The 113,270-nt window shown below is 43.4% G+C and overlaps 3 protein-coding genes and 1 pseudogene across 9 annotated transcripts; 1 reads left to right on the top strand and 3 right to left on the bottom strand.

The window, feature by feature from the left end:
* Positions 1–809: 809 nt before the first annotated feature.
* Positions 810–47,835, bottom strand: Cdc27 (cell division cycle 27). 5 transcript variants are annotated; one of them, XM_052756375.1, is made up of 19 exons: positions 47,687–47,835; positions 33,254–33,329; positions 31,428–31,575; positions 30,753–30,878; positions 28,032–28,129; positions 27,062–27,216; positions 26,748–26,959; positions 25,360–25,474; positions 24,593–24,726; positions 20,236–20,335; positions 18,911–19,118; positions 18,118–18,290; positions 15,296–15,448; positions 14,570–14,778; positions 10,927–11,044; positions 8,945–9,073; positions 6,917–6,991; positions 4,852–5,008; positions 810–3,747 (listed from the first exon to the last, which is right to left on the bottom strand). In XM_052756375.1, exons 1-19 carry the CDS (start codon positions 47,711–47,713, stop codon positions 3,665–3,667), a joined length of 2,496 nt encoding a protein of 831 aa, XP_052612335.1. In that variant the 5' UTR covers positions 47,714–47,835; the 3' UTR covers positions 810–3,664. The 5 variants fall into 5 exon arrangements, with proteins under 5 accessions (XP_052612335.1, XP_052612336.1, XP_052612337.1 ...); XM_052756376.1 differs by having other exon boundaries at positions 18,118–18,287; XM_052756377.1 differs by having other exon boundaries at positions 24,593–24,708.
* Positions 43,925–44,501, bottom strand: LOC128121590 (60S ribosomal protein L21). Its single transcript, XM_052756383.1, has one exon. It carries the CDS (start codon positions 44,448–44,450, stop codon positions 43,968–43,970), a length of 483 nt encoding a protein of 160 aa, XP_052612343.1. The 5' UTR covers positions 44,451–44,501; the 3' UTR covers positions 43,925–43,967.
* Positions 44,630–90,827, top strand: Myl4 (myosin light chain 4). Of its 3 annotated transcripts, XM_052756380.1 has the most exons (9): positions 49,814–49,862; positions 55,097–55,151; positions 77,351–77,504; positions 80,562–80,589; positions 85,799–85,948; positions 86,206–86,379; positions 86,810–86,887; positions 87,601–87,646; positions 88,572–90,827. In XM_052756380.1, exons 1-8 carry the CDS (start codon positions 49,817–49,819, stop codon positions 87,627–87,629), a joined length of 714 nt encoding a protein of 237 aa, XP_052612340.1. In that variant the 5' UTR covers positions 49,814–49,816; the 3' UTR covers positions 87,630–87,646; positions 88,572–90,827. The 3 variants fall into 3 exon arrangements, with proteins under 3 accessions (XP_052612342.1, XP_052612341.1, XP_052612340.1); XM_052756382.1 differs by lacking the exons at positions 49,814–49,862; positions 55,097–55,151 and adding an exon at positions 44,630–47,564; XM_052756381.1 differs by lacking the exon at positions 55,097–55,151 and having other exon boundaries at positions 47,983–49,862.
* Positions 67,001–68,714, bottom strand: LOC128121433 (RNA-binding protein RO60-like; annotated as a pseudogene).
* Positions 90,828–113,270: the final 22,443 nt, after the last annotated feature.

The raw sequence follows: 113,270 nt of genomic DNA, 5'->3' as shown, positions 1-113,270 counted from the left end.
TTGGGGCTTTATGAATGTTAGACAAGTGCTCTACCATTGAGCTGTATCTTCAGCCCAGATCTTGATATTTTTTTGGGGGGTGGGGTACATATGCACACGTGTGCATGCTGGAGGAGGTCCTCCTTCTTCAATTACTTACTTAGCTCCTTTTTGGAGACAGCATTTCTCTGAAACTGGAGCTCGTTGAATGGGCTGGATTGACTGGCTGGCCAGGGATCCTGCCATCTGCTTCCTCAATGCTGGAATTAGTCATGTGATGGCTTGCTCAGCTTTTTACAGGGCACTGCAGATCTAAATTTAGCTTCAACTTTACCCCTTCCCCACCTTAAAATTGGAGACAAAGTGTTACTCTGTAACCCAGGCTGGCTTTGAGCACAGGGCAACCCTCCTGCTTCAATCTCCAAGCACTGAGATTACAGATTTGAGCTACAGACCTTAAATTGTAACACAAAGGCTCTGTGTCCCAAGGGAACTTCAGGAATGACATCACTTTAGAATGAGCTGCTAACTAGGTGACCTGCAAGGATGTAGCTGCTGACAGAGAGGCTCTGCAGTTTGAAAATAATATATTCTAAAAATTACCATTGTTTGTCATAATATTTATTTTGAAATTCCAAATAATACTAAAAAGGGTATGAACTTTAATATATATATATATATATTAAAAAGAGTGTAAGTAAAAATTAGAGAAACATTGTCCTAGGCTCTGGCAGAACATGAAACTGATCTTTTGTCACTGCGCTGCTGTGACTCAGTATAAAAATGCAGATGGCACAGCTTTTACACAGCTTTAACACCTTGATTATAAATTGCTTTCAAAAGTAATTTATTTGGACTTTCCATATCCTTTAATGAACTGTAAATATATTAACAGAAAAGACTTTCCCCCCAAAGACTATACAATTTCTGAAATAAGTCAGGAAAAGCAAAAAGGAGACACAAAAGTACATTGTTTCAATGCAAATAGAACACACATCACACCCACACTTGCATTTCCCAAAGAAAATGGGCCATCATTTTTTTTTTTTTCAGTGAAGACCTATACCGTACTCTGGCTAATCAGAGACTTTGAAACTGTTTTCTTCAAAAAGAGTGTTTTAATAGACTAAACACTGGTTATCACTGAGTTCTTGTTTAAGGTACAACAGCAGCATGGTTCAAATGTTACTTGCAGTTCTTGGATAAAATAAAAAATTTTAAGTAATGAAATACAGAAAGAGTTAAGAGACCACCTTTCATTATTTTGAGTACCATTTGTTCTCCTGAAAAAATATTCTAACCTTCTAAAATCCTGGTATAATAAGCATTTCCACGGGAAAAAGAAATCCAATGCTTTAATAAACTTTTGTGTGAGAGTGTGTATTTATATATGTATACATATGTATAGGTGTGAAAAACGGACAGCGAAGTACTTAGTATTCTTAATTTCCTTCAAAGCAATGTCTGAAATTTGAAACAAACATTTGGCTTACCAAAGTGTGTTTCTGGTTGTTTGATCCCTATTCTGTGAAAAGAAAAGAAGAAGAAGAAAAAAAAGGATAGAAAGAGAAAAGGAAACCTAAGAAAAGAAAAGAAGTTGTTACTATGTGGCAATAAGGCTTTGATATTGAAATGTTAAAAGCAGGTGTGAGGAAAACATTGAAGCTGGCCAGGTGTCTGTGACTGTCTCTTCAGCCAGTCACTGCCACAACTATCCCTCTATCCTTTGTCTCGAAATCAGTACCAGAAGGTCCCTCTGGCACAGGACATAAATCCTACTAAAAAAATGATAATTACACTTCAGCAAATTAAGTTCTGAACTTGAACTCAGGGGAAAGCTTCTATGAGACTCTAGGTCTGATAATGTAATATATATATATATGCATATAGCTGGCTTATGATTTGCTAATTAAAAAAATAAAGGAAACGGAAAAGTACACTTTACATAACTAATGACTAATAAATGGGACAGCTGTTAGAGTGGAAGTGCTAGCCTTTGGGAACTTTCAATGATAGTCATTTATTCCCAACTTTTTCTCATAAATTATTTCTTTTTAGACAGTATACATACATAGATTTAGGCAGGAAATTATCTTAAATGCTTCTCTGGCACCTAATACCTAACCCAAGACTTTGACTTGAATTAATAATGATATCTAATTCACATCTGGATGAAAAGATTAAGTAACTGACAGGAAATGACTGAGTCTACAGGCTAAAACATTTTTTTCACATCTTTTGTAATCCACCTTATTTTCACAGCTTGACTAACAAATACAAGTAACCTGTGGATAAGTTTTTCCTTCATCAAATTATCCAAAATAATAACTGTAGGCCTGTCACTCATAAGAAACTATAATTTGTTATATTCTGACATTGGCACTTAATAAAATGTTAACTAAAGTTTCTCTAAAATTTTCAATACATTACAATAAAGGAGATACACAATTTAAGACTTTAAATCTGTTACTGTGAAATTCCAATATTTTCCATTTTATATGCATAATTAGATCTTTAGAACTGGCCATTCCCCAAACACAGCAACCCACATTATGATGAACTCAGAAAAGAGCCTGTCTCTTTCCTAAGAAACTTTTCCCTAGGCTAAAAATTTTCAGTATTTTAAATCCAATGAATTACTCTCAGCACAAGTTTTGGTGACTCACACTACTGATAATAATATGAAGCAGAGAGCTGAAGAGAATGGAACTGACTCAAAAGGTAAGCACACATTCTTGCACTCTATTTCATTCCTAGAAAAGATGCAGGCTCACGGTTAGGTACAACTCCAACTATTTTAAGGCTTCTCTATCATGATCTCCAAAGTCTCTCTGTAGTGTTCTCATACTGATTCTTCTATAATAAACATGAGTGGTTATTACGGGCCTGGTTTTGGCTTTTCAGTGGGGAACCACTCCATCGTCTGCGAATGTTAAAGGCGACTCCACAGAGCTCAGAGAGAAGAGGCATTATCTTAAGACCAATTGTAAAGTTTGCAATACCAAGACAACAATGATCAACACTTTGAAGATGAATAAATTAAAATTCTTGGTTAGACATTAAAGCATTCTTGCCAAGAATAAGTGTACACTGTATGGAGGGATACTGACTCCTAACATGAGTCCCAATCGGCCCATTACATTTGCTTATAGGAGACACTCCCAGTTTAAGGTAAGCTATGTTCCTTGGCAATGAACTTACTCTGTTATAGGCAATGTCTTTTATTGTTCCATCTGGCACTTGCTAACACCATTCTCGAAGAACCTAGAAATGAAGGTCAGTCACTCTGTTTATCAGGAACAGAACCAAATAAAAAACAGAATTTTGAAAAAATGACCAAGAAATTCTGGTTCATCACCATTTCCATATCTAATGGTTCCTTCAAGATAAAACAACTCTTCCTTCCATGATAGCTTTCCAACTAAGGGAGACTAAAGAAAAGAGAAAAAGTTCCCACCCTTCCCCCAATTGTCATTCATACTGGTAAAGAGCCAGTCTCGGTAGCAGCTCAACATTGCACTGCCTTTCATTCTGTGTGCAGTCAGGTCCAGTGAGAGAGGCACAGCAGGGCTCAGTGATGGAGGATGACAATGCTGGCTCCAGAAGTAAGACTCAGTATATGGAGGGACAAGAAACACGTCAGCACTAGCCACACAGCCAACTGTCAAAGTCTCAGTTCCAGAAGTTAAAACTCATCACTTTCAGCTGCATGAAGTTGTGTGTCATCTGCATCTGTCATGCTGCTCTCCTGGGATTCATCTGTTCCCACTAGAAAAACAGAACAAAAACGTAAGGTGTGGGGTAAATATATCTCATTGGTTCATGAAAATAAGGAAAATGTCATTACATTCAGACATGAGACCACAAAACCCCCAATGTTATCTAACAAAACACATTTCAAGTTATATTTTGTTTTTTTTGAGACAGGGTTTCTCTGTGTAGCTTTGGAGCCTGTCCTGGAACTCACTCTGTAGACCAGGCTGGCCTTGAACTCACAGAGATCCACCTGCCTCTGCCTCCCCAGTGCTGGGTTAAGGACAAGCGCCACCAGGCCTGGCTTCAAGTTCTATCTATATCTTATAACATGCCTGGAAGTTTTAACTTACTGTATTTAACCTTTTAAAATAATGGAACAGTTCTGTGGGTAGAGGGTCTCATGTCAAGGGTGACTTTCCACTTCGGATGGTCTCCTGCCTTCACCTCCTATGCTAGGATTATAGGCCTGAACTGCCTGACATCTGGTTGATGAAGTGCTGTCATCAAAGCCAGGGCCTTGTCCACACTAAAGACGGGCACCTGACTAACAGAACATTTCCAGCCTCCTCCCCCTCTTCCTGATTAACTCTGCATTCCTACCCTAGGAGTCAGAGATAGCTCTGATGTGTAAATACGGCTACAGCAGCAACATCAAGACAAGCTAACATCCTGCTAACTCCTAACTGACTAACTTTGTACATAGTCCCCGATAGCACACAGAAATATGGAATTTAACCTTCAGTTTAAAAGAGCAGTACTGGGATCATAAATTTTACTTAAAGATGTTCACTAAGTTTTACCTCAAGAAATTTCCAATTTTCTATTAATACATATAAATATTAATAAATATGCACTAATCACACATCTAGATTTATTTTTATTTGCCCAGGACTGCTACTGTAGAGCTGAGTTCAAAGTCACAGAGAACAGTAGATCTAGAACTAGTTACTTGATAGCAAATGTACTCTGGTATTGCACCATCTTAATCAATTAACTCCAAATTTCATTTTCTATAAAAAAAAAAAAAATGCTGCCATTAGGAAAATGAAAAAGCAGCCCCCAGGTTCTGCACAGGGCAGCTTTCCGAACACTACAGAGCTTATGTATGATACTCACTGATCTGTTCCTCTTGGGTTATTGGCTCCTCATCATCTGGAAGGTAGCGCTTGTCAATTGCCTCTTTAATCTGATTATTGGCTCCTTTAGGATCTAAATCCATAGCCCAAGAGAAATTCATCAAGGCAAGGTGAGTTTGACCCAACTTCTTGTAAACCTAGGAAGAGACAGCAGCACTTCAGTTTAACTGCACAATCTTAAAACATCAATTAGGCTTCTGATGCCTGAACTCGAAGTTCACTCAGGGGGGGAGGACACTTTTATCTCACAGATGACTTCACATTAGCATTTAAGTGCTTTTCTTTATATAATCAGGTATTATGTTCAGAATTCCTTGCCTCTATTTTTGAGGTAGGGAGTTTTCAATAAATCTCACTGACTGAAACATTAACAATGGGAACAAAGATACAAAAGCTCCTTGTTTTGTTCTGAGACAAGTTGTTTGTTCATATGTGGTCCTGGCTGGCTTTGAGCTGGGGCAATCCTTCTGTCTTAGCATCCAAGTGCTGGGATTACAGGCATGCACCACCACACCCAGCTAGAATAGCATCTTCTTATTTTTATTTTTTACTGGTTTCTCAAGATAAGGTTTCTCTGTGTAACAGCTCTGGCTGCCTTGAAACTTGCTCTGTAGACTAGGCTAGCATCGAACTCACAGAAATCCGCCTGTGTGCTGGGATTAAAGGTGTGAGCCACCACCACCTGGAATATTATCTTTTTAAAATGCTAGTGCTAAATCCATTACTTCCAGGGCCCTTAGTTGAGGAATCTAGTTAAATTTTCTAAGTAGATGTTGTATACTACATAGTGTATTTATTCTTCAAAATTTAGTATTTGTTGGGGTTGGAGAGATGGCTCAACAGTTAAGACTGTTTGCTGTTCTTCCAGAGACCCAAGTCCAGTTCTCGGAACCTACATGGCAGCTCAACTGTCTATAACTAGTTCCAGCAGACTCAAGCCCTTCTTCTTACCTCCACAGGGACAAGAAAGAATATACTCGGCACATATTCTGAGAGGACTGGGTGGCCAAACCAGGGCCATGACAGGCTCCCTTAGCAGCCCTGACACGGACCAGGCCTTAGTTTTGGTTCACTAGAACTAGCTGGAGCTGAGCAACCAATTCTCAGGAAAACTACAACTTAGGGGCGACCAATCAACAGGCACCCCCTCCTCAGCCTCCTGCTGGCTCAGCAGGAGCCCTGAAGCCCCTTCAGCTGGCTGAGCGGATGCCCCCCAGACTTCTGGTAGCTAAAGATAGCTTTTTCCTATCCTCTTATCAGTAAGTCCATAGACACTAGAACCCCCTCCCCACCAATAAGCCCCTTATCACTACAGCCTCCTACCAATCAGCTCCCAGACTAATCTTACCCTAACCCTAACCACTAGAGCCTCCCACCAATCAGCCCCTATACTAATCTTTCCTCTACCAATCAGCACTGATTAATTCCTCCTCCCTGGAATTCCCCTAACTCTGCTTAAAAGGAACTTATGACCTTCTTTGGGGATCGCTATTTGCCACCCCAACATGTTGGAAATAAACGCTCTTGTTGCACATGTGACTGATGGTTTTTCTTGGGGGCTTTTCTCAGACCCTAACAATTCATACATAAAAACAAATCTGTTTTTGTTTTTTGTTTTTCAAGACAGGGTTAAAAAACACTGTGTCATTCTTGCTGTCCTGGAATTCGCTCTGTGTATCAGGCTGACCTGAAACTCAGAGATCTCCTACCTCTGTCTCTCCAGTGCAGGGATTAAAGACATGTGCTGCTGCCACCACCAACCGGAAATAAAAACAAATCTTTAGTGGGCAGTGGTGGCACACACCTTTAATCCCAGCAGAGCCAGAGCCAGGCAGATCTCTGTGAGTTCAACGCCAACCTGGTCTACAGAGCGAGTTCCAGGACAGGCTCCAAAGCTACAGAGAAACCCTGTCTGGAAAAAACAAACAACAACAAAAACAAAACCCCAAATCTCTAAAAAAAAAAAAAAAAAAAAAAAAAAAAAAGGAAAGAAATTTAGTATTTGTTACGCAGTTGCAGCATAAGACCCAGGCCCCGATTTGTACCTTTCCTATTAAGAAGTAAACGAGGGATTCTTTGGGGACAATCTGTTTCAGTTCTTCAAGTTCTTGTAAAGCAGACTGAAAAAACAAAGAAAAAACTTAAGAGGAACAAAATTTTACAGAGTTCACTAAATAAGTGCAATCAGATTCCTAATCATAAGAGCTTACATGCATGTCATCAACCTACTTTGTGTTGTATTAATTTCTCACTGAGGTGAAAATAAAATGCATAAAAATCACGTGATATAAGACCAACAGATGGCAGGCATTCATTAGACACCATCCAAAACCCACACACACACACCACTGCTTAGAGACGCCAGTGGTGATAACCCTGCTCTGTCACCACTTTCCTTACAAATGAAATAATCATATTACGTCTGAAAATTAGTGAAGGCTTCAGAAAGCTGTCCCCAGACCTCCATGTGCCACACACCTCCCTCATACAAATAAATGACAAGTAAATATTTTTAAAAAATTTTTTTCGGGGTTGGGGATTTAGCTCAGTGGTAAAGCACTTGCAGGCAAGCGCAAGACCCTGGGTTCAGTCAGGGCTTCTCTGTGCAACCCTGGCTGTCCTGGACTCACTCTGTAGACCAGGCTGGCCTCAAACTCACAGAGATCCGCCTGCCTCTGCTTCCTAAGCGCTGGGATTAAAGGCGTGCACCACTACCGCCCGGCTCTAAACATTTTTAGTATTCACAAGTCATCTTTGTAAGAACAGTCAGCCGTGCTCCTGCCTTATGTAATGTAGTTCAGGCTGGCCTCCAGCTCTTTATATACAGCTGACCTCTTGACCCTCCTGCCTCTCACTCTTGAGAGTGCTAGGATTACAGTAGCATCCCACCATACCTGCTCTGTTCATACACATTAACAGAGGGCAATTAGTGAAAAAGCAAGATGCAAAACAATACGCAAATATGTACCTGCCATCATTTATGACTAAATAAATGATCAAAAAACTCTCACGTCACTTCATGTCTCTTCTCTCAGTCTTCCTTGTATTTACTTCCCATACATACCTCTAAGGGGTACTATGTTGAAACTCCTCAAGGCTAGAAATGTGATTGCATTATTTACTTTCCTAGGACAGCAGATACTCAATGAGCACCCATCACTGAGCGATGACAGCCCTAGAGTAACCGTGAGTGCTGCGGTCATTCACCAGTCGCTCTTCCACTCACTTAGTCCTAAAAGGATGATGTTCCAGGTCTCTCTTTTAAGATAATCCTGATGCACATAGAGCCTTTCTAGACATGGAATCCTTACACATTTCTGAATCATTCTGAACAAGGGTACTTCTGTTAATATTCTGACCCACCCCTTGGCGCCGACCTGCGTCCTGAGGTAAAAGCCCCATTCTAAGGAAAAACTCCTCCCCTTTCTCTCTTTCTCTTCTGCTTTTCCTCCCACGAGGTGTCCACTCTCTCTCTTTCCTGTCTTTCTCTTCATCTCTCTATTATAATAAACTCTCCCGTGAATGCAGCATCTGGGCTGTGAATTACTGGCCGCCACTGCCATGCCCACATGGTGTGCATCTGCCCAGCCTGCTAAAGCATGTCAGCATGGTTTCCTTTGGGGGGCAGGATGACGACTGCCTTGTAATAATTCAGAACAATTTCTACTTTTTTTGGTTTTTTGAGATAGAATGACATTAAAATGTAGCTTAAAATGTATCTGGACTACTCTGTAGCTAGAGTGGAGCTAGTAGCAATCCTCCTGTCTCAGACTCTCAACTACTAGAATTATACCTCATTTCTTAGGAATAGTTCATGCAATAATATGAAACTAAGAGTCCCCCCTCAACAGCTTTTAAAAAGAGAAAACAATTTTCAAAAAAAAAATCATCAATAACATCTAGCTTTAAAAAAATTTTTTTTTGAGACAAGGTCTCTCTATGTAGCCGTCTATGGATATGCAGCCCCCTCTCTTTGTGGCTATCCTGGAACTTGATATGCAGGCCAAGCTGGCCTTGTAGCTTTTTTTTTTTTCTTTTTAAAGAGATACACTACAATGTGGAATAAATCTTACCTTGTATTTTTCATTTGCAAATAAAACCGAGGCCCTGTGAAATTTGCACAGAGGGTTCTTGGGATCGATAACAATGGCTTTGTTTAGGGTATCCAAAGCCTTCTCCGATTTTTTGAGTGCATGCTGAACCTATAAGAAATAAAGATCAGTCTTGATATTATTGAAGAAAGGTAAGAAGCAAAAAACATAAATCAAAACCAGTATTAAGAATAAAACTATTAGGCTGTGTAGTCTAATTGGACTGTCTACTGGGTTTAAGTGGACTAAGGAACTCATTACTAAATGTGGCAGTTTGAATGAGAATGATGCCCAGAGGCTCATGTCTGAATACTTGGTCCCTAGTAGGCAGACCTTTGGGATAGGACTAGGAGGCGTGGCCTTGCTGGAGGAGGTGTGTCACTGAGGGGCAGGCTCTGAGGCTTTAAAAGCCCACACCATCCCCAGTGTTTTCTTGTTCTTCTGCTCTACCATCATGAACTTTAACTTCTGAAGCTTTAAGCCAAATCAAACATTTTCTAAAGTTGGTCATGAGTTTTATCACAGCAATAGAAAAGTAACTAAGACACTAAGTGATTAACAGATTATCTCTAATTCTCTTCTAAGTCTGGCAATTTCTCCATTTTAAAGACAGCACACTGAGGGCCAGCAAAACTGATCAGGTGGTAAAGATCTTGATCTTAGTTCAATCCCCAGAACCCATGTAAGGTAGAACAACAAACCAATTCTACTATCCTCTGTCTCTCTCCCAGTAATAATAATAGTAATAATATTAATTTTTTAAAAAGTACCCTGAACTCCAGAGTTATTAAATAATTTTCTATAGAATAAAAACCTAGGTCCTCAGACCCCTGCCATCTACCACTGTGAGCCTGTGATAATAATCATGATTCAATATATTAGAAGAGATTTATTTTGAATTATGCATACATGCGTGTGTGTATGTACATGTGCACATGCACACGAGTGCAGGTGCCTGTGGAGGCCAGGGGCCCTCAGATCCTTTGGAGCTGGAATGACAGGTGGTTGTGGGCTGCCCGGAGCAGATGCTAGGTACCAAACTGGGGTCCTCTGCATAACCACTGAGCCACTTCTCCAGACCCATGATTTGATCTTTACAGCAGATAATTACCACGAAGTCTAAAAGGTAAGTAAAACTTGGTTTTACCCTTCACAAGAAAAGCATTTATCATTTATGCAGACAACATTTCTAAAGGCTTATTATGATCCTCTAAATATTGTATGTTCAAAGAACTTGCTCATGAATCCGTATTACTCAGTTATACATTACAGTCTGGGCTACATAAAACTTTCTCTGGAGATATGGCTTAACGGTTAAAGGTTAAGAGTGCTCTTGTCTAGCTAGGTGCAGAGTGTGTCTGTTTCCCAGTACCCAGGTCAGGTGGCCCACAATTGCCCATTACTCCAGCTTCAGGTGATCTGATGCCTTTGGTCTCTCTGGGCATCTGCAGACAAGCGGACATATCCATACACATAATTAAAAATAAAGCAACTCTTAACAAAACATCATTTGAGTCACAAATATACAAAAACAAAAACGAAAAAACAAACAAAAACAACAACAGAAAAACTAAGCAGAAAGAGTATACACACACAGGAATCCCACATCCCAACCCTTCCTCTCTAGAGACAGGTCTCACTGTAGCCCAAGCTGGCCTTAAACTTGCTTCACAGCTGAGAATGACCTTGAACTTATGATCCACCTGTTTCTACCTCCAGGAAGTGTTAAGATTCTAAGCCATGTGAGCCATGCTCAGGGATCCACAGTGCTAGAGACCAAATCTACAGAAACCGAGCTACACCCTCAGCCCCACAGGCATTTCTTCACAAGTCAAAGGGTGCTACAGCTGTAAAGACTGAGACACTGCTTCATCGACAAAAAGGCCCAATTTTCATAATAATCATGATCGAGTCACTTAAGCTATTTTAAAAGGAAGTACCGGCGTCTTAGCAAGATTACTTACTACTCCAATGTGGCAAAGTAAGACTGAGCTCTGAGGGTTGATATCAAGTGCTTTCTGGAAGTGCATTTCTGCAAGGCTGAATTTCTCCTGCTTGTAATAAATCATTCCTAAACCATACCTGAAATTGTAAAAAAGTACGATTTTAAGGACACAATTTCTGTTAGTTTAGTTCAACTACTAACAGAACAGTTACGGTACCTGACATTTTAATACACAATGGAAAAAACAATGTTAAGTCTCTTTTTTTTTTCCTTTCTTCTGTGTTTGTATGCGTGTGTGTGTGTGTGTGTGTGTGTGTGTGTGTGTGTGTGTGTGTGTGTGTGTCCTGGTGCAAGAAGGTCAGAAGAGGGGATTGGATCTCCTGGAACTGGAGTTAGGTGAACCACCCATGTGGGTACTGGGAATTGAACCTGGGTCCTCTGCAAGAGCAGTAAATGCTCTAAACTGCTGAGCTGTCTCTCCAGTTCCCAATGTTAAGTCTTATGGGGAGACAAAAAGTATTAGTTATAATAAAAATCAATGAAGCATTTTAGAAGACATTTTTATAATAAATTAACCAAACAGGTAAAACTATGATAATGGAGAAAGAAAAGAAGCCACATCCTTAAACTCACTACTCTAATCTAGACAATTAAGTCTAGATTAAGTGTGTGGCAAACATTTTGCTAAATTATTCCTTTTCCCCCCTCAAGACAGGTTTCTCTGTATAGCCCTAGCTGTCTTGGAACTCACTCTGTAGACCAGGCTGGCCTTGAACTCACAGAGATCCTCAGCCTCCCCAGTGCTGGGATTAAAGGTGTGTACCACCACCACCTAAATTATTATTTTTATGTGCCTAAGCTGGCTTTGAATTCCTGGTTCAAGCACTCTTCTTGTCTCAGCCTCCCCCGAAGTTAGAAAATAACTGCATATGTCACCATGACTGGATCTAGTAAATTCAATCTCCTCCCTTTTTTCCCTGTAAATCACACTTTATTGTATGTATAACAACTGTTTATATAGCAATACAATTTACAGATTAAGCAATACTATAATAAGGGGGTGGGGGAACTGTTTTTCTAAACATTTTTTGTTTAGAAAAATATCTAAACAAAAAGATCTATTTGTTGTGTGAGTCGACACAACACATCTATTCATTGACTGGTTGAGTTCCTATTGTACTAATGGCTAATGGAGTTAAAAAAGACCAAGTTTTCACAATCACTGCCTCGAAGGAATAACACATGTTGGATTCTTTTGGATTGGAAAAATGTTCTTGATATATCAGTAAAAAAAAAAAAAAGGCTGAATTCAACATCCAGCATACAAACAAAAACTTTCAATGAGGTTGCAAACAGAAACCCATTAAGTCTTCTGTCCACTTCCTTGACTCATGTATCCTTGTTGCCTCCAATTTACGCTTTTCTCATCACCTCTTGGTCTTCGCTCTAATATTTAGACTTTACCCACACTTACACATTTACATATATGTTATTATAGGCTAGGATCTTATGACTTCTTCCTGCGTTATTATTCGTCAATGTTTGATTTGTATACTACTTTATATTCATTTTGAGACAGTGTCTCACGTATCCTGGGGTGGCCTCCAATCTACTATGTTGCCAAGGATAACCCCGACCTTCTAATCCCCATTTCTTCCTCACTAGTACTGGGATTACAGCCTGAGCCACTAGGTCCAGGACATGTGGTTCTGGGGACAGAACCCAGGGCTTTGTGCATGGGAGGCAAGCACTTTATTAGGTGGGCTAAATTTTTAGCTCCCCTCCCTGACTTTATTTTGAGACAGAGTCTTTCTATATAGCTCTGGCTAGCTTGGAATTTCCTATGTAGAAAAAGCTAAGCTGCAGCCAGGTCTGTGCTACCACACCCAAGTTTTAATGAATTCTTTTTTAAAAAGTGAAACACGAGTAAAACAAAACATTTCAATATCGTGTGTATATGCATGTGCCAAGGGACATATGTGATGTTTGGAAGACTCCTTCCATCATGTGGGTCCCAAGGAATTAAATTTAGGAAGCTAGGCTTGTGTGTGGCAAGTGCCTCGAGCCACTGAGACATCTTGTTGGTACTCTGTTAAATTCGTCTTTTCCCTCTTTTGAGACAGGGTCTCATTATGCAGCCCTGACTAGCCTAGAATTTGTTAGGCAAGCCAGTCTGGCATCAAACTCAGAGATGTATCTGCCTCTGCATCCTGAGTACTGGGATAAGAGTATGGACCATCACTCTTGACTCTGTTAAGTAGTCCCCCTCCCAATTATTTATTCATATTTTGTGTTTGAGTCTTTGCCTAAATGTAAATATGTACACCAAGTATATCCCTAGTGTCCAAAAAAGTCAGAAAAGATCATCAGATCCCCTGGAACTGGAGCTACTGAGGATTATGAGCCATCATGTGGGATCTTGGAACAGAAATCAGGTCCTAACCACTGAAACATCTCTTCAGCTCCTCTGCTAATTTAGTTAAAAATGTGTCTATATTATGGTGTGTGTGGGATGTGTGAATGTTCCTGAGTGTTATGGCATGCTAACTGGAGTGGAGGTCAAAGGACAACTAGGTTTGAACTAAACGGGCCTGTGTGCAAGTGTTATACCCACTGCATCATTTCCTGGTATCCTTTATTAATTCTTCTTCTTCTTCTTCAAATAAATGCATTTAAATATTGTATTTAAAGGTGTTTATCTGTGTGAGCCATGCTGGCACACACCTTTCACCCCAGCACTCAGGAGGCAGAGACGGGCGGCTCTCACTGTACAGCAAGCACTCTTTGACGGAGCTATTTCTCCAACCCCCTCTCTACATGTATTTCATGTCACTATAATTATACTGTAAAGAATGCTACAAAACAAGGGCAGGGTGGCTCCAGAGATGGCTCAGAAGTTAAGAGAACTTTGCTGTTTTTACAGAGAATCTGGGTTTGGTTCCCAGAACCCACGTGGCAGTTCATGACCACCCTTAACTCCAGTTCTAGGGGATTCGATGTCTTCTGTGGACACCATATGTGCCAGCTATATATAATCAACTTGACATAAACTACAGTTACCCGAGAGGAAAAATGCCTCCACAAGATGGGGTTCTGCAGAGCATCTTCTTAATTAGTGATAGATAAGGGAATCGTGGGTGGTGCCACCCCTGGGCTGGTGGCCCTTTATTCTACAAGAAAGCAGGCTGAACAAACCATTGAGGGGCAAGCCAGTAAGCAGTACCCCTCCATGGCCTCTGCATCAGCTCCTGGCCTGACTTCCTTCAATGACGAACACTGATGTAGAAGTGTAGCCCAAATAAATAAACCCTTTCCTCCCCAACTTGCTTTTGGTTCATGGTGTTTCACTGCAACAACAGAAACCCAATGAAGACATCAGGTATGCATGTGACACACATAATACAAACATACATACAAACATAACATGCATACATATAAAGAAGAAAAAGCCATTAAGGGCTGGCAAGGTGCTTGCTGCTGAGTCTGGCAAGCTGAGTTTATTCCTGGGATCCACATAGCGGAAGGAGAAAACCCACTCTTGGATGTAATGTTATGACCTCCACATGTCCACTGTTGCTCACACACTCCATACATATACACATGCATGCAAACAGATTAAATAAATAAACTGATTTTCAGGAAGACTTTGTCTTTACACTTACCATGCATTATAATGTCTGGGGTTTACTCTTATAGCATTTCGAAAACATGCTAATGCTTTGTCTAGTTCTTCAGTTAACACAAATTCATGTCCTAATAGAGTATAGGCATAAGCATAATTTGGATCAACCTGGATAGCTCTTTGGAAGAATTTAATTGCAATATCATGTTCCCGTTGCAGACTGAAACAATTTCCCGCAGCACACCAGGCCTGGCAAAATGGAAACAAACACAAAAATAATCACAGTTACACATTTTTATGCTTTATTTTAAAAAATGTTGTCAAAAGTAGAAACTTATATTTCTAATTTTTTTTTTTTGTATCTCCATTTAATTTTGACCTCAGGAACTGTGTGTGTGCGTGTGCACACTTAAGTGTGTGGGTGTTGGTCCTTGCTTTTCACTTTGTTTGAGGCAGGGTCTGTGTTGCTCTGCTGTGTGCAGCAAGCTAGCTGCCTGCAAGCTTTTAGGGCCTTGCCTGTCTTCGCCTCCACCCTGGAGAGGTACTGGGATTACAGCAGTTTACACTATGCCTGCTTGGCTTTTACATGGAAGGAGGAATGCAAGAGGCAGGAGGTCACTGGTGGCTTCTCCACAGCAGCTCTGATCATTCAGGTTCTAACCTGATAACTGACACCTGATTTTTTACTGATAAAGAATAATTAAATAAATGCATCATTAAACAAGTAAAAGAAAAGTGACTATTATCAAACAGATTGTTACCATACCTCTGGTGAATTCTTATCCATGTCTGTTAAATCTTTTGAAAGAACTGAAAGAGCAACATCTTTCTGAAGATGCCAAAGTGTTGTAGAGTAGATCTCCATACCTTCAACTCTGTAATTCTCAATCCTTCTAACTTCTGAGAATATTCTTTCAGCCTGAAATAAAAAAAGGAGTAAGGGGAAACAAGTTGCTACAGTTTATATATACAGGGCAATGCTGGTCACTGTTTTCATAGGGCCTAAACCCAGCAAGGATTATGCTTTCTATGAATTATGAACAAGGACAATTGAACAAATCAGCTGTGGAAGTCAAATACTGAATGAAGCAATCACTCATATTTAGCCTAGTTTTTGTATTTTAACTATGAGTAAAGACATGAAACTTGAAAAGAAATTTCTATAAAAAAGAAAAAGATGGGGCTGGAGAGCTGGCTCAGGGGTTAAGAGCACCGGCTGCTCTGCAGAGAGCTGGCTTTGGTTTCCCAGAACCCACTTGGTGCCTCATAACCATCTGGAACTACAGTTCTAGGGGGCTGTATACCCTCTTCAGGCACCAGGCACATGTTTGGTACACATACAAAATAACATTTTAAAGAGAGGGGAGGGGGAAGAATATATTGAAAGGCTGAGATGAAACTTTGAGGGAATAAACAAGGTAAGATGGCTGCCAACTCTAGGGCATGCTGAGGGCCAAACCATGACCAGCACTGGATCTGCTGGACACCAACTGCCCTTTCCTGAGGTCTCTCCATAGCTGTTAGGTTCCTTTTTTCCCTCAAAATATTTCACAATTTCTGGAACTGTGCTTCTTGTTTTAAAAACTTTATAAATCCAATGAATCACCTAGTTTTATCACTGTAGTAAGTTCAAAACATTCAAAGTTTAGGTCAGCATCTGGGCTATATTCAGTGAAATGGAGATGGACAGAAAATAAGGAAAGGACTGTTACATGTATGTGGTAGCTGAGGCCAGAAGAGAGCATCAGATCCCCTGAAGATGGAGTTCAGACTGTTGTGAGCTGGGAACTGGACCTTTCAAGTATTGCAAGCACTCTTAGCAGCTGAGTCATTCTCCAGCCCCAGGAAAGGACATCCACAAAACGGGCAACTTTTGCCCAAAACATGGGATTTGGCATTTAGAATCAGTTTGATGTTTTATAAGTTCCCTCAAATCTCTTAAAAAGTTGTGCATTAAGTTCTTCCAACAGACACAGGCTATATAAGGTAACAGACACAGCAGATGGCCACATACAGATACCTCTAGCTTCAAAGTTTCAGAAACTATTGTCATCTTTCAAAAGTGATTATTAGCTAGGGATGAAGGCCAAAGCAAGAGGACCGGCAAGTCTGAGGCCAGCCTGGGCCATGCAGTGAGTTCAAGGTGAGACTGACTACATAGCAAGACCTTGTCTCCCAAAAATAAAATAAAAAAGGAAAGCGATGATAAAGATCCAGGTATGGTGGCACATGCCTGTGATTTCAAGGCTAGCAGGTAGAATACCGTGAATTCAAAGTAAGCATTAGCTCTACAAACAAAACCCAAACAAACAAAAAACAAGTGAGTATGATCTATGCAAACAGGAAAATGGAAAAACAAAACAAAGCAAAAACCTAATAAAAAAAAGTTGAAGGGCTGATGTAGTTCTCCATTGATGGAGTTTGCCTAGCATGTATGAAGCCCTGGATTCAACCCACATGTGGGTTCATAAACCAGGGATGGTAGTACATGCCTGCAATCCCAAAATCTAAAAAGGACAAGGCAAGAGGATCAGGAGTTCTAGGTCATCCTGGTTTATACAGAGTCCTGGCCTACATGAGACCCTGTCTCAAAAACAAAACCAGCTGGGTGTGGTGGTACATGCCTTTAATCCCAGCATTAGGGAGGTAAGCCTGGTCTATATAGTAGGTTCCAGGCCAGCCAGGGGTACAAAGTAAAAGATCCTGTCTCACAAGAAGAAAAACAAAAACAAAAAAACAAAAACAAAAAACCTATTATAAGGACACTGTGTCTTCAATTAAACATAGTCTTCTTCACAGCATTAATAAGGTTTTTTTTTTTTTTTGTGTGTGTGTGTGTGTGTGTGTGTGTGTGTGTGTGTGTGTGTGTGTGTGTGTGTGCTGGGATTAAAGGTGTATACCACCACACCTGGCAACAGAATTAAGTTTATAAAACACATTAAATGGTGAACATTCAGCTCAGTATATAATTCTGTACATATTATGGAAAGAATTTACATTATAAATATTGATTAAATGGTATCTATTTTCATATTTAACTGAGAACAACACAAATATTTCACATAACTTGATGACTGTTCTCTACAGATCCTTTACAAGAAAGCCCACAAAATTCAAATGATCTCTTAATTCAAGAAATAATTTTATTTATAAATTATTATGTTGGCTAAGTTAATGTCAACCTGACATAAGCTAGAGTTACCCCAAAGGATAGACCCTCAATGGAGAAAAAACGCCTCCATAAGATCCTGCTATAGAGCTTTTTCTGAATTAGTGATTGATGGGGGAGGGCCCCTGAGCTGGTGGCCCTGAATTCTGAAAGAAAGTAGGCTGAGCAAAAGCCCCGAGGAGCAAGCCAGTAAGCAGCATCCCTCCACGGCTTCCGCATCAGCTCCTGCTCCAGGTCCATGTCTTGCATGAGTTCTGACCTCACTGCTTTATATGAACTGTGAGTGAAATAAACCCTTTCCTCCAAAGCTGCTTTCGGTCCTAGTGTTTCAACACAGCAATAGTAACCCTGACTACTATACAGACTAAGACAATAATTATATTATTACTATCACATAATAAATATCTTTGGATACTTACCTGCATGTATTCTGAAAGTTCAAAATAAGCCCGTCCAATCTGGCACAATACCCAGCCAGTACTGTAGTGGTGGGAAGGCAGGTGGCTCAAAATATTTATAGCTTCTTTGCAGTTGTATGAGCACAAAGCTAAATAACCTTTTCCCATCTCACGAAGAAGACTCATCAAACCTTCTAGGAGAAAACAATATAATAAACAAAGGAGAGAAACACAACTTTGGTTTTCTAAAAAGCTAACCAGATTACTCCTTTAAAAAATGTTCTAGTATCTTGCTGGCCAGAGAGCTTGGTGGCTAAAGGCTCTCGCTATCAAGCCTGATGACCCAAGTCTGATCCCTGGGACCTCAAATGGTGCATGGTAAGAACTGAATCCTACACACTGTCCTTTAACCTACACACACACACACACACACACACACACACACACACACACACACACAGAGAGAGACTCTCTCTCAAATAAAATAGAATTAAGCAAAAAATGTTTTAAGGGGGCTCAGTTGTTAACAGCATTTTCCATCCAGTTCCCAGCATCCACATGGCAGCTCACAATCATCTATAATTCCAGTTCCGTGGGATTCACGCTCTTATTTTGGCTTCTGTGGGCATACACATATCCACAGAAATACAAAGAGACACAAATTTAAAAACATAAAATAAACATTAAAACATTTTTAATGCTAGTATTTATATAAAAACAATGAAGGCATGAAGAAACTTAATCAAAATAAGGGTATAAGAAAGTAAAAATAAAACAAAACCCACAAGAACTACAGAAAGCATTTACAACAGACCTGCGGCTGCTTTCTGGAGGTTAAATGCCTGGATCTGGGGTGTGATTGTGGATATTTTCCCTTCTGAAATGATAGAAGAGTCCAACTTTGTAATCTCCAGACTATCATTCATGCTGGGTTGAGTCAGTCCTCCTTTATTAGTCTTACTTTTTGTTTTTCTGTTTGGGATTTTAGGTGGAAACTTCATTTTTAACTTTTTGCTATTCTCCTGTAAGAAGGGATAAAATGTCATGCTTGTCATACTCATTATTTTAGATGTCTCCATCAACGTTTTCTTGAGTACTACACACAGAAGAAATGCATAATCCTCATTCGTCTTTTTGCGTTTCTTATCAGAAATTTTCTAAGATCAAGTCTTCAAAAACACTTAACTTTTTTTGTTTGTTTTTTGTTTTGAGACAGGGTCTTACTTTTTGGCTCATGCTGACCTGGAACTTGAAGCAATCCTCCTGTTTTAGCCTCCCAAATAATGGAACCACAGGAATGAGCCAGCAGCCCTGACAGTCATTTCATTTTACACACAACAATAAACTGCACAGTTAATAGTGACTGAGGTCAGTCTGCAGTAAGGGCAGCTCTTTTCTGAGAGTGTATCACATTCTCATTCACTATTTAAAAATAAGAAAATGCAACACTGATTACATCAAAGCACTATAATCAATGGCATAAAAACACTGAATGTATCAAAAGCAAATTATTCATAATGTCAGTCAGCAGACCAAGAAACAAATGTCCCTTCATCTTTTGCTTTTAACTTTAAAACAATTCTAGGAAGACAGTAACATGACTGAATTTCTACTCATTCTTTCCTCAGTGATAACATGCAGACTACAGACCCCATGGATGTTTCCTAGTACTGATATGAATTCTTTTGCATGTGTAGTTTTCTGTAATTTTATCAAACAAAGGCACTTGTGCAACCAAGCACAACATGTATGACACAGAATCGCTCCTCTACAACAAAGACACCCATCTGCACTACACTTCCGTGACCACGGTTCCTCCACCGTATCTCCTGACACGGCACTGACACTTTTACTATGATCTGGTCATTGCAAGAATGACATGTTACCCATGGATCAAAGGGAGTCACAAAAACTATAGCTGGTTCTCCAAAGAAAAAATTATTTCGTTCAGCATGGTGGGTGGTGCACCTCGGTACTCCCAGAACCCTAGAAGCTAAGGTAGGAGGACGACGACGATTTCCACGACAGCCCGCGCTACATCCAATTACAAACAAAGCCTTTGCTTGTCTAAGGGGCATCAGTGGTGCTGAGACCCCAGCCCAGGAAGCAGTAAATGCCTGTGACACTCGCAGTCTTTACCTTGGTTGTAGAGCTGTCACTAGTGAAGAGGCGGGAACTTCTTCGAGGCAATGCATTTGGGGGAGATGTGATAGTGGGGCTCAATACCTGAGGTGTTGTACTAAAACAAACAAAACCAGACATTTTTAAACACTTAATATTCAGCTTAGGAGCATTAACTATTGTGCCAATTCGACTTTATTAAACCATGCATTCATCATAGAAATATTTTAAAATTGGTCTTTAGCTTAGTTCCTTTTGGTTCTCTATGAAAACTCAGAATTTAAAAATTATTCACAGGCTAGAGGAGTGGCTCATTGTTTAAGAGTACTTGATGCTCTCCCTGAGGACCCAAGCTTTGTTCCTAGTGCCCATTCTGGGTGGCTCACAACTGCCAGTAAGTCTAGTTCCAGGAGGTGCTACAATCTCTTTTGGCCTGACTGCATAGCATGTACCAGCATGCACACGACACCCTCCCCTCAAAAAAAAAAAAAATGTTATTATAGAATGCTAAAGAGTACAGAAAAATTCTTCACTAACTGAAAATAGACATTTTTACTTAATCTACAAAAAGCATCTGAGTGAATAAAGGACAAACATATCTCTAGACAATTGTCTGGAGCACCCACTGCCAAGTACAAAATGTTAAGTAAAAGGAGAAATTAGGCATGAATAATTTAAATGTACAGTATCTGTCAGTAAACAAATATCACTAGACTAATAAACAGAAGTGTAACCATCTAAAGCAAAGGTTTATTTTACTTAGGAAAGAGGAGTATGATCATCACTTGTATACAGGTCTACTTGAAAGGCAAACCATAAGACTGAAGAATTCTACTTTTAAAAGTTATTTATTCTTATGTCTATGAATGTTTTGCCTACATGATATATCTAAGTACACCACAAGCATGCTTGGTACCTGCAGAAGCCAGAAGAGGGAGCTGTATCCCCTGGACTAGAGTTACAGGCCAATGTGAACCATCATGTGGGTGTTGCAAACTAAATGGTGGTTCTCTACAAAAGCAGACTTAATTGCTGAGCCATCTGTCTGACCCAAATGTAAACACACACACACACACACACACACACACACACACACACACACACACACACCACACACACACACATAAAGGGTCTCACTATGCATCTCTGTTTGGATTGGAACTCTCCATGTAGATCAATAGGACCTTGAACTCACAGAAATCTGCCTGTTTCTGCCTCCTGAGTGCTAGAATTAAAGGTATATGCCACCATGCTCAGCTAAAAAGGAATTTCCTTTTTAAAGATTTGGTTTATTTTATTTTCTTTGAGATAGGTTCTAACTATGTAACTCTGGCTGTCCTAGAATTCACTATGTAGAGCACACTGGCCTCAAACTCAGCCTCCCAAGCACTGTGAGTAAAGGCGCTTGTACTTCTACACCCAGCTGTTTTTATATTATGCATATACACAGGCATGCATACAGTGCACAGGCATACACGCAGGCAAAATATCCATACACATAAAATAAAATGGTCTGGGAGTTACCAACAAGTACCTTGGGGAATTCACAGAAATGACTTCTAGAGGATCAATTCTGTGAAGAAAATCATGGGGCTAGACATTCTGGGAAGGTCCTCCATATGCATGGTAACAAAATACTTTCTAGGGGCTGGAGAGAGGGCTCAGCAGTTAAGAGCACAGAATGCTCTCCAGAGGACCTGGGTTCAATTTCCAGCACCTACACGGCAGCTCACAACTGTTTGTAACTCCAGTGCCAAGGGGACCCAACACCCATGGCAAAAACACCAATGCACATAAAATTAAAAATTTTAATATTGATTATTTTAATACAAATAAATTATAATTAAATATAAAATATATTATATATATTTTCTATTTCTTTCCACCCCAGTTTAAAGATGTGTATGCACTCACACATTCATACCTCTAAGTGTTTAGGCAAGGCCAGAAGAGGGCCTCAGGTAGCTTCCTCTATGGTTCTTTACCTTATTCTCATAAATCAGCCCCTCACTGAACCGAAAGGTCATTTTTTACTAAGCAGGCTGGCAGTGAGTGCTCTGGATCCTCTGCCTTTATCCCTTAGTGCTAGGGATACAGGCATGCCTGGCCATGCCCATGCATTCATATTTTCACAAGCAAGTGAGGACTGAGCTCTCTCTCCAGTCAACACCTTACTCTGTAAAGACGGTCTCTCCTCACTAAACCCGAAGTCCACAGTTCTGGGCTGGCTGGAAAGGTTCCAGGACCTGCCTGGCTCTTCCTAACACAAGGTGCTGGGGATGGAGTTGGACTCCAGTCCTATTGCTTTCACAGAACCTGCATCTGCTGCCATCTCCTCAGCTGCTTCCTCCTCACTAACATTCCCTTAAAAGCAGTGACATCTGGGTACAGCGCTAACCACTTGTCATTCCAGCCTCTTGGAAGGCTGAGGTAAAAGGGCTGCTTGAGCCTAGTGAGGCTAGTCTAGAAAACAGACAGACTTCCAGAGAGGAGGGTGGGGAAACTGCAGTCAGGATGTGAAAGAAATACATATTAAAAAAAAAAAATCTAGATGAAACAGCTTTTTCCTGATATGCAGAAGAGGGAAAAAACTCATTACCAGGACACATTACAGACTACAGGAGATGGAGGAAAATGATACCAGATTGGAGTCTGAATCTGCTGAAAGACCATTAGCAATACTAGATATGTGGATAAAAATAAACAGGCTGCTTTTCTTGTTTTTATAAAAGATAAATGACTGTTTTAAGGTTTAAGTAATGATATATTGTGAGGGTTATAATATATATGGATACAAAACAGTTATAACATTCCCTAAGAGCATCAAAATGAATCATCATAAGGCTTCATGTTACAGAGTGGTTTACTGCTTGAAGGCACATTTGATACATTAAAATATACACTGTAAGCCCCAAAGATGTCTCTAAAAAGAGAAAGCTGCTAAGCAATGCTTGGTTGCTAAGTTAATATGGCAGTACTCAATTGGGTTTCTCAAAAGGTATCAGTCTTCATGCCCAGAACCCGTGGCTGTGATTATATGGAAAATAGGATCTCTGTAGATATAATCAGGTTAAGATGAGGTCATTAAGGTGGGTACTCATCCAGTATGATTGACGTCTTTACAGGAGGGACACTGAATTATACTGTCACAATCTAAGGAAGGCCTGAGCAAGGAAAGATCCTCCCTACAGACTTTGATGGGGAAATGCTCCTGCCAACATCCTGATTTCAAACTTACACGTTTTAAAGCTAGGAGAGATTGTTAGTGACATAGGATACAGGGAAAGGGAAAAGAAAAAAGAGAATAAATTTATTTTAAGACATCTAGTTTGTGAAACGGGCTGAGTAACACTTGGCCAAAATGCTTGAAATGAGAAGTATTTCAGATTTCAGTTATTTTGGATTTTGTAGTATTTGTATAAAAATCCTTACTAGTTAAGCATTCCTGATCCAACATGGTAACATCTGACTGCTCCAAACTCTGAAGCATTGCATGTAATACTGGTGTTCAAGGTCTTGTATTCTAGAGAAGTTTGGATTCTCAGATCAGGGGCCCAGTCTGTACTTCATTACTTGTAGCCTTAGGAAGTGAACCTTGCCAGCATTCAGTAGGTTAAGGCAAGAGGTTTGCTGCCAGTTCAAAGCTAGTGTGGGCTTCATAGTGTGTCTTGACCATACAGGGTTAAGTATCAAAAAAAAAAAAAAAAAAAGGAAAAACCAAAAAACCAGTAACAACTGCCTGCCCTGTAAAAAAAAAAAAAATCCCAAATGAACCACTCAAATAATCCTTCTAACAGGACCCCAGGCAGCCACAGTCTGTAAGCTGGTATTTCTGATTAGAATCACCACTCCAACATTACAGGTACAGTGATTCCTTTTAGATAGTAAGACTGTAATCTGACAGTTTTAAGGCTTCTGAACCTGAAGTTTGATTTTATGAACTGTGTAAAGAAATAATGGGCCAGGTGGTAGCGGCACACATCTTTAATCCTAGCACTCGGGAGACAGAGGCAGGTGAATCTCTGTGAGTTTGAGGCCAGCCTGGTCTACAAAGTGAGTTCCAGAACAGGCTCCAAAAGCTACAGAGAAACCCTTTCTTGAAAAATCAAAAAGAAAGAAGAAAGGATGGGGGGAAGAGAGAATGAAATCTGTATTTGCCATTCGTGGTGGCACACATCTTTACCTAGCACTTGGGAGGCAGAAGTAACTAGATCTCAGCCTGGTCTACATAGTGAGTTCCAGGACAGCCAAGGACTACATAATATAGACACTCTGTCTCAAAAACAAAACAAGCAAAATAAATAAATAAATAAATAATAAAAAAATAGAAGGAACACATACATTACTTTGAAGAAATAGACACCATAATAAATACCTTGTTTGTGGGCCAGAACTTTGTGTTTGTGCGACAAGAATTGGAGTGACCTCTCGACTATTTCCACTCTGTGAGAAGACAGACTTTGTTCCAGTTTGGCCCATTCTGGCAACAGACTGTAAAACACAAAAAGTCTAAGGTTTGTGATTATAGATTGCACTGCAAGTGATAAAAGACACAATGATGCCCCTATCTACATTTTCTCAATGAAAAAGTTCAGAATATATAATGCCATCTTAAAACAATCATTACTATCACTATGTTGTCTTAAAAAAGATAGCTATTAGTCTCAATATTTATTAATTAATTTGCTATTTACAAAGAAAATGATACAGCAAGACTTTATACTCTTCCTTTTGCACTTAGTAGAACAGTTAAATAGGAGTGTGAGGAGATATAAAAATCACCTGGTCCCTTTCCAAATGCTAAAGATATTGCTCTTTTGCATTATCATTTCTTTCTAGTTTTTCTAATATTTCATTGATTGGTTTCTGCTTGCCTCATCTGACATAATTGTTCAATATGACAGAAACAATCTTAACTTAGTTTATGGACGTTTCTTTAATTAGATACTGAAATGAACTAGATGTATGTGTCTGATATATCTGGTAGACTATGACAAAGACATTCTTTTACAGTTTGGTCAGTACCTATAAGGAAAGAATAATTATATAAAGTTGGATTCTCTCTGAAGCTACCTTTATAAACTAGAATTTTAGAGAAGTTTCTTTAATTAATACCCACACTACATTTTACACAGAAAATACCTTTTTGGTAGGGGCTCCGGTGGGTGGCACGTCAATTACAGAAGGTGTATTAGTGTAGTTTTGTAAATAGGATCCATCTCCAGGACTTGGGGTTTCTAATGGCAAAATCCCAAAACTGAGAAGAGGTTGAAATCAAGGTGTCAAAAAGTCATCAAGGCATATATAAAGCAGCAGTATACTTAAATTAGAAGGTCTAAAAGGAAGAGAATGGTAAATCAGTCTTAGGGGCAATGAGGATCTGAGGGGCAGATTTCAAAATGAGCTGTGAATGTCGAGTACTCCACCCACCAGAACTAAAGAAGAAAGGACAGGAACCTAAAGTGACCAACAGCGACTGATCTAGAAATGGACTGCCTTTTTAAAAGCTAAGATCCGCCGGGCGGTGGTGGCGCACGCCTTTAATCCCAGCACTCAGGAGGCAGAGCCAGGCGGATCTCTGAGTTCGAGGCCAGCCTGGTCTCCAAAGCGAGTTCCAGGAAAGGCGCAAAGCTACACAGAGAAACCCTGTCTCGAAAAACCAAAAAAAAAAAAAAAAAAAAAAAAAAAAAAAAGCTAAGATCCAAATGACGAAAATAAATTCCATTCCTGGAACAACGGAGACAATGTCCTTGAGATTATTGGTAATTACCTACTAATTATTGATATAGTTATCCACTGGTCTTTGCAGATGCCCTAATCAATCTCCTGGTCATGCTATTTCAATAACTCCCTGGCCTTGAGATTATTCAGTCTATTCTTTTAACAAAGAACATACAGCTTTTGTGATGGGTTATTGTATACACTCAGATATCATACACTTTTAATAATTTGACAAAATATTTTGCAATGACAGGTGTCAATTCTTCTTCCATGTTTTAGAAGAGAGGACTGATAATATCGCTCTAACTATACCATAAACATATATTTCAAGGGTTTCACTGCTATCTGCAGATGCACAGCCATAAAGATATTATCTTTTAATACATATACTAATTGAGGCATATTTGAAAAGCTTTAATTTTTTTTCCTCTGCTTTATTTTGCTCTTATTTTGAAAAAGGGCATCACATATCATAGGCTTCTAACTGGTAGCTGAGGATAACTCTGAACTTATCTTCCTGCTTCCACCTCCCAAATACTAGGATTACATGCATTTGAAACCTTCCCCAATTTACACAGTGAGGATCAAACCCAGAGTTTTGTGCATGCTATGCAAGCACTCTACCAACTGAGCTACAATATCAGCCCTCTTATATTTAATTCAAAAATTTTATATATGTATTTCTTCTGAATGCCACTTTCTCACACTGATTTCAAAGATGCTATTTATATTCACTTGCATTACTAATAATATGATTCACCATCTTTATTTATAACAGAGTAAATTTTAGAATATCTTGTGTGACTTACCTTGGGGTTAATGGGCTAAGAGCAGTTGGTCCTCCTAATAAACTTCGACCAGTTTTTGGTTTATTTTGAACCTGTTTAGATAATATGGAAGTACCCATTCCAAGGGGGCCATTATCTGGTGAAATTACAGCTGAATCAATGTAAGACACGGAGGAATCTGTATTCAAGGAGTACTTTGAATTGGAAGATTCTAAGTTCAGTCTGTTTAGTTCCTGAAACAGAAATTTTCTACCATGTCACTTATGATACACTGTTTAGTTCAATCATTCTTTTGGGATTTCAGAGTATTTGAACACTAGAAGAAATACACTTACAATTGTGTCCTGGGGTGTTTCTGTGAGGACTGTCTCAGGCTGTCTGTGAGATAAACTGTGATTAGATACTAGAGTTGTACAAGTGTTGGGCAGACAGCTGCTAAAATTCTGTATAGATGTTAATTTAAATGTTTGGTCAGGATCTGGCTTTTCACCTGTGAAGACCAAAAGAAAAAAACAAAACTAAACTAAACCAAAAATTTGCCTCTGGGAGATAATCTCTTTTCAAGCATGCATAATTAGGCAGAAATAAAGCCCCATTTAGAGTTTCAAAATTCTCCTGTCCATTGATGCTAATCAATCTTATCTCCCCAAAGTCCAATCATTAATTTATTGTGGAAGTTAACCCTTAAAGATGTAAATTTGGAAAATAAATTGTAAGTTTTAAAAATATCATAAATCAGAGCCAACAAAATGGCTCATGGGTAAAGGTCTGCTGTTCAACCTGAAAACCTGAGTTAAATCCCTGAGACATACATGATGGAAGGGAGGAACAGACCCCTGCAAGTTGTCGCACATGCTATGTGGCACATACATGCCAATTCACAAATAGACACCACACACAGAAATCCTCTTCAGTTTTTCTTATACAGAAAGTGTTATATACATAGTGTTATCTGTTCTGGAGGACACATACATTTAAGGTGGACTGGCTAAAGACAAGAGAGTAGTGATTCTAAGGAGGGGCTGCTTTTTTGAGACAGGGTCTCCTGCAGGCCAGGCTGGCCGCATAGTGTAGCTGAGGCTGGTTTTAAACTGAAGAGGCTTCCACCTCTGTATCTCTAGTACTGGGATCACAGGCATATGCTAGTCAACTGGGAGCTAATCTATTATTTTTAATTTAACAACCCTTATGTTGCAAAATAGTTTCTTGTAGCTAAATGACAAGGTTTCAAAACAATGGTAGGAAAACACTGTTTGAAAAGAGAAAAGAAGGAAAGAGGACTCCTGCTCCCACCCGCAAGCTCACCTATTTCACATAATGATTCAAAGGGAGACCAGAGAAAAGGGTTTAAACTAAGGCTCTTCTGGTAACATTCTGATCCTTTGGCAAGCCGGTCTGTCTTGCTGTGGAGAGAAACAACACATTAAACAAACTATAAACCCCAAAGCTTTTCTTACAATGTTTGATATAAAGATCAGATCAATCTTATAGAAATTCTTTCAGCACTCTTTTTGATGTTTCCCTAAATTCTTAATTTCTCTTGCTTCCTGAGATAATGCCATGTAGCTCCAACTAGCCTCAAACTCAACCTTCCTGCCTTGGATTCCAAGGTCCTATCACCATTCTCAGTTCTCACTGCATTCTTAGATATTTAATTTCTTGGCAGATAAAAGATAAGACTAGGTGTGGTGGGACACACATGCCTCTAATCTTAGCACTTGGGAGGCAGAGATAGGAGGATCTTTATGCGCTCAAGGCCAGTCTACTAGTGAAATCCAGGCCAGCCAAGGGCTACATAGTGACTAAAAAGAGATACAGAAGACATCCAATGCTTCAATTGTATTTTTACTTGTTTATGTAACACTCCAATGGTAGATTTGAAAGCAATTTAAATTTGAATACAAATATTTAAATGGCCAGATTGCGTGTGTGTGTGTGTGTGTGTGTGTGTGTGTGTGTGTGTGTGTGTGTTTATGTGTACTTTCAAGACAGGGTTATTACTCTTTGTAGCCCTGGCCACCCTGGAACTTGCTCTGTAGAGACAGGGTTTTTCTTCATAGCCCTGGTTGTCCTGGAACTCACTTTGTAGACTTAGACCAGGCTGTCTTCGAACTCATAGAGCTCTGCCTGCTTCTGCCTCCCTAGTGCTGGAACTAAAGATGTGCACTACCACCACCTGGTGATCTTTTAATAAAGAGGGAAACTGATGATATTCTTTCTAATCAGGTATAGAAAGAATTAGATTTTGATTATCTCGTCTACATTTGTTTTCGGCAATTCTAAAGTAAGGATATTTCTCTATCTAACTTCATCATATTTTTAAAGAATATTTCTGTTTCCCTTAAGATTTTTACTTCTTTCAAAGCCCCCACTCAGTCCCTTCAAACAGCTGATTGCCCTCAAACATCTTTTCCTTGAGAAGTCACCTTATAGGAAAGAAATGACTTTTTTGCTACCAAGTCTCTTGTATATGCATTCTATTCCCCTTCCTTCCCACTCGTGCTGAGGATGGAGCCCAGGGCCTCCTGCATTGTGCTGACAAGGGCTCTGCCACTGAGCCTTTTATTCTTCTTAACCAGAGAACCAGTATTCTCTCACTTGACAAAAACCGTGCCCAAATTTTATCACAATCCCCTTCTGCAACACTAAACTTCGTCTACTGTTTTCTTCCTTCTCTATGACAAACAGGGTGGGGACTGTGAGTTATGTCCTTTAATATTCCCAGGACCAAAGACTTCTTGTTTAGCTACAAGGGGAGAAGGACCTCAACTTTCCTTGAACAAATGACAAAAATAACCATAGGTGCATGGTGATACCCGACTCCATTTTAAAGGAAATGAAGATACTCTCTTTTCTTGTTCCAGTTCCTAAATGTGGTATGAATGACTTAATGTAACACTTTTACACCTGAAAATAAGCCCCCATAATATTCAAATAACCAAATTGGTTATTCTGCACAAAAAGTCATTTCAAGTTTTATTTATTTATTTATTGCTTTTGTAGCTCTAATGGCCCAGAACTCACCACATAGAACAGGCTGGCTTTGAACTCAAGAGCTCAGTTTGCCTCTGTCTTCTGAATGCTGAGATAAAGGCATGTACCACCATAATTGACTATGTGTGGTGTTTTGTTTTTTTTTCCCTTCCGAGACAGGGTTTCTCTGTGTAATAGCTTTAGCATTCCTGGAACTTGCTCTGTAGACCAGGCTGGCCTTGAACTCTTAGAGATTTGCCTGCTTCTACCTCCCAAGTGCTGGGATTAAAGTTATGTGCCACCGCTGTCTGGCCTGGCCATTTGGGGGGGGGGGATAGTTTTTAATCACTTCTCTTATACACTCCCGATGAGCAGTCTGAATATGAATATTTTCTATTAATCTATTCAACTTCAAAAGTATTTTTCAAAAAAATGAGTGAGGCCCATGTTACTATTATATAATAATTCTGAGCTTATGTATATTAAAAATTCCTTTCAAAGATTACTATATATTGGAAGAAAACAATCTGTTACCGAAATCTGTCTTGAAGTCTTTCTAAGGGGGTACCAGTGACATTTTCTTTTTTTTTTTTTGGTTTTTCGAGACAGGGTTTCTCTGTGTAGCTTTGCGCCTTTTCCTGGAACTCACTTGGTAGCCCAGGCTGGCCTCAAACTCACAGAGATCCGCCTGGCTCTGCCTCCCGAGTGCTGGGATTAAAGGCGTGTGCCACCACCGCCCGGCACCAGTGACATTTTAACATCAAGGAAAACAAATTTCACTCCCTTTGTTTAGGGAATCAACCACACAGGTGCGCTCTCTTCACCTAAGATAAGAGCTTGTTAGAGTTGCTGGAGCTATTATCACCAACTAAGGCCATGTGGGGAGTAAAGTGGGATCAACACTTCTACTATTTAGTAGATTTAATGAGGTCACGATGAGAAAGGTTAGGGACTACTTGTATCTGTTACACCTATCAATATAGGCTATTGCACAGTACAGAGCATTCTTACACAGGAGACCTTTTCCTGGTAATTTGAGTCTTTCTTACTTACCAATATACATGTCCCAACAATGAAAGAGTAAAGCAAGCTGAATCACCAAACTCAGTGACAATATCATCATGGCTTTTTTGCTTATTAAACACTCCACCAGATAAGATTTGTTCCCCTTCTGCAAGCCTTTAAAATATAAATTAATTTCTTTGTCAATGTAAAAAGCTTTTCAGAGAAGATATCTTTTATTATCATTGAGAGTCTAACGACAGATACAGTGAAAAATTAACGGTATTTTGTACAATAGTAGCAATCATGGACTTAGAATCATTGGGAAGCTAGAAATTTATGACCTTAAATTTTCAGTCCTCCCTTTAAAATCAGAACTTATTAAAATTCAATGTCTACCAAGAAACCCCATCTTGAAAAAATAAAAAAAATTTCAGTTTCTGTATGGACAAATCTGGTCTGAGCAGCAAATATATTACTCATACAAAAAGAGTGTTTGCATAACTTGTATGATGCCCGGGGTTAGAGATCCCCAGCACCAAAAAATAATTATTTATCACCATTATAATGAACTCTCCTGTGACCAAATTAATGCCATAGTCAATGGTACAAACATTTCAACTGTTACTCAGGAGAGGAAAGGAAGTCAAGAGTTTGTTAGAAGAATTTTACCTAAAATTCAACGGAAGTATAACAAAACTAGTTAAAGAAGATTTTAATACTTACTTGCTGAGGTCAACACAACATTTTGCAAGCAGGTATTTACACTGTGGGGTGGTACAACTGTGTCCTTTCAAGAGTCTATATGCTTTATATGCCTTTCCTGAGCGGTAGTAACAAGTTGCCAGTAAAAACAAGGCTTCTTCTGAATGTACTAAGACATTAAAAAGAAAAAAAGAAAAGATAAATTAGCTACTATTCAGCATATTACACAGTATTTAGTTTGTCAATAAACAAGTTTAGCAACAAGAAATTAAGCATGTCATTTAATCAAAAACAATTATTAATTTAAACCTGAGTTATGGAAAAACCAATTCTTGATAGGAAAGTTAAGGTTGGTGACCCACATCTGTAATCTCAGCACTCAGTGGGTTGAAGCGAATAAATCACTTCAAGTTCTAGGCCAATCTAGCCTACACAACAAGTTCCAGGCCAGTCAGGCTATACAGAGGGGAAAAAAGCCAGTTTGTCAGTTCCTGATCATCTCTCTACAAGAACCAAGGTAGTAGATACAATGAAGATAATGGTATTTTCTGTAAATACAGAAGAAATGCAAACACACATCTCTACCCTTCAATAGCCTACCAGGAAAGCATCTTATTTTAGGAAATATTTTTCTAAATAGACCTCTTGGGAAGACAAAAGTTAAATTTTATTAGGAAGGAAAAATAAACCTCATTACTAGAGTCAAATATTTTTGCATTAAAATGAATTGATTAAAAAAACACTGTTCCTCTCGAACACCAAATACCAAATTATATTCAAGACAGAGAAAAGTTTGGGGCCTGGGAGATGGCTCAGTTGGTAATGGTGGCTGCTGCCAAGCCTGAGGACCTGGATTAAATCCCCAGAACCCACATGAACTGAGAGAAACAACTCTTTCAAGTTACTTTCTGACTTCCATACAAGGCATGGCATATGCCACCCCATTAAAAAAAAAAGTAAAAAAATTTTCTGAAGAAAAAACAATGTCAGGCATTGTGGCATACACTTTTAATCCCATCTCATAGGAAGCAGAGGCAGGAGGATCTCTGTGAGTTTGAGGCTAGTCTGGTCCATAGAAAGAGTTCCAGGACAGCCAGGACTGTTACACAGAGAAACCCTGTCTTGAAAAAACAAACAAACAAACAAACAAACAAACAAACAGACATGGTGGCTCAGGACCATAACCCCAGAACTTGGGAGACCAAGGCAGGACAGCGGAGAGTTGAAGGCCAGCTTGGGATACAGAGTGGGAACTTGTCTCGAAACAAAAACAAAACAGCTGGGAGCTCTCAAGGCAGTGATGTGCTTACATTCAGTGGACCAGGACCTAAGTTCAGTTCTTAGGACCCTTCTAACTGCAGCACTAGGAGGTGGAGGGAGGAGAATTCTGGGGCTCACTGGCTAGACAGCCCAGCCTACTTGAAAAGTTTTAGGTCAGAGACAGGCTGCCCCCCCTCCCCAAAAATAAGCAAAGTGAAAAAAAGCCAGAGAAACAACACCCAAGGCTGTCCTATGGCTTCTGCACACACACCCCCAACACACATGAACATACACAAACAAGACAGAAAGTTGGAGAGGTGGCTGAGCAATTAAAAACATATAGTGAGTTCAGTTCCCAGCACACATATTTAGGGGGCTCACAACTCTAACTCTAGGGGATTTGATACTTCTGGTCTCTGAGGGCACTAGCCCAACAAGTACACATACACACATATATATACATAATTAAAAATAAGAAAAAGATTAAAGACAAAGAACGAAAAAAAGACTTGATAGTCATAAAACAGTGATGTACTTCCATGTATTTTATTTATTTGTGGTTCTATACAAACGAGTAGATCACAAACCTTCTGCGTACAGTCGTTCTGCGAGGAAAACTGCGTCTCGATAAGCATAGTGGTTTAGTGCTTGCCATATAGCAGCCTGTAAACAGAGGGAAGGCACATAAATACACACAGTTTCAAACACACAAATACACACAGACTTGAACATACTACTCTTGTATATATAGTTCTTATCTATAATTTATTTCAACTCTGTTAACTTGCTGTAGCATCTTACCAGCCCTGGTTATTTGTATTTCTTTACATGTGTGTGCGGACACTCGCAGAGGCTGGGGGTGGGGCAGATCCCCTGGAGGTGATTATGAGAGACCAGATACAGGTGCCAGGAGCCCTGTGGGTCCTCTGTGAGAGCAGCAAGTGCTCTTTCCAGCCCACTGTCTCCAATTTAAGTGATAAAACTGCAATAGCCAGATTAAATTCCATAGTGTGCTGCTACATAAAGTTTCTTACTATGACTTCGAACATATCTGCATTTACTCTCTCAATCCTTGCATGAACTTCCAATCTTCGACACCTCTGTATAGTCTTTTTCTTCACCAATAACTTGCTCATCCCCAAACCCTAGTTTAAAATAACAATCCATAAAGATCCCTTAGCCCATTCTTCTTTCTACCCTACCCCCATTCCTTTTTTGAGACAGATTTCAAATTTTTACCAATACAGTAGGGAAAAAAAGCTTAATTTTTTTTTTTTTTTAAATAGGGGGCTGAGAAGATAGTGAGTTCCAGGCTAGGTAGTCTCTGTGTATATGTATGTATGTATGTACATGTTTAAATATATGTCATATTTCTCTGCCAGCAGTTAAATACAATTATTCTAAAACACTGCCATACAAATCAGTCCAATAATGCTCAATCTTATGGAAAGAAATATTTACAATACTGAATATCACACCACACTAAAGAGACTCATTAGGGCCAGAGCAGTGGTTTTCAACCTGTGGGTCACATAGCAGACATTTACAATTCATAACAGCAAAATTACAGTTATAAAATAGCAAGGAAATAATTTTATGGTGGGGGTCACCACAACATGAGGAACTGGACTAAAGGGTCACAGAGTTAGGAAGGTTGAGAACCCCTGGGATAGAGGGTCTTCTATTGTTTGGGAAATAAAGATGACATGAGGGAAAAAAAATGGTAAGGTCACTAAACACAAACAGGAGCTGCTAGAAAGGTCTGTTGGATCTAGGATTCTGCAACAATTAAAGTCATTTAAAAAAGTACCAAATATATGCTGTGAAGGAACATCTAGAACCCTCATCAAATGCTCCACCATATTTGCTGCTAATTTATCCACATGCTATTAGCCAAGGACTCTATTCCTTCTATATTTGCCTGTAGTATATATCAACATACTTATATACTTAGAGCACGACAGTAATACTATGTGTGAAAATTTTTCTCTGACTCTTTGTAGATTCTGGCAAGACTTACTCTTGCTTATCTCTAGCCCACTCTTCCTTCTATCTCCCTCCCCCCACCCCCTTTTTTTTTTTTTGGTTTTTTCGAGACAGGGTTTCTCTGTGTAGCTTTGCGCCTTTCCTGGAACTCACTTGGTAGCCCAGGCTGGCCTCGAACTCACAGAGATCCGCCTGGCTCTGCCTCCCGAGTGCTGGGATTAAAGGCGTGCGCCACCACCGCCCGGCTTATCTCCCCCCTTTTTAAAGACAGGGTCTCACTATGTAGTCCTTCCTGGCCTTGAACTCACTATATAGACTACGCCGATCTCAAACTCAGATCTCAACCTGCCTCTGCCTGGGATTAAAGGTGTGGACTTACCAAATGAGCCAGTTTTCCAGCTCACAATTACTAACTTAAGTGTTAAAACTGCAACACTCAAATTCCTTTTATTTTGTGCACTAAGTGCACTAAGAATGGCTTCCACTTCTTATATACACTCTGAAAACCTTATGAAAACTACAGAGCTCCCCAGATAAAGGCATATATAATAAAACTTGCATGGACTGAAAACCTGGTGTATATCTGAGGCTTGTTATACATTTAAATATACACTGAAAGCTGTATACATTCTGAGATTCATAAATACTCTCGTCCTGTAAGAAGCATTGATATAGTTTGTGGGAAACGTGTGTGTGTGTGTGTGTGTGTGTGTGTGTGTGTGTGTGTGTGTGTGTGTGTGTATGTGTGATAAGTTCTCAATAAATACTTGTAGAACTGATTTAAATGTCTGAAAGAAAAGGGGAAAGTTACCAAACAAGTAAGCTCCTTATTTATTTAAAATTTTGTTTTTAGACTTATTTATTTATGTGCTATGTGTTTCACTTGCACGTATGTCTGTCTATCACATGCATGCCTGGTGCCCAAGGAGGTCCGAACAAGGTACTGGATCCCTTCAACTGGAGTTCCGGGTGGTTGTCCTGAGTGCTGGGAATAGAACCTGGTCTTCTGAAAGAACAAGTGCTCCTGTCCAGCCCTGGAATTCCTTTCACTTTTGTATTTTGAAGACTACTACATTATTAGTGTCTTAAAAATCACACAGTCACTAAGAACAGGAAGGAAATGGCTTTTAATCATACCAAGTCACAGGTGTTGGCTAAGTATATAAGTAAATGATTGCATTAGTGATTCAATCAAATTCATTCCACACCAGAAAGGTTTTAATTGGCTGGTTAATGAATTTAATCATAATTTACAGAACTAATCCTAAAGAAAGAGATCTAGGCAAGAGTACATGTCTTTAATCCCAACACTTGAGAGGTTGAAAAAAAAATCTCTGTGAGTTTCAGACTCACAAAGAAAGACTCAAAATAAAACAAAATAAAAACTTTAGTCCATAACAGAATTTTCTTTCCTTAAAAAAATTTTCCCCTAAAATTTCCTCGTAGTTATTACAGAGCCAACCTACTAGTTCAGAGCATGAAAACAAAGAGAAAAGTGAGCCTCCCAATAAGACATGTCGAGTTGTGCAGGCCACAGCAACATTTCCAGCTTGATACAGTAAGACGACAGTGACACAACAGATATAATATAATATAGTATAATATATATATTAAATAAGCTATCTCATGCAATTTCTTATTCTCAAAAAGCCTCCTCTTAAAATTTTATCTGGTTTTATTACCAATTTTAATTAAAATCCATTATGGAATGGGATAGATTTGCTTTCTAGCTTCCTTGTTTTTTGACATAGGGTCTCTTGTATCTCAAGCTGGCTTCAAACTTGCTATGCATGTTTGCAACACTCTTGCTATGTTATGAGGATGACTATGAAGTTTTGATCCTCCTGCATCTACCCTCCTAAAAGCAGGATTACAGACATGCATGCACCACCTCTACTGGTTATACAGTGCTGGAACTGAACCAAGGACTTTGTGCATGCTAGGCAAGCACTCTACCAACCAAGCATCAGCCCTCAAAGCTCATTTCTGTATGGTATGTATACAGAGGTCAGAGACTGACTTTCCACCTTAGTTTTTGAGACAAGGTTTCTCAGAGCCTAGAGTTCACCCATTTCACTAGACTGGCTGGCCAGCAAACAAGAGGGATCAATCATCTTATCTTTCTTTCCTAGTGCTGGGATTACAGGTGTGTGCTGCCACTTGACTTTCACATGGATGTCAGGAACCAAACTCAAGCTCTTGGGCTTGTGCAGGAAACACCTCACCAACCAAATTATTTCTCCAGTCCTTCAAAGAAAAAAAAATTAGATTAACTTTATTTTATGTGTATGAGTGTTTTGCATACATATATGTATGTCCACCATGTGTGCCTGGTGACCAAGAAGTCAGAAGAGGACACTGGATCCCCTGGAACTGGAAGTTATGGAAGGTTGTGAGCCACCATACGGGTGGTGGGAAATGAACCTGGGTTCTCTATAAAAGTAACAAAAGTGTTCTTAACCCCTGAGCCATCTCCCCAACACCTCAACATTCTTTTTTTTTTTTTTTTTCCCCCGAGACAGGGTTTCTTTGTGTAGCACTGGCTGTCCTGGAACTCACTCTGAGACCAGGCTGACCTTGAACTCATAGAGATCTTCCTGGGCAAGAAGAAGCCTTTAAACTTGTCAACAGTGTCCTCCTCAGTAGTGTTGCAGTCTTCCTGCCAGAAAGCGCTGTTGCAATCATCCTGTCATTTCAGAATTACCTTCCTCAAACACACTATCTCCACTGCAACAGAAGACAAGGGCTTGGGCTTAAATCCCTGAACCAGGTGTGTCTTGGGCAAGTAACTTGATGACTCTTATAGGAAGGCTTAATCTAGTTATTATCATTACTATTAGTCTTTTCGAGACAGGGTTCTCTGTGTAGCCCTGGCTGTCCTGGAACTCACTATGTAGACCAGGCTGGTCCTGAACTCAAGATATCCACCTGCCTCTGTCTCAGTGCTGAGATTAAATGTTGTCTATTTATAAATATATTATTAAATATATATATATATATATTTGTTTACTTCCTTACTTACTTACTTACTTACTTACTGTGCTTAGTGTGTCTCTTCATTTAAAACATAAGACTCAGTTAAGGGCTGGAACTACTCCTGCAAAGGACTGGAGTTCAATTCCAGTACCCACATCAAGAGGCTCACAACTACTTGTAACTCCAGCTCTAGCGGCTATGGCATCTGTCCTCTACAGGAACCTGCACTCATGTGCACACAGTGTCTCCCAATTAAAAACAGACTATAGAGCAGTGTGGCGGTGACACACGCCTTTAATCCCAGCACTCTGGAGGCAGAGGCAGGTGGATCTCTGTGAGTTCGAGGCCAGCCTGGTCTACAGAGCGAGATCCAGGACAGGCACAAAACTATACAGAGAAACCTTCTCTCAAAGAAAAACAAAACACAACGGATTATATAAAACATAAAACTCCAGTCAAGTACAAGAACTCCCAACATGTATCTGGTCACTGTGCAATACATTCTATGCTGTCACTGTTATCTTTCTGACATCACGCTGATTCTTTCTTCCCTTAAATTATTTTCCTTGGAAAGCTACACAAAGCTTACAAAATAAGTACCTACAGAATAAAGCACAAATTCTTTTTAGATGTTCGAATCAATTTCATTTTAATCTTCCTTTAACAGCAATTTTTAGATCTATTGTCTAAAGCCAAAAAAATCTGCACTATTCATTAAAAATTCAACATATTTTCATTCTTCAAACTTTTTGTAGCCACGTGGTAGCTTATGTCTGTAACTCAAGAACTTGGCAGAAGAAGGCAGGAAGATCAGGAGTTCAAGACTAGCCTAGGCTACACAAGACTGTCTCAAACAGAAATAAGAGACCTCTGTGCAGAACTAGAAAGCTGGGTTAGCTGGTCAAGTGCTTGCCCGTAAGCACAAGGGCTTGAGTCTGATCCTCAGAACCCTGTCAGGAAAGATGGGCACAGTGCTGCAGCCTTCTAATTCCAAGGTTGGCCAGGTACAAGCTGGTAGATTCCAGCCAGCCTGGTCTACTTGCTAAGTTCCAGATCACCAGAGAGCCCAACTCAAAAAAAAGCAAGATTCTGATAAAATATGGGTTAAAATCTAACCACATTCCTGCTCAATAAATGTATTCCTATAGAATACTGAAGATGCACCTACGGCAGGTGTTCTCAGGGTGTCAATCTCAACACAACACAGCACTGCAGATCTCACCCCATGAGCTTCTTTCTGCACCTCCACAGTCAGCGCGGAGTCTATACACACCACACAAGTGGTGTGGTCTATACACACCTAGAAGACAGTCCAGGACTTTCTGGTCTAGTGTCACATGTACCTTCATACTACTCAGCTCACTTATTGTGTTTACTACTTTTGGACAACATCACTCACCCATTAAATAAAATGGACAGCAGATCTATCTTGTAGGTCACATGATTCTGGCTTATATTCTGCATATAACAATATAAAGCTCAGCAGATAAAAGCACTTGTTCCACGGCTGACAACCTAAGTTGGTCCCCAGATCCCATGATAGAAGGAAAAAACCAACTTCAGAAAGTTGTCCTCTCTCTCCCCATATGCATGTTATGGCTCATTCACTACACACACACAAATAACAATAAGATAAAAAAAATTAAGTAGCAAAATACCTAGCCAATTTAAAGTTCTTTATTTTGCTTATTAACTGGGATATTCAAAGCCTTTAAACAGTTTGGATTAAAGTTTCTACTAGCAATAAGAAATTATGAAAAAGTCACTTCACAAGGTTTGGTCGGGCCGGGCGGTGGTGGCGCACGCCTTTAATCCCAGCACTCGGGAGGCAGAGCCAGGCGGATCTCTGTGAGTTCGAGGCCAGCCTGGTCTCCAAAGCGAGTTCCAGGAAAGGCGCAAAGCTACACAGAGAAACCCTGTCTCGAAAAACCAAAAAAAAAAAAAAAAAAAAAAAAAAAAAAAAAAAAAAAAACAAGGTTTGGTCAATGTCACTGGGGGATTTTTTTTTTTCTTAAATCATAGTTTGAAAGCTGAATCTTTTTTTTTTTTTCAGAGCTGAGGACAGAACACAGGGCCTTGTGCTTGCCTTAGCTCTACCACTGAGCTAAATCCCCAACCCCAAGGAAGCCTAATCTTAAAAACAAAAATATGGGTTGGTAAGCGTGAACTCAGGTGTTTAACATACTACAGACCAGTTGGGGGGTGGTGGTGGCGGTGGCGGCGGCGGCGGCAGCAGCGGCGGCAGCAGCGGCGGCGGCGGCAGCAGCAGCAGCAGCAGCAGCAGCAGCAGCAGCGGCGCACGCCTTTAATCCCAGCACCCAGGAGGCAGAGACAGGAGGATCTCTGTAAGTTACAGGCCAGCCTGGTCTAGAGAGTGAGTGCTAGGACAGCCAGGGCTACAGAGAAACTGTCTCCAATAAACCGAAAACCAAACCAAACAAAAACAAAAAACGAAAGAAAAAAAACAACAATCTCAGATCAAAGAGGCGTGATAGCACATTAATCCCAGCACCCAGCAGAGGCAGGCCAATCCAGTGAGTGTGAGGTCAGCCTGATATACATAGTGAGACCCCCTTGTCCAAACAAACACATTCCCACTCATTTATTCTCTTCATCTACAGAATCATTGCTATCTAGTCTACATTTGGAAATAAAATGGCAAATTTTACCTTTTTGACAAAGGAGGCAAAAGCTTCCTTTGGAGAAAAAATAGCCTAGTAAACAAATGGTGACAGCAGCAGTGGATTTCCTTCTGCAGAAGAACGAAACTAGACTTACATCTTTCATCTGAACAAAAATCGATTTAAATATATCCAAGACCTTAATTTAAAAGCTGATTCACGTCCCTGTTTCAGGCATCACTGTTTGCCAGGTGACAGTAGCACACACCTTTAATCCCAGCACCGAGGAGGCATTGGCAAGTGGATCTCTGTGAGTTCGAGGCCAGCCTGGTCTATAGAGAGAGTTCCAGAACAGTCAGAACTATACAAAGAAACCCTTTCTTGGAAAAACAAACAAACAAACCCACCCCAGGAACTTTTAGAAGAAAACAGGGAGAATACCCTTCAATGTATATTGAAGTATTGGGGTAGGTAAGAACTTTTAAAATAGAATACCAACAGCACAAGAACTACCCCAAGTAACAACACATGGAACTACACGAAAATTCAAGTTTCTATACAGCAAAGGAAACAATCAGAGTTAACAGCCCACAGAATAAGAGAAAATCTTTACCAGCTATACTTCAGATGAGGACTAACATCTAGAAATTTACAAAGAATTGTAGAAATTAAATACCATAAAACTAATTAACAAATGGGCAAATGAACTGAAGAGACAGTTTTCAACAAGTCAGAAAGGCTATCGTCATCAACAAATCTTGACAACAAATGTTAGAGAAACGGAGAGGAAGGAACCTCTATTCACTGTGGGTGGAGCTGCAAATTAATATAGTCATTGTAGACTCAGCTATTTCCCTCCTGGGTTATACCCAGACAACTCCATACCCTGCCACAGGGATATCTGCACCCCACGTTTATTGCTGTTTTATTCGATATAATTTTTTTTTAACCAGAACCAACTTGGTTATCCATCAACAGATAATAAAACTTTGGTATATATAAAGCATGAAATACTATTCCACTCTAAAAAAAAAGGTTTAAAAACTTGCAGGAAAATAGAAGGACCTAGGTATTGTTCTAAAATATTACTATTTATTTACCTAATATTATTCTAAAATATATAATACTGAGTGCATACAGTCCCAGAAAAGTCTTTTCTAGCCAATAATAAATGTATGCATGTAAACAAACGTCCATATAGGTACAGTATTACGTGAAGAAAAGAACAAGAAAGGCCAAGTGTAAGGAGATGAGGATGGACAGAATGTGGGTAATGGACACTAGTTACGAAAGACGATAAAAAGCAAGTTGTTTTTCTAGTTCTAATTCTGTCATGGAGGTTTTGGTTTTGGTGGTAGATAGTACATAAAATAAATATGATACTAAGATTAAAATATAATGTGATAAACTGCAGATGTTCTCCTTAGAGAACTCCAATATTTGGATTATATAACAACCTGCCAAAATGTCACTGAGAAAATGACAGGACAGAAGAAATTACTTCTAACTCGACTCAGCAATTATTTCTTGAATGTTTCCTACAATCTCTATAGCCAAATCAGGTAGATAAGGATGATTCCTCTGACATTAATCAGATGACCAAGTCACTTCTGAGCCTTTATCGCATGGGCTAAATAGAACCAGGCCAGTCTGGGGCAAGTAATAAGATTCTGTCCCAAAATAAAGAAATTAAAAAATGAAGCTTTGCCCAGAACAACAATCCTTCATTAGCTCAGCAAAGAGATGGGCCATTCCAAATTTCTGCGCAGGTATCTCTCAATGCCTGAGTAATATGCCACTCACTGAGGGAAGGGGATGTGGAATGGACTATTCTCTATCACTACAAATTAGTAGCTGATGATGAACACAGAGCTAAAACTCAGCACCCTGTCCAACAGATGGATAGCACCCAGGGCACCACATCTACAGATTAAAAGCCAGACGGGTGAGAAGTTGCTAAACAGAATTAGAAGCCAAACAGAGCAGCATTCTTTCCTTCTTCCTTTCCAACAAAATGTGTAGGAGACATTCCACAGAGGAAATGAATGATCTAGTCCTGGGCTGTATTCATATGAAAGATGAACCAACAGCATAAAGCTGTTTAGTCTTACTTGCTATGCAGGCATCACGTGTTTGGGTATGGCCAGAGGCTGATGCCAGGTGTCCCCCTCAGTTGCTCTCCACCTTTACACCAAACAACCTTTTCAGCTGTGCACTGTATGCAAGTGTGTGCGGATGTATGAGCACACTGTGCAGAGGCCAGAGGAAGACATCTGATGGCCATCTCCATCCTGTTCTGCCTTATCCTCTTGAGACAGGGCCTCTCTGATAAACCTAGAACTTGAGGTTTTTGTGAGCTAGGCAGCTCAGCCACACTTGGCTTTTTACGTGTTTGCTAGCATCCACTCTCCGGTCCTCATGCTTGGGTAGCCATTCCTTCGGTGGCCGAGTCACCTTCCTGTCCTACCATCTACTCTGACAATATCAAACTTTTTTGGGGGGGAGGGGGGTGTCTTGTTTTTGAAGCTTAAGGATAACTTTCACTAAGTAGGGTTTAAGGAAAAAAAACGTACAGGTTAGGTGATGATTCTCACAGCTACCACAAGGAGAGATGGAGAAAGGTTGGTCTTCTATGTTAAATATGGAATAGAAATAGACAACTTACTAAGGAAAGAACAGGGGAGCTGGAGATGGCTCAGTAGTGAAAAGCGCTTGCTGCTTTTCCCAAGGAACTCAGTTCAGTTTACAAGACCCACATGGAGCAGCTCACAACTACCTGCTGGATCCAGTTCCATGTGATCTAACACCCTCTTCTGGCCTCCAAGGGCACCTGCAAGCATATAGGGGCATGTGCATATATAAACACACAAACAAATCCTAAGAAAAGAAAAAACATTCCCAGGAATAAAAGTAAGCTCGTAAGCTAAGGAAGAAACCCAAAAGTGAGGTTTTGGTTGCTTAAAAAAAAGGGGCTCCACTGCACAACCTTGCCTCAGAGTTGTTATCGAGTAGAGAAAGAATGCCTTTGAACTCCTTATTTGCTTGCCTTTGCCTCTCAAGTGCTAGGATTACATCCATTGTCACAACTCACTGAAATATCATTTTATTTGTGATTTGAAGACAGGTTCTCACTATGTAACCTAGGCTGGCTTCAAATTCATGGTCCTGCTTCCATTTTCCAGGTCCTGGGATTCCAAGCATGCACCACCACACCCAGCTCAAATATTTTAAATGTACACTGTACTCAGAATTAAATGTGACTGCTATGAATTGTTTGGTCTTGTATTTGATGGGGAAAAAAATTGCTTTAAAACCAAGAAAGCAGCTGGGCGGTGTTGGCGCATGCCTTTAATACCAGCACTTAGGAGGCAGAGGCAGGCGGATCTCTGTGAGCTCGAGAGCCAGCCTGGTCTACAGAGTGAGTTTCAGGACAGGCTCCAAAAGCTACACAGAGAAACCCTGTCTCGAAAAACCTAAAAGACCAAAAAAGCAATGAGTAAGAAAAGCTTCACACAATGTAAGGTATGAGAAAGGGAAGGAGGGAGAGATGGAGGAAAAAAGGAAAGAACCCTAACCAAAATTGCCAGTGTAGAATTTATCTTATACATTAGAATCTAAAATTTCTATTTCTATAACTCTAGTTTTTTTTTTTTTTTTTTTTTTTTTTTTTTTTTTTTTTTTTCCTTTACAGTCCAGGTCTTTTATTTCTTTTTGTACATTAGGCCATGAATTCGTATGGAATGGGCTCCAGTAGCTCAGGCTCCTTCCCGTTAGTCCTCACAAAGTGTGCTTCTCTGGGTGGGGCGGGCTGGCGCTTCAGCTGCACCCAGGTGCCCTTCTCCTTGGCTTCCTTTTTCTTCTGGTCGTTCTCCTTCACCCGCTTCAGGAAGCTGTCTCGGCTCTTAGAGTGCTTGATGTGCTCAATCCGCACGTTGATTCTCTTGGCAAGGATCTTGCCCTTAACTTGCTTGTTTACAATGATGCCCACGGCATGCTGGGTGACATTGTAGACTCTTCCGGTTTTGCCATGGTAACACTTATGAGGCATTCCTTTTTGAACAGTGCCCATTCCCTTGATGTCTACAATATCACCTTTCTTGTAGATTCGCATGTAAGTAGCCAAAGGAACAACTCCATGTTTCCTAAAAGGCCTGGAGAACATATAGCGGGTCCCCCTCCTCTTTCCCTTTGTGTTCGTCATTTTGGCGAGTTACTGGAAGATGGCTGCCGCGGCCCTATAACTCTAGTTTTTACTTATCTGATTGGTTGTTTTTATATTTCTATTTTTGAGACAGGGTCTCATTTTGCCCAGGCTGGTCTCAAACTTAAAACACAGATGAGGTAGGCCTTGAACTCTTGAGCTTTTGCCTCTACCTCCCAAGTGCTGGGATTACAGGCACACTGTCCATAACCAGCTCTCTATGATGGTTCTTTATCTAGATGGTTCTCTGACCCCACATTTGGCCATGTCTGGTGGGGGGCATTTTGGGCCTCAAAATGGAGTAGGCATCTGGTAAACAAACAGAGATGCAGTAAAACACTCCTTAAGACACAGGTATACAGATAGTACCAAATTACTTTATTTTGTTTTGGTGTTTGAAACAGGGTCTTATGTAGCTCAGACTGACCTTGAACTTCTTTTCTTCCTGCCTCTAGTCAGAGTTTCAGATGCAGGTTAACACACAAGGTTTTTGCATCCAGTTACTCTACTGCATATTAAAATCATTTTCAAAAGGCTTGTCTACAATTTCATCCAATACTTCTGTGAAACTTAACGTGCAGAAATAATTGATAAAGCTTTATCAATTGATGCATCTATATAAAATGCCTCCCTCTTAAAGCAACAACAACAGAGCTGGTGAAACGGCTCAGAAGGTAAAGATGCTTGCCACCAAGACTGAATGACACATACATGCACACACAGTAAGTGAATGTCAAATAAAACACCCGCCAACAAAAAAGGCCACCAATTTTATCAAGTGAACTTTTACAGGCATCCAAATTAGTCCTGTGGTGAATGCCTTTAATTCCAGCCAGGGCTACACAGGGAGACCCCGCTACAAATTATTTGTTTGCTTTGAAATATGAAAGATTTTTTGTAAAGACTCAAATACAAAGTAATACTTTTTCTATGAGCACTAACTTGGGGAAGGGCTTATATTTAAGTCTAGATGGCACATTCCACTGGGTAGTCCATGTAAAAACTTGAAAAGGGGGGAAAAGATCGGAACAAACAGTTGAGTACTATTTCTGTCAACTCTTCCTTGTGTCTAGATTACCAGGAACAAAGCAAAGAAAATATTTTCAACACTATTTTTATCCTAATACATGGAATGAGTAATTTTTTAAAAAGTATCTTGCCAGGTGTGGTGGCGCACGCCTTTAATCCCAGGACTTGGGAGGCAGAGCCAGGCAGATCTGTGAGTTGGAGATCAGTCTGGTCTACAGAGTGAGTTCTAGGATAGGCTCCAAAGCCACACAGAGAAACCCTGTCTCGAAAAACCATTAAAAAAAAAAAGTATCTTACTATCTTCCTTTCATTCCAGCTCTTTTTCATTTTTCAACAGCATTCCTCCTGGTCATAGCTTACTTCTCCCACCGTTTGAGATTCCCCCTTTTAATTGCTCCTTTTGCTGTTATTTTGGGTTTTTTTGTTTTTTGAGACAGGGTCAGGTAGCTCATGCTGGCCTTGAACTTGCTCCGTAGCTGAGGATGACCTTGAACTCCTGATCCTCTTGTCTCCTATAAATTATAACCCAAATTCTCACCCCCTCACACCCTAAAACTTCTTACCATTATCCTTAAATCTAATGGACAAAGTTATTATGGAGGCAAGGGAGGCAAATTTCACTTTTTAGTCTTAGATATAGTAAGAGTATTATTGCTAACAATACTTTAAAAACAAAGAAGAAACCTGCTGGATTCTATCTCCCACAAATATATTCTACTCTCTCATGCTTTTATATAAGTCAAAATTATTAAGTAGTGGTTTACATGCTATCACTGCAACTATCATATCACTTTCTTTAGAAGGCTTTTGGGTCCAGAAAAGCAAAAGAATCAGTAAGACAAAACTACAGCATGAAATAAAAAAATAATCATGTGAATAACCTCCTTATCCATTTAATTTCATGTTAGGCCTGAAAAGGGCCTTACAAGGGACTCTACACTAGGAAATTTGGAAAGAAATGCAGCTTTGGAAGAACTGATACAACGTACAGAGACACATACAGTTCTGAAGATATAATCCAGAATTATATTAATTCAAATACTAATAGCTGTCACCATGTAAACAGCTGGAGATGAGGCTAACTAGAGAAAGCAATTTTTACACTGCGATGAGAAATTAAGGAAATGCTGTACTGACGCATTAAAATATTTACTATTTGTCGCCACAGTCTTACCTAAGGCAATTCGCAGCAATTTCTAAAATCGGTTTGCTTTATAACTTCAAAATAAAGTTTATGGCTTAACGGCAGTAATTTAATGGAGGCCAACTCTGGACATGTCAAAGATCATACGGTGGAATGAAAAATCTCCCAAACCCAGTCCATCACCAAGGGACAAAAGGTTCAGTTTCTTCAGATCTGGCAGGGAGAAAAAAATGACTTGGCACTGCATCACACACTTAAACCCCAATAGGGTTTCTTCTGACAGCAGCACCGTGTGCGTCAACGCATACCTTGGTGTGGTTAAGGAATGGACGAATAGTGAAATGGATGGGAAAGCAATTATCTCTAATTTCCTAAACACCTTCTAAATCTGCACGATAAAATGCCTCTTGGTACCCATGCCAGGTAATGGCAAAATCCAGACCTGCCCTTTCGCCCACTCCCCTGCTCGGGTGTTTGCACCGCAGCACTGGCCCTGGGAGTTCCCTTCTCAGATCGTCATTGTCCGGTGGGAAATCCACTGAGCGAGAACGGTAAGGTAGGTGGACCAGAAACTCTGCTACCGAAACAAAAACTATCAAAACCACGGATAATTTTACCTTCTTCCTTCGACTATCTCACGTAAAACAAAACCAAGGAAACACCAGGAAACTTGCCCCATCGGGGTGAAATCCCACCAGCTCGGTTCAAAAGCGCTTCTGTGTCGGGCCCCGGGGCGCCGAGCACTCGGGGCGCCATCTCGGCCCCTCGTTTCCCACCGCCGGCAGGGCCCCCGACTAACAGGAGGAGATATGGCCGGAAGCCAGTACCGACGGGAAACGAGTGATTCCCGCTGAAGCCAGCTCGCACAAGAGGCGAGAAGTAATGCGGGGCCCGGGCTAAGCTCGGCCGAGTGGGAAGGCCTCGGGACTGACGAAAGACAGGTAAGGCTCGCCGAAAGGGAGGCGGGAGAAGCGGGGCCTAGGCCGCAGCAGGCCGCGAAGTGGCTGCTCGCTGCTTGCGACCCAGGCATGGCGCCAGGCCTCGGAGCAGGCGCTAGCATTACCTGGACAGGTTCCTGCAGCACCGTCATCCTTGAGGCTCAGGCCCACTTTCTGCAGTGCCTCAGGCCCCCCCCGTAGCGGCTCCGGCCCGGCCAGCCCCGGCTCATTTAAACTCACCAGCGACCGTTACCGGGGGATGGGGGAGGCCGAGTGGTGGCCGAGCTCCTCCGAGCGCGACACGGAAATATCCGAAGTGGAGAGAGCCAAACGACAGCGAGACGGAAAAGCCCGAGAGATGTCGGAAACACCCGAGGGGAGTCGGCGGGGGCGGAGCCTGAAGCCGGAAATTGTCGAGTGCTACCGGAAATCGTTGGGTTGGACCCAATCGGAAGTGCCTCTTCTCAGCCACGCCCTTCCCTACGCACGCCACGCCCAATCGACCACGCTAACTAGGCCACGCCCAAAGAGCAACTAGTAGGAAGGGCCTGTAGAGAGGGATGCGGTAGCTCCGCGTTGCATGGCGCGTCTTAGGTCTGGCTTCATGCCTTGGCCATTCTGCATTGTGCCCGGTAGATTCAGCGAAGAGTAAAATACTAGTTTGGGGTTAAATTTGATAAAGTCTTTTGAGTTTAGATCATTATCCACTCCTGGAATTCGTACTCAGGCCTCTGAGGAAAATAGAGGGATTTTTGGAACATAACAATTCCAGAAACACATAGGATTCCTGTACTCAAAGAGATTATGGTCTGTTTCGAAAAAAAAAAAAGAAAGAAAGAAAGAAAAAGAAAAAAAAAACGACTAGGCTGCGCACTTGCCTAGCATGCACGAAGCCGTAGAGGTGGATCGCCATACCACCCAAACCGGACATGTTTTGACATTACATGCCTGCCTTGAGAGCTGGATGCAGAAGGATCTAGAATACAGTATTTTACAAACTAGATAGTGAGTTCGAGGCAAGCCTGGACTACATGACACCTTGGCTCATAAGAGAAAAAAGAAAATCAGTGTAACTGAAAACTACAGTTTGTGCTACCTGTTACAGGTAATGTAAAACTTCAACTTCAGAGAAGAGGGAAATAAATATGGATTTAAGTGATGGGTGTAGATACAGACACAAACAGGAGGTTTAACATCTGCTTTTTTGCCACGTCCTCAGAACAAATCAAGGAACTATTAAAATCTCGCCTTTCATCAGACAAGGAAAACTCCAAAAGTTAACTTTGTGTTTGGACTCCTCTAAGTTAGATGTGAAACCATCTCTAGACGTTGCCTACATACCTGTAGTACCATGAAGGACAGGTGCCGAGGCAATTTTCAGCCGCCCCCGTTCTTTTAGTGGGGTTGTGTTAGATGAATTAGAGTGGGAATAGATGTCTGTGCTGACCTACACAACAGTCTCTAGCTATTAAGTTCAGCTTAAATCAAATGAAATTCTTCAGATATTCTAGTCACATCCCAAAGACCTGTGTGGTAAGAGAGTCACGTGGACACAGAATGTTGTCATTATTGACATGGCTAGAGCTGGAGGACAACTTTACCCGTGGGTCTAAGGCTTGGTCTTACTATTTTCCTGGCCTCTCAATTCTCCCCCACAAAACCTTTCTCTTCATACAGGGGTCACTCACCAATCAGTGGCCTATCCTAGCTTGAATTGGTAGCTGTCAAGCAAGACCGTGAAAAATAGAAGCTGAGAGGCCCCTTCAAGCCTAGATCTATAAGTCAATTCCTTTGTTTCTTGGTGGTCAGTTTAAGACACATGATCAGTCTGGATCCACTAGGAGGAAAACAAGCTCTATCTCTCGGTGAAGGAGCGACCCTGCAAACGGTATGCCCTATGGGAGGGGTTGTTGGGTCATGTTTGATACCACTCCCCCACCCCCCACCCCCATACTGGAGATCAGACCCATGGCTTTGCAAATGCTAGACAAGCTCTACCACTGAGGTGCACCCTCAGCTCTGGCCATCCTTGGAAATGGTCTGCCATATCAGGTAGAAGACGAGAGAGTCTGTTGGTGGGAATGGAAAGAAAGGGATGGGTAAGAGATGTTACTCTTAAAACTTGACCCTATAAGCTGAACGCACTGTAGATTTATTGTGATAATTTAGAATGCTGTGGGACTACGCATTAGTCATTTTTCTTGTTGCTCTGACAAAATGACAGATGAAGCAACTTAACAGAAGGGTTGCTAGGCATGGTGTCGCATGCCTTCAGTCCCAGCACTCGGGAGATGGAGACAGGTGGGTATTCGTGAGTCGAAGACCAAGCCAGCCTGGTCTACATAGTGAGACCCAGGACAGCCAGGTACCCCATCTCCAAAAAGAGAGGGGTTCTTCAGGCTCACAGTTCAGTGTGCAGTCCATTCTAGTGAGGAAGGTATGGCAAGAGGCACTTGAGGTGACCGGTCACATTGTGCCTGCAGTGAGGAAATGGAGAGAGGCAGGCTGCTGCTCGGCTCCCTTGCTTCTTTTCATTCAGTCTGGGGCCCCATGCCACAGAATCCCGCAACCCACATTTAGGGTGGTCTTCTGGCCTCAATGAGCCTAATGAAGAAACTCCCTCACAGACAGTCCCAGAGGCTCATTTCCATGGCTGGGTCACTTTAAAACCTGTCATGTTGACATGAAGATGAACCATCACCGATGATTAATTATTTGGAAACTTTTATTAAACAGTCCAAAGCTGTGTTAAAAAACAATCTAAAGCTGTGTTTGCATTCTATAGCAACCACACAACACGGGTAATGTTGAATTTGTGGTTATTTTATACCCTGAGCTCTTCTGTCACATAGGGTGTGTCAACTCGAGTCTTGACTTGTTCAAAGGAGTTTTTTAAACCACAGAGGAGGTGGATTTTGACCTTAGAATCTATTTTTTCCAAAGCTGCCCCATAGGAAAGAACATCTAGGGGCTGGAGAACTAGCTCAGTCAGTAAGCGCTTGCCTTACAAGCACGAGGACCTGAGTTCAGTCCCTAGAACTCATGGGAAAAAGCCACGAGTAGCAGCACACAACTGCAATCCCTGGGCTGAGCCAGCAGAGACAGGCATGTCGCTGGGACTCACTGGCCAGCCAGCTTAATCTACTTGGCAAACTCCAAGCCAATGTGAAACCCTGCACCAAAACCAAGGTGGAGCCAGACATGGCAGCACAAGCCTTTAATTCCAGCACCAGGGAGGCAGAGGCAGGCAGATCTCTGTGAGTTCCAGGTTGGTCTTATTGCACAAATCCTAAATGGTCTTAATAAAAACCTGGAGCCAGCCTGGCGGTGGTGGTACACGCCTTTAATCCCAGCACTCAGAGAGCCAGGCGGATCTCTGTGAGTTCGAGGCCAGCCTGGTCTACAGAGTGAGTTCCAGGACAGGCACCAAAACTACACAGAGAACCCCTGACTTGAAAAACAAAACAAAACAAAGCAAAACAAACAAACAAAAAACCCACAAAACAAAACAAAACCTGGGCCAGATATTGGGGTAAATGCTGAAAGATCAGAGAGACAAAGGAACAAGCCACAGCCACTTCTCACCTTGCCAACTCCTCAGCCGATCCTGTCTCCACAAATCCTCAGACTGACTGCCTCTGAGTCCTCAGCCAAAAGAGCTTAATTCCTGTCTCTTCACATTTTATGTGCCTTTCTCCACCCAGTCATTTCACTTCCTATCTCAGCCTTCCTAGTGCTGGGATTAATGGCATGTATGCTTCCCAAATACTAAGATTAAAGGTGTGTGCCACCATTGCCTGGCTCTGTTTCTCTCCTAGACTGGATCAATCCCATGTAGCCCAGTGTGGCCTTGAACTCACAGAGATCCAGATGGATCTCTGCCTCCCAAGTGCTAGGATTAAAGGTATGTGCCATCACTGCCTGATCCCTATGTTTTTTAACTCTGTGGCTGGCTCTGTTCTCTGATCTTCAGGCAAGCTTTATTTCTTAGATTACAAATACCACCGCATAGCCTCTTCTACATAGCCCAGATGAGCCAGTGCTACATAGGGACGCCCTGTCACCAAAACAAAAAGACCAAACCAAACCACCCTTTTCCCCAACAACCCCCCCCCAAACAAAACAAAACCAAAACCCCAAACAAAACTCCAACAAGACAAAAATTTCACCAAGGTGGGTAGTGCTTGGAAAAGACACTGGAAACCTACAGACACACACACACACACACACACACACACACACACACACACACACACACACACACACAGCCTTTCTTCTGACTACTGTTCATAGTTAATAGTTAATAGTCTGTTATAGTAGTTTTCTACCGACCATGGCAAGCCCACATTATTTGAAGTACTCTGATGAGCTCTCGTCCTTTGGTTGTGAGCCTACCCTTAAATGGCTAACTCATCTCTCCAGCCTATCCAATGAGTTCTTTTAGAGCATTTTACTTATTTCTGATCCTGGGAATGCTGGTTAGTTCTTGTCAACTTGACACAAACTACCCGGGAGGTGAGAACCTCAGCTGAGGAATCGCCTCCCTCAGACTGGTCTGTGGGGCATATTCTTTATTGCTGATTGATGTGGGCGGGCCCAGCCCACTGTGGGCAGTACTAATCCTAGGCAAGTATGACCTTGGCTGTATAAGAGAAATAGCTGACTGAGCCTGGGGGAGCAAGCCAGTAACCAGTGTTCCTCTGTGGTTTCTGCTTCAGTTCCTGCCTTGAGATTTCCGCTATGATTTCCCTTAGTTGCTTTTGGTCATGGTGTTTGTCACAGCAACCAAAACCAAGCTAGAACACTGGTTGACCTACTTAAACTCAACATCTTGCAACTTCTTTGGTACCCTGCTGTTATCCAATATTGAATATGTTTATCTAGTGATCGGAATTAGGTTTCAATAAGCATTAGCTCCCAAATGTAGATTATTTGTTTTAAAAGTATTATTTTTAAAGATTTGTTTTTATTTTTGTATATGTGCATATTTTTGTGTGAGTTTATGCTGTGTGTGTGTGTGTGTGTGTGTGTGTGTGTGTGTGTGTGTGTGTGTATGCGTGCCTGCCTGAAGAGGCTAAAAGTGGGCGTCAGATCTCCTGGAACTGGAGTTACATGCAGTTAATTGTAAGCTGCCTAACGTTGATACTGAGAACTGAACTTAGAACTGAGAACCTCTGCAAGAGCAGCAAGTGTTGTTAACCACTGAGCCATCTCTCCAGCTCCATTTTAAAATTTAAAATTATTTTCTTTATCATTAGTGTGTGTGATCATGTGTGTGTGCACACATGCATGCACGCTCAAACTCATGCATGCATATGCTCATGGCTGAGTGTGTGGATGCCATGGTGCACATACACAAGTCAAAGGACAACTTCAGGGAGTCAGTTTTTGCTTTCCTTCTTGCTGAAGCAGGGCCTCTCCTGTTATTCCTGCCATGCTAGCTTCCATCGGAATTACAGAGTCCAGCCACCACATCCAGCCTTTCATGTGGCTTTCAGGGATCAAACTAAGGTTTCCAGGCATGTACAGCAAGCTCTTACTTACTGAGGCATCTCATCAAGCTCCCTCCACCCCCTTTTTTGGAGACAGGGTCTCATGTATTCCAGGTTAGCCTCACATTCACTATACAACTGAGGTTGACTTTGAACTTTTGATTCTTCTGCTGCCACTTCCTTGAGCCCTGGGATTACAGGGCTGTGCCATGTACCCAGCTTATGCCATGCTGGGGACAGAACCCAGACTGTCATGCATGCTAGGCAAACACTCTGTTAAGTGAGCTGCACACACAGCCCACATTGTTCTTTTCCTTGGCCTGAATTTTAATATATTTAACATTCAGTTACATTTGAAGTCCCTAACTTGTGTCAAAAAACCAGTTATAGGAGCTGGGATATAGCTTAGTTGGTAGAAAGATGTCTGGGATCAATCCCTAGCACCACATAAAACTGGGTATCATGGTACATGCTGGTAATCCTAATGCTTGAGAGTTAGAGATAGGAGAATTAGAAGTACAAAGTTATCATTGGCTACATAGCAAGTTAGAGGCCAGCCTGGGCTACACGAGACCCCATATCAAAAAAACAACCAAAGAAAGCCAGACACAGTAATATTGTCGAAGGTCAGGCCCTCAGGAAACAGCTTAGAGCATACCTAGCAAATGTATTCTTTTTCTGAGTGCCCTCACTTCCCGTCTGCAGCTGGCATCTTGTTCCTGCCATGTAAGGCCTGTGCCCTCTTTATCTTCCTTGACCTCAAGGCTTCTCCCACCACACCGTGTTTTCTCCTTCCTCTGACTCCATCCTCTGTGGCTTTGATAACACAGCCCCCTGTTGCCAGCACCCTCCCTCACTGCTTTGGTTTTTATCAATCTCCCTTGCAGGGCCCTATCAGCCCCTCTGACATTTGATGGCTTCAAGGGACCTGTTTCAGCCTTTTCCTCACCCTACATATTCTTCCTAGCAAATTTGCCTATTCTTGTGGCTTCCATTATCTACAGATCATTAAAAGAAATGGTATCTGTGGCCAACCACTTGTAAGAATGCCAGGCCAATTAGACATTTCTATTAGAATGTTCTACAGGCATTTTGTTCAGGATGGGACCTCCATTCACTCTACTTGAAATGCTTCCTAATCCGATTTAAGATATCACTGTGTTTTACATTGTTCTGTCACATTGCTGATATTGTTGGTGGGCAAGCACAGATCAACATTGCTGAGGTTGCACCCTGAGGAATCCCCCTCAGTCACTTGGGGCCTCTACTCAGATGCTGCCAGGATTCTTTGTTAACTCTGCAGAGAGGAATTTCAGGGCAGGTCATGGTAATGTGAAGTCATGGAGTTTATTGATTGGGAGAGAATCTATGTGCACTTGAGGAGAGTCAAGTATAGGCGCTAGGTCCAAGTGCTACAGCATCAACTATGCAAATGATCTGGGACTTTGGGAGTTACATTGTTTAGAGGAACTAATCTATAACTGGGGGAGGAGGAAAAACATGTTGATCTACTCATTTTCATAGCAAAAGAATTTGGGGGTGGGGGTTCATTAATAGCTCAGCCTTAAATTCGTGGGAATCCTGTGTCAGCAGAACTAAACCCACTATTACTAGATTGGGCAAAGAATAATAAAATTTGAAAACATAACAAGATAAAGAGTGTGGGCCTTGGGTACTTAATAGTGCAAAATAGTGAGGAAGATAAGGGTTAGTTTAACGCTTGTGTGCATTTCTCCTAGCCTCGACTCTCCATCCTTGGGTGGTGTGCTGTTGAGTGTTTTTTGGGCAGCTTAGCCCTGGTTGGAGTCATCTGGGAGGAAGGAATCTCCACTGAGAAAATGGCTCCATCAGGTTGGCTTATAGACAAGTCTGTGGGGCACTTTTCTTGATTCATGATTGTTGCAAGAGGGCTCAGCCCACTGTGGGTAGTGCCCTCCTTGGGCAGGTCATTCTGGGTTGTATAAAAAGGCAAACTGAGCGAGCTATGAGGAACAAACCATAAGCAGCATTCCTCTACGCCTCTGACTCAGTTCCTATCTCCAGGTTCGTGCCCTGCCGACATCCTGCCTTGGATTCTCTCAATGATGGACTGTAACCTGTAAGTTAAGTAGCCCCTTCCCTACCCCAAGTTGCTTTTTGGTCATAGTCTTTTTTTAAAATAAAAAATTATTTTAATATTTGTCTGCATGTATGTCTGTCTATGTATCACATGTATGCCTGGTATCCACATAGGGCAGAAGAGGGTATTGGATCCCTTGGGACCACAGCTAAAGATGGATGTGAGCCACAATATGGATGTGGGGAATTCTGGAAGAACAGCCAGTGCTTTCAACCACTGAGCCATTTCTCCAGCCCCCTTGGTCACGGTCTTTATCACACAAACTAGAAAAGGTGATGTCCTTCTCCTCGTATAGGGAGGGTGCTTTACATGTGGGCATTTCATCACCTGCTTTTAAGAGTAAAAAAGAAGGTCAGGGCTCAAGAGTGTAGCTTGGTGGTAGACCCCTTGAGCCTGGGTTCCATCCCCAGTATCACAAAAAAGAAAAAGAAAAAGGAAGGTCAGAGCGTCCCTCTTGCATCTGCTGTTTTTCAAGTGTCTTTAGCTAAAAATAACCAATGTGTCAAGGCAGCATATTTGATTCTCTGCAACCCCTACATCTAGTTACAAATAGAACTTCTGGTTTCTTCCTGCTTCTAGTCTTCCCTGTTCCCAAAATAAGTCTGATCGTGGCAGAGCCCCCTCTCTACCCACCCCAAGGATTTCCTTCCACACTCCTTACCTCCCTTTCCAAGGCCCTCCCAGGTCTGCTCCCACCTGTTGGGTCAGCCTCTCCCTGTTGGGTCAGCCCTGTTTACCCTTCTGACCTTTCCACGCAGCATTTCAGCTGCACAGGACATTTTCATCTGTTCTCCCCTGTCAGAGGCTTTCTGTGTCTTTTCCTCTCTCCTCCGACACTCCCTGCTTGTCTGTTGTGTGAGATGGGGTCTTAAGTAGCAAAGGCTGGTCTCCTCTCCTCTCCTCTCCCCTCCCCTCCTCCCTGTGTACTGAGGAAAGGTCATATGCAGGCACTGTAAGAAGGTTGTTAGAAAGCCAGCTCACGAGAAGCTGTTTGCTGGCACCTTGACCATGGATGTCCAGCTTCTTAAACTGTGAGAACATAAATTTCTATTGCTCTTGCCACACAGCCTGCCATAGCAGCCAGATGCAATGATTATCCTACTTAAGCCTTGTCTTCTAATAGGAAGGGCCCAATCATTCTCTATATTCTCAAATAGTCTCTATATTTGAAAAGCATCAACTGTATAGAAGATGCTTAAAAATACTGTGATTAATACAGAATCCTTTATACGTGTTACCTTTTCTTTCTAAAACGTTTTACCTTTATCTTCTTTTATATATTTTATTTTATGTGCATTGATGTCAGGTCCCCTGAAACTGGAGTTACAGACAGGTGTGGGCTGCCATGTGGGTACTGGGAATTGAACCCAGGTCCTCTGGACAAGCAGTCAGTACTCAACCCCTGAGCCATCTCTCCAGCCCCTACCTTTATTCTTTTAGCAGCTGAGTTCTATTTGTCTTCTCAGCCTCGGTATTCTGTCCTCAGAGTACTCCCTGTCCTGCCTCATCAAAATGACTAGCTCCACCCTCTTACTCTCACGGCAGTATGCTCTTTTCTTTCATATAGGCATGGTAATTGTAATTGTATTTTTTGTTTTTAAACTCCATGAGGGCAGGAAACTTAGCCAGCCATGGTTTTCCCATCACCTTGCACAGTGACAAGATCTTAAAAATATACACATTTTTGGAATACCTGATGGCTAAATGACTTGGATGCTTAAATTTACTTCTATTCTTTATTTTATCTATATTCATTTTGTTTGTTTGTTTGTTTGTTTTAGGCATGGGTCACTATGCCTGGCTTCTCTTCTATTCTGGATGCTATTTTGAACTTTTTCTTTCTTTATAAACGATCTGAAGGGATTTAGAATGAAAGCAGTTTTTCCTTCCTGACTGCTTGAGAACCAGCTGCCATTGACCCATATTGAACAGCATAGTAATTACACAGTCCAGGAAGTTCATGACCAGCCACCTAATGCAGAGAAATCAAGCACTCTTCAATATCCTTCACCCTAGGGAGCGCGGGGAAGATAGCTCAGTTGGGACGGTGTTGCCTTGAACGGCAGGCCCTGAGCTGGGTGGTGTGAGCTTGTGACCCCAGTGCTGGCTGGTGAGGCAGAGACAGGCAGCGCTCTGGGCTCACCAGCCAGACACCCTGCATGTGGCAAGCTCCAGGCTACTGAAGATCCTTTTCAAAAATCTGAAGAAGGGGGGGCTTGGAGAGATGGCTCAGCAGTTAAGAGCACTTATTGTGCTTCCAGTGGTCCTGAGTTCAATTCCCAGTATGCACCTGGCAGCTCACAACCATCTATAATAGTAGTCACATGGGATCTGATGCCCTCTTCTGGTGTGCAGATGTACATGCAGATAAAATACCCATATACATAAAATACATAAACAAACAAACAATCCAAAGTAGATAACTCCTGAGGAATGAAGCTCAAGGTTGACCTCTGGCCTCTATACACATGCACATGCATGTGCACACATAGACTCACATTCTGTTTTTTTGTTTGTTTGTTTGTTTTTCAGGGGTTCTCTGTGTAGCTTGGGAGCCTGTCCTGGAACTTGCTCTGTAGACCAGGCTGGCCTCGAACTCACAGAGATCTGCCTGGCTCTGCCTCCTGAGTGCTGGCATTAAAGGTGTGTGCCACCGCCGCCCAGCCACAGACTTCCATTCTTACACACAGTATATCCTTCACCCTAGGAGGCACCAGGCACATAAATTCAGGAAAAATAGCCAAAATGTGTATAAATGTACTAAATGTCATCCTTGTATTTAAATAGACTCAGAACCCATTTTGGTGGCTTTGGCATGATTTATGATTCTCTGGATTATGGGGAAAAAATGAGCCAGACATAGGCTTGAAAGATATGGCCTTTCATGGGAAGCAAAGGTTGTCAAGAAAACAGTGAGAAGAATATAAGAACCCACTGAAGGAAGTGTGGGGGCTAAAATCGGCAGTGCTGGTGCCAGAGGAAGGAGGAAGGCCAGGTAGGTGATGTGTGCCTGTGATCCCAGGGCTTGAGAGGCTGAGGATCAGGGTTTCAAGACCATCTTCTGCTGCACAGTGAGTTCAAGTCCAGCCTGAGCTTCATGATGCTGTCTCAAAAAGAAAACAAAAACAAGGCAGAAAATAAAGATCTTGGAATGACGTCGTTTCCAGTGACCATGTAAATTTTTCAGAAGAGGATAAATAACACAAAAAGTTAAAAAATAAAATCAGGGTGGTGTCTGAGATGTTGAATAGTCCTAAACTGTATCTTGAGTGAAGTGATCTCTGTATGATACGTGCTCCTTGACCTAAGCTTACCAAATGCACAGTAAAGTATGAGATCCGGACGACTGGGTTATGGGCTGGGTCAACAGTTAAGGGTGCTGCTGCATGTGTTGGCCGCCATGAGGAAGGCGGTGGCCAAGAAGGACTGATATCCCCTCCCCTCCCTAATAAACATCCATGCTGGAAAAAAAGTACTTGCTGCTCTTACAGAGGACCTGGGTTCGAGTCTCAGCACGCACATGGCCACTCAATTGCCTTTAACTCCAGGTTCAGGGTATCCATCCAATGCCCTCTTGGCCTCTTTGAGCACCAGGCACGCATGTGGCATACAAATATATTTAAGCAAAACATCTATACACATAAAATAAAAATAAATAAATCTTTAAGAATGGCTGGGACTTGCCGGGCGGTGGTGGCGCGCGCCTTTAATCCCAGCACTCGGGAGGTAGAGGCAGGCGGATCTCTGTGAGTTCGAGGCCAGCCTGGGCTACCAAGTGAGTTCCAGGAAAGGCGCAAAGCTACACAGAGAAACCCTGTCTTGAAAAACCAAAAAAAAAAAAAAAAAAAAAAAAAAAAGAATGGCTGGGACTGAAAGTAAGCTGATTTGCTTGTCTGAAGTGGAGGCCTTTTATGTTTGGTTAAAATGATGGTGTTGGGGACAGTTGATGAAGTTTTAAGTTCAGGCTGATGAGTTCAGAGTCAATAAAACAGACTCAGGGTGATGGTGACTGGGCTGGAAAATGACCTCAGGAGAAGGGAATTCAAGGGAGATTATGCTAGCAGCTGAGGATTATGTGGATTGGAGGGGAGAAAGCCCAGTGACTACAATGCCACAAAGAGATGACAAGGGAGCCTAGGCCATTCTGAGTTTCCATTTTCCTGACATCCTAGCCAGTTTAATCTGGAAAAAGATTAGGAATTAAAACAATTGTGCATTATGAATTTAAAGGGAATATATTATAATATATAACATCTATATCATATATATAATATATATGTTAATGAAAAGTACTGGGAAAGATTCTAAAAGCATCCACACTCTAACCAGAAGGCTGCTTGGTGAGTACAGACTTAGAAGCAAAAATCTAAATTGAATTATCCTACTGGCTGTCATCTTTTTTTTTTTTTCTCCTTCAGATGGAATCCATATGCCTGCCTGATCACCAGATCAAAAATATCTGTATCATTTTCACATCCACCTCCAGTGCTGCTCTGTTCACAGTGGCTGGGAGATGGAATCAGTCTCATGTCCATCAGCTGATGAGTGGATAATGAACTTGTGGTACATGTACACAATGGAATTTTATTCAGCTGTAAAGAAAAATGAAAAAATGAAGCTTGCAGGAAAATGGATGGAACTGTAGAACTGTTGTACTGAATGAGTTGGACCAGGCCCAGAAAGACAGATGAGGCATCCCAGTTTCAAAATTTGGGATTTATGTGTCTGAGTCAGAGGAGTTCCTGTAGAGGCCAGGAAACTGGAAAGGGGGCATAGGCAGGACTCACGGGAGGGGATGGTAGAAAATGTGATGTGAAAGTAGAGGAGGGACTGAGGGTAGAAGGGTCTAAGGGAGAATTGGGGTTGGGAAGCAGCAGAAAGGACAGAGCAGAGGGAGGGTCAGAAACTGAGAATGTATGAAAAATGTCATATGGAAACCTACTGTTTCATAAGCTAATTAAAAAATAATTTTAGCCGGGTAGTGGCAGCACATGCCTTTAATCTCAGCCCTTGGGGAGCAGAGGCAGTCGGATTTCTGTAAGTGTGAGGCCAGCCTGGTCTCCAAAGAGAGTTCCAGGACAGCCAGGGCTGTTACACAGAGAAACCCTGTCTCAAAAAAAAACAAAAAACAAAAACCAAAAAAACCAAAAAACCAACCAAACAAACAAACAAAACCCAAAAATTAATAATTTTAAAATAACTGGATCAGAGAGAGAGAGAGAGAGAGAGAGAGAACTCTTGACTAGGTTGTTTTTTCCTTGGCTAGCTAGGTTCTAGGCACACTTTTATTTAATTCTGGATAAATTGCAGAACAATAGATTAAACATGGACACAATTGTATTCTCCTTCTCCTCCTTCTAGATAAAGTCTCATTTAGCACAGGATAGCCTTGAACTACCTTTGTAACCAAGGCTGGTCTTGAACTCCTGATCCTTCTGCCTCAACCTCCCAAGAGTTAGGATTACAAGTGTATGCCATTCCACTTTTTTTTTTTTTTTTTTTTTTTTTTAGTTTTTCCAGACAGGGTTTCTCTGTGTAGTTTTGGTGCCTGTCCTCCTGTCCTGGATCTTGCTCTGTAGACCAGGCTGTCCTCGAACTCACAGAGATCCGCCTGGCTCTGCCTCCCGGGTGCTGGGATTAAAGGCACATGCCATCGCTGCCCGGTTCATTCCACTCATCTTATACTCAAGTCTTTAGTATTTACCATAGTTGGCTTGAAGAGACTTTGTTATTTTTCTTGTATTACAGATACACTATTTGGAACCCAGGCACGGTATGTGGACAAAGCTGTTGTTGGTTGTTTTTGCTCTTTTTGGGGGCATGCCACCTAGCTCCCAAATAAATCACACATGGAGGCTTATTCTTACTTAAAAATGCCCAGCCTTAGCTTGACTTGTTTCTTGCCAACTTTTCTTAACTTTAAATTTATCTTTTTCCTCTGAGATTTTACATTTTTCTATTTCCATATATCTTTCTTTCTTAATCCATTGTTGGTTGTATAGCTGGGTGGCTGGCTCCTGATGTCCTCCTCCTTTTCTGGCTCCTTCTCTTTTTTCCCAGATTTCTCATATTTTCCCAGATTCTCTGCCTGCCAGCCTTGCCTATCCTTTCTCCACCTTGCTATTGGCTATTCAGTTCTTTATTAGACAATCAGGTGTTTTAGACAGGCACAGCATCACATCTTCATGGAGTTAAACAAATGCAATATAAAGGAATGCAACACATCTTTGCATCATTAAAGCAAATGTTCCACAGTATAAACCAATGTAACACATCTTAAAATAATATTCTGTGACACAAAGTCTGTAATCTCAGCACTTGGGGAGATGGAGGCAGGAGGATCAGGAGTTCAAGGTCATTCTCTGCTACATAGACAGTCTGATGCCAGTCAGGGTTACATTACACATTGTCTTTAAAAAAAAAAGTCAGCTCTAGGAAGATGGCTTAGTAATTAAGAGTACCTTCTCTGTGAGCATGAAGACTTGACTTTAACTCTCCAGCTCCACATAAGAAGCTGAACTTGGCTGTGCGTGCCTGTAACTGCAGCATCAATCAGCAGAGACAGATAGATCCCAAGAGAATTTGCTGGCCAGCCAGTCGAGCCAAATGGCCAGTTTCTGTTTCAGTGATAAACTCTGTCTCAAGGCAATATGGCAGAGAGTGACAGAGGAAGACATCTGACATACTGTTCTGGTCCTTGCATGCACTCACTTGCACACTCAAGTGCATGCAACACACACACACACACACACACACACACACACACACACACACAGAGAGAGAGAGAGAGAGAGAGAGAGAGAGAGATCAAAAATCAAACCAGAATAGAACAAAAATCCACAAATCTATAATTTGGGTCATCAGGGATGGGTTAGGTTTAAAATATACATCTTCTTCCAGTATTTATGGAACTGGTTCACAAGTTCCAGAACCCAGGGTGGGTACCAACATCCATAGATGTCCAAGTCTTTTATACAAAATGGTGTAACTAGTGTAGTCTTTATTTATAATCGAAGTGCTTTCTCCATTATACTCTAAATCAGCTCTACTTGTCGTACTTAGTACAATGTAAATACTATGCAAATATTATGACAGGAAATAATGATGGGAAAAAAGTTTGTATATGTTCAGACACAATTGATCTTTGTTGTTTGAGAAAGTGTCTCCTTATGTAGCCTAGGCTAGCCTCTAGCTTTTGGCAATCCACCTACCGGCCTCTGCCTCCTGAGTGCTCGGATTATACTCATGCACCACCACATCCCAGCTTTTCAAATATTTTCTGTTTGTAGTTGGCTGGATCCATTCATGCAGATCCCACAGGTACAGAGGACCAACTGAACTGAATCTGGAGTGTTTCCCATGAGAAATGTCCAAAAGTCAATTGGAAATGTGGAGCTTGAGCCATCTGGGAAAGAAGCTGGGCCTTTGAGAAATAGATTTTTCCCCCAGGCAAGACTAACTTATATTGTTATGTAATATCTTATAAAGTCTTTGAATCTTTGTATTTATCAGTGTGTTAAAGCTATGTATGATAGTGAGCTTCCTGTGGCCCCTTATTCACCTTAGCAACAGTACTGGTGCATTATGGGCACTCAGTACGTGTTGGTTGAGCAAATAGATGTGTGTGGAGTAGACACAGGATATACAGGCAGGAAGGTAAATGGCAGAGCTTTGGTTCTTCAAGTGCCTCAGAAGAAGGCTCAGGGGCAGCAGCAGCATTGACTCCAGCCTGGGGGGAAGCCACTGGCAGTGTTCTAGAGAGGAAGCTGGTATGGGGAGAAGCATCTCTAGCACTCAGAGTCTATTCATAGACCATCTAGAAAAAATGGCTGCTCAGGCACTTCCTGTCTTTCCTTGAGAACTCTTCCTGCTGTGGGTATCAGGAGTGTGAGAGCCCAAATTACTCAGGGTCAGAGAATCTGAGCTTGCTTTACCCAGCAGGGCTGCATAAGGAGGTGATTTAGCCTCGGGTGTGTTTACCAGGTATTTGGAAGAGTCTACACTTGGCTGTACGGTGTGCTTTGCTCTTGCAAGAGGGAGGTCTTTTGCCTCTCCCCTTGGCATATATAAAAAGTCCTTTTGAATAAACGGAGGGGCTGTTGGGTATTGACCCAGGCTCTCCGGAAGCTATCCTGTGTCTCTGTCTTTCTCCTCGGCATCTAGGTCTATCTTTCTATCTAATATTTCCTCATTCCTCTCTCCTCCACCTAAGAACTCTTCAATAGGTGGGCGAGGTTGGAGCTGGACTCCCAGAGATTCACACACAGCACCATCTCTTTTGTGGAGCCTCAGCTCTGCCTACTCCATCTTCTGCCCTAGGGTAGTGTCTTGGGTTCTAGTCTCGGGCAGATACAGCCCCATTGTGACCTTGGGCAAATCACCCCCTTCCCTCTGGGCCTTTGTAGTCCCCTGTAGCTAGCAGCACATCGGCCAATGAAGTCTGGCTAACTTGACCTCTGCCAAACACCAGCTGTCCTGCTCTGTTCACTGCTTTAACTCCTATGGGAGAGTCTCGTCCACCTGTTCCTTCCAGGGGCCTCCCCATAGGATGCAGATCACAGACACATGACTAGGCAACAGTGTTGAGTGATTATGCCAGACAGCCAGGTGCCAAAGCAGGCTGCCCACTGTCTGGGATGAAGTCTGAGAGATAATGTAAAATGCTCTGAGAGCCAGTCTATGGTGATCTTTGAAATTTGATTTTAGGAGCTGGGTGTGTAGGTTGGTTGGTAGAGTGCTTTCCTAGCAGGCATGAAACCCTGAGTTCAAGTCCTAGCCCCGCATAGACTGGGCAAGGCAGCAGAAGCCTGTAGTCTTGGCACCTCAGGAGCTAGAGGCAGGAAGACCAGAAGTTCAAGTTCACCCTTGCATACATAATGGATTCAAGGTTAGCCTGAGCTACTGAGACCCTGCCCTTCAGAAAGAAGTAAAGACCTTTGATTTCAGGCACTTTCCCTTTGGAGCCCAGGCCTTAAGCATCCTTGAGCCTTCATTTCCTTTCTCATTTTTTCTCTCTTTCATTGGTGGGAGAAATCTTATATTCGGGGGTTGAGTTGGTCATTCTGATTTATAGCCTTCAGTGGTCTACCAGACCTCTCTTGTTTAAGTGCTCCCGCCCCCCCCCATTTTCTTTTTTAAAAAAGATTTTGTATTTTTAAGTGTGTGTGTGTGTGTGTGTGTGTGTGTGTGTGTGTGTGTGTGTGTGTGTATGTGTGTGTGTGCGCACGCGGGTATTCTCAGAGGCCAGAGGCTTTGGATCCTTTAGAACTAGAGTTACAGGTGATTGGGAGGGGCCTGAAGTGGGGACTGGGAACGGAACTCCAGGCCTCTGCAAGAGTAATCAATCTTAACTGTGGAGCCCTCCATCTCTCTAGCCCCCTTACATTCTCACCTACCTAACCATACCTCCCTAGGCAATCATTGCATTTTTTTACCATTCTTAAAAAATTTTAAATGTATTTGTGTATGTGTGTCTATGTATGTGTGTGTGTGTATGTATGTATATGCATGTACATGTGCAACAACACATGTGGAAGTCAAGGACCACTTTCAAGAGTCAGTTTTCTCCCTCCATGGATTCTGGGAATCAAGCTCAGGTTGTATATTTTACTCATGTCATATCTCAGCCTAGATTCTAAATTTTCATTAGAAGTATTTAATCTATGTTTAGATTTAATGAAATTCATTGTACCAGGCTTTCTTTTAGGTCACCAACCAGCTTCCAAATCACAACATGAGACTTATTAGTTATGAATGCTCAGCCTTATCTTATGCTTGTCCCATGAGCTCTTATAACTTAACCTGTTTCTGTTCATCTACGTTTTGCCTTGGGGCTTTTTACCTTTCTTTCCTTCTGTATATCTTACTTTCACTGCTTCTTGTGTCTGTCTGTCTGGCAGCTGCCTGGCTTCTGGCCTGGACATGCCCCTCTTTTTTTCCCTTGTTCTCTTCTCTCATTCTCTCTCCTATTTATTCTCTCTGCCTGCCAGCCCCACCTATCCCTCTACTGCCTAGCTATTGGCTGTTCATTCAATCAGGTGCCTTAGGCAGGCAAGGTGAACCAGCAACACATCTTTACATAATTTTAAAAAATGTAGCATAAACAGATCTTTACATCCTTAACAAAGGCAGCAGAACATAGTTAAAGTAATACTCTGCAACACAAACAAATGTAACACATCTTTGCCTAAAGTAATATTCTACAATAATTCATAGTTGGAAAAGTAGGTCCACCTGCCCAAGTTCTCCTAGGAACACTTAGGTCTTATAATAACTGAATCAAGTGCTAACATGTACTCGTGACTTGACAGATCTGTTTGTTTTGTGGAAAGACTGAATCTTATTTGAAGTACATCACTTTCAAAACTATACCCAGAGTTCAAGGCCAGCCTGGGTTATGTGGTAAAACTCTGTCTCCAAAAACTAAATCAGACCAAACTAATCACTCAAATAAAACCCATCTCTGTCCAGGTTAAGTAAATTAACCAACTCTTATGTCAACTCAATATTAACATGAAATTCTAAGGAGTGTCTTATAAACTGAAAAGTGCCTTGGAATTTATTAGTGTCAATCCAACATTCCTCAAATATTTCTTGTCATTTTTGTGGCTCATTTACACAGTGATGAAAACTTACACATGTTTGTTTCAGAAAAACGTATTTGTTTTCATTATGAAAGATTTCAATTTCAGCATAAAAGAAACCCTTTTATTTATTTTTAACATAGGGTCTGACTATGCAGTCCTGGCTGTCCTGGAACTCACTATGTAGACCAGGCTGGCCTTGAACTCACGGAGATCCACCTGCCTCTGCTTCCTGAGTGCTGGGATTAAAGGTGTGCACCCACATGCCAGGCAATGTTAGCTTCAATTTTTTTTATTCTAAGTTTCAAATAACCATTGTCTTCCCTTGGAGCTTTGATTTTAGTTTTTTCATATGCAATGAGATTATATACACAATTTTTTTTAAACAATTGAGCTTTTTAAACTACTATACATTCAAGATTATAGATTGGGTTATGAATGCTTAAAATCTTTTAAGTTATTGCCAGTTCTGAGTGTGAGAAAAGACAGTGTGACTACAGGAAGCTGTGTTGCTATACAGAAAAGAAATAACCATTGTCAAGTCCCATCCCTAGTCATGGCCATAAAATACAATGAAGAAGAACAAAATATCTCACTGAAGACAGATTTAGGATTTTTTCTTGGGGGCTTCCATCACATTTTGGCTATGGGAGCAAACTATAGGTACAAATAAAATACCAGAAGCAAAATATCTTTTTAATCAAATAAAAAATACGTTATTTAATAGTGCACACCTTTGATACCAGCACTCAGAAGGTAGAGGCAGGTACATCTCTGAGTCTACATAGAGAGTTCCAGAACAGCCAGGGCTACACAGAGAAACCATGTCTTTTTTTTTTTTTTTTTTTTTTTTTGTTTCTTGAGACAGGGTTTCTCTATGTAGTTTTGGTGCTTGTCTTGGATTTCACTCTGTAGACCAGGCTGGCCTCGAACTCGTAGAGATCCACCTGGCTCTGCCTCCTGAGTGCTGGGATTAAAGGCGTGCACCACTGCCTCCCATCGAGAAACCATGTCTTAAAACCCAAATCAAACAACAACAACAACAACAAAAACACTGAAAAAAACAAAACAAAAGAGAAATGTTATTTATGTGATACTGGGAAAACACTGAAAGGAATTTGTAAAACTCATCAATAATTTAATAAGATGTTTTATTTTTTTAACCCTCTTAATGTAGATGTTTATGTATGAGTTTCATATTCCATGAAGATTACATGTCTGGTGTAGTTGGGGGTATCTGGATATTTTAAAAACTGTCCTTTTCCAATGAAAGCATTTAAACAAATATTTAAACAGATTTAAACAGGTGGGTGGCATGATGTGGGATTACTCACACTTTTGGATCTCACCTCTTTCAAGCACAAACGTCCCATTCACCAGAGCAAAATTATTGGGTATTTTACAGCGTCCCTTAGGAAGACTCTGTCTGCTAGGCAGAAGTGCTCTCAAGAGCCAGCTTGGTGCACACGACTTTGGGTCCCCTTCCTCTCCTGTCTCCCTATCTTTTTATGTTTTCATTATGCACACACTGTACCATCATCTCTCATGGGATCACAGTGAGCTGGGACATTACTGCGTGTCATGAGTGGGAACATTGATGACTGTGGACCTCTTAGGTCATGCAGATGTTATGGGAACATCACATGTGATGTGAAATTTCTCATTGTACCCAGAGTTCCAGTATCAAAGCCACACATACCTATATCATCTGGGTCAGAAACAGTGAAAAACAAGTCAGCTGGAATATCTATTTTCTTTCGATATTCCCCGAGAACAGCCTCAGGTCACACTTCTCCAACAAAGTTCTCACCAGTGGTCACGATGGACACACGAGCAGCTGTTTGTCTTCTGAGCCCAGGTCGTTGGAGGGAGGAATCAGTTCCACCTGCTGGGATTTGACTCATGGCCCTTAAAGCCTGTCTTAAGGTCACACCTAGTCACAGGGTGTGGTACTAGCTCCTCTGAAAAAAGCAACAACCTAAGGATCATTTTCTGTTCCTGTGACCACCGAGCACTGCTGCAGCAGCTGCACTGGCCTCACATACACTACTCAGACCTCCAGCTCACGGAAGCCCTGCTGTCAACAGCCAGAAATGCGTTCCAGCTGGCTCAGTCTTACATGTTTTTATAGAGAGCATCTAAAACTTTCATAATTTCATAATTCATCAGGGCGCCACTTAAATTTTCTTCTGAACCTCTGACCTGTTTTACTAGCTTCTGATGCATTAAAATATGAAATAGATACGTATGTTATGAGCCTTTAAAAATTTTTTTCATTGTGTGTGTGCATGTATGCACACCTAAGGGCTTGTATGTATGCACATTCAGGGCTGGTGTGGGGACGCACATTTGTAGAGACCAGAGGACACTATCATTCCTCAGGCACCGTCCAACCGTTTTTTGTTTGTTGTTGTTGTTGTTTGTTTTTTGTTTTGTTTTGTTTTGTTTTTGAGCCTGGAGCTCACCCTACATGTAGACTTGGCTGCCTGGTCAGTGATCCCCAGGGGTCTGCCTGTCTCCACGTCCCAGCATTGGGATTACAAGCATGCTACCACACCCTGGTTTTTCATTGCCCTGTGTTTCAAATGCTAAAGATATTTCAGAACTTCCTGGTTCAAGCACCAATATAGCTTTCATCATTCCCAGATTCCTCAGTCAAGCAGTCAGAGGCATTCCTTATAACAAGGCCGTCCACGTTTCTTCAGACCTGAAGTGATTTGTTAGATGTTGCTAAGTAACCCACATTTCTCTGTTAACCAATGACTTCCAGCTCATCTTTCCATTTTCCTACAGCTTCCATGCCCTTTAATAATTTTTCTGTCTCCACTGAAAGTACTTTCTCTTCATACAGCTTGTGGACTTCTTTCCAGTCTTCTGTAATGTATTTGGTCAAGAGTGGCAAATCTTTCACTAGACGGTAAAATGGGACAGTCTTAACAATCGTTGAGAGATCGTCCATTTCTTGGTTTGTTTTCTATAACTGCTAGAGCAAAGACCATACCAACTTTTTTTTAATTTATTTTTTATTTATTATGTACACAGAAGAGGGTGCCAGATCTCATTACAGATGGTTGTGAGCCACCATGTGGGTGCTGGGAATTGAACTCAGGACCTCTGGAAGAATAATAGTCAGTGCTCTTAACCTCTGAGCCATCTCTCCAGCCCGACCATACCAACTTTTTAGTGTGTGTGTGTGTGTGTGTGTGTGTGTGTGTGTGTGTGTGTGTGTGTGTGTTTGGGGGTTAGAAAACAGCTTTGTGGACTCAGTTCTTTCCTTCCCTCTATCCTTGCCTGCTCTGTTTGGAGTGCATAGAAACAGCTTTCCCAGTGAAGTATGAGGATCTGAATTTGAACCTCAGTACTCATGTAGAAGGAGGCATGGTGACATGTGCTTATAACTCCAGTGGTGGAATGTGGGGGCAGAAAGAGGAGGATTCTGGTGGCTTGCTGGACCTCCAGTTGAGCCAAAATGGCAAGCTCCAGGTTTGGTGTGAGGTCCTGTCTCAAAAGAGAAAGTGAAACCAGGTGTGGTGGTGCACACCTTTAGTCTCAGCACTGGAGAATTGGCGGCAGATGGAGCTCTGAGTTTGAAGCTAGCCCGGGCTACACAGTGAGTTCCAGGATAGCCAGAGCTATGTTGAGACCCTGTCTCAAAACAAACAAACTAATTAACTAACTGTGGTAGTTTGAATGTAATTGGCCCCATAAGCTCATAGGGAATGGCACTACTGGGGTGTGGCTTTGTTGGAGTAGGTTTGGTCTTGTTGGAGGAAGTATGTCTCTGGGGAGGTGGGCTTTGAGGTCTCATATAAGATCAAGCCATGCCCAGTGTCTCAGTTCACTTCCTGTTGCCTACTGATCAAGATGTAGGACTCTCAGCTCCAGCACTATGTCTGCCTGCATGCCACCATGGCCCATCATGATGATAATGGACTAAACGTCTGAACTGTAAGTCACCCAATAAAATGTTCACTTTTATAAGAGTCTCTGTGTCTAGGCAGTGGTGGCTCATGCCTTTAATCCCAGCACTCAGGAGGCAGAGCCAGGCGGATCTCTGTGAGTTCGAGGCCAGCCTGGTCTGCAGAGCGAGATACAGGACAGGCACAAAAACTACAGAGAAACCCTGACTTGAAACAAACAAACAAACAAAAAACAACAGCAAAAAAAGAATTGCTGTGGTCATGGTGTCTCTTCATAGCAATAGAAACCCTAATTAAGATACTAACTAACTAAAAGACTAACAAACATCAACACCAAAAAGAAAGTGGAGATGGGGCTCAGCAATCCTTGTAAAGGACTCAAGTTCAGTTCCCAACGCCCACTTCAGGTACTCACAACTGACTGCAGTGGTTGTTCCAGGCGATCCAACTCCCTCTTCTGTCCTCTACATGAACACAAATGTACAACACACACACACACACACACACACACACACACACACACACACACACACACGCACACGCAAAAGTCACAAACAGCTAGTTATAGTATGTCACTTAATCACAACTCTCCTATGAAGTTCTATTATCAGCTCCATTTTTCCAGGGGAGAAAACTGGGGCACAAAGAAGTTAACTGGCTATCCCACGGTGCCGAGTCAGGGCTTCAGCCCAAGCAGTCTGGTTCCCGAGTGGGCCTCAACCTCTCCTGTCAGCTCCTTTATGGACATGGATTAATTCACTGTTGACTTCGGCAATGCCCTGTGATATCCAGGTTTATGAGACACAGATGAGAAGGGAGGAGGGTGGGGGACAAGGACAGAGTACTAACAGCCAGGGCTGCTGTCAGCAGCATTCGATCCTAGGCAGGAGAGTCTATCTCTTTCAGGGCAGGACAGGCCCTGTGTGGCCGAGGTGACAGGCAGAAAGGAGTGGGTGTTGATGAGCACAGTCCAGAGGAGGACTGATGGCCTTCTCAGTGCCTTTGTCTCTGAGCTGACATCTTATGTAAACTGGCTGGTAGGAAATTCTACCTTACACTTTCAGTCCACTGCATTTGGAGTCCTTCCAGAGGGAGCACTTTGGTGGGTGGTGGAGTTAACTTTGGCTCAGGTACTGCTAGCTGTTCCCACAGAGATTGGGTTTAGGCTGCCTAGGCTGCCAATGCTCACAGGGTTAGTTCTTCGTTCTCCAGGACCTCCTTTCTTAGATTGGCCAATGTGTGCTGAAGGGCTAGTCCCTGTTGGGGGGGTCAAAATTCAACATCAGTGATCTGGAAACAAAATGAGGAGGATCAGAAAGTGGGACCTCTGACTCCACCTACTAGGATCCTGTAGTTGACTGTTTTACTCTTTTTACTCTATTGGGGGGGCACCATCCAGCTCCCAAATAAATACACAGAGGCTTATTATTTCTTTGAATGCCTGGCCTTAGCTTTGGCTAGTTTCTAGCCAACTTTTTAAACTTAAATTATCCCGTCTACCTTTTGCCTCTGAGCTTTTACCTTTCTATATTTCTGTATATCTTTTCTTTCCTTCTTATTCCATGTCTGGTTGGGTGGCTGGCCCCTGGCATCCCCCTCTTCCCACATTTCTTCTCCTATTTATTTTCTCTGCCTGCCAGCCCCTCCTACCCTTTCTCCTACCTCACTATTGGCCATTCAGCTATTTATTAGACCAATCAGGTGTCTTAGACAGGCAAGGTAACACAGCTTCATGGAGTTAAACAAATGCAACATAAAAGAATGCAACACATCTTTGCATCATTAAACAAATGTTCCACAGCATAAATAAATGTAACACATCTTTAATATTCTATAACAGGATCCCTCTCAAGACAGTGAGTTCAGGTGATAAATAAGGCTCATCTCTCTGTCGGGACTCTTGGCTACATCCATGGCTCCTTCCCAGAAACCATAGCTCTCCTCCAGTTGCTTCGGGAGTGCCAGGGCCCTTTCTCCTGGAGTTGCTGAGAGTCAGAAACATGTAAAGTGCTCTCACCCCACCCCTGCCCTACGTTGGAGTGCCCTGCGCCAGAGATCTCAGATGGTCTGGCTTTTCTTCTGAGGAGGCAGGTTGCCTGAACCTAGGGACTCATAACATGCTTTTTAGGAGGCAATATTTCACAGGCTATTTTCCAAGCTGCCACCCTGCCCCTCTTCCACCCCTTCCTGCCTTGTCTGTCATCATTTCTAAAACCACACCTCAAAGCCCTTTGAGCCACCATCACCATGTGCTGCCCTCCTTCCTCTGAACCTCTGTCTCTCAGAGTTCTCTGTTTCTGAGGGAACCTGAGAAGCCAGGTGTCCTCTGCCTGGAGAACTCATGGGAAATGCAGATCTCTTGCTGGGTGGTTTGCCTGCCTCACATGTTATTTCTTACAAATCTCACCGTAGCTTGAGATGTTAAAGGTCATGACCCTGTACTGGAAATGGTAAAAATAGGCTTCAGCTATACCACAGCTTACTCTAGAGAGCCCTGCAGACCATTGTTCTGTTTCATTCCAGACTTCTCTTTTAAATATTTATTTTGATTATTTTAAATTATGTGTAGGTGTGTGTGTCTGCTTGGATTATATGCACTTGAGGGCTGGTGCCCTAGGAGACCATCGGCATTGGATCCCTGGAGTTGGAGTTATAAACAGCTGTGAGCCCCTTGATGTGGGTGCTGAGAACCAAACTCCGGTCCTCTGGAAGAGCAGCAACTGCTCTTAACTGCAGGGTCATCTCTCCAGCCCCTCTAGACTTTTTTTTTTTTTTTTTTAATGATGCTAGAGACTGAACTTAGGACTTCATAAATGCTAGGCAGGTGATCTACCTCTGATCCACATCCCTGCCCAGATTTTAAAAACAAAAACAAAAACAAACAAAACAAGACAAGGAAAGTAAAACAGCCTCCTAGCTCTGTCTTTTGAGGATCACACTAGTACACTTCTTTCTAGAATGACATGATGGATTGCCTTTTAAACTGGTCAGCAGGCGAGAGTATTTCAGTCATTGGTTATGTAAAAAATTTAAAACAGTCCAACTATTTCTTTGAAAATGATTGTGAGAACCTGAGTGTGTAAACCTGAGGAGATGGCTCATGGGTAAAGTGTTCAGGGTGTGGTGTTTGAATGAGAATGAGAATGGCCCCGACAGGCTCATAGAGTTGAAGGCTTAGTCAACTAACTTAGTCAATAGTTCCAGGGAGTGGAACTATTTGAAAGGACTGGAAGGATTAGGAGGTGAGGCCTTGTTGTAGGAAATGTGTCACTTGGGGTGGGCTTTGGGGTTTCAGAAGCCCATGCTAGACTCACCTCTCACTTCTTGACCTCTGGATCAGGATGTAGCTCTCAGCTACTGCTCCAGCACCATGCATGCCTCCATACCCCTGCTATGATGATAATGGACTAAGCCTCTGAAACTGTAAGCAAGCCTCTAATTAAATGTTTTATTTTATAAGAGTTGCTGTGGTCATGGTGTCTCTTCACAGCCATGGAACAGTGACTAAGACACAGGGCAAGCATGAGAATCTGAATTTGGATCTTCACCTGATTCCTGCACTGCACTTGGAACCGAAGTCCTGGGTGTGTGTGGTTTGGGGACAGTTGGATCAGGAGTTCCATGGCCAACAGTCTAGCAAATCAGTGAGCTCCAGGTTCAGTGACAGACCCTGTCTCCGAAAATAAGGTGAAGAGTGATAGAGGAAGACATTGGACACACACACACACACACACACACACACACACACACACACACACACGAGTAAATAAATAAATACACACAGGGAAGCCTGGAATAATGGTTCCTACCTGTAATCTCAGTACTTTAAAAGCTGAGACAGGGGGATTATCATGAGTCTGAGGCCAGCATGGGTTACATTGTGAGTTCTAGGCCAGCCTATCCTATGTAGTGAGACTCTGTCTCAAAACAAAAACAAAAACAAAAAACAAAAACAAAAATAGCCCACTAAGTCCTGAGAGGCTCAGCAGTTAAGAGCACTTGTTGCTCTTACAGTGGACCTGAGATCAGTTCCTAGCACCCATGTGCTCATAACTACTTGTAACTCTAATCCCAGGAGATCTGAAGTCCTCTTCTGGTCTCCACAAACATATGTTGTGGAGTATTCCTCTACAGTGTGTGAGCATGTGTCACTATGATTGGTTTAATAAAAAGCTAAATGGCCAATAGCTAGACAGGAGGTATAGCAGGATCTTTTGGACAGAGAAAGAGCTCTTGGAAGAAGAAGGGTGAAGTCACCAGCCAGATGGAGCGGAAGCAGGATGGGCAGCACAGAGTAAAGGTAACTGAGCCATGTGAAAGAACATAGATGAAAAGAAATGGGTTAACTTAAGCTATAAGAGGTAGTGGGATAAGCCTAAGCTATAGGCTAAGCTTTTATAATTAATAATAAGTCTCCATGTTGTTTTTTTGTGAGCTGGTGGCCCCAAGAAAAATCTGTCTACAAACATGTGCACATAACATAAACACATATTCACACACACAATTTAGAATAAAATCTTTAAAAAGTTTAAAGTGAAAATAAAATCCAATAAATAAAAAATAATCAAATCAAGATTGTTCAGTAGACAAAAGTAATATGCTGCCTGAGTTTGATCCCTGGGACCCATATGGTGGACGGAGAGAGCTAACTCCTTCAAGTTGTCCTCTGACCTCCACACATGCCCATGGTTTGCCTCCACTCCCTCCCGCCCCCCCAAATAAATAAATAATTGTAAAAAACAAATCAAAAGCAAACCCGAACAAACTATAAAACACAGGACAGGGTGCCGCTTAAAGGGTTGGTGGTAGAGGGAGGCCCCTAGACCAGACCTCTCTAAGCTTTGGTGCCAGAAGAATGTCCTGGCATTAGGATTCTGTTTGACATGTCTGAAAGCTCCTGATTATTTTTCATGTCAGCTGGCTGTGGCTCAGAGAGACTGTGGCTGATGAGTTAGGACGGATGCCCGTCTCCAAGCTTCCAGCTGCAATGTTTTTACAGGCTTCCCAGGGAAATCTGTAGGTGTTTCTCCATACAAACACTCCAAGATGCTTGTCCAGGAAAGAGGCTGGAGGTGTGGGGGAGGGGGAGGCAGAGTCAGAGGGGCCTGAGTTTCTTATTTTCCTTCCTTATCACCATCCTAACATCAGCTCCAGTGAAGTAGGTCAGGGAGGGGACCCACGGGGCATAGAAAAGGACACTAGAGTTGGCAAGGGGTTAGGTTTGAAAAGAGAATGAGTTAACTGATTACTCTGTATTTGTGGGAGTGGGGGAGCCTAAGTGTGTGGAGGTCAGAGGACAATGTGAGGAGGTCAGTTCTCCCCATCCACATCCCAAGGACAGAACTCAAGCTGTCAGCCTTGGCAGCCCATGTATTTTCCTAGGGCACCATCTCCATGGCCTCAAGGGGTCAGGTTTAATGGGCGAGAAGAAAGGGAAGTGAGGCAATATAAAAAGAGACCGACCTGGATGGAGTTTCAGTCTTGCTCTAGTTTGGGGGCAACTTCTGGTCCCTTTCCCTACCTCAGTTTCCTCTGAAGGCGTCTTTGTCCAGCAGCAGCTAGCATAGGTGTAGGCAGGCCACGGGAAAGGACAGTGTGGTATAAGATAGCCCACACATTGGGAGCGGACTTAGGCAATCCAGTGCTGAATACTACAGTCTCTTTGGGCCTTAGATTCTTCACCAGGAAGGCTGTAGGCACAAGGTGATCTTAGCCCCAGGGCACTGTAGGCTTTCATAGCAGTGATCTGGGGCTGAGTTTAGGGAACTGAGGAAGGGGCAGATGTTGTTCGAGTACCTGGAATTGGAGGCTCCAGTGCTCCTTGGGAATAGTCTACAAATTTTGGCTGCTTGTTGTCTGAGACAGAATCTCTTGTGGCCCACGTCAGCAATCTAGGTCTTCAACCTCTTGAGTGATGGGATTACAGACATGTCCGACTTATTTTATTTATTATGTAGCCCAGGCTGGCCTCAGACTTACTACATAGCCAAGGATGACCTCCAATTTCTGTTTCTCCTACCTCCCCTTCCTGAGTGCTGGGATTCTCAACTCATATAATCTTGTTTTATAAGTGAAGAAATGGCTTAGAAAGTCAAAGTGCTATTGTGCCTTCCTTGGTTTTTATCCTGTGAACTCTACATAGTCTAAAGATTCAGCTTAACACATGTATGTGTGTGGTAGACAAACTTTTTTTGGTTATTTCTCTAAATATTGTTGATTTTCTTTTTTTCAAAACATCACATGATTGTTACAAAAATTTCCATTTATAGGAAGTGGAAAAAAAATAAGAAACTGCTGCCATGCTCCTACCCCCAACCCCTAGGTCCCCAGGGGAGTTTCCTGTAAACAGTTGATTCTCACCTCTCATTCCCTTCCTTCTTCTCTCTTTCTGTTTTTTGAACTATGATCTTGCTATGTAGCCCAGACTGGCCTCAAACTCATGGTCCGCCTGTTTCTGTCTCCTGAGTGTTGGGATGCCAGGCATGCATCACTTTGCCCTATTTCCATCCTGCCCTTCCTGGTGACCCTCTCCATTTTTCTTTCTCATGTAAATGATGCTGTAATATAAATTATTCAACTATACACATTAGAATCAGATATACCTGTCTTCCAATCCCAGCTCATAGTGAATCATTTGAGTGACCTTGGACAAGTTATTTTAACCATAGTGTGTGTGTGTATGTGTGTGTGTGTGTGTGTGTGTGTGTGTGTGTGTGTGTGTGTGTTATCCGAGTAATAATAGTATCTGCCTTTTAGGATTCTGGAATATTTAATGAGATATTATAGGAAAAGCGTCTAGTAACCTGGTACATAGTAAGCAACACACACAGTCTAGTGACGCTTAATGAGTCAGAGAGAAAGCATGCACTAGATCTTAGATCTTGAGGTTCTAACCTCTAGCTTCCCAACTTTGCCTTCTTATCTCTGTTTCTTACCCAGACAACCCCCGCCCCAGGCACAAATGTGCAATATTTGCTAAATGAACATCTGCGGGTATGTGGGTCGAGGGTGGATCTAGGGAGCTGAAGTCTGTGGAGTTCTTGGGATGCCTGTCCTTGGACAATTCAGGCTTTTGCCCCGTGGCTTAGGAGAATGGCGACAGCAGGGCTGGCTGGACCAGCTGTTACCTCAGGGCTCCATGCCTGGACAGTTGAGCCTCTAGGGCAGAGACTAGGGCTCTCAGCTTAAAGGATCTTGGCTTAAAAGGAATGTGTAGTGGGCTGCCTCTGCTCAGGAGGGGCTAAAAAAAGCCTCGGCCTCCCCTGGGCTATGTGTGAGGGTTATCAACGGCTCAAGTCAGTTCATCTCTCTCTGGCTGCTCTGGCACTTAGGAGAGGGTCTGTTTCCCTGCCCCTCTCTGGGTTTCCACCAATTGGCAGGAAAGATCAGTCTGCTCCAGAGGTGCAAGCTGTGAGGAGTGAGGTGTGTGCGGGGGTGGGGTGGGGTGGGAGTTGTGGGGGGATGGGGAGGGGACTGGTGGCCCCAAACTGGTGACAATACTGAGATGCCAGCTGCGCCCTGCTGGTGTTTCTTCCTTTTATAGTAAGCGACAGTTGCTCCTGCTCTCACCAGCCCCTCTGTGGGGGCTCCTGCCCAGGATAAAAGCAGAAGGCGGCCTTCCAGTCTTCCATCTTCTCTCTCAGGAGCCACTGCTCTTCTTTTGGTCCCTTTTTAGGTCCTACCTCCACTGGAGACCCCAAGACAGCATGCCTCCCAAGAAGCCTGAGCCCAAGAAGGAGGCTGCCAAGCCAGCCACAGCCCCTGCTCCAGCCCCTGCCCCGGCTCCTGAGCCCCTCAAGGACTCTGCCTTTGACCCTAAGAGTGTGAAGGTGAGTGACGCTCAGTCCACTGGGTAGGGGTAGAGATGACAGGGTCTTATTTTCTCTGTTGCTGAGAGATCTGAGTCTCTCAGGTCAGACAGAGATGAGGACCATGGCATCCATGCCCTAGGTCATAGCCCCAAAGGCCAGTAGAACCAGAGCTAGACTTAGGTTAGAGGCTTTCTGTTTTAACAGCAGATTGCTGCTATGTGCAAAGAGGCTCAGCTAGACCACCCCTGATTAGTCCAGCAGAATCCAAAATGGTGGCAGGTGCAACCAACCAGCCAGCTTTTGTAAAACATAGTGTGGGGCAACCATAGTGAAGCAAAGGTCGGCCTTTACCTAAAGAGGATCAGGAATATATCTTTTACAACTTACTATTTTATTCACTGTGTATGGATGTTTTACCTACATGCATGTCTGTGTACCGCATACACACAGTGCCTGTGGAGGCCAGAAGAGGGCGTTGGATCCATCAGAACTGGAGTTACAGATTGGGAGATGCCATGTGGGTGCTGGGGATCAAACCTTAGTTCTCTGGAAAAACAGCTAGTACTCTTGCCTGCTGAATTCTCTTTCCAGCCCTGAGAGGCGGAACATGCTTATGAGAAATAGACACATAATGGGAATTGGTGGTACATCCGGGAATGGGTGTGAGCAGCCAGGGAGGATGCTTGTGTGCTGGGGCATGGGAGGCCTCATTCACAAATATACTCTTGGGAAGGGAGGTAGAGAAGATAAGAGCAGCCTGGGGCCTTCTCTTTTTCTTTCCCTTACACTGATGTGCCACTCTTTTGCGGCCCCAGCCTGAGTGGCTTACTCCTGACCGAGACCTCTCTAACTTGGTGAGGGAGCTGGGCCTGCTTTCTTTAGTCTCCCAGTTTTAGGCCCGCTTCGTCTTGTTCTCTTCACCTGGCCGGTAACACCCCTCTCTCTGGAGCTGATGTGAGTCCCGTTGACTGACTTAGTCATTTTAGGCCTCCCAGCAATCTGGCCCAGCTGCTGAAGGAATGAACCAGGAAGGGCTGGGCCTGGGAAGGAGGGGGTCCGAAGCTTCTAGAAAGGAGCAGTTTGAAGACTTGACACCAGATTGGGAGAGGTCAAGTGTCTCCTGGTATGAAGGGCTATTAATATCAGGTCTGGAGTGATCCAGGGCGGGGGGAATCTCACAGGGCAAGGCTGGGGTGATGAGGAGGACAAGTTTCTGTGACACACAGGCAGAGACCCTGAACCCAAGGCTCTAACTGTGTGGGCCTCCATAGTCTTTTCAGGATCGAGCTCACTTAAGACACATCATACAATACTGTGCCAAGGGGTGGAGAGCCTGTTAGCCCTACGGGGTTTAGCAGGATCCATCTGTCAAAGAGATGAAGGAGTTGCCCCATGCCTGGACTGGTTGTGTGGCTCCTTGTGGGGAAACCCCCGATAGTCCCCGGAGGCTTTCTGCATCATCTGTCTTTCCTGAAAGCTGACCATCTGTGTCCCCAGGAGCCTTTATTTCTGATTTGTCTGATAAAACGCCATGCCTGGTGCTCGTTGTCTGGACAACAGCTGCCCCGTGGCGTCAAATGAGCACACTTCCCTTTCATCTCTCACTTCCCTCCACTCAGGCACCTCTCCTGGTTTCCCGTCCTTTAAACAGGAGAAAGAAGTCAGCGTTAGTCATGGGAGCCATTCCCCATTCACACAGCACCCAGTGTCTGGTTTATAAGATCCCCTGACCCAAGTGAGAGCAGAGGTAAACCTGAGCCCATGGCGTCACGATGACCACGGGGTCAGGCTGAGTGCTTCTGTCTTGGTTTCTTTCACATGTCTGCTCCTGGGGCAAGAAGCATCGCAAAGCAAGGCAAGCGTTGTCTTTCCCTCGGAGGGTTAGTGTAGACCTTGCTTTTCCTCATGGGAGGTGGAGGGTGCTTTTCTTTTCCTCATTTACCGCCATGCTTGCAAAACCATTCCTGGCCATAGTTCCCCGGCTGAGCCCCTGTCAGTTCTGGAGAAGAGGTAGGGTGGGCAATGAATGCTGCAGGGGTGGCACCCGGCACCACTAAGGAAGGGAGGACCAGGGTAGAGTGGAGTGGGGAAGGACGTCATCGAAATGACATCCAAGATTGTTAAAGTGATGACTCATACTTGGTCATCTTAGTTCATTTTTCAGAACGTCCCACCCAGGTACTCAGAGTTGTACAACCATGTGTGTTAGGGGGTGGGCACCCCAAATCCATTTCTTCATTCAACACAATATTTTTGAGTACCTACTATGCACCAAACACTTTAGTGATAATATCACCCGGGCTGGGTGGGGGCAGGGACCTGGTTTTAATGAGACAGGTCCAGATAAGCAGTGACAGAGAATCCAGGCACGTGTGACTTACTAGAGTGCCTAGGAGGAAGGTGGTGTGGGACCGAGGAAGGGAAAGCTTCCTTCGGTGAGGTGCGGGCTGTCCCAGAATGAGCAGCAGTGAGCACTCAAAGCCACAGGAGGCACATCTAGTCAGGGCAGTGTGACTAGTGAGAACCTGGGGTGGCGGCTTCTCCAGGGCTCTCTAGGAGGAGGAGTTTACTGTCGACCCAAAGAGATTGCAATGCAGGTCACCATAGGCTCTAGGACTGTGTAGATAGATAACTTTCCTTTATTTTTTTCCTCTTGATGGCAATTTTTTAAAAGATTTACTTATGGGTATGAGTGTCTTGTCTGCATGTATGTATGTGTACCGTGTGCGTGGCTGTCGAAGAGAGCACTGGAACCCTTGGCACTGGAGTGGCAGATGGTAGTGAGCTGTCATGTAGGTGCTAGGAACTGAACGTGGGTCCCCTTCAAGAGCAACAGTGGCTCTTAGTTGTGGAATCCTTTCAGCAGCTCCACCCTTTCACTTACCTTCTTGGTTTTGAGAGAGCTTTGAAGGCTGCATTACCTCGATCTCCAGCTTTGGCCCATTCATCAGGAGACTGGTCTACACTCTGTCCGGTGTCCACCCCTCTTCATCAGTGGCCGGCTGGAGGTGACCAGACTTCCTTTTGGAAGTCGTTAGCCGTCCCCGCGCTCACTCCTGTGTTTCTTCCCTACAGATAGACTTCAGTGCCGACCAGATCGAAGGTGAGTGCGGACACCCCCACGTTCTCTTGCACTTTCCAGAGAAGGAGTAGTGGTCCTTGGTTGTGACGGTAGTTATTATCCCAGCAGGCCTGCTAGGTGCAGTCGTGGGCACTTCCTATGGATCAAGTCACTTGATTCTTCCAACAGTCCTATGAGGTGTAGTAGCTACCACTGCCCCGTGTAACGGGTAGTAAAAATGAGGCTTGGAGAATTTGGGTGTCTTGTCCATTCTCACATGGTCGGCAGAGGTGGATCCAGGATTCAGGTCTGGGTGTCTTATTCTTGACCTTTGTTTTCAGCTGTCCTTGCAGAGTGCTTGAGATAGAGCTGATGCTCAGTGTCAAGTGATGCTGATGTCTTTACCTCTCCTCCATCCCCCCTAATCTGTCAAGACATCTGGAAGTTGTAAACAGAGATGGAGCTTTCTGTCCCTTATGCTTGATTATACCCAGAAATTGCTTCCCAAATTACCACTCTGAGGCTTATATTAATTATAAAAACTTGGCTGATGGCTCAGGCTTATTACTAGCTAGCTCTTACATTTAACTAAACCCATATTTCATTAATTCATTAATTCATTAATTCATTCATTCATTCATTCATTCATTTATTTATTTATTTATTTATTTATTTATTTATTTATTTATTTATTTATTATGTATACAGTGTTCTGCCTGTGTGTACACCTGCACTGCAGGCCAGAAGAGGGCACCGGATCCCATTACAAGTGGTTGTGAGCCACAGTGTGGGTGCTGGGAATTGAACTCAGGACCTCTGGAAAAGCAGCCAGTGCACTTAACCTCTGAGCCATCTCTCCAGCCCCCATATTTCTTATCTATGCTTTGCCACGTGGTATGTGGCATGTTACCTCATTTTCTACATGTCTTGCTTCCTCGGTTGTAGCTAAAGTTTTCCTGCCTGGCCCACAGTCAGGACAAATCTCTCTCACCTGCCAGTCCCACAGCCGTTCAGACCCAACCAAGTAAACACAGAGACTTATATTGGTTACAAACTGTATGGCCGTGGCAGGCTTCTTGCTAACTGTTCTTATAGCTTAAATTAATCCTTTTCCATTAATCTATACCTTGCCATATGGCTCGTGGCTTACCGGCATCTTCACATGCTGTTTGTCATCGTGGCAGCTGGCAGTGTCTCTCTGACTCAGCCTTCCACTTCCCAGCTTTATTCTCCTCCTTGTCCTGCCTACACTTCCTGCCTAGCCAATGGCCAATCAGTGTTTTATTTATTGACCAATCAGAGCAACACATTTGCCATACAGAACATCCCACAGCACTTGGTGACTGGCTGTCGTCTCTCTGACTCCGCCCTCCTTCTTCCCATCATTCTCAGTTTGGCTTTCTCACTTAACTTCCTGCCTAGCTACCAGCCAATCAGTGTTTTATTAAACCAATTCAAGTGACAAATCTTTACAGTGTACAAGAGGGTTATTTCACAGCAGGAAGTCCTTCTCTCTGTTCTTGATACTGGCAATAGTCTTTAGCTTATGGGCACTCCCTCCTTCATCATGAAGTAAGTCTGTGACATGCTCACCCTCCCTGGTGGCAGAGCCAGTGGTGACTCGCAGGCACACTAGTCTATCTGTGGTCTCTGTCACCAAATCTTCTCATTTTCAATAGGAACAATTTATATTTTCTCAATCTTATATAAAGTGTCAGTAAATGCAACTTTGGGATAAATCTCAAGGGGTTGGAGAGCTGGCTCAGTGGTTACACGTGTGTACTGTTCTTGCAGAGGATCTGAGTTCATGTCCCAGAGCAGTTCACAACCACCTGTAACTTCAGCTCCTGCACTCACATGCACCCCCCCATACACAATTAATTAAAAATTAAATAAACCTTAAAGGAAGAGAAAGCTTGGGACTTCTGACAAGCGGATGTACTTAAATAATCAGAGACCTTCATGTTGTTTATATTTAGTGTGCATTAGCATCTTTTCTCCAGACAGCCTTCCTAGCACTGGGTGAAAGCATGCCCGCATTTGGGCTGTAAGATTAATTAATGATAGTTCTTGTCAATTTCCCTCTAAGAGAGTGGTATCAGTTTACTCACACACAGAACATGAGAACTGACACAAGTGTTTTGGACCTGTGACAGGAATCTGTTTCTGTCATACGCCGTGGAGACTCCCTGTCGGGTAACAGTTTGGTAGACACCGTGAAATTCTTAGTGCTTTCTAGTTAATGCATGTGTCTGTGGCTATGTCAACCCCACAGCACCAGCGAGGACTAGAAACTCACTCAATAACCAGAGTCTTCCATTTCCCAAGGAAAATCGTGGCGGAAAGCTCACCAAGACAGCTGGTTGAGTTCTACTCTCCCTGAAGTTTTCAGGTTGGGGTTTAGCTCTTTGTAACCTTTCACACCCTGACTCTGAAGCTGCTTCTCTTCATTGTAGACAGATGGTTCCTGTCCCGACTGCCCGGTCCCAAATAAACACACAGAGACTTATATGAATTATAAATGCTTGGCCAACAGCTCAGGCTTATTACTAATTAGCTCTTAGATTTTTAAGTTAACCCTTATTCCTTATTTGCACTCTGCTACATGGCTGTTCATCTCCTTCACCCTCTGCACCTGGAAGCCTACTCTCTGACTCTGCCCTTCCTCTTCCCAGAATTTTCTTAGTCTGGCTCTAGAGCTCAATCTCTTCCTTCCCAGCTATCAGCCAATCAGTTTTTTATTAGCAAATGAGAGTAATACATATTCATAGTGTAGAAAAGAATTGTTCCACAACACTTCATGTTGGATTACGATGGTTTCTCCTTTAAGTTTCATCCCTATTGTCTCTCCATGTGCTTTTTGGTGAAGCTGTGGCTACTGGTGAGTGATTTTCTTTCTTTTTTTTTTTTTTTTCTTAAGATAGGGTCTTAATTAACCCAGCCTGGCTGCAAATTCACTTTTAACTGATGATGGCCTTGAACTTCTGATTCTCCTGCCTCCACCTCCCAAATGCTGGGGTTATAAGTGTGTATGACCACACCTGGTTTATGGGGTGCTGGGGATGGAACCCAGGACTTCACCCATGCTAGGCAAGCTCTCTACTGACTGTGCCACATCCCCAGCCCCAGCTGATGGTTTTGTTGTGTCATGATGAGAAGAACATTCTTTGGGAATCAGGGGACTATTGTACTATCACCAGCTCCTCCGCTATGAGCCGTAAGGTGTTGTTCACTCCCCTGTCTTCTTCCAAGTTCATTTTATGTTTGTGTGCATGCATATGCACTCCTGGAGGCCAGAAGCAGGCATCAGATCTCTTGGAGCTGAATTTACAGGCTTTTGTGAGCTGCCTGATGTGGGTGTTGGGTTTCAAACCTTGGCTGATAGAGCATTAAGCACTCTTAACCACTGAGCCATCCTTCCAGCCCTGTAGTTACTTCTACAAAACTTAATTTTCTTTTATTCAAAGCGAGGATATTTGGTTCTGTTCAGTTCTGAAATTTTGTGACTATTCAGCATCTTGTCTATATCCACCCTTCATCTATCTGGAGCTAGTGACCACATTGTTCTGAGCTTTGTATTTTCTGGGTGCTATGGCTCCAATTTCCTTATTACATCCCCCCCACCCCCGCCCCCATAGGAAGTTCCAGCTGTTGACTTCTCTGATCCCTTGCCAGATTTGCATAACCTTCTAGAACAGGGCTTCCACTACGAGGCTCTTTGTCTCCTGAGGCAGCTACCTCATTACTGCCCTGTGTTGCCACTTGATATGGCGGCTCCTGTACCAATGGCTAGTCGTAATTCTAAACATTGGTGTTTTCATGTGTCCACTGGGATCCCCAGCAGGAAGAATTGTATGTAATTAAATCTGGGGCACTCTGCTTTGACTGTGGAATAATTTGTAAGTAATTCATATGCAGCCTTTAAGGAACCAAGCAGTTCTAAAGTACCTGGAAAGGATTAAAGGCAGCGCCCCCCCCCCCCCCCCCCCCCCCCGCCTGCCCCCACTCAAGTAACTCAACATTCTTCTTTGGTTCACTCTGCTGACCTGCTCTACCACTGTAGGAGCTAGCTTCCAGCAGATGACTTCTCTCCCCCCACCAGATTTACACATTCCGGAACAGGGCTTCCACAGTGCGGCTCTTTGCTGCCCCATCAGTTACAGCAGTCTGCTGTCACTTGTGGTTGTCCACTCCTTTGTCCACGGCATGAGGGGACTTAAGTGCCACGGCCAGTTCATACTATTCTAATAAAGTAATTGAATCAAAATTGGTGGAGAATTAGTCAGACATGTCTATAATCCTGGCACTTGGGAGGTGGAGGCAGGGGGATCAGGAGCACCAGGCTATCCTCTGCTACATAGCACATTTGGGGTCAACCAGGACTACATGAGACCTTGTCTCACAGAAACAAAAGCAAGCAAACCGTTGAAGAGTTAAGGCTATTTACAGAGGGCCCAGGGGTGTCTTCATTTGACTTTGCCCCTTAGCTGCCTGCTCTGCAAACTTCAAGGTACCAGGTCTTTCTTGTACTGAGCTAGCCCCAGAGGCAGGAGACAAGAGAGGCACCTTGGTCTGTTCCCTCCCTCTGTGAGCCACACCCTTGGCACAATTTGTGCTCCCACCAGCCACACATGCAGGTGGACATTGTGTCCTCAGTTAAAGCTAAGACCTACAAAAGTGTCAGTTTACCAAAAGCTACCAGTGGTTCAGTGGTTCAGTGGCAGGCCTGGTGTGGTCTGACTATGGCCCCAATGTCACCTTGTCTGGCTCTGGAGCTCTTGCAGTTGGGAACAGGCGGTCCTGATAATAGCTGACTTTGGAATAGGTCTTATCACTTTGCAAACTGTGTCCACATCCTGCTACCTCCCAGGACACTCAGTGACAGGGATAATGGGCAGAGCAGCAGGGAGCTGAGCCGCGGCCTGGCTGTCCTACTCTCCTAGGCAGAGCCAAACTGAAAATCTGGAAAGCCTCATTCCTGGCAATGATAAGATGTGGGGTGGGGAGAAATAGGGAACTAGCCAATCCTATAACGGACTGGGAGAAGGGATTCCGAGACCAGTGCTAGGACAAGTCATGGGGTCCCCAGGTGACTTTGCTTGTCAGAAGATGGGTAAAAGCAGTCTCCAAGGACAGCTGGAAGAGTGAGTGGATCAAGGGAACTGCTACATCCTTTAACTACTCCATTGAGGAAGCCACAGCCACTGCCTTCTCCTGGGGCAGGGGGCTGTAGCTGGGTGTCTCTCTGCAGAGTTCAAAGAGGCCTTTTCATTGTTTGACCGAACTCCGACTGGAGAGATGAAGATCACCTTTGGGCAGTGTGGGGACGTGCTGCGGGCCCTCGGCCAGAACCCCACCAATGCAGAGGTGCTGCGTGTTTTGGGCAAACCCAAGCCTGAAGGTTAGTGTTGGATTAATATTTAGATATCTCAGCACCCATACAGAACGGTCTAATAACTGGACCCAGTGCAGAGTTCCAAGGACACTAGTTTTTTTCCGATTCTGTTGGCCCATCCCTGTGACTCTGCCTGTCACATGTGAAGTGGCTCACTCTAAGCCCTGGGTGGTGTCAAGGCTGGGAAGAGGCCTCTTGGCCCTCTCCTCCCCTGAGCATCGACTCAAGCGTTGTTCTCTGTCTGCCCTCATGCCCTTTGGAAGAGATGAGTTCCAAGACACTGGACTTCGAGATGTTCCTGCCCATCCTGCAGCACATCTCCCGCAACAAGGAGCAGGGCACCTATGAGGACTTCGTGGAGGGGCTGCGGGTCTTCGACAAAGAGAGCAATGGCACGGTCATGGGGGCTGAGCTTCGGCACGTCCTCGCTACTCTGGGTACGTCAGCAGAGATGAAAGCAGCCGAAGGATAAGAGGGGCCGAGTGGCGTCTGGTGGGGTGTGTCTAAGGGCCCCTGTATCTGGCAAACCCTAATCCAGGGCCTCTTTCCCTGGTAGCTATGGGAACCCCTTACCCCATCTACCCCAGGAACTGGGTTGGCCCAGCAAGTACCAGGGGCTGGGAGAGGAGAACAGCTGGCAGAGAAGGGGTTACTCTGAGTCTGCCATGGCCTCGGGGCTTCTTTCCTTGCCCTCACCGTTGCTGTTGTGCCCTGAGATACTTGATCCCACCTTCCAGAGCTTTTGCTGAGGCTTGGCACTAACCGTTTCTCAGATCCAGGGAGGACTTTCAGCCTCCTGAGTGCTTCTGTTTTCCTTCCCGCTCTCTGCCACTTGTCGTTCCGACCCCATTCCCACACCCCACACAGGAGAGAAGATGAGTGAGGCCGAGGTGGAGCAGCTGTTGTCTGGGCAGGAGGACACCAATGGCTGCATCAATTATGAAGGTTTGGTCCTTCTTTGCTTCCCAGGGTGCCCCGGGTAAGAGAGCGGTGTGGGATGGCATGGGCCAGCCCAGAGGCTGCAGGATGTGTGTCTCAGATGGGCTGTGGCAGATTCTCACTGGGTGCTGTCTTTTTTCCATCTTAGGAGTGAATATCTGATATAATGGAAGGGGCATCAAAATACATCTGTATTACTATTATTGTGTGTGTGTATACATGATTTGCGTGTTGGTATGGGCACACATGTGTATTCAGAGGTCAATTTTCAGGAAACAATACTTCCTTCTACCACTGGTTCCTGGGGACTGGACTCAGGTCATCAGGGTTTTGTGACAAGACTTTTACCCACTGATCCATCTCATTGGCCCAGGACCTTGATAGCTCTGTGATAAACCATGTGTGTGACTTTGATCAAGCCACCATCTCTGAGCCTCAGATGGGGGGTGGGCGTGCTGATGCCTTTCGTAAGTTGTGGAGATCTATAGTATAGTGATGGTGTAGTAGTTCATGTCACCTGTCTAATGTCAGCACAGAGGGGACACATCGCAGAGTTCAGGTCTCTTCCCTCTTCTGCCTTCTCCACAAACCCTCTCGGAAGAGAATTCCCACCTGCAGAAAGGGCATGGCAAGGTTGGAAGTGTGGGCGACCGGAAGCAGTGGAGAGGAGGGCAGAGCTCCGAGGGGGACTCTGGCTGACTCTCGATTTCTTTCCTTAGCCTTTGTCAAGCACATCATGTCCGGGTAAAGCCAGGTTTCTCCAGGGTGAGTTCTGCCTCTTCCTCAAGGTTGGATAACTCATGTTGGCAAAATAACAAGGTTCTGGGTTCAGAGGGGTTTATGGACACACCACACGCCCTAGAAGTCTTCTGTGCCAGGTCTGTGGAGCCAAGATAGGAGGGCAGCCTGGGGCTACCATCTTGTGCTGGCTCATGTCTCTCCTGCCCCACCTCTTGCCCCCTCGTCTTTTGCCTGGTCTTAGTTGGCATTTCTGTTGCTGTGGTAAACACCACGACCAGATGCAGCTTGAGAAGGAAAGGGTTTATTCAGCTTACAACTCTCAGGTCACACTCCATCACTGAGGGAAGTCAGGGCAGGAACTCAATGTGCAGAAACCTGGAGGCAGGAACTGCAGCAGAGGCCATGGAGGAACACTGCCCACTGGCTTGCTCCTCATGGCTTGCTTGGCCCGCTTTCTTACACAGTTCGGGGTATCCAGAGGTGGCACTTCCCCAAGTGGACTGGGACTTTGCACATCAATCATTAGTCAAAAAACCAAGCCAAACAACAACAAAAAAACCTACTGACTTGCCTACAGGTACTCTGAAGGAGGCATTTTCTCAACTGAGGTTCTTCTTCTCAGATAACTCATGTTGGCAAAACAACAACAACAACAACAAACCCCCAAACAAACAAACAAACAAACAAACAAATAAAAAGCCAACCAGGACATACCCTGTTTTCACCTTTACTGTTATACCCTCTTGCCTCTCCCTAGGTCTTTCAGGTCTGGGCCCAGTACAGGCTCCTGGGTGTGACAAAGCCTCACCCCAAGTTGAAATCCCTGGCTTATGCCTCTTTACTTCAAACCCTTGGTGTAGGACCCTCCCCATGATGTGAGGTTGTGATAAGGGCATGGGATGTGGGAGGATGACATGCTTTCTTTATCTAGCACTTTTTTTTTTTTCAGGTGCTTGGCCCTGAGTGAGCAAGGGAGAGACCCATGGTGGCTGTCACAGAATCTTGGACTCACACCACGTCACAGCTCTATAACCTCTCAGACCTACAATCCTCCCTGCAAATAAAGAGCCCAGCACCGAGTCTCACCAATCCTTGGGCTGTTTTTAAAACCTAATAATGGAGTTAATTTGTGTGTGCATGTGATAATGTCATCCGAGGCCTCATGTTCTTGAGAAATGAGTTAGATCTGGGAACAGGGAGACTAGGACAAAAGGCCAAGGATCTAGGAATAGTGGCAACAGACACATGAGGGAGAGGCCCTCGAAGGGCCTGCAGCTTGAGGACTCAGGGGTCTCACCCCTACAAAGCTCTGTCTCCACTCTGTCACCCTTAGGCAGAAGGTGGGAAAAGGAACACCCGGGACTGCCAGGATCCCTCACAGAGCCCTGGCTTCACACACTTGTGATCCCAGTGGTAGAGAGGTTGAGGCAGGAAGATCAGATCATGTTGAGCTACACAGTGAGTTTGAGGCCAGCCTGGGCTAATTATACATACTAAGTATGTGTTAAGTCAACACTTGCTTAGTATGTATAATTACCTTAGATCCCCAGTTTCTTAAAAAATGTGATTAAACACAGAATACAGACTTCAGCATGCTAACCATTTTTCAGTCAATTTCAGTAGTTGTCTTAGTTATTATTTCTGTTGCTGTGAAGAGACACCATGACCAGAGCAACTCTTATAAAGGAAAACATTTAATGGGGTGACTTACAGTTTCAGAGGTTTAATCCATTATCATCATGGTGGGACATGGTGGTGTGTAGGCAGACATGGTGCTGGAGCGGAGAGTCCTACATCTTGACTCATAGGCAACAGGAAGTGGCCTATTTTACTGGGCGTGACTTGAGCATATATGAGACCTCAAAGTCCGCCTCCTCAGTGACACACTTCCTCCAACAAAGTCACACCTCCTAATAGTGCCACTCCTTATTGTTGGTTACACTGTGGTGCTGCTCCTCATGGCTGGTCACCACCCGCGGCAGCCATGCCGGCGGAGGAGCGTGCTGATTGGAAGAATCACAGCCATGGTTACCTTTTTAGAGCTTTATTGGGAGAGAGTGGGGAGAGAGAGAGATAGAGAAGGAGAGGGGGGCAGATGGGAGGAAGGAGAGGAAAGGAGAGGGGCACACAGAGGGCCGGCCCCAGAGGGCCTACCCACCCTAAAAAAAAAAGGGTGGGACGCCATTGAAGGCTGATGACGTAATTAAGGAATCCTTACACCCCAGACTTTCCCTTATTACATATAAAAAAAAAAAAGCAGGTAGATGGGACTAGGGGCGTCGTTCCTCTCAAAAACTGCTTCCAGCTGACTCTTGGATGTTGGTTGGCTCTGGGGGAATGGAGAAGGGGAGTTTTCCAAGGCAGACAGGCATTGTGGAATGCTGTCTGTCATCTGTTTTCTCTGGAGATATGTATCCCTCTTGGCTGTGGCTGGGAACTTTTTGTTTGACAAGATGCTGGTGACACAGAAAAAAACTTAGAGAGATAAAAGAATCATTATTATTTTATGTTGACATTTATCTGAGGTAGATCCGGCCTGTCCCTATGGATTTTGAAACATGTTAAGCTTTATCAGAGACAGATTATTTTAAAGCACCTGTTTCCTTTACTAGTTCAGCATCTAGGAGACAGGTGATCAATTGTTAAAAGCATCTCATAGTAATAGATGTTTACATTAAAGTCTTTTTGTAGTGCCCAGATGCTTTTGGGTCTGGGGGTGTAAATACCTTTTAGCTGTTACAGTTTCTTATTTGATGATCTCTGGACTCCGGTTCTGTGGTGGTCCTGTACCAACAGGGAACCGGGAAGAGAAAAGCTTGTGGTGCATGAGAATTCAGGGCCCTGTCTGTATGCACGTGAGAACCACAGGCAGTGGATCTGGAGTGAAGCAATAAGCTCTTATTTTAGGTGGAAATCTTTTTTCATTAAGTAACTCTGAAAGTGCAATTAAATCTGGTGAGGTGGTAAGGCTGTCCTCTGTACCCGACAATAAAGGAGAGGTGGCATCCCAAAACTCCCAGGACTGAGTCAGTGGCTCTGGTGTCCAGAAGGAAAGAATCGGATCGCTTCCCCTGCTGCGTTCTGGGTTCCCTGTCATGTCTGTAGCCAAGCCTAGGTCTGCTGGAGGTCTTAGCTTGATGTACCCATGCATCTTGGTGCCTGGGGGCAGTTAGCTGACTCTTTGTCTTTCTAGGTGGCACTTTTTTTTTTTTTTTTTGGTTTTTCGAGACAGGGTTTCTCTGTGTAGCTTTGCGCCTTTCCTGGGACTCACTTGGTAGCCCAGGCTGGCCTCGAACTCACAGAGATCCGCCTGCCTCTGCCTCCCGAGTGCTGGGATTAAAGGCGTGCGCCACCACCCGCCCGGCCTAGGTGGCACTTTTAACAAGGCTGTTGATGGTCTGGCAGGGCATTTGCTAGCCCGTGGCCTTTTCCTCACTTAAAACAGGGACCCAACAGCTTTTGGGAGTCAGCGAGTGCCAGCACTTGGCAATTTTATTTTCGGGCTTTTATCTCTTCCCTGGCACACCTTAAATGCCACAGATGACTCTTTTGCCTATGGTATCAGGAGCCTTGCTCTCCAGATGCTTAAGTTTTAGTCGGGGAGGTCTGGAGAATAAGAAACAGATTTTACTCCATGTCCTGAATTTTTTTTTCCTGATGATTGGTGGCTTAAGGACAGCTTTTGGAAGATCTGCCAGTAGGCAGACTATAAACTGATCCCTTTAGAAGACTTGTCTGAGGCTATAAGCTGATTTTTGGCTTAAGAGCCATCTTGACTACTGTAAACTTATTTGTATGGATCTTAGCCGCTTCCAGACTCATCTGTGCTTCTCAAGGCAGTTTGAGAATGAGTGGGTGGAGTTAAGGTGAGTTAGGGCGAGTCGTAGAAACCGCCCAAGCCCTCCCATTTGAGCCTGCCCACTGCTGGCAGAAGTCAGACAGAAAAGGTTGCATGTGGAGACACAGAAGTGGGGAAGGAGAAGGGTTTAGAACTTTAGCAGAAAGCTTGGAGATAAAGTAACTTCTTATTTGCCCATTCGCTGGCAGAAGTTCCCGCAACTCTGTTATGCAGCCAGGTTTACGATGTTATGTGGCCAGGTTTACCGGTGCCCGCCCCTATCCGCCAATGTATCTGCCCCTTTGTCTCATGGCTGTCGTCGAGAGAAAAAATAAAAAATTAAAATAACAAACCGGGATCAGACTATAATCTCGGGCATCCCCAAAGAGTGGAGAGAGATCCATGAATCAGCTCAGGTCATGAGTCCTCTTCATCAAGGGATCGTGAGGGCTGCGACTGTACTGCAGTTGGTCCGCCCGGTAGAGCCGAGACAGCATTTACTTCCTCATCAGTACAGCCCGAGGACAACCCCCGGGGTGTCCGTCGCAAAGAATATAGCTCAGACTACAGCCGCGAGAACAGCGGACTTACTGTGGTGAAGAATCATGGCGGTAGTGGTGTGGGGGTCCAGTGGAGGTGGCAAGGGACTCTTGTGGTCTCGAAGACTCGCTGGATGGGGGAAGAGGCGGCAGTGGTCACAGCAGATCCTCGGTGCTCGGTGGTGTATCCGAGTCTGAACGGCACCAATGTTGGTTACACTGTGGTGCTGCTCCTCGTGGCTGGTCGCCGCCCGCAGCGGCCATGCCGGCAGAGGAGTGTGCTGATTGGAAGAATCACAGCCATGACATGTTAAGCTTTATCAGAGACAGGTGGAAGGCTGATGACGTAATTAAGGACCTAATCCTTACACCTATAGGTTTATGGGGACCAATTACATTCAAACTACCACAGTAGTGTTAAGAATATTCACACTGTGGGGCTGAAGAGATGACTCAGTGGTCAAGAGTTTGCTGCTCATCCAGAGGACCCAGAATTTGGTTCCCAGCCCCCATATCCAGACATTCACAACCACCTTATTTTATTTATTTATTTATTTATTTATTTATTTATTTATTTATTTATTTATTTATTTATTTATATTTTGGTTTTTAGAGACAGGGTTTCTCTGTGTAGTTTTGGTGCCTGTCCTGGATCTTACTCTGTAGACCAGGCTGGCCTCAAACTCACAGAGATCCGCCTGGCTCTGCCTCCCAAGTGCTGGGATTAAAGGCGTGTGCCACCACCGCCTGGTGTCACAACCACTTTAAATTCCATCTCCAGGGGATCCAATGCCATCTTCTAACTTCTGAGAATACACACATGCACACACACACACACACACACACACACACACACACAGAGAGAGAGAGAGAGAGAGAGAGAGAGAGAGAGAGAGAGAGAGAGAGAGAGATTTGTGAGTTTGGGACTAGCCTGGGCTACATAGTTCCAGGACAACCAGGGCTACAGGACAATCCTGTTACAAAAACAGAACAAAACCCCCCAAACCCCCAAACTAACCCAAAAGGAAAGCAATCTTTAAAACCTTTAAAAACCAAGCAGTAACAAACAATAACCAGCCAGCCCAACAGCCAAACAAACAACCAGACAAGAGATGGAAGAGCATTCATTCTTCTCTTTCCCAGTGAGGTCCAGGGCTGGTGGCACTAAATCCCACAGGAACTCAAGCCCCTTTTATACTGTGTCCTCATGTGTGAGCTGTCTGGTGATCTAAGATGACTGCTTCTTCTCTGCCATCTTGTCCACTGAGGAGAGTTCGGGGGCATTTCGTCTTCAGGAACTGGCAAGACCAATACATCGTCTTTGTGGTGTTGGGGTCTTATTTATGTGAAGACAGAAGAAATTCCTGTCCTTTTACCTCAATGGGGGAGACGTAAGGAAGGCTCTGGCCTGGGACCCATCCTATGGATTGACGGGAAGTGATGGGTCACAGGGCAGCTGCTATGAGGAAGGAAGAATGGCTGAGTGTGTCCATAAGGCCAAGCTCTCTGCCACCCAGGGTCTAAGACAGAAAACAAAGTTCCCACTTCAGGTTTCCATGGAGCTGTCTGCTCCCAGACGGAGAGGAAGGGCAGCTTTGGGGGAACTTCCCTTATCAGAGGGAGTGAGCTGGAGGCAGTGAGCAGAGACTGGCTTGGAGCAGGCCCACTCGTGTCTTCCCAACTCTGCACCGAACTTCTGATCCAGTCCACAGTCTCTACTACCTGTGGGGAGAAGATGAGGAACGTGGACCTGAGAGATGAGGTGATCAAGAAGCAGCATCCTTTGAGCACAAAGGCAAACTTTGGAGAGAGGAAAAACACCGTTAATGTCCTGAACACCTGCCCTGTGCTGTATCCTCACCGAGCAAATCACTGGCATTCCCAGCAAGCCAGGAGGTGGGAGCTACTGTCCCCATTCAAGAACATTAAAATATAGTGGTAATAATAGTAAGGGCTGGGAATATAGCTCAGCGGTGAGCTCTTATCTGGCACCTGTGGCTCAATTCCCATTAATAACAATAGCAACAGAAATGTCCAAATACTTTTGGGTTGGTGATGTGGTTCATGTTAATTGTCAACTTGACACAATCTATAGTCACACAGGAAGGGAGTCTCGATGAGGGATTGTCTAGATTAGTTTGGCCTGTGGGCTTGTCTGGATTATCTTGATTAATTAATTAACTGAGGTGTGCTGATTGTGGGTGGCACCATTCCCTAGGTAGAGAATTCTGGATTGTATAAGAGTGGAGAAAGCCAACAGAAGGCAACTTGACAAGTATATCACATCTATTTAGCACAACGACAGCTGTAGCATCCTCTCTAGGGCCTGTGATCTCCCCAGCCATGGACTTTGGGCCAGGTTTATAGAACCAGATGTGAAGTCTGGTACTTCACTTCTTGTGGAGCGGGTCTCAGACTTGCTACTATTGTGGAAGGGGCTCATCTTTCCTGGCTGATCAGTAGAATAGCAACATTAAAATTATTCTAACCCTTCAAGATCTGAGTCAGACTTGGCTCTTCCCTGCTCTTTCCCCCCAGTGTCATAGATAAGCACTCCCCTTAAAACTGAAGTCTCAGCTTATTCTCCTGAACAGAGTCACTAGGTTGAGAGCTGAAGATGTCAGAACTAGAGACCTTTCGGTTTCTGGTGTCACATAATCCTGAAGGCAGTGTTTTAGCACAGTGCCACCATGTGTCTGGCATCCTGCAAAAACTCTGGTTACTGGGGCATTTAAGGTAACCATAGTGTGTTGGTGATGGCTGGAGGTGCCATGTCAAGTTCTCACCACTAGATGGCGGAATTGCAACAGTGTGCCTTCATGAGGAGCCCCAAGTATGACATGAAGTTCATAGCCTGGGCTGGCAGAAATTTCAGAAGTCATTTAGCTAATCTTTGGGCATTTATACACATGGAGATCTTGTTTATTTTAAAAGAAGCACAGCAATTAGTTAGCCTGCAAGCTTCATTACAAGGTTTTGCAATGAGGGTCACAGAGAGGACATTGTGGTGGAAATATGAATTCCCGGCATGACCCAGTTTGACTCCTAAATCATGAACCCACTTTGCCTTAGTCCCATAGCTTGTAAGGTAAGAGGGTAGGTAATTACACTTAGTTAACTCTGTGTGTGTGTGTGTGTGTGTGTGTGTGTGTGTGTGTGCGCGCGCGCGCGCGCGCATCTGGGGGTGTCAGATTCCCCTGGATCTGGAGTTACAGGTAGTTGTGAGCCATCTGAGACGCTGCAGGGAACTGAACTCAGGAAGAACAGCAAACACTCTTAGCTGATAAGCTGTCTGGCCTTCCCTCTACCTTATTTTATTTATTTATTTATTTATTTTTGAGGCTGGGTCTCTCTCTGAACCCGGAGCCCACTGATTAGTTGGAGAGTGAGCTCCAGGGATCCCCTATCTCTCCCTCCCTAGTGCAGGCATTGGAGAGTGTGCTGTCTAGTTATACGCCAACTTGACACAAGCTAGAATCGTCAGAGAGCTAGGAGCCTCAACTGAGAAATTGCCTCCATACGACTGGCCTGTAGGCAAGCCTGGAGGACATTTTCTTAGTTAGTGATTCATGGGGGAGGGCCCAGCCCATGGTGGGTGGTGCCAGCCCTGGGCTGGTGGTCCTGGGTTCTATAAGAAAGCAAGCTGAGCAGACTGTGAGGAGCAAGCCAGTAATCAGCACCCCCTCCATGGCCTCTGCATCAGCTCCTGCTTCCAAGTTCCTGTCTTGACTTCCTCCAATGATAGACTGCAATGTGGCAGTGTAAACCAGATAAACCCTTTCCTCCCCAACTTGCTTTTGGTCATGGTCTTTCATCACAACAATAATAACCCTAACTAGGACACAGAGGTAGGCTGCTGAATATGTTTTTGGATGTGGGTCCTAGTGATCTGAACTCAGCTCCTCATGCTTGAGTTGGATAAAAATAATCTGTGTATATGTGCTTTGAACCTTAAGTGGTGAGAGATACTCATTAAAAAAATAATTATGGGGGGCTGGAGAGATGGCTCAGAGGTTAAGAGCACTGACTGCTCTTCCAGAGGTCCTGAGTTCAATTCCCAGCAACCACATGGTGGGTCACAACCATCTGTAATGAGATCTGGTGCCCTCTTCTGGCCTGCAGTCACATATGCTGTATACATAATAAATAAATGAATTAAAAAAATAATTATGAATGCACACAAGTAGATTCTTCAGGATACAAAGTCACTCATGGCTTCTCCTTCTATGAATTTATACTCGACCCAAAGGAAACTAATGTACATGTGAAAGTAAAGCTATGCTAGAAGACAGAAGAGAGGGTCTAAGGAATAAGGGAGGGACGAGGACCAGAGCAACAAGAGATCAGAGGAGGAGAAGAAAAAAGAGGAGGAGGAAGAGGAGGAGGAGGAAGAGGAGGAGGAGGAAGAGGAAGAGGAGGAGGAAGAGGAGAAGGAGGAGGAGGAGGAAGAGGAGGAGGAGGAGGAGGAGAAGGAGGAGAAGAAAAAGGAGAAGGAGGAAGAGGAGGAGGAGGAAGAGGAGGAGGAGGAAGAGGAAGAGGAGGAGGAAGAGGAGAAGGAGGAGGAGGAGAAGGAGGAGGAGGAGAAGGAGGAGAAGGAGGAGGAGGAGGAGGAAGAGGAGGAGGAGGAGGAGGAGGAGGAGGAGGAGGAGGAGGGAGGGCTTCATGAAATAGGCATGGCAAACGTAGACAGACATGGATGATGATAACCGATTATGTCTCAGCTCCAGAAGGCTGAAGTGGGAGACCAGTTGGGCAATTTTTTAGTTGGCAAGATGCTGTCTGAAACAAAGTAAAAACAAACAAACAAACAAACAAAAACCCAAATCAGGCATGGTAGTCATCCCTTGTAATCTCAACACTCAGGAAACAGGGACAGGAGTTCAGAGGTTCAAGGTCATCCTTGGCTACATAGTAAGTTCCAGGTTAATCTGAGCCATATGAAATACTATCTCAAAACAAATAAATAGATAGATAGATAGATAGATAGATAGATAGATAGATAAATGAATAAACAATAAATATGTGGCTGGGGATAAAACTCAGCAGTAAACTGCCTGCCTAGAATGCACATCACCCTAGGTTCAAGCCTAACGTTTTTTTTGTTTTATTTTTTAAAAGCAAGAACTGTGTTGCCTTGGATTTTAAGATTTGGTTAAAAGAGACAACATTGAGAGAAGAGTGAGGAAAAGCATCGAGACTAGGACTTGAGAGGGGTAAGGAGATGGGAAGAAAAAGGGACTGAGAGGATGGGAAGGGATGTGTGCTCAGGGACGTGCAGCCACTCAGGTGGGGAGAGGAGACCTCTGGGGATAGGCTGGGGAAAGACCTGCTCTTCTCTCTCCTGCTCTGGTAGGAGCACAGAGGCTCCCAGGATCGGGCAACCTCTGTTGAGTTCCGACTTCTCATTAAAATCCCTATAGTACAGCTCACTTCCACATTCCAGCACCCTGAGAGGCCGAGACAGGAAGAGTGCCAGGAGTTTGAGGCCAGCCTGGGCTACAGAGCAAGACCCTGTCTCAAAAGCAACCAGCCCCAAACAGCAGTAGTAAAGGATCCCTGTAAGACAACTGCCGTTTTCTACCCACCCTAGCATGCAGCTCATGAAACCAAGGTAAGAAAAGCCCTAACACTTACATTTTTCCCCCAGTAGGTCCCCGAGGTTTCCGCCTGCTGCTCTGCATTTATCTCCCAAACTGACCCTGTAAGAGCTAACACCGTGCAGCTGGAGAGGCAGCTGAGCAATAAGAGTGTGTACTGCTCTTGCAGATGACCTGAGTTAGGTCCCAGCACCCTGGGCAGCTCACAACCACCTGCAACTCTAAGGGATCTGAAACCTCCCGCTTTCTGCAGACACCTGCACTCATGTGCACATACCCTTTCCCCCCATACTTAGAGATAAAAATAAATTTTGAAAACATTTTAGCCCATTCCTGAAAACACAAGTTGGAATTTCCTCTAGGCCAAGCACTCCAGCAGGTACTGGTTTCAGGCCAACACACTGAGTGCACATGTCGCTCTCCAGTTTGTTCTACCTCGTGTCTCATTTCCCTCCCAGTCAGTGGTTCTCAACACCTGGGTCGCGACCTCCAGACTCACATAGCAGATATTTACATTATGATTCATAACAGCAGCAAAATTACAGTTAGGAAGTAGCAACGTCATTAATTTTATGGTTGGTGCTTACCGTGACATGAGGAACAGTCTTAGAGGGCCACCGCATTTAGGAAGGTTGAAAACCACTCTTCCATGGAATGCATTTTCATATTTACAGTCTGAATGTTATGACGCCCGTCATCAGGAAAGAGGAAACAAAGGTCAAAATAGAGGTTGTGGAGTTCTGGTCCTGCTCTGGTCTGGACATAGTTAAAATCATGTTTGCCACGTTTAACGTTAAAATTATTTATTATTTATTTATTTATTGGTGTGTGTGTGTGTGTGTGTGTGTGTGTGTGTGTGTGTGTGTGCACATGGGTGCAGAGGCCAGAGGTAGACACCAGTTGTTGTGTCCCGTCCTGTCCCCCGTCCCCATCCCCTGTCCCCCCTGTCCCATTGAATGGGGAAACTCATTGATTGGCCAGGCTGGCTGCCCAAGGAGCTTCAGGAATCTGCTTGTTTTTGTGTCTGCTCCCCTTCCCCACCCCAGAATTGGGGTTACAGGCCCAGGCCATCTTATGCCAATTTTATGTGGGTTCTGAGGATTCAGACTCAGGTGCTTATGTCTGTGGGGCAGACATTTTAATGACTGAGCTATCTCCCCAGCCTTTAATAATGTGTTTAAGTCTCCTGTTGAACTCAGGTCTCTGAGGCTTTAGTTTTCAAATCCTTGCCATAACTTTAAGCCTGTAAGTAGCTCTTAGCTGTCCCCCTCCTGGTGTTATATAAAAGAATGTCACAGGATCTCTTCCTTCAGCCCTCCCAGCCTCTGTGGAATCCTTCACTCACCTGTTTCCTTGTTTAATTGTTTGCAAACTACATTGTTAGAATTTCCCTGCCAAGTACCATTCGCTCCTTTTGTGGTAGGAACAGGGATTCTTAACCATAAAAGACTCTTGCAGGGGCATGTGTGCTCCTTTTCCAAGAAGAGGCTTTGTGCTTTGCTATCATTTTTTCCAGGGGGTCAGAGATCCATAAAAAGTCAAGAAGTGCTGTTTAGAGTCTTTGTGGGATTCTGTTTATCTTGCTGGATGTTTTGACATTGCATCTGGCCAGGCTAGCCTTCCTCCCAGGCCACCATGAACTTGACAACAGCTCAGAACGGGCTTCATTTCCAACCCTTCCCCCCACTTTGGTTTAGAGAGGCATTTGCAGTTCTTTCTCCTGGGCTCCCACTTTTGGCCGCAGGGGCATTCTCACAGCACTCCTCTGCATCCGTTCTGAGGCGGTCTCACCACAGAGCCAGCCTGCTCAGGAACTTGCAACCATCTTGCTTTTGCTTCCTGACTTCTTAGAATTACACATGTTTGTAACCATGCCCAGTGTGCCTCTTTCCAGAACTTTCTGGATCTATATAGGGCATATGTCCCTCACCTGGAGTGAGGGTGCAGACTCTCCTTCTACTGAGGTGACTTTTCCAGTGTTCTTTTTTCAGAGTCCAGTGGCTTGCTCTGGGCTTCCCCCTTCAGACATCTTGATGCTCGGCACTTACATGCACCTTCTCCTACCGGTTCAACTTTTCTTTAGGGTTGTATCTATTGCCAAACAAGAATAATGCCCATCTCACAAACATTTGGTCATACACAAAAGAGCATATGTATGTTCAAAGATTTATTTTTTAATTATGTGCACAAGTGTGTCTGTGTGTTGGTTTGTGGATGTGAGTGGAGATGCCTGCACAGGCCAGAGGCATTTGATCCCCTGGAGCTAGAGTTATGGGTGGTTGTGAGCCATCCAATTTGGGCACTAGGAATTGAACTCTGATCCTCATCAACAGCAGTATATACTCTTAGTCTCTGAGCCATCTCTCCAGCCTCTACTTGTAAAGGATCTTAATCATTTTGCATTTGCATACATCACATATGGTATGAGTTGTTGGAGACAGAAGTGTCACATTGCAACTGAGCTGATGTAGGGACAGGGAGTTAGAGTGTCTCAGTTTTCCTTGGGAGACTTTGGCATGAGAGAACATGAGCCAGCAGTCTGACTGGTCTGGTCTGATTTCACCTTCTCAGACGGGGGAGGGGGGGGAAGGCGCGGCGCGGGGGGGGGGGGGGGGCAGAGGAGGTTCAAATAATGGCCTCCTTTGTCCCGCCCCTTCTTCCATTCTGTCCCCCACCCGTAGCAGTCAGCTCTTAACTCAGCCTCTTCGTGCTCCAAATGTTAAGAAGGGTCAAAGATCTAGCATAAAAAACCGTAGTTATTAGTTGCAATGTAGCTAGAGTTCATGCATTACCTTGCTATTTTTCAACACATTTTCTTGTTGATATTGTTTGAATTAGAACTAATTCTCTGTCTTTTTCCTTCCCTCCCCCCTTTATGGTCTTTGTGATATATGCTAGTGTCTCATTTCTTACAATGGTGGCTGATAGTTCACCTGGACTTTGGGGTTTTTGTAAACTTGAATAGCATTGAATTCTTGCCTTGTATGTGTACAACACATGTAAAATGTACCAAGTAGAAGACAAATGTAAGAGAGGCACTGAAAAAGTAAACTGGGATGGACTGGCAAGATGGCCCAGTGGTTAGGAGCACTTGCTGTTCTTGCAGAGGATCCTGGTTTGATTCTCAGCACCCACATGAAATCATAAAGGCACTTTAAAACGATTCTTTGGCATTTGTATCACTTTACCATTTATTAAAGATAAAAGCCAATTTGCATGTAAATGAGATAGATGCACTTGGCTATTTTTAGGTGGATAATTATATCATGCCTAAGCATTTAATTAAGAAAAATGTAGATCATCTTCAGTGTTTTCCAGAATTGATTGATATTTTGATTTTATAATTGTTGAAGCTGAGGATACTCTTTATACCAATACATAGTACAAAATGGTGGAAATATATTTAAGACCATTTTAGAAATTGCTGGAAATTTGCTCCAATCTCAACCCCTAAATCATTGACCAGTTAATTAATTTTTTGACTGTTTGAGAATGTGATGCACACACATAGTGTTTTTATCAAACCCACTTTCTATTCCTCCCCTTCCAGTTCTTCCCTCCCACCATTCCCTGTTAACAAACCCACTTTCTACTCCTCCCCTTCCAGTTCTTCCCCCCAACCATTCCCTGTCAACAAACCCACTTTCTACTCCTCCCCTTCCAGTTCTTCCCCACCACCATTCCCTTCCAACTTCACGAGCTCTTCTTTTTCAAACCCTCTGAGCTCACTTAGCGCTGCCTGTGTGTGCATGGATGGAGGGCCATCTGTTGGACCGTGGGCAGCCTCCCAGGGGCCAAATCCCTGAAGAAAGCTGACTCCCCACCAGCAGCTATCAAACAGTCAACTCTGAGACGCGGTCCTTTGAGTTCATCATACGTAGCCGAAGCTGACCTTCAGCCTTGACCCTCCTGCCTCTACATCCCAAGTGCTGAGATTGGAAGTGTGATGGTCACCACACCCAGGGCCTTGCCCATGTTAGGCAAGCACTCTACTGACTGAACCACATCCTTAACCACTCTTTAAAGATTCTTAAATAAAAGGCATGGCAGCAACTCAAACTGTAAATTTTAGAATTAAACATTCTAACACAGTCCAAACAAAAGGTATACTAATTGGATACATATTGAAGTGTGATAGTAGGAAAATATGCAAAGTCTTTGTTTTCCACAAGCTATTATGTTTTTATAAAAATGGATAACTTTGTATACACAGAAGAAACACTGTAATTAATAACATATGTCGTGGGCTGCTGAGATGGCTCAGAGGCTAAAGGCTCTTGCTGCCAAGTCTGATGACTGGAGTTCAGTCCTCAGGATCTATGTGGTAAAGGGAGAGAACTGAGTCCTCCAAGTTGTCCCCCGACCTCTATGCATGCAGCCCCCCACCCCAACAAACAAACAAACAAATAAACAAATAAATGTAATACAATTTTAAAAGTAGCATATGTCTCTAATCTGAGCTAAAAGTGTTTCAGGCAACATTCTTTGAAGCCTGGTGTGATGGTATGTGTAGTTTGAAAATGTGCATGTTGTATGTTCAGAACCAAAGCTGCAATAGATCACGTGACACAGCATGGGCGGGAACCGCCAGAAACAGCTCAGATTCGTAATGTGTTCGGTTTCGAATTAATTTTTGGTCATATCACATTAAAAAAAAATCTCGTACTGTTGCCAGGTTTTCTGGGACCCCCACATTCAGTTCTGTAATTCCATTTGGGGTTGTGGTCCACAGTTCAAGAGTGTGGATCCTTCTGATGTAGGCAGACAGCACAATGCCTGGCATCTAAGGAGCCCTCAGTGCCCGGCAGCTGCGAAAGTGTTGCTGCTCTCCACCAGCTTACATCTTGTCCAGCACATCGTTTTAGTACTTAAGAAAAGGTAGACGATGTGAGTTCATTTTACGATGTCGGCGAAGGAAAGCGTAGAAAACCGGGTGCTCATTGACTTCGGATAGTCTGGGTCTGAAGGCTTACCACGCAGAATCCTCTGAGCACTGAGGGGGCAGATGTGAGGGTTTAGATAGAGACCCAAGGTCCAAAGGAAGAACCCAAGAAGCAGGATGAGGATGGCAGATGAAGACAGCCCTGGGGGTGGGAGTGTGAGCCCCCGAGTGTTGGAGGGCGATGGAGCACATGAATAGAGAGAAGGGATGGACAAAGGAAGGTAGTGAGCTCGGAGGTCCTCCTGCCTGGAAAAGTAGCAGAGGATGGCTCTTTCCCTCTGTTCCTTCCTGGGGACTTCCTCCTCATGGCTTTCAGACCCAGGCTGAGGACTACAGGTCTTCCCAGGTTGGAAACAGCCAGGGCCACAGGGAAGTGAGGTATGCTGCTGCGGGAGATTTTGCTCCAAGCTTACAGTCACCCTACTCTTTGTCATCCTTTCAGGGAAAAGCTGAATCCCCAGGGTGCTGTGTTTCACCCAGACCTTGGTCTAATGCCCGGCTTTTTCCGGAGCCCATATCAGCCTTCAGCCAGGCAGAGCTGGTGACTTCTTGTAATAGCCAAGACAGGAAGTGGTCAAGACCTAGAAATAGAGCAGCCCGTGGGGGTGGGAGGGTGGGACATGAATGGCCCTAGGTGCCTCCTGGGGTCAGTGGCACAGAATTCCTGGTCTTGGCTTGGGCTGCACCGCAGTTCTTTATGGGCTTCTCAGTTTTATGAAAACAAGATAGTCAAGCATGTTTTAGCCAAAAGATGGGAGCTTTCCCCACCAAGTCACAATGAAACAGTCAAGCGTGTCTGGCACCTTGTACCATATTTACAACAGAGGAGACTGTGGATTGTAGGGTGAGTGCCGAGTCAGACAGACAGATCTGTTTTTAATCCCATCTTTGCCACTAACTACCTGGGTGCTCTTAAGCTAATTACCCTGTCTCTCCGAGGCCCTATTTTTGCTCATGTAAAATCAGGATTCTTGTGTCTATTTTGTGTTCACTGAAAATAAGAAGTATTATGGAAAAAAAAAAAGTTCAGCATAGTATCTAGCCCCTAACACTGCAAAATAAATGGCAGGTAATAGAATAATAGTGAACATAATAAATACCTTTTCATACCTCCCAGGCTCAATTTCAGTCTCTAGTATAGCCTGAAGGTGGTGCACGCCTTTAATCCCAGTGCTCGGGAGGCAAAGGCAGGTGGATCTCTGTGAGTTTGAGGCCAGCCTGGTCTACAAAGTGAGTTCCAGGATAGCCAGTTACAGAGAAATCCTATCCTAAAAAACCCACCCACCCACCAACCAACCAAATAAACAAAAAGGTGGGCTATTATGAGGACTATAGATGATCAGTATTTAATGCAAAATATGGTGGATGCTCTCTGTTTCTCGTTCCTACCCTCAGGAGAAACTCTGGAGGGAGGGCCTGGCTCAGGAGCTCATCATGGTAAGGGAAAGTCGACTGGCATGATGGGAAGGAAGGAGTCCATTCCTTTGTCTGGGGACCTGTGGAACTAACTCCTCTCACCCCCCACCTTTTTTTTTGCCGTGTTGGGGACCAAACCCTGGGTCCTGCATATGCATAGTGAAGTGAGCTAGAGCCCTAGCTTTGGAGATGACTCTTGAAGGGAAGTGTCAAGGGACTTGGGGAGCCACTGACTAGGTCCTGCTTCTACAGAGAGGCTGGCAGAGTGGCAAAAATCACGGATATACTGTGGACAGTGGCTAGAGTGAGGCCTTCCAGTATCATAGGGCTGTAGACGCCCTCTGCGTTTGTTCTTAACCTTTGAGGTCACAGAACCACTTGAGAAGCTGGTGAAAGGTAAAGTCTAGTTTTCTCCCTGGAAATATAGACACCACACAAGCTTCTGCCTATTACAGAGAGTTCACAAAGCTCCTGACACTCTCCAGGTGAAGACAATCTCCCTGGCTTCAGAAGGAGGTAAATTCTCCAGTGCTTGGGACAAGGGGGCTTGTCTTAGCAGCACTACTTAAGGGCTAAGGAATAGCCACTGGCTCCTCCCAAGGATTAATTAGCATAGGGACAGAAGACCTGACCCAGATCTTTGGTGAGTTTGTCCCGCACTGACAGTGTGATAGCTTACAATACTCTCCTGCCTCAATTCAGCCAGCACTGGCGAGAAGGGACAGCTAATGACAGTCAACAACAATAAAGCAATTGGTTTCCTGACTTACAGGCAGTTGTTGGGGCTACACTGAGAACCCAGCATCCTATCAGTCATCACTTCATCTCTATAGTTATATGGAAAAAACATTCATTCGGCTCACAGTTACAGAGGTTCAAAGGCAGAGGGCCTGCATTAGCTTGGTTCTAGAGGACCCTATGGCAAATGGCGGACAGCAAAGAGGAAGTGCGTGTTGGGGGATCAGTACATCTTCAGCTGGAAGAAGTGCATTGGATAAAGCCAGACCTGCTCTTTTTATAATAACTTTCTTAGGAAAAAATACCAAAGGATCTTAGGGGACCTGCTACTATTAGTTGGTCATGTGTGAAGCATTCCTCCAGTGACTGGGACCTCCATGAGGCTCCATTTCAAGGCCCACACTGCCTCCCACTGAATAGGAACCTTGGGTGGGGGCAGCTAGACCTCATCTAAACAACAACAAGCCCAAGTGGATTGGTCCTAAGGGGAACAGCAGCTTCAGCTCACGGAGCACTTATTACATGCCAGCTACGGACCTAAATGACTGTCACTTCAGTCCCACTTGATAGGGAGGAAACAGAAGTTTAGGACAGTTAAGCAACTTGCCAAGGTAAGTTGTGAAGCTGAGATTAAAGTTCTATCTCCAACACTCTCCTTTTTTAGTCAGAAATCGCTTATCTGTGTGCATGTGTCGCCACTTAGGTGTGAAGGTCAGCTCCTCCATGGAGGCCTCGGGGGTCAAAGGTGGCCAGGCTTAGTCACAGGCGCATTTACCAAGCCACTTCACCAAGCTGTCTCTTAGGCAGGTGACTAAGGAACACCTGAGAAGTCTACAATGCACATGGGAGCTGAGGAGCAGATTTGTTTTCACTAGAGCTAGACCCTGGGTGTGTGGGGACAGGACTTAGGGAGGCACCAGAACAAGAATTTGGGGCCACGGCAAATTTGGAGGCAGGGAGTAGCCCATATCAGAAGGAGGCATCTTCCCTCTTGAGGATTAGCTGTGGAAGGTTTAGGAATGGCTCTCAGGACGTGGCATGGGTTGTCATGTGATGTCCTTGTGGGCACAGAGCTTCAATCCAGGCTTGATGAGACTGTCACATATATGTGGAGCTAGAATGGCAAGTTCTGGGGCTCTCTCTTTTTTTCTTAGCAGAGGAAGGGCTGGCTCCACGAGGGTGCAGTTTCTTTCTGAGCCCGAGGTAGATTTCCCAGGGCCCTTTGCCATTGCGTCCTCAGCATCCTGGGAGCCATCTGGCACATGGCCAGCATTTCCTAATGTGGGTGAGTGACTGATAAGGCTGAGTTCATTCCTCCCAATTTCCTTGATCACTTCCAAGGGTACTTTCTAAGACAGCTTCCAGAACAGAGAAATTCTAAGCTAGGCCATTTTTTTTTTTTTTTAAAATAAGTGTGAACTCTGAAAAGCTCATTCTTCTGCAAGCCAAGGAACAGCTGGGTCATTTCAATGGACAGAAGGAGATCCTCTGCCAAGCATGTAGGAGGAAGCCTTTGAGCCAATAAACTACATCACACGTAGTATCCTCAACCAGAGGAGTGGATTTTCACCAAGAGGTCTGCAGTCTTTCCACAAATAATAAAACTGAGAACATATTCCTCTGTGCTCTGCCAGTTAGAGAGTTTTCCTAACCATGGTCTCACAGAACCAAGCAGCCTTGAGTGTGAGTTGGGATCAGGTGTGTGGGGGAGATCGGTAGACACTAGGGGAAAAGCACAGGAAACAGGTAGTTATTTTTACAGATTGGAAAAAAAAGAGCATAGAGAGAATTTGATGGCCTTTTCAAAATCCTGTGGTTAATCTTGATCTGTCCACTTTATGGGACTTAGAATCGCTATGGAAACAAGTTTGAGGGCGTGCCCGTGAGGGTTTTCTAGATGAGGTTAGTAGATGTGGGAAGATGCACTTTAACTGTGGTTGGCACTATTCTATGGGCTAGGATCCTAGACTGAATAAAAGAAGAAGGTGAACTGAGCACAAACTTCTTGACCGTGGTTGTAATCAGATCATTTGCCTCAAGTTCCTGATACCATCATGTCTTCATCATGGTGGACTAGACCCTCCAACTGAAGCACACCTCTCCTTCTTTAAATGGCTTTGGTCGCAGCAACAAGATAAGTAAGATACATTATAAGTGACATAACCAGTAGGTAGGGTGAGGACCTCCACGCAGACCCTCTGGCTCTTTTTATAAAGGGATTAACCTTGATCTTTGAATATGAAAAGTCCAAGATGTGGCCATAAATATGTTTCTTCCGACTTGTAACAGCAACAATGAGGAACTGAACAGGGGCAGGGCTGCTCAGTGTGGACAGGATTTTGGGGCTGTGAAAGGAACTCTTTTGGTACCAGCCTGAGTTGGGTAAGGCACTGTACTATGTGACGCTTGCCTCTTCAGTGCATCTTGTATGCAGCCTCTCCCTGCTGTGCCCTGGATGCTCCTCCATGGTCCTGCCTGCTGATGTGGTTACCTCACAGGATGGACAAGCTGTTCTCCGATATCTTTGTTGGAACAGTAGATTGTTAAGATTACTTTGATTTTTGATATTTTTTTTGTTTGTTTGTTTTTGTTTTTTCAAGACAGGGTTTCTCTGTGTAGCTTTGCGCCTTTCCTGGTACTCGCTTTGGAGACCAGGCTGACCTCAAACTCACAGAGATCCACCTGCCTCTGCCTCCCGAGTGCTGGGATTAAAGGCGTGTGCCACCACCGCCCGGCGATTTTTGATATTTTATTTATTGTGTGTGGGGCGCATACATTCCCCCCCATGTGTGTGTGTGTGTGTGTGTGTGTGTGTGTGTGTGTGTGTGTGTGTGTAGGTCAAAAGACAACTAAGAGGAGCTGGTATTCTCTTTCCATCATAGGAGTCCCAGGGATTGAACTCAAGTTGTCAGGCCTGGTGGCAGATGCCCTTCTCTGATGCTGAGCCATCTCTCTGGCCTCGTAATTGTTAAGATCAACTATCTAGTGTTGTGATGAAGAATAACAAAGGGGCGATAGACTCTTATTTACAGAGGGGTTGCCATGGAATGCGGAGACAAGTCCCTGCTCTCACAACATCTGTTTGTGTGCTCAGCACTGGTTGAGGAGGGTAAATAATTACAGAATCTCAGCTTCTACTCCTGACAGTGATTGATACAGAATTGCTCCCTACAGTGATGTATCAATGAAGTTGGGAAAAATATCCGAGAAACTGTTTATAGGTTCTGAATGAAGTGGAGGGGTAGCACAGTAGTCCCTGAAGGAGGGAAGCGCACGAAGTGAGCCCTATTTGTCTTTCTACCTTGATACCGAGGGAAGTGCATGCTGGTCCACTGAACATAAGGGCAGAGTTCAGGGCTGCTGAGGATGTGATCTGTGGAAAATGCTCTTTAGAGATGAAGAAGCTAAGTGGAGAGATGCCCTCAAAAGTCCACCTGGGTGTTCCCTAAGGTCTTTGGGTTGGGGGATGGGATGCAATGTGCACTCAGGGGATTCTCTATGGCTTTTATGATACAACCAAGAGATGAACAGACACTGAAGGCCGCTGCCCACCTCTTGGAGATGTTGGGAGGCAGGGGAGTCAGCCCAGCCAGGGTGATGAGCTCTCACTTAGGTGACTCCCCAGAAAGCTCATGCCCTAGAAATAAGGACGATATTCTAGAGTGAACAACCCACTCAATGGTAAATATGAACATGAGGAGATGCTCCACATGAATTGTAGTCCCAGAGATGTAAACCAAAACAAATAGGATTGGATGATGTGTTGCTATGACCCAAATCTGGAACACTTCTATCCACCAAAGATACCTATACATGGATGGTTACTGTAGCTGAAGTTTTTCCTGTGTCCTGGCCTGCCGGCAGTCGGGACAAATCTCTCCCACTCACGTCCCCCAAGTAAACACACTGAGACTTATATTACTTGTAAACTGTATGGCTGTGGCAGGCTTCTTGCTATATTAAATTAACCCATTTCTATAAATCTATACCTTGCGGCTGGCAGTGTCTCCTTGCCTCAGCCTTCCACCTCCCACAATTCTCCTCCTCCTTGTCCCACCTACACTATCCTTCCTGCCTGGTTACTTGCCAATCAGCGTTTTATTTATCAATCAGTCATAGCAACATATATTTATAGCATACAGGACATCTCACAGCAGGTTACACTATGTATATGAAGGAATAGGGGTTGGCAACTAAGGTAGGCATGGTAGTGTATTCTTGTAACCTCAGTATGAGGAGGCTGAGACAGGAGGATTGGGAGTCTAGGTTAGCCTGCATGGTATAGGGAGACCCTGTATCAAAAAAACAAAACAAACAAACATAGAACAAAAGGCTAGTAAGATGTCTGAGCAAGCTTAGAGACATGAGTTTGAACCCTAGATCCTTGGAGGGAGAAACCCAACTCCCAAGAGTTGTCTTCTGACCTCCACACATGTGCAACAGCACACACATGCCCCTTCTCCAACAATAATACATAAAATGAAATAATAATAAAAAGAATGTGGAGACACTGAAAACTGAATCAATATTATATAATTAATAATTATATACTATATTATAATACATAAATTAATATTTATAGAACAGTCAAACAAAACCCAAGAGAAACCCACCCCTTAGGTAAAACAGAATTAGCTAATAAGAATGTTGTGCATGTGTGTGCATGAACACATATATGTAGGGGCCAGAGGTTAACATCAGATGTTGTCTTCTGTTTATTTACTGCCATAGGGTCTCTAGCTGAACCTGGAGTTCATTATTTTGGGAAGACTAGCTGGCTAGTAAGCCTTAGAGAGCTTCTTGTCTCCTGCCACACCTTTTTCTCTCCTGTTTCTTTTTTTTTCTTTTCTTTCTTTCTTTTTTTTTTTTTTTAATTGTGGGTGTTATGGGTCCAATGCAGGTCTCTATGCTTTGCGGAAGACACTTTATTACTGAGCCATCTCTCCAGGGCCAGCTGACTAGAATTTTGTTTTTGTTTGTTTGTTTGTTTTTAGAGACAGGGTTTCACTGTGTATCCATGGCTGTCCTGGAACTCACTTTGTAGACCAGGCTGGCCTCAAGCTCACAAAGATCCACCTGCCTCTGCCTCCAGAGTGCTGGGATTAAAAGCGCATGCCACCACCGCCAGGCTAAAATTTTCAACAACTATCGTAAACAGATTTAAAAACTTACAGAGGAACAGGGACCCGACTGATGGTTGAAGAGATGAGGAATCTCAACAGAGAAATTGAAAGCAAAAAGGGAACCAAAAGAAAATACCACAGTTTGAAAAGTAGGATAAAAAAAATACAATGTCTGATATGAAAATTCTTCCCAGATAAGCTCAAGAGAATGACGAGAGGTAAAGAAAGGATTAGAGATCAACAGACTAGTGTACGAGACAAGCAATCGTGATAGACAGACTGAAGACAAACTAGGCTGTGCTCAGTGATACATCTGTTGACTGGGATTTGTGACATCTTGAGAGTCCATTCCCAGAGCTGAAAAACAGAACCAAATCTGAGCCTCAGCCGTGTGGAAGATATCATTTAATCTAACACATGTTAACTGGCGTTTCCTTAGGTAAAGAGAAAAAATATTTGAAGAAGTAATGGCTAAAAGTTTCCAATATGTACAGTGAAAACAAACCACTTATATATCTAACTTTCTCCCCCAGAACCCAAACAGATAAATACAAAGTCACCATAGAGTGAAGTGACTTAAAAAAAAAATTAAAGATGGAGAAAAATGTAAAAGTAGTCAGGAAAAAAACTGGGACAAATTGAACAACAAAATAACGATAGTATTGGATTATAACCTATGGAATGAAATAAGTATCCATGGGTTCACAGTGCTCTGAATCAATTCATTTTAGAACTAGAAGCAGGACAGCTCTTCCTTATGCAGAATACTAATTAATAGCTCTTGAAGGAAGTAGAAAAGCCACATTAAACACACAGCAGCAAATGTTGCAGGTATGAAATACTGATGGAAAATTTTTTAAAAAGCAGAGATGGTTCAGTGAGTAGAAACACCTACTGATAGGCTTGACCACCCACTGGCTTTGCCGTCCGTCCATCAGTGGTTCTTCCATTTTTAAATTACATTTCATTTATTTACTTGTGTGTATGCATGTGTTGTGTGTGTGTGTGTGTGTGTGTGTGTGTGTGTGTGTGTGTGTGTCCCCACCCCCTGCCTTCGGCCCTCAGTGCTCAGTCCATGGTGGCTCGTGTGGCGGCCAGAAGCAATCTTGCTGGACTCAGTTCTTTCTCTCCTCCATGTGGAGCCTGGAGATGGAACTCAGGCCTTCAGGCACGGAGATAAAGCACCTTCTCTGTGAAATATGTATTAATTAATGAATGAAATATGCATCAATAACAAAGAAGAAAATGGTGGCTTTATAGCGAGCAGACCCAGGAAGATACTACCATAGCTAGGTCATCGAAGTCAACCTAATAATAAGACATATTAACATCGTGTGCGCCTGATGTTACATACAGAGAAGACACATCATTTGGATCATTTTTGTGGGATTCTTGTTCAAAATGTCGCAATCATGAGAAAACGGAAGACAAACTCTACCCGAGGGACAAGCTACAAAATAATTGGCCTTGGCTTTTCAAAAACTTCTAAGTGATGAAAAAGAAAGAAAAAATGAAACTCTCCAACTTCCTGGCCTTTAACCCAGTGGCTATTTTCCACCTTGGGGCTGTTTGAGCAAGCGCGCTTAGATTGTGGCCGGCATTCTCATGCACTCTGCTCAAAATGGCTTTCCTGACCTCAGCTTTCAGGAAACCTGCAGCTCCCAAGCTTGACTGCACAGACCTGGACACTCAACACTGGGTGTCCTTCCAATCCAGGATTCTGGGAATGGGCTCTGATTGGCAGAGCTCATACTGTACACATACCCTTGTCTATTCGTCTGTGTCCAGAAAGCATGCCACCGGCTGAAATATGGCCACCTGGAACTGCCCTCATTTCCTTAGGGTTTGGAGGGCTGGGGCAAGGGAGCATTTAGAGAAGGAGGCTGGGCCATGGACCCAGGCAATGTCTGCCTCTCTGCCTGCTGTTCCATGTACTCAACTTCTTAGGAGCAGTTAGCCTATTGGAAACTATCCTTTTAGTTTTCTAACCAGGGACAGTGTTTAAAAAGAAAGACTATGAAGATGTTAAAGATTGAAGGAGAGCTGGGAGATGCGAAGATTAAATACGAGAGAACAATGTGAAAAGCAGCACAATTCAAATTCTGTAACGGCATTAATTCACAGTATGGAATCAACACTCTTTGCCGTTGGTTGGTAATTATGATGTGGTAATCAAGATAAAATGTGGACATTAGGGGAAGCTGGGTGAAGGACAGAAGGGGACTTTCCTTAGTGCTTTGTAATGACAAAATAAACATAATTAATTTCAAAATGACAAGTTTGTGTGTGTGTGTGTGTGTGTGTGTGTGTGTGTGTGTGTGTGTGTGTGTATGTGTGTGTAACAGCTAGAACAAGATGATAGGGAAAAGAATGGAGAAGATGGTAAACTTCTTCAGAGTCAATGTCGGTCAGCACACAGTGGGACAGCTTTGTTGTGGCTTGAATGTAAAATGGTAAAATGTCCCTCAGAGGCTCATTTTGAATACCTGGGCCCCAGTTGGTGGTACAGATTTGAGTCTGTGGAATCTTTTAGGACCTGGGGTCCGATTCCCAGCTCCCACACAGCAGTGCATAATTGCCTATGACTCCAGTTTCAGGAGATCCGACAACTTCACACAGACACACATTCAGGCAAAACACGAATGCACATGAAATAAAAATAAGTAATTATTTTTAAAAAATTAAAAGAAAAGGTAAGTCCTGGCTGGTAGAAGGGAACCTTTAAAGACAATAGCTCAGTCCTGGTTTTCATCCTCATCTCTCTACTTCCTGGTCTGTTGTCACAAGGTGACCAGCAGCCTCAGGTCCCTTTTATCAAGGACTAAACAGTTCCTGTTACCGGGTCAGCTCTGCCATGATGGACTGAGAGTCCTTCAAACCTGAAGCCAAAACAAACACTTCCTCCTTTAAACTCTGTCTGTCAGGTGCATTGAGAATGGTAATGTAACATCGGAAGTGCTAAGAGGAGGGCCAGCCAGATGGCTCACCGGGTGGAAGGGATAGTTGAGCAAACTCGATGATCTGAGTTTTTATCCCTGGTTCCCACGTTGTCCGCTGACCTCCATGTGTACAATGGCATGCATGTCCCTGCATACAACACACACACACACACACACACACTGCAATTAACTTAAAAGAAGAGGATGTAATATAATAAGAGGGGGAAACCTCTGACAATCTAGAAAGCTATTTATAAGAAATATCATCAAAATAAGAGTGAAGTAATTAGAAGTCAGGCATATTTGTTTAAGGAGATTTGTAAGAATTGCTAATTTAAAAAATAATTAACTTTTCTTTATTTTAGGTTCATTGGTGCTTTGCCTGCATGTATGTCTGTGAAGTTGTTGGATTCCCTGGAACTGGAGTCACAGACAGTTGTGAGCTGCCATGTGGCTGCTGGGAATAGAACCCGGGTCCATACTGGAAGGGCAGCCAGTGCCCTTAACCACTGAGCC

Source organism: Peromyscus californicus, unplaced genomic scaffold, assembly GCF_007827085.1.
Source record: "Peromyscus californicus insignis strain IS unplaced genomic scaffold, ASM782708v3 Scaffold_3__1_contigs__length_106647218, whole genome shotgun sequence".
Lineage (NCBI taxonomy): Eukaryota > Metazoa > Chordata > Mammalia > Rodentia > Cricetidae > Peromyscus > Peromyscus californicus.
This window is presented reverse-complemented; position numbering and strand designations above follow the sequence as displayed.

Coding starts and splice junctions, on each gene's coding strand:
- Myl4 (XM_052756380.1), top strand. CDS start 49,817: ATGGTGTCGCATGCCTTCAGTCCCAGCACTCGGGAGATGGAGACAG. Junction 49,863..55,096: donor CACTCGGGAGATGGAGACAG/GTGGGTATTCGT, acceptor TCCTATCTCCAG/GTTCGTGCCCTGCCGACATC. Junction 86,888..87,600: donor TGGCTGCATCAATTATGAAG/GTTTGGTCCTTC, acceptor TTCTTTCCTTAG/CCTTTGTCAAGCACATCATG.
- Cdc27 (XM_052756375.1), bottom strand. CDS start 47,713: ATGACGGTGCTGCAGGAACCTGTCCAG. Junction 15,449..18,117: donor AACTTTCAGAATACATGCAG/GTAAGTATCCAA, acceptor TTTTTATTTCAG/GCTGAAAGAATATTCTCAGA. Junction 6,992..8,944: donor TTGCAAATGAAAAATACAAG/GTAAGATTTATT, acceptor TTGTTTTTTCAG/TCTGCTTTACAAGAACTTGA.
- LOC128121590 (XM_052756383.1), bottom strand. CDS start 44,450: ATGACGAACACAAAGGGAAAGAGGAGGGGGACCCGCTATATGTTCTCC.